At 44.7% G+C, this 144,179-nt stretch overlaps 1 protein-coding gene and 1 long non-coding RNA gene across 7 annotated transcripts; one reads left to right on the forward strand and one right to left on the reverse strand.

Moving 5' to 3' along the window:
• Window positions 1-288: 288 nt before the first annotated feature.
• Window positions 289-1,776, forward strand: LOC130147807 (uncharacterized). The gene is made up of 2 exons (XR_008821349.1): window positions 289-418; window positions 937-1,776. It is a non-coding gene; the product is annotated as an uncharacterized LOC130147807 (long non-coding RNA).
• LEF1 (lymphoid enhancer binding factor 1) lies at window positions 1,285-72,688 on the reverse strand. 6 transcript variants are annotated; one of them, XM_056335477.1, is made up of 12 exons: window positions 72,386-72,688; window positions 71,608-71,836; window positions 70,661-70,724; window positions 69,033-69,166; window positions 30,552-30,684; window positions 26,404-26,494; window positions 24,064-24,147; window positions 22,053-22,175; window positions 21,161-21,323; window positions 18,459-18,566; window positions 14,714-14,762; window positions 1,285-2,401 (listed from the first exon to the last, which is right to left on the reverse strand). In XM_056335477.1, exons 2-12 carry the CDS (start codon window positions 71,815-71,817, stop codon window positions 2,322-2,324), a joined length of 1,239 nt encoding a protein of 412 aa, XP_056191452.1. In that variant the 5' UTR covers window positions 71,818-71,836; window positions 72,386-72,688; the 3' UTR covers window positions 1,285-2,321. The 6 variants fall into 6 exon arrangements, with proteins under 6 accessions (XP_056191452.1, XP_056191463.1, XP_056191444.1 ...); XM_056335488.1 differs by lacking the exon at window positions 72,386-72,688 and adding an exon at window positions 72,219-72,273; XM_056335499.1 differs by lacking the exon at window positions 72,386-72,688 and adding an exon at window positions 14,023-14,063 and having other exon boundaries at window positions 2,263-2,401; window positions 71,608-72,004.
• Window positions 72,689-144,179: the final 71,491 nt, after the last annotated feature.

A 144,179-nucleotide genomic window follows, 5' to 3' on the forward strand; every position in this document is an offset into this window, starting at 1 on the left:
AACTCCAGTATACAGTTGCTGTTCTCCTCTATGTCTTTTATCTTGCCATCTGAGCGCATTCCCTTGCCTGGTCACTTGTTTTGCTTTTTATTTTTTTTTGTTTGGTTGGTTTTTTTGGTTTGTTTTTTGTTGGGTTTTTTTTTTAAGGTAATCATCAGTTGCTAGAAATAAATATTTTAAGAACTAATACACTGGTTACATTCTTACAATTGTGTGCAGCGCATGCTGGTTTAAAAGGAAGCTGGTTTATGACATTTTTAATTATGAAATTTCTTATGCAACAGAGTTTAAGGGTCAGTTATAAACACTCCAATAACTAGGCTTCCTTAGGCAGTAACTTACCTTTGTCATTTCTTGTAGTTTGAGCTTGACTCAGTCCGGTCTCGCACCAAACAGGATTGAGGAGCTAGAATACAAGGTACGCTGATTCGATGTACAGTTTGTAACATTTCTTTTGCAGTGGTGCTCACAAACCATTGGCTTAGTTTATCTATAGCTGGAGTGGGTTTTTTTTCCTTTTGAAGTCCTTTAGTAGAGGTCAGGCAACTGTGTCTGTTTTTCAGAGCTGTGGACTATCAGTCCCTGAACAAAAGGTGTCAGGCAAGTTGCTGGTAGGGTTTGGGGCCTGAAAGACTCAAATGCCTGCGTTTCCAGTTTTGAAGCATGCAGAGGAGCTGCTTGCTATTGCAGGAACATCCCACTGGCACCACTGGCAGTAGGGAGGTCATGCCAGCTCTCTGGATCTGACACCATGAAACTGGGCCCTCCACAGCTGATGCTGCAGCCAGCTCTGGTCCCAGAGTGAAGGATAATTTATACAGCTATAAGAAATTTAACTGTAGGCTCCCACCCCTTGTGTGGGCACGAACTGCATCCAGAAAGAAGGGAATCCATATTCCTAATTATCAGCTTATAACCACTGCTGTGTTCACCAAGGTTTTAGTAGGAAACTGAAGACGGAGGGAGGCATCACAGACCCCGCTACTTTCATGTGGGCCAAACCTAACCGAGAAGCATAACAGAGCACCAAGCCTGCCCATTCCTTACTCCTGGTATGAAAACAAGAGACGACTTCTCTCTTTAGGAAGAAGAAGTAAGTCATCTTCCACAATGATGTGACTTCAGGTGAGCAAACAGACACGCTGCATTTCCTCTAAGAGAAGACTGAGCCACAAGTATTTAGCCTTAAATGTAACTGTGCCTTCCTGGGCTTGCTCCTACCTTTGAGGGATTCTGGTGCAAGCTAGCCTCATTATTTTTTTTAAGCCAGACAACTGACTTTAGTTTTATTACAAAGCTTTTATTAAAAAACAAATGCTCAGCACATTAACTCAAACTGGAATGACAAAAAAAAAAATCGATTGACAGTATTTTTGGCAAAGGCTGTGCCTTACTATTTTAAAAAATGGGTACATCAATGCTCATTTCAACACTGGCATAAAATCCCACTAACAGGCTAACAAAAACAGATACAAATACAGAACAATTGAAGTAATAATTCAAGTGCTGGGCTTTTTACAAGGAGAAGGGGAATGGGTGAGAAGGAGAACTCACTGCAGTCAGATTTGCTGGATGTATTGCTATGTTTACAGAGTAGATGATGCAAGACTAAGGTGTCTACTGACCAGCTGATGTTGTTACATGTATTTAGTTCTATAGGACACTGTATTATATAGACTGAGAGGCCACTATTTGTTACAAATAGTTTAACAAAAAAGCCACCTTTTTTTCCATACAGGCTTTTCCTCTGGCAGAAAAAAAAAAAAAAAAAGAAAACCCCCTTTTATTTAAAAAGTATTTCAGATTTCTGACACTTGTTTAAAAGCTCATACCTAGTAAAATATACACCAATGAAATTACAAACTAAAAGTTAAAATATAAAAGCATTCAAGTTTCTTAAAAAAGCTAAAACCAAAATTGATCCTGTCGCACCATTAAATAAAAAGAAGGTTGAGTGTGTCATCCTGGTCCAGGCAAATTCCATTCCTCGATGTGCTGTATGGGGCAGCTGTGGTCTACGTTATTCTGCTGGCTGAAGCAGGCAGAGACAGCCATGCTACTTTGTTTGCTGACTCGATATGGACACAGATGAGACGGGAGCTTAAGAGTGCAAGGCAGAGGTGGAGTGAAGACAAAAGCTGCTCTGCTGACCCAGGAGCTTATTTGCTCTATTTATATCAGGGCTGGACCTCGTGATAGTGAAGGATTTTGGCAGTGATTGTCTTTATGATTCAGTGTCTCTAGCAGTGACATCAGGGTGAATGACATCCTAGACAGACTCCTTGGGGGTGGTCTGTGTGGATGAAGGACACACCTAGGGTTTAACAAGCTTCCATCTCCAGAAGGGGTCCTGGTGTCGCCGCCTTTGCTTTGCAAGTTGAGAAAGCATTTCTTTTCCCACCTAGAGGGAGGGGGGAGGAGAGAGAGAGAGAGAGAATGTGTGTGATAAAGACTATATGAAGCCTTTATTATTTTTTTTTTAATCCTTCAAAGTAGCTGGTGATGGGTCACTGTAACTCTGACACAACTGTGTTAACGGAATGTGCATCTGCAATATCAAACAAGTGCAGCGCATTGCTACTTGCTCTTGCTTGAAGTTTGCAAGAATATTTATGGAGAGTGCTTTAGACTAAACAGATGTCCACACCAACTAGAAAGGTGGGGTTTTAAGCTATTTAGACATTCAGCATATCACAGAAGTAATTCCCTTTTGTAGTGGATTTCATTTATCTACAACATTTGACCTAGATATCTGTTACAAAACTAAACATCCTCAGGCTTTGGTACTATGGTGGTTGAGGTCAATTAAACCTCCACTTCAGAGCCTCAAACTCTGCTCCCTGCAGAAATGAAGAAATGCTGTCTTCTGCAAGCAGCTGGGTAGAGGAATGTGGTGGGTGAGGCTTGTGTGAACACTGACCCTACCATGCGTCCACATGCCTAGGTAGGAATTGTTCTGCTCTTCAGCAGGGTAGGGAACACCTTCCTGTTGAGTAAGAGCCACAGGCTTCTTTCCTAGCCATAAAGTTCACTAGGATCTTGGAAGGATTTACATCCTTATGACTTGTGAAAAGGCCAACATTGCAAGCCTTGTAGGTACTGCTGATCCAGAGAGGAACAGTTCTTCATCACTAGGCCTCTGGGTTACATCAGCTGACTTACACAATTGCTAACTCAACCGTCACCCCTGCCCTTCTGACCCAGACAACTGGGTTCTAACAGGGACTCCACCCAAAGCCTGTCTAATGAGTCAGGCATTTTTCCACAGACGGACACATGCTCTCCAGTAACGGTCCCAGGATTATCAGTATCTCAAAAAAATCTGCATTAACCTCCAGGCCTCCAGGTACTACACAGCTGCCAAGCAAGTAGAGGGTTCAATGACCGGAGCTTTTCAGAATGACCAAAATTAGCACAGGAATGCAGTTCAGTGGAAAGAGTGAGTGAATTTTCACCAGAAGCAGCACAAAATGCTTAGTCACATGAAGAAGATATGCTGCCAGCACCTTGAATCAGCAAGGCAAGACAGAACAAGTTTATAAAGAAGTGGCTTAAACCACAAGTCAAACTTCTGTTAGAATAATCATAATAGATAGACTGCTTGAGCCTGTAAGAACCGAAAGCAGAATTAATCAGCAAGTATTACAGCAGCAGTATTTAAAGCAGGGCCGTTTATAACTGGGTACCCATGTCCCATCTGCTGCACCTTCCATGTAAGCCATGACAACACAGAGCATTCTGCCTGCACTGGTTGAGTACAGCTCCTGAATAAAGAGTTACACAGGCCAATATACTCTAGGGGAGAAAGCCTCCAAAACTGACTACGGACCCTTTGATTTTAGTGAGTGCAAGCCGAGGCCCCAGAATTTTACTAAACAAGCTGACGCCTCATCAGAGGCTGCCCACCTGGCCATTGTTTTAGTGGAAAGGGAAGCTGCGGACACTGAAGGAGTTCAACTGCAGACTAAGTACAGTAGAAAGGACAAGCACAGATTTATATCAGACTGGCTGGTATAGCTTTAATTTGAAGGATGCTCTTCCCTCTCCCAATTACCACCATTCCTGACACATAATGAATAATTTTCACCTGCTGCTGGTAGCCACAGAAGGACATACAAAGGCACTGCAGCCTCCTGAACAGCACAGCTGAAAGTCCACTGGAAAACCAGCGGTTTCAACAGAGGTGGTCTGTATTGACTAATTCAGTTCCTATTTCCTCATAAAACCAGCCCAAGTCCCAACTAAAAAAAGCCTTCTGAGCTTCCTGCCTTTTTTTTTTTTTAAATATATAAAGTAGCACAGTGCTCTGTAACACGTGCGGATCAAAGAGCTGTGAAGGCCTCTACCTTTCCAAGGAGCACGAAAGAGGCCAAGCAAACAGCAGAGGAACACTGGGGAGAGCACCCTGCAGCTTTATATTTATTTTGTGCCTTTTCATCCCGGATTTTCAAAGGTTTGGTCCAGGTTGCTCTTCCTGGGAAGGTTTTCCTCTCAGTCTTACATGAAAACATTCAGCTTCCTGTTGAGGAATGGCCTTGAGGCGCCAGGCCAGTAGTTCACAGCAGTCTGATACAAGCGCTGTGATTCAGAGCTACTCCCCATTAGCAGCCAGGAATGTCTACTCCACCGAAGGAAATGAAATGCTCTTCTGTTGAGATGGTTCCCTGCCTCCTCCCCCCTTCCCTTACCAGCAAGCTGTCTTTGAAGTCAGGAGGTTAAAATAACGGCCGTGGCCTTGCTCTGGCCCTCAGCGTTCTCAAGCAGCGGCCATGGCTGCTTTCTCAGCCCCTCGCTCCAGCAGGGACCCTGCGGAACCTACTGCAGCTCTGCAAGGGGACAGGCACGGTGAAGCCCCAAGTATTTTTATTTCTGAACAAATACTGCAGTACGGCAAATTACACAGTAGCTGCCCTGAAAACAGCATCTAGAACCCAGCCTCTCCCCAGCTGCACATTAAGGCTACATGCTGGAAATTGCTCCTGCTGCTGATAAACCAAGTCATACCTAAAAAATACAAGTGATGATGGTGTTGCCTTACAGATATAAAACAGGTCAAATCAGGATTCTTTTCAAGAAACCGCAGGCATGTGCTAAGGAGACTGAAGACTTCCCACATCTAAGGCTTCACTGGGGGGCTGTAGCTGAAGTCTCGCCAAGCGAGGCATGCCCTAGCAAAGCCCAATCCACAAGTGAAGTCGGTGCAATCAAAGACTGCAATTACAGCTCCCTGGCTGTGGTTAGGCTTCAAAGAAAGTGCTGCAAGTCACATTTTACATATGTGAAGTCTTGAGCCTGAGCCACAATAGGAGGCACTGTCTGTGCCATTTGCAGCATACGTCTGACTGCAGGAGGGAAGGGGGGTGGAGGGGGGGGGGGGGGGACTGAGTAGGGGGGAACACCTCCAGAAAGAAACAAATAAAATTCAACAATAATTCGGTGTAAAAGAAAAAGCCCTCCTACTGAAGTGATAAAACTGTATTTAAGGAATCACTACAGTAAAACCGAAGCCTCCTAACAAGCCTGGTCTTAGTGGCTGAGGGCAAGAACATCGCAGGGGGATGAGAATTCCTCCCCACACTTGGGAATGAGGTGGATGGAAGGGTGGGTCCGCAAGGGTCTTGTGCTCCTCCTCTAGGCCTTTAACTCATCTGCATTTTTCTAGAACAAGGGAGAGGATTACACGGCTTACAGAAGAAAGTCAAGAGCGTCTGGGTCAGTACAGGAGTAAGTACAGAGTAAAAGAGATAGCTAGCCCTTCACAGAAAGCAGGAGAAAGTGAAAGTTTTAAACCAGGTGCCCTTTTTTTCTACACCTTCCTCCACCATAGGTTGTTTTTATACAGTTGTAAGAAGAGACAAGACTACATATAACAGCAGTTATATGTATTTAAAAAAAAAAAAAAGTGAAGTCTCTAAACCTGGCTTTTAATCCAGTACTTCAAACGAACTCCAGGACCCGGCAGCTGAAACTGTCATTTTCTTTTGAAGTCCAAAATGAACATGTTCAAGTTACTGCCAGGGTTTATCCAATACTCCAGAAACTTGGGTATGCAAAACCAGGTCGTTATTTATCAGAAAGGTTCGTGCTGTTTGTGAAGCCCCTTTTTATTTTCTTTAGAGGCAGAGCTGGAGAGAGTTTGAGGCGCAACAGATAGATGCCGGCACTGCAGTCTGCTCCTCTTCCTGCCCAGCTGTGCCATGGTTTGTGGGTTAGCCTAAACCAGATCCTTGAAACGTTCAGGGCAAACAAAAACAAACACTCCGCAACCTTTGTTGTTTCTAAAAAAAAATAAATAAAACCCCACCATCTCCCAATAAAACCCCAATCGTTTTAGTAATCCAGTTTGCTGCAGGGTCCCACAAGCTGCTACAGCACATGGATGGAGAGAGCTACAGGAGACAGGAAAAAGCCCTCCCTGCAAGAGCTGGATACCAGCACGCAGCAGAGGAAACCTTTTAAACTGCTTTTGTTGCCAAAGAACTTACATAAAATTGTACCCTAAAACTGTAACAGATACTGCTATGTTGAAGGTATGTCACCAGCAAGTTTTCCTGGAGTTTGGTGTGTGTCCGTCCCGTTCCCCCCCCCCCCACACTGTTAGCCTCAGCCCATCGCTGGTAACTGTGAATCGAGACTCCGTAACAAATGACCCACTGGTGGTTCAGGTGTGCTGAACTATCTACCCCTGAAAATCTCTCTCCACTGATTACAGGTGGAGTCTGTCGTCCTAACTTCTGTCCTCTTAGTCTGGCCTAAGCTACATGGGTTAAGTGAGCAGCAGAAATGCCTCCCCCAGTCAGAGACCCCTTCCAGAGCAGGATGGTGTCAGCATGGGAAACGCCCAGGTATTTTAAGGCTCCCGCTTTGTGTGGCTTAAGTTAGTGATGCCAAAGCAGGTGTGGCTCTTATCAAAGGCCCCCAGTGTAGGCAGCATGAAACTAGAAGCTCTATCACTGCGCTACAATCTTCAGAATGATCCTACTGGAAGACCCAGGACATGCTTTTCCTGTTAAGGGTGGAAGAGCAGAGAGGTTCCATATTTGTAATAAAAACAACTACCTCTAGACAGCTGTCTCTAGCAGCTTGTTAAAGTGGAATAATATACTAAAAGTGATCTGCAAGGGAGGAAGAAATAGGCTTCTCCCCTTTTTGTATCTTTGTGGCATACAGTAAATATTCAGAAGACTATTTTTTTAATCATTTCTTCTATAGCCCAAGAGCTGTGAAGAAAGATGCATCAGTTCTAGGGGCACTGAAACTGCTGCTTCAGTTTTCACCTGCTGTAACACAAAAAGACTTGAGGTACTGGTAAAGTAGTAAGTGAAGATTCTTTCAAAAGAAAGAAATAACATAGGTAAATTTTCCTCTGTAGAACATCTTTTCTGCCACAATTAAACACAGGGTAGAATTTACACTGTACTCTTGAAAGACCATCTCAACATTTACATCTTCCAATACATGCATTCATTTAAATAGTTGCCTTCATGCAACCAAAGGTAAGTCAGATGTAACCTGAATACCTTCTTGAGCTTCATCAACTCTTCTACACACAGGCATCCGCAAAGCAACACTACCAGTGTAAGACAGTATGCAGAAACCATGACAGAATTCAAACACATCAGCTTCACTTTGATGCAATTAATTTACCTCAGCAGAAAATCTCTACTGGTCTGAAACACACAAGCTCCTGTTATGTACCTCAAGAGACCCAACTATTCATCAAAACACGGTCTTGCCTAGTATCAAGGCAAATGCACACACCGTAAAACTAATTATATGTAGTTATTTTGGCAATTAACATTTTACTTTGTGCAATTTCATGTATCCTTGAGATGAAGGGTAGAGGGCTCTCAAAACTCCCGAGTTTAATTCTGATGCAACTTAATGAAGAAACATGTGTCTTACTTTTGCAATGAGGAAGTGACTTCAGAAATTATCTGTCTCTGTTCAGTTGAGCCTCCTCAGTTCTCTTACCCCCTGACCTCACTCTACTGATGCCTGTGACAAGAACACAAATTCAGTGATACAGTCACTGGTACCATTTCCCTCAGTTGCATCTAACCCTGTTCACACGCTACGCCCCAGTGCCAGCGACACCTTCACAGCACAAATGCTTCCAACATTTGCTCCTGCCACTGGAACCAACAGCAGAAAGCTGGTGTCCTGAAAGGTCAGGCTAAAACCCATGCTAACTGGCTGCCAGTCTCATGTTTAACTGGCTAGACCGCGGTGCTTCAGCTGGCCCTGCTGTGAGCTTCCTTCCTTGTACAGCTTTCCAATCTGCACACTTTCAAAACTGTTTATACGGTAAGAGTCTTAACGAGTGGGTAAAGGATCAGAGATCTGAAAGATGACTTGCATAAAAAGTCTTAAAGTAGAAGATTAAGGAACTGACTAGTATGAGAGGGTTGGCTCTATTAGTAGTGACTTTTGCAACATCACATTTAGGCTTTTCGGTTCTGTTTTGTTGTTTTTGTCTTCAGGATGGCTAGTTTTGCATTCATGTGTATCAGAAAACCTCTTCAATCCAACAAAAATCTCTAAAAGTCAGAAACAAAAAGTGCTAGAGCTTGCTAAGCTTTGACAGAATTGCATTTGAATACAAGTCTGTTGAAATTAGAGGACAGATTTCACCCAAGCTTAGTCACCAGAAACAAATGAGAAACACTTTGACGATGTCATACCAACTTGCTTTCTAGCTGTTCAGAAATATGGTATCCATTTCTCATTTTAATTTTTTTTAATGTAAATATTCTAAAAAATGAAAATGCAATACAGGCCTGAGATGAACACTAAATGCTGAGGTTTTCTTCCAACTGAGAGTGAAACCACATTTCAAAATCTTATGTTTTCTTTATAAAACAGTTTGTTTCTACAGAATTTTTCTCACGACCTTAGAATTATCAATCTGGTGAGACTGAGTTTACTCAATCCACTAAAATATACCGTTTTCCTCCAGAGAAGAATGGCGCACCAGCCATCAACTCTCTGTCCCCACCCTATCCCACAGGAAAAGTTAGAACAATAGTCATCCCAGTGTTCCTTCATTCTAGCCCAAGCTGCCTACTGCTAACACCTCAGAAGTGAAACGATACGGGGTTGTTCTAATCCCTTGTAAATGTGGCCGAGTTCAAACTTGATTAGGCATCTCTAATTTTGCAGCAGCATCTGCAACTTTGAGCATCTCCGGCAAAATAAACATTCACCTACTGAATTACCTACTTCTGCCCTTTGTCAGTTTCAGTTTAAAACCTGAAATGCTGAAGGAGGACTTCACAGCTGACCACGCTGCACCCGTTTTGTAAAAAAATTTTCTTGTTTCTCTAACGCCGTATCTATGCTGTCGGTCTAGTTGAAAGTGTTCTGCGGCCTTTTTATTTAGAAAGCCTATGCTTGGCTCCTACCCTGACTTACCCTTATCCCTCCCATAGTCTCTTACTGCACCCGAGACAGCATTTATACCCTTCCTTCCTTCCCTCCTGCCCTTCACGAGGGTCCTGCGCCAAGCTGGTAAACGGGGAGCTCGCTCTGCCCCACCGCAGGGCTCCCAGCAGGTGTCAGTGCCCTGCTGTACCTGCTGCTCAGGCAGGAGGCGGCCGCCTCTTCGGCACCTTCGCTCCTCTGATGTTTTTCTTTAAGTCAGGGAGCCTGAAAGAGAGAGGAGGTTTTCTGTCTTTCACCCCAGCAAGATTAATGTCAGGTCAGAATTAAGTTGCAGGAGGGGATCTGTCTGAGGGCTGGACTCCTTGTCTTTGGAAATTACTGTGCCGATTTGAAAAGGGCCGAAGTTAACCGAAGTATTCAACGATATCAATGTTTCAATCCAGCAAATTCTCTCCTGTTCGTTCTGCCCCTCTTGCCTTGCCACCGTGCATAGGTAAAACAGGGAACAGGGAAACATGGGTCACGTAGGAAACAATTTTTAAAGCAAGCGGGGACACATCTCTGCACCACCACCACCCCCTTCCCCAAATTCTCACACACGCTATCTTCTGCACAAATCCCCCAGAAGCTGTTTAAAGCTGCTGAGCAGACAAGGGGCATGGAAAGGGGTGGAGCATTTTCAGCTACTCCAGCAGCAACTTCAAGAGCACTGGACAACCCAGGTTGGAAAACATGTCCCTCAAAGCCAGGTACCACATCCTCTTTGCATCTCCTTTCTAGGATGCTGGCCAGAAACCCATGGTCAATCATGACCACAGTCATCAGACAGCCCTTTTCCACAGTATTCTGGCTGTAAATAGGTCCACTTCATAGTCTGCTTTCACAGCCTCACTCCGTTTTATTTCCAGGTAATAAGGAAAAGATAACCCAGTCATAAATTGTTTATATTTAATATAAATTTGTTATAAATTTGTATAAATTTCTTATAGCACTATCCCAACAACACTTCTGCACCAAAATCTGGCTCTCATTTCCATATGGGAAGTTTGAAATATTACAGATAATTCGTTGTTTAAAGAGTGTTAATCTGATCCTTTTAAGTGCTTCTGATTGTAAATCAGTATTAGTCAAGTTTTCTCATTTTTGAAAGCTTTGCTAATCTAAATGCTAATTGTCATGGAATTTTTGAAAGCCACAAATACACTTCTCACAGGTTTTCAAATGTCTGTTAAGCTCCTCTGTCACTCTTTTTAGCCCCCGAAGATATGCCAAAACACAATGTTGAATTATGTAGCTTGTGAGGACTTCCCAGTTGCATCCTGCCACATGTCACAAATCGTGTGCCTTTTACAATTACTGTACGTAGCAAGTCATAAGTTAACTACTTCCATGTTATGGAACAATCAGGAGGATTTTTTGTAGTACCCTTCTACTTCCTTGCTGATTTGAGATGCTAAAAAGCAGCATTTTCCCCCCTCTACAAGTCAAGTTGGATAGGAAATGGGGAATCTCCATTTCCAACACAGAATTGCTCCCATTTACAAGTCTTCTAGAAGGCTGTGCTTAAAGTAACAAGAAAACACCCACCTTTCTGAAAGGTACTCAACAATCTCTATGTTGTCCTTAATCTTGGCTTTCCTCATTTCCCCTTCCCTCCTGGCCTCTCCCAAACTCATTTTTAGCATTATCAGGTCTTATGCCACTCTCGGTTGATTTCAAAAGGAGAAAATAAACACGAGTTATTTCTTCAACAAATAAAAGTTATTTCAAACATCGGTGTTGGGCCATGTCAACTGAAAACAAAATCCTGCTTGGGGACAGTTCCACAACTCTTAAAGAATGGCAACATGCTTTGGAGTACCCCAGGATAATTTAGCAAAGATTGGAGCATCAGGTCACAGTATTCCTAAAGCACTCTAAAATTAAAATATTTTGCAAACCAGTCATTCAGCAGGCTGGAGGAGATCATGGAACTTGGCTAAATCCTAAGCAGTGAAGCTAGAAGAAACCTGCTGCTGCGTACAACCCTGGGAAGAGGGGCCACTTAACACTACCACCTTAACTTTACCGGTCAAATGATGTCCAAGCCAAAAACGCAGGTTTGGGGTCCACCTTAAAAATCAGTTATGAGCTAATTTAAGTGTTCATGGACAAAAAAAAAACCCACAACCCAACAACAAACCCAACCATAAAAAAACCCCACACCCAAAACTTTCACAGTATCTTAAATCATTTCTGTTTTCGCGTCTCTTCCGTTACTTTCCTCTGAACATCCCACCACACAACCCTCCCACCATTTCATCCTTCTCACTTACATCACTGTAATTACAGCCCTGGCTGATCTCCTTTGTGCTGATCTCGAGATTCTTTCTTTGGTCTTGCCACCTACTCATTTCTGATTCTTCTCAGATAACAGAACGCTTGTCTCCTTCCCAGACCTCCCACCCTCCTTCCCCCTCTTCCTTGCACCATCCCTACGAGTAAGAAAGCTAGTGTTTTCCTGTCTTCAAGAGCTCTTTGCGGCACTCACTGAAAGGCATTCCCAAACTTATTATCTCCATCCAGTAAAGACTACAACAGCTCTGCTGTGGGCCTGGTAAGATATTACGCTTGTGGGCAAAACATTTGTTGGATTAGGCTTGCAAAGGGCAAGAGTCTTAACCTTCAGAAGTTTACTTTGAAGTCTGGCTGATTCAGGTTCCCTAAATCATTTTGTGCATTTACTTCCAGCTAGAGCACATCTGTACGTCTGCAGTGGGGAGCTTTCCCTCGGCACACGATGTTTAGTGAGGCTGCCTACATGCACGTATATGGAGTCAACAGCACACTCCCTCTCCAGAGGAAGAAGATACCTACTGTCCTCATACTCCGTCATACAAATTGCGTGAGGACAGAGACAGCTATTGCCAACAGTTTCCACACTGTTGCAAAGCTTAAGGGGAAGAAAGGCAGGGGTGTAGAGATAAAAGGGAAAGAGAGAAAACCCACATACTCAGAACATTAATCCTTTACTATGGAAATGCAGAGAAGCTCCAACAAAACAGTTCAGTGTAGGCAAGGCACTCATCCTTAGATTGCAAGGCATCCAACAAACCAAATATCCCTCAGTTTTCAAACCGTCACTTGAACTTGAGTTGTATTCCGATCCCAATCAAGTGCTCTAAGTCAATTCAGATAAAATTATGCATGTTCTGCTTACTAGGTTCTGTGTTAACTTGAGAGGGAAAAAACCAGTAATCGTGGACCTGGGCAACTAAGCTGAAATACCAATTCTAAAACTCAACGTTAAAACACTTGCTTTTATTTTTTTTTTTAATAATAGATATAATACTTACAGCAGTCACTGTAACTAATGATACTTTACAGCTACATTTGTTGTGTAGGCTAAAGAACCCAAATACTGCAATCCACATTTAAAATCAGCATTACTCAGGCACATTGCGAAGGGCAAGACTGTCTGCTTGCCTGAAAACCTTTTGCTTATCAGGAAGAAACAAAAGAGCATGCATTTTGCCTTTTCATGTTAAAAAAAACCAAAACAAACAAAACCAACAACGAACAACCCAAAGTCTTAGATCCAACAGAGTTTAGACTAACCAGGACAATGGCATAACTACAGGCTGATGACTGCCACACTGCACAGAGCAAACTCAGATTTGGCTTCCTCTGGCTGCAAGTCCAAGCAGAGCAGAGGGCCAAAGGAGGCCAGGCTGCTTTGCTGACCACTCTGAGCGCCAAGGCGATCACACGACCAAACGAGGCAGAGGGAGAGGCGATAAAGAGACAGTTTTTGTTACAATGTATAGGTGTCTTTAGAACGTGGGAGGGGGGGTTTGCATGGTTGCTGGAATTCTCATGGATCTCCTGAGAGCAGTCTGGGTTAATTAGACAGTGTAGAACAACTACTGTATCAAATGAATACCATTCCTACTAGAAAATGTATTGCAGTGAGAAGAGAAGGCCCAGCCTTCCAACACCAACACTGAGAAATTAGGATCTCACTGTGGTCCTGTGTGCACTCAGAAGCAGACTAGATGTTGTTACTGGATATGTGGGATCACTAGTCATTCCATCTTTAGTGCAGATGATATGATATGATAAAAGAAAAAACACACAATGGAAATATAACAACAAAACCAACCCGTACCACACATGAAATACCACTGTACAGTTGAGAAATTCTGGATACAACTATACAGCCCCATCTTTTAGCAGATTTTTTGTTAGTATACAGGTGAATACATTTTTAAAAAGTGTACCCAGCCAGCCAGCATCTAAAAGATGTCAGCACATAAAACGTACTCTGAAGCCAGCATCTAACCTGCTCTTATGAACTGTGACAGTCTGCTGGCTGGGAGGGTTTGCACTGCTTAATAAACCCATCCCTGTGCTTCACAGGCAGACTTGCAGCGAGTCAGTGAGGTATGGTCAATTTGAAAATATTAAGGTTGAGAAGTGAAATGGTGAACACCTAATAGATAGCCGGTATAAAAACCATCAGTAGTCAAAGTAACATTAGCTTTGGGATATGATAACTTCTGCAATTTTTGCTAAATTCATATTATTGCATAAAATTTATAAGAAAGCTTATTTTACAATTCAGTTTTATCATCAGGAAAGCTTTAGAGATGTTCTTACCATGCTTCAGATGTAGGCAGCTGTCATTCTGGGGCCTGTACCTGTAGAAGATTGTTTTCCTTTAACAAATTTCTTTACAGACTTTTTCCACATTCCAAATAAGTTTGTTTGCTACAATATTACATGGATTTTTTGGTGTGTTTTTGGTTTAGTAGTTTGGGTTTTTTATGGTTCTTATACCAGCCATTTTTATTGTGGAAAACAGGGTGCTTCTTTGTATATATTTTACAGGCAAAGAGGAGACCTCACTGATGCTTTTAGCCAACCTACTAGGCAGCTGTTAGTGTACACAGAAACACAAAATACAGCAATAAAAATACAGTGGCTACAAAAAGGTCAGTGTAAAGTTTCTCGTGTCCAATAATCCCACAGTATTTGAGAACAGTTAAATCTAAGGATGATACAGCGCTGGCTGAGGAGAAAAGCAAAAGGTAAAGCAGGACAGTGACTGCAGCAATGCAGAAGTTCAGCCAAAGATGTTGATGCCATCAGGACTGCGGCACATCAAGGCATAAGGGAAAGGAGACACGTATTGTGTGCACTTTCACAAGCTTGGATTCAAAGTGAAGTATCTTAAAACATCCATCAGAAGCAAGTGTTAGAGAAAAGCATGTAAAAATTAAATAGCACAAGCCCTGGTTTCTAAAATACACCTGAGGTGAATGGTAAGTAAGAGTTGGCCATGGCCTACCTGATGCTGATTCCTGCAACTTTTCTCTCTTCCTCTTCTTTTTCTTCCCCTAAAAAACAGGAAATTTCACCATACCATTGCATGTGTAGAGCTTTTCTTGGTCACTCCCCCACCACACAGCATAGAAACGAAAGCCATTTGGACACTGAGAAAGCATTTAGGAAAAAACCCAATTGGTTTCAGGGTAGCTAAAACCTTTTCTAACCCACTTGCAACTGTTTCAGTGGTAACAAGGTTTGCCCTCAACATCTATGGAGAAATATGCACGAGCAATACACATTTTTATATCCACATGGAATTACAATTTCTGGCAGTTTTTCAACTAACCCTGGCAGCCACAAGCATCTAAAAGACTTCTCACGCTTAATAATCTGATGACACATATGTTGATATCATAATTTATGGCTCTTACAAGAGCTCTTCACACATTCAGATACTTACACTGTCATACATGGCAACAGCAGACAGGGTGTTGAAAGTACCCAGGATGACCATGACTTGCCCCCAGGGTGCACACCAGCCAACTAAAACTGTTCTGATAACGCTGGTACCTTAACAAAAGCCAAGTCTCATATGGCTGTGCCTGGTCTGGAGAACGTGCTGTACAATAAGCAAATAGCAGGCTGCAGTACAGCAGAGCACCCTTAACGCGACCAAGGTGCAGGGCAGAAGAGGACGTCTGGCAGCTGTCTGCCTTGGACACCACACTGGCACCAGCATGCCAGCACAGGCTCATTGCGCCAACCCACACACACAACCTTCTCCCGCACCCCCATCTATGGAAAAGGCCAGAGCTCCTCATTCACACAGTCTTTCAGGAAACAAAAGGTCAGTTTATACCCACAATTTTAAACCTCGGTCATTTTGCATCGCCCTAATTACTGCTTTGATATTCCTCCATATGACTTCTCTTTATTGTCCTACATTGTCAGTCAAAACTTTTTTTCTTGTATGTTTGGGGGGGGGAAAAAAAAAAAAAGGCATATCTGTTTATATTTTAAAGAAGCCTTCAAGGTGCCAGGACAGGCTCTAACAGATGAGCTCTAGCAAAGGCGAACCTTGGTGCAGACGCTGTAAGCGGGACTGCAGCCTGCTGTCCATCCTTCTGCCCGCAGCCAGGGGCCACCCCACACACACAGCTGGCAGCCACCAACACATGTCCTGGTACAGACCGTGCCACGCACAGTGGCCACAGACTGGAAGGGCTGAGGTGGAGGGGCACATCGTGCCATAAGCTAGCTCTGAAGGTGACAGGACGGAAAGCAAGTGATGCGAGGAACCACCTCAAACCACCGCAGTGCTCACGGATGGACAGCAAGCAAGGGCTCCAAATACAGGCTACACTGAAGCTACAGCAGATGAATTTGTCTCCAGCCCGCTGACAGTCTGGGTCTGCCCAACTCAGGCTGACAGCAGGGCTGGGCAATGCCTTGTGAGCGAGCTCCCGAAGATGGGACCAAGGCTAGAAGTTGGAAAGCAGATTTCAAGGGCTCTTGGAAACTCGCAGTGATATGCTTTAGGCACCGAGGCAATACTTCTTTACAGAGGAAAGTGCATTAGCGCAGATGTTAACATGCAAAAATCACAGGAGGAAAACTATGGTTTATTCTCTATGGCAGGCTGACTTCAAGTGCTAAAACATTCTGAAAGCTGATCTGAGATCCATCTATGAGATACCGGAAGCAGAGGAGCAGAAGGAAAAGGCTGGGCTGGAAACTAATTGTCAGCATTGCCAAATGAAGCAGTTTCTGACAACTCCAGCACACACAGACACCACCACATTATGAAGACACTGTGCTTCTCATGACTATCACACAACTTTGCAGAACTGCTTTGGATGTCATTAATAAAAAAGCACACAGATATTGTCAATAGTTGCATAGCAATGCTTAACATTTTCTTGACATTTCTGAAATCCTGCATAACCAGGCAAACTAAAATAGAAGAATCAAAACCAAGTAGTACATATTTTTAATTGTACTGTTTTATGAAATTCAGCCACATGAAATGGAAGTCACTTCCAACTCTCAAAATACTGAAGTAATATCTGTGCTAAATAAGCAGTCAAAAAATGAAATTGTATCCAAGTTAAAAAAAATGAAGAGAAAAAAGAAAGAAAAAAAAAAAAAAAAAAAAAAGGGTTATATATACCTGAAAAGGTTTCACTGATACATCTACTATGATCACCTTCTCACCTCCACTGCAACAAACGTGTGCACTCCTGGCAAGGCAGGGAGAAGGACTGCGAGAGGAAGCTACCAGAGTTCTCCCTTGTAACATACAGGACTGGAGTACATTGCAGCTATACTTCCATACAGGATGTAGGTTGGAAGCACACCGAAGAAAGAAATCATACATGCCACCTTACACACTCCCGATGTCTATCAAGGCTTTTAAGAATCTGCAGGTCCACTGCATGTGCTGTATGGCAGTAGGCTGTGGGCAAAACATGTCAAGTGCCCAAAGTCAACATGAGCAATCATCGCAGGACAATCCTGAAGGCTGACGTCCAGTAAGCATGAACTGACAAGGCTCCAAAGTGGTTTGATTTTCCAGCAAGTAAGTTCAAGACAATCGAAATCCCATCATTTTCAGGAGCGTATCACTAAGGCCCTATTTGCTTCCAGGTATATTTCAAGACAGCTCTGTTGACACGGTCCGGTTACTGGAAATAAACCCTATCTGCGTAAGGTCATGACAACTCATCTACGAGAAAAGATGACTGTAAGACAGGCAGAAACAAGCTGCTAGGGCTTACAGTAGCGTCTGTGCTTACAAAACCGGGCATGGCTGTCAGCGAGACCAAGGCATTTGCTTCAAAAGACAATCACATAGTTTCTGTGTCAATACCTTCTGTGCCAGTTTCTACAGTTTCTGTTAACACTGTATTTAGGTACCTCAATCTCTGATGTCCACAAGACATTACCAAAGTAGAAAAATACGACTGTCCACCTAATGCAGATGAAAAACTGAGCCAGATATAGCATGTACACCTCCTATCACAGTAAATAATGCCACAGCTGACGGGGGGACAGAAGGGACCCCAGATCTCAGACTAGGATCAGTCTTTCAGGATGCTGCTTGTTAGTTTCATAACATAACATAGGACTAAACTGACACCTCATCGCACAGCTTGCACTGCACAATTATGCCATTGTGCTTACAATGTGCTATTAACACTTGTTTGATATTTAATTATAAAGTAAGAGTAATTTTAAGAAAATTTAGTAGCTTCACTGAATGGTATAAAAGCAGAATCTGTCAGGAAGTTTACTTATACAAATTTTGCAGGCCTTATTTCAGAGATGGACCATTCTGTATTACTTTCAGCTAAAGTTCAGTCTGCATTAAGACCCCTGGGCTTTCAGTTCTCTTTCAAGAGAGACATCCCTTTTTTGCTCAGGTCTAAAGAAGATTTCTGGATAGCAAGTGATCCAATAGAAGATTATGGAAAAATCACAGCTGTACAGTAAAACATATGCTTTCAGACAGTACGGGTCATTGCCTTAGAAAAAAACTCAGTTTTCATCTTTTCCTCTGAAAAACTGTGACTTCCATAAGCAGCATGTCAACTACAACAAGAACATCTCAAGTTTTCTGGATGAGTGAAGTACAAACAAATAAGGCTAATGTTTTATGTTTGTCCCTCCATCCAAAACTTTCCACAAATTAAAAAGAAGAAAATAAAAAGAAGTTAGGTAAAGGAAGTTAGTTGTTAAAAAAAGCCTTCAAGTGAGTGACTTACATAGTTGTCTCTTGCAGACCAGCCTGGATAAAGCTGCATGTGTAGCTGCCTTTCTTTACGAGCTAGTTCATAATATTTTGCTTGTTCTTCACGGGAGAGAGCATGCCACTGCAAACAAAATAAACATAGCATTAGACTAGGACATAACTCATACCTAGGCAACAAATGACATGAGCAAGTGTTCTTGTGACTTTGATTCAGTCCTTCCCCACTGCAAAAATGAAATTCATTAGCAATTACAAGCACCCGTGTTTTTTAACCAACTTTCAGGCATTCGTCAGCTCTGCAACTGCCAAGTGCCTTGAGCAAGACAAAAATCATTTATGGAAACAGGGCTCACCAAATAACCTGCTCACAGAACCATGCTCTCCTCACACTACTTAAAAAAAAAAAGCCAACACAAAATCCCCAATCCAACAAAAAACCCCACCGTTTAGCTCCTGACAAAACAGAAAGGTTTTGTGCTGCTTTTGAAGGGCAGCAAGCTCCCCACCACAGAAAGGTTTGCTGCCTTGGTTTTAAGCAGCATCTACACACAGGTTTCAATGCCGATGCAGAGGGCTTTCTGGGTGTCAGCAGGCTCCTGTTCCAAGATCAACTTCTTAAGTACTGAGCTTCAAGGTACCTGCTTTCTGATTTCTTTTTGTTACAACAGAAGAAAATGGCAACAGCAAAAAGTTTCTAAGAGACAGAAACCACAGAACTGTAGTCTTCCAAATTACATGAGTTGACCTGTGTAGTCAAGTAGGGATAAACTTACTGCTTTTACGTAGTTAACAACAACACAACCTGAAACAAAAAAAACCCCTTCACATCTGCACATTTGAAAAGGCACCAGCTACATCAGTATCTAATCATTTTGGTCTTGTTGAAACACCTATCGTAGACCTGAACCAAGAAGAGTACATGCCTTTTGTTTTGAATCAGATTCCACTGCTGCAGCATTAGATGCATCTTCTTGTTTGACTCTGCCAATATGCATGGGGGGGAGAACTTATTAAAAAAAAAGCCACATGAAATCATTAAGAGACTCATGCAAGAATAATTTACAGAACTAGGATTTCAGATCAGATCACGTTTGTTTGATTTAATATGTCGGTTTGTTACATGTCAGAAGACGTGAACTAAAGCACTTGTCTGTCTGGACTTGGCAAGTTCGATGTGTTACTGAGAACACAGCAGTTCAGCCTATTTGCAATTTTCAGACTCCACACGTGCATTCCAAAACTGGAAGGCAGTGAACGTTATGCAGTGGCATCACAGAGCCCAGCAGCGTGCGAAGCGTTAGCTCTTGAAAACAGAGGTAGTTCTTGTTACAGAGTGGCACAGGGTATAGTAAACAGTGACCAGGAGGACTGAAGACAAAACATTTGACAATAATTAATCTCCAAGCAATTATACTGGATAACTTAGACATGGTTTGTACCACAGTAAAAATGAAATTTGAGGTACTTTCACAGAGAACAGTAACTTGAAAGGAAGACTCCAAGATGTGGAAAAAGCAGGTAAGAGGCACTGAGGCTTGATTCATTACCAAAACAGAGATAAGCAAGCCACTGCCCTCATTCAAGCCAAGAAAACAGGGGTGACATACTAAGCAACTGAGATCGATTACTGAGGGAGTGAGAATGAAAAAACGATCCTAGAGACCTGGATGAAAGAATGGAAAAGGCAAGCACTGAGATGTCCTTAGAGAGAAGGTAACAAGAACATCAGAGACAAGGCAGAAGGCTGCAGGAACCAGGAACCAGGACAAGTACCAACAGATGTATGCTCTGTTTGAGAGGGTTGGGTGGGGTGAGGGTCTTCAGATTGTAACAGAGAAGGAGCAGTTACGGTCATGTACTGATTTCCCACTTAAAAGCACAGGATTTCCAGAGAGTTGCAGTATCTCTCAATACTGCCTTAGTCAGTGGTCAAGAAGGGGGATTCGAATACTCCCTACTCAAACTCTGACTGATACAAAAGTTGCCCCTGTTCTCATTTCTGGGACAGTCAAGGGCAAAATGAGCATCTACCTCTGCTGCCTTCCCTTGGAAGAACAACACTGACCATGAACATGAAGTTTGTCATTCTGGGTTGGTGTGCATCTCTTTTTGTTTCAGAGCACGGAAAGAGCAAAATATGCCTACAGTGCTGCAGAAGGAAATGGCCTCAGCAAGGCTCGGGGACCATCAGTACTTGGCTGGTGACTTCCGAGACATTCAAAACTTGACTGAACAACCCCCTGAACAACCTGATGTTACTGGGCCTGCTTTGAGCAGCTGCTGGACTAGATGACCTTGCACAGATGCCTCTCAGCCTACATGACTCTACAACTGGACCACATTACATTCACTTTTGAGTTCCACCTCTACTGGTGTCCAGTGTTCATCTTTGAATGATTCCCTCCTGCTCTGATGGATGGCAGTGTATGGAAGGACCCAGAAGGTGATTTGAATGCACTTCCATGTGTGAATGAGGATATTTCATGCCTGAGGTGCTGACACCACAAGTGGAACAGACACGAATTTGATGATGTTGCTAATGCTGAAAAAGGAAAATGAAGATACTGCTTTTAGTTGCGTGCTTTATCTTATATAGCTAATTTGATAGCTGCACATTAGTTAGCACCTCAAGCAGAAAGTCAGCCATCACACCCAACTCAAAGGAAACACAAATTAGCAGCACACGTGAGTACACACACACCCTCCTGTACATACCCTTCTGCCAAGAATCTGGTTGATAGCTGCGCTTTCTTTCAGAGTACACTCTGCTACAACGTTCGCTCTCATTTCTTTCATGTACAACATGAAAGCATTCAGAGGTTTCTTAATATGAGGTCTTTTTGGCTCTTGTTCTTTTCTCTGTTCGTGCTGAGGCTTCCTAAAACGTGGTGGGGGAAAGGGAAAGGAGGGGGAAAAAAAAAGCATCCATTTACCTTCAGCCTAAAAAAAAACCAATGGAAAATTACCAACCTGTGGTTACAGTAACACTTAAGTAGTAAGAATGAGAATTTCAGCGGTCATGTCCCATTCACTTTCATATCTTTTCAGAGAACTGACTTAATTTAACACTCAGGGAGGATGTCAGGTTGACAGTCTCTAGCAAATAACATTTGATCTGTGAATCTACACCAAACTGATCACTTCTCTCAATTCTTTTTGAAAGGCTACCCATAGTACCCTAAAAGACCACTGCTACAGACAGGAGGATAGCTCCTCATCCGCTTCTTTCTTAAGCCTTATTGCTTAGTATGGCAAAAGGCTGCTTTTTACTAGTAAATTTTGCAGTTAAGATCTTTTCCAGCAGAAGGTTGTGAGTTCACACTCAAGCAACATTCACAGGTAGACAGGTCCATGATTATGTCTGAATCAAAATGACTGTTGCTGATAGCTAACAAGTGCTGGACTGGAATGAAAAATGGCTTCACGTCTCATTATTCTTCCCAAATAGTGCCCCACATCTCCCATTTCAGTTATAGGAGAAGAGTTAAAATTCAAGAGAGTTCATGAAAGGCACCTTTTTTTATTTTAACATCTTCGACTCTTCTTCAGATAGAGTTAGTTCTCAAACTTTTATAAAATAAGGGCTAGCGCAGAAAGGCAGACTCACACATGCATTAGCTCACTGTCGTTGTGCGGATGTTCTTGTTTTACTTGAGGTGTTACAATAGCTGGGTGAGGGATTCCAGTTGTGTGAGGGCCTGGAGGACCAGGAATCATGTGATGTGAAAACCTAAAAGAGAAAACAAAGGAAGGTCTGTAACCCTATTGCAGACAGGCATCAAACACATATGACAGCAGTGGGATGCCCCAGGAATGTCAACACTACAAGAATGTAAATGCTACAGAGCTTGCAATGGAAGACAATTCTTTAAGAGTGCATGAAAACCATTTGGCTAAGATTTGTGCATTGTAGCCCATTTATTCAAGAAAAACAAACACACAAAAAAATCAGTCAACATTTTGGTTGTAAAGAAGTTCTTTTATTACCTTTCAGGCAAACAGTTTTAGCAATGCAAACAAGAAACGTTTAATGGTTGTACTATTGCACTGACTAGCAATAAAAATACACATTTCTTAACCAAAAACTGTATTTTCACACCAAGATAGAAACATTCTTAAACTATCCACCACCAGCGAATGCAAAGGAGGGAACTGCCATGCAGAAACAAATAAAATAAAAGAAGAAGAGTATTTTCAAGAAGTCCCTGATGGCTCTCTAGGGAATCTCTTACTTTTCAAGGTACTTAAGCTAAAAGATTTTAACGTCACTTCACCTGAACTCACTATCGTTCCCTCAAATGCTTAAAATAAAAATACATTTTAAAAATCCTGCATCCTGGAAGAAGGGGTGGGGGTGGGGGGGTGGAGAGAGCGACTTCCAAATAAAGCTTCCTTTCATTCGTACAAGAAGGAAAATGGAGAAGAAAACCGAAGTACCACTAACTCAATCATCCAACCCTATGAACCCAGGTCATCCCCAAGGATAGCTGAAACAGATCTTGAAGGTGCTGAGCATTGCAAGCTCAAGCAGAGCAGAAAACCTGCATGTTTTATTTTGAACTGGCAGGAAGTACCATTAACACGAAAAGCAAGCTCACGCCCCAAAGGGTTGCTGAATGAGTGCTGGTTAAGGAACGGCATCCAGCCTCCCCTTTCTCCATTCCCTAGCCCCCTTGCCCTTCTCCTTCATGCCATCAAAATAAAGCAAACATGAAGCCCTGTAACGAAATCAAGTAATTTTGTTACGGAGAAAGAATGGGTTTTCTTCCCAGTCACCCTGACAGGCACATGCTTATCATTCCCCTGTAAAGAAGTGAAGGGACAGTGATAATCCAAAGGAGTCCACACAAATAGAAGCCAGAGGACCCACCACTTATCAAGTGGCCTGTCTTAAATCCCCGTGCAAGAGGATGTGTCTTCTACAGGTCACACAAAACACCAACCAAGAATGGTATATTGCAACCTTGTGTACACAAAGCACAGGATGCAGAAGCTGTCTTTAGAGTGCAAAAGCAGAGGAGAGGAGGTCTGGAGTGTGTCATGGCCAGGTCTCAATTAGCATTGCTTGCTTGCACTTAGACATAAAGACACAGTGCCTGATTCACACACCAGTACAAATACACTGTGCTGGCATCCCCTGCCATTAGTGGCTCTGGGCTATAAAATACCTACTTGCGAGCAAGTTTCCACACAGAGCGATACCTAAATGATTCAAGACTAATTACTAAGACTTTGAAATTAGGACTAGAGAACACAGACTACAGTGACAATCCACCTGGTTGCATACTTGCATGAGCAAAACCCAAGGATGCACACTATACGTTGCATCTAGAAATGAACTAATGACTCATTTCAGATGAAACAGCTCAATTAATTGTTGACAATTCACCAGTGCTCCTAATTGCAATACTCCAGAGACTGCCAAGAAAATGCTGAATGAGACCAGTGTGGGATCCAGGCAAACTGTATATACACAAATAAGTTAAATAAAAATGTATGCATAAGGTTTTAGCTGACTGAAAAGCAAGCAAAGGCAGACCAAGATGCAAGCAGAAGACCAACTTGCCCTCTAATGCCAACAGTTACTCCCCAGTCAGTCATTCACCTCCTACACCTACCTGGACATGGAAGGGTCGACTGAGAGTGAGGATGGATAGGGCTGCCTGAATCCACTCGAGATGGGATATACAGGCTGACCTTGCCTGAGGTCACAGAAGAAAGGAACCCATCAATCATATGATACGGTATTCAATAGTTACTCTAGAGTTACAAGCACTTGATGGGAACTCAGTACTAGTCACAAATAAATAGTAACAGGTAAAACTTTCAAGAGTTCTGCTGTATTAAAAACTAACAAATACTTGAACACTTTGGCCTTTCTCCCTTGCTATTAAAGATTCCCAATCTGGCTCTACACCCAGGAGAAAAGCCAAAACAAACAGCCTTCCTCCCCCAGAGCACATGTGCACGCACGTGCGCACACACACACACACACGCACACTCCTCCATCTCTGTCCCACTCTCACCTAGTTTCAAAAGCACTGGTATCAGATTTGGTTAACCAGCTCTTAGGAAAGAGGCATCTTATTCCAAATAGTTCTATCGTAGATCAGCACAAAACCAGATTGTGAATTATTAAGCTAGAAAACCTTTTGAACGGTTTTATTAAATCTTTGAAAGCTTAGGACGGACTCTTTCCATTTGCATCTTCTATAGTGAGATACAAGTGGCCAGCTTTTCTAAAAAAGTAGAAGTTTATTTGATAAAAAAACCCCGAACCACAGCCACCTAAAAGCCCACAGAAACACAAGGCCATCTTAACTATACTTAAAGATCAAACTTTGCAATCCAGTAAAAGAAGCTTGGGTGAAATTCTTACCTCCTTTATACTCCCATAGATACAGAGTATTTTGTTAGCAGCCTGTCATTTGAACTCTAGTTTTTAATCATCATGATTACATTTTGGTTACTTTCAGTTACCAATGGTTCAGGTTGCAACTATGATGAACACCCTGAAGTAGCACGCTACGGTAACGCAAACAAATACCGGTTCTGCCCCAATACCTGAACCAGCCCAGAAAGACCACCACATGCATCAAGCCTATTCACTGACTGACTGACTGACAGATCAGCTTTCAGAGGGGTGAAAAAAGGGATATTGGTGTTCGTAAGGTTCAGGATAGAGGTTTCACACCTGGTGTATGTTACTGGAAATCAGCAGTGCTTGGGGCGGGGAGGTGGAGGAAGTCTCAGCAGCGCTACTGCACAGAAGGCAGCTGGATGATAGCATAAGGGATGGCTGGGCATGTCCCACTGTTGGTGAGTGCCACTGAACACATCCCCAAGCCTTTTAAGACCAGATCTAGTCTCTCCCTTTCTTTTTTTTTGCTCTTCCTTCCCCCCCAGCCTCTGCATCTAGAAACCATTCAGAAGAAATGATTAACCACATCTGGAAAATGCATGCCAGGAACTGCCTGGTGGTGGTGAAGTCAGCCCAATAAATGCAATAAATGGGGGCAGGGGGTAATAATATAAAAATAGAGAGTCAGATACTTCCATATTTTAGCTTGGTATCTGATAATCATTTGTTCCAAAAAGGTATGTGACACTTCCTGAAAGACTTGCCAGCAATACAGCGTTTCACAATCTTCTGCTCTCTACTTTCTCTGCCTGCTGTCATCTGGATCATGTCTCCCTCCCATCGACACATTAAAAAAAAAAAACCAAAACCCCAAAAAATCTGCATCGCTTATTGCATGGGCACAGACTAGTCAAGATACAAACTGTAAAGTACTGAAATTGTTGCTGAGTTTTCTTATTTCTTTCTCCGACAGAGCTGAGGGCAAGTACCTATCTACCCCAAGCAGATATGAAGCATCCTGCTGAATTGATTACTCTGAAAATACCACGTGTTTCCTCCAAGAGGAAAATGACACTCTGAGTGGCGGAGAGAGATCCTGAGAGTGCCAGTATTAGCTAGAGCAGTGAAATCTCCCAATGGCAGAGGCTTCTCTCCATACAGAAGCTAAAAAGCAGCAGACTACGAAAGTTTGTTCTCCATTTGGGTGCAGTTTCAAGATTTCTCCCCACACACACACTTCAAAGTTCCTTCTTACCTCCCCTCCCCTTAGTAATTGCAATCTTGTTTATTAAAAATTTACATTTAATTCCTTGAGAACTGTTTTCTGCTATCTTTCCGAATGCCAAGAGCCACAAATCTGAGCCATAAGAAATATATAGACTTCAAAGTGAAATCTGCACACTTCAATTTCTGTAAGTGTTCAAAAACCAGATTCAATTCATTTCCAAGATCGCCATTTTTTGATCTTTTCAGCTAAAATAACATAGTAATTTCTTACTGCAGCGACATTCTTACTTTGTAAATGCTGCAATTGATTCAACAACAGTGAATGGCGTGAACATGCACCTTTGTCTGAAAAGAAGCTAAAAGATCTTACCAGCCAAGAGGTGGTGTTATCTGTCCAACCCCCCCTGGAGACAAGGGATAGAAGGTAGGGAGATCAGGAGCTGGAGGATGCCTGGACATGCCTGTTAAAGAGCACAGAAGAATGAATGACTTTCCCCCTCAAAATACTACACGTGAGCTACAGTTCACAGCTAACACAGCCAATGCTACAATGGAATTAGTGTTCTGGATAAGAAATAACCACCTTCTTGGTTAGCATTAAAAGCAAAAGGCTACCCATGCCACCTTTATAAATGATAAATTGCACATGATATTGCAATTCAAAGGGAAATACTGGAAAAAACAAAGTGGAAGGAGCACATAACTGTACAGGTAAGGACCCCTGCAAGTTTAGATCTTCTGTAAAGCGCGTTAGGCAATACTGTCCTCTCAATGGTTTCACCAAACCCGATCAAATCCTAAGGACCTCTTCTAACACTGCATGAAACAAGAGGAAAATAAGGCGTTGTCAAAGAGGCACTACAGTAGAGCTATTAGATTAGGTAAATTGCTACTCGTACATTTTCATGGGCTCCCTTATGGATTCACAGATTTTGGAAACTTGCTACCACAGAGGATCAGTGGTTAATTAAGAATAATTTTCAGGCCTGTATTGGTCACACTTGATATGATTCATTTGGCTTCCAATTGTCACTCCAGCTCCAACTAAGCTCTTCATCAAGTTGACTCCTGTGGGCTCCAAGGTCAATCTGTTTTGCATTGGTAGTATTTCATGGAAAAATAAGAGCCCCATCAGGAATGATCCATCAGCTCACATTCCCCAGAACACAGAGTCCTACAACTGCAAGAATCACCTCAAGATTAAAGCTAATCCTCGTCCCAAAAGGGTCTGTGGTCTCCATTCTTCACCTAAACCTTGTGCCCCCAGGAGACATGGAATTATGGTTGCAGAGGCCACAAAGACATCGGTTTATTTAAATGTGTTTGGGGAAGAGGGGGCTGAAGCAGAAGGAATTGTTAAGTCTACTTCACATGTTAAATCAGCTCCTTTAAAGGGGTATTAAATATTTATGTGGTGACGCTCCAAAGGTCCAAGACTGAATGTGTGCGCTACCTTGAGACGTGGTTTATAGATTGATGCCAGTGATTTATCCCCCCTGCCCCCCCAGTTTGTATTTTAATCTACTGAATTTAATTACAAGATTTGAAGAACATCTTTCAGGACTATGTACAGGAAAAGATAGACAACAATACTGGTGGTGTTACTGTCTCAAAAAAGCTAAATTCTCAGACTTGGGACCGCAATCTGAGTGAGGATCAAATTTCTGGCTAGTTGTCTTTTCAAAGGTGTAAAACAGCTGGTGGCTGACAAGAGAGGGAACACTTTATATACCCCAGGGTTTTAATGTGAGAGGGAATGCTCTTCCAGAGCAGCTGGAAAAAAAACCAAAACAAAACAACAACCAACCAAAGGTGAAAAACAAGCCCAGCATCTCATCTCTCTCATCTCTGGTGATGGTTGATGCTCCTGGGAGTGACAGCACGACCTTGCCCCTGCCAGACCAAGTTCTGCACAAGGAACCGGGCCACTCCTTCCACAAAATCCGCATTTCTGACCAACAGAGACAACGCTGCTGTCCCTGCACTAATGCACAGTGGTTATCACTAGTCCAAAGCTTCTGGACCCTGATGGGGGGCTACTAGACACCTAATGCCCAGCAGGAACACGCACAGCTACCATACAGCCAGTGCTCTCCAAAGCAAGTTCTTGCTCCTGAGAGGGTTAAGGGAAGGAAAGAAAGAAAGAGAAGAAAAAAAAACAAAGGAGAGGAAGTGACTGACTTTATCAAGGTGGTGATTGTGTCTCCTTCCCAAAGTGCCTGGGGTGCAAGACGTAGCACTGCAGGCAAGCTGCTGTGGACACCCCTGTCGGGGGATTTTGGTGGGAGGAGGGCACCTTGGCCCTGGCATCAGGGCTGGGGTGCCAGGGCAGTGCCTTGTTCCAAATCCACGGTGGGAGGCAAGGACAGAAACAATGGTTGGAGGCGTTTGGCAGAGGACTTGATGGAAAAAAAAAATAAATCCTCTCTTCACAGCAACTGCATGGGCCACTTCACTGGGGCTGCTCCCACATGCCAGCGGCACCGAAACAGGGAGTATAGAAAGACCACACACATAAAGGAGACTGTCACAGCCAAAACCAGAAGTCTGTATTATCCATCCCCATCTTCACCAGACACTAAGCAAAGAGATCGAGAGCCCTTTCAGGAACACGGGGGGGACATGAGCTCTGCACCAGAGATGCCCCTGGTTGCCCCCTGGCAGAGCCCCTGGCCAGGCTAGTGCTTGGAGATGGCGATGTGAGTGGTGGGATGCACTGGGGCTGGACAGGAGAGGGGGCGAGAAAAGGCAGAAGGGACAATGGGCAGCAGAAACAACAAACTAGATGTTTGGTTTGGGTCTGCAGGACAGGAATACAAAAATAACCTAGGGGTAAAGGCAAAGAAGGAGTGCAGGAGGGCAAACCTATCATGCGGCAAGAGGTTTTCACTTAAGGTCATGAACTGCAGCAGCAGGGTGTGCCCCAGCCGTTGCAGCCAGCTTGCACAAGAAGTGGAAACCCCATTCTCTAACTGGTGGCACCACTGGGATTTCAAGGAATGAATGTGAATATCCTTCTCCTGGGCACTGATGCAAAGGAGGAAGACAAATGAGGACAGGAGGTCTCCATTTGCTTCTTCCAACTCTGAAAAAGATATTATACCTGTATTTACAGGCCAGGCTTTCCAGGCAGAGTGCTTTTTGTATTCCCCCTCCCTAAAAAAAAACAACAACCAACTAATCAGCAAAGAGCAAAAAACCACACAGAGCCACAGGGCCATGGAATTTTCTGGATGTAGCCCATGTTATTATCTGTGTAGCAAGGCCAAAAAAAAAATCTAGGCATTCAGGGCAAGTCAGAACTAAGAAAGGTCTCTCTCCCTGAACGATGGTGGCTAGACACCTCTCCAGATAAATGGGACAACTGTGCCCATGGATGTGTGCCCAGGTAAAGCAGAGTTTCACGATCTTGTCAATTAGGTGTCACACCACATGGTGGGACATGCGAGGGCAGAAAACAGCAGGGAAAGGCACCCTCCAGGACCAGCCCCAGCACAGACAGACTTCACGACCACACACAGATGTCCTGACTACAGTGAACGCCTTTGTACACCCTCTGCTCCCTCTGCTTCCCTCGTCGTCACCAGCTCTCCCATGCAGGCTTCTCCTTCTCAGGCACTTACACAAACCCAGGCTCAGACCTGTGCCGGCCAGGGTCAGTCCTCCCCTTGCACCACCCCAACCACCATCACATCCCCCCCAGCTCCTGCATTTCAATGCAACCAAGCACACCCTCCCCAGGAAACCCCCAGCTTTGCTGGGGCACTGGTCAAGTACTCTCGGCACAGGCTGGGCTCAGCACCTCACAGGTTGTTCCCTCTTCCCTGGCAGCCCGCAGACTGACCAGGAGGGTGCTGGTGTGATGTTCCCAGATGAGGATCTGGGGGGCTGCTTTTGTTTGAAGGAGTCCTAGGGGTGCAGAGAAAACTGACCCCCATGACTCAGACATCTAAAACTATGCATTCTGCAGAAGGCAGCCGGCACGAGAAGGTTAAACAAAATGTCATGTTTGCAAAGCCTTAACTTGCACAGGCTCAAAACTGTATTTTATGGGCTATGCTTCTGTTATGCCAACTGACATATGGAAGAATTCAGACAGCCAGGATACAAGGACATAAAATACAATTTTCAGTAAAAGGGGGAAAGGAAAAGTTTCAATAACACCACTGCTGAAGTACTTTTCCCCTGGTTTTGAGAAGGTGAGGGATGATTGCTGTTTCTGCGTGCTACAAGCCTTGGGCCCCACAGGGGATGGCGAGGACTGGCTGCTGCTTACTGAAATTTTAAAAGATTTTGACGAGTAAAGCACGCCCAAATTATCACATTAGAAAGAGCATGAGGATTTAAACAGCCAAGTTAAATACCAGCATCATGGCAGAATGACCATCTCTGAAAGCAGGCATGCATGCCTGGAACCCACCCTCTAAACCTAAAATATTACAAATAAAGCTCTATCAGCAGCACAGGGGGCACCAGCACTGCTCTGCATCCCCACCATGCTGGGATGGACGGGCTCACCTTGCTTGGAGTTGACGTCTGAGGGGATGTGAGATGGGTGCGACCCTGGGGAAAAGTGCTCATCGCTGTAAGTGATAAGGGGGGTGAGGGGGTGAACCGCATGAGAAGGCTGTACCACTGGCACCTTGTTTGACTGCAAGAGAAGAAAAAAAATAAAATAAGTGTTAGCAAGGTGGGGCTTCTGCATTTAAAAAAAAATAAATCTAAAAACCCCAACATTTCCGAAATGCAATTTTTACATATTTGCACTACCGAAGGGAGAGGAACAGATAGACAGACATGACATTGGGCCTGGTGGATGGCAACCAGGTTTTCTGCCAGAATTGGCATCCTTGAATCACTGATGCCTGAGGAGGGATGTGGGCGTTGAGGAAATGAGTGGGGGACAGGAATAGGAGGAAAGGCATCTGGGAAATACAGAGATGGGGCCAGAAAAGCAGTGGCTGGAAAGGCTGAAGGGCAGGACCGCCACCACACCGGGCTGGCAGGCACTGCGCACCAAGGGCTGTATCCAAAGTATGGCAGAGCCAGCAGCAACGCTGAAGAAACCCTTCAGTTACAGGATAGAATTAAAAAAAAAAAAAAAAAAGGTTTAAAGTGTATGTTTGCCACATCTCCAGCCTTAAGAACATCACAACTTTCACTGAGTTCAGTCTTCCTCTCCATTGCTCTCCTGCATGGCTGTGGCGTTGCAGTGGTGGGGACAGGCTGTGCCTCCCCACCCCTCCATTGCCACAAGGAATGGTGGGTTTTTTCCCTTGCAATTTTACAAACTCTGGTTGAAATCTCGTTATTTGTGTAGTACGCAACTGAAAAACACCCTTAAAAGCCTAATTTGACATATAAGCAGTTGGCAGTGGCCTGAAATCAAAGTGCTTATAAATACCCGAGAGGATCCCAAAATGGGTGCTGTAAGGCAATGCCCATGCAGGACAAGATGCACGCTTCTCATCAGGCTTCCTGCTGAGGCACAGGGGAGGGAGGGGACACTCAGCATGATGGCAGGACACCCCCCAAAATCACACTCGTGGATCAAGGCTGCAAGACAATGGGATTCATCTGCCCTGACAAAATGCTGGTTGAAACACAAGCTGCTCTTCCCGTGGCAGGACGAGCTGTAGCAATGATGCCAGCGTGTAACAGGCACTCCTCATTTGTATCCCACCACGATACCCTGCCCCTTAGCAAAAATACTTATGGTACAAACAGGATTTTAATAATTTTTTTTAAAAAAATAAGGCAAAACATTAACTGTCCTTCAGACAGAAATACCGATAAAACTCAGCAAGGAAAGTCTGCCAAATATAAGGAACTAAGAAAAAAATAAAATAAATAAAAAAAAGGAGTTCAATGAAATTAATTTTCTTTGAGTTCACTATTGAAATCCCAGCACAAACACGTTAGGACAATACTCCAAGTACAAACTCAGGATTTCTCTGGGCTTCTGGAAGCAGAAGGGTTATTGAATGGACAACTCAATTTATTGTTAAGGCCGGTAGGAGTGGAGGAAAGGGAGCAAACGGGAACCAGTGCAGCATTTTCTGCTTGCCTTGTTTCCAGAGCACCACCTTAAGGAACTTGCATTAGTAGGCAGTATCTTCTTAATGTCTGACCTATCCCTCCAGTCATATAGCTCAGAATCTGGTGCCATGAATTTTTGCTAAATTATGCTATCCTTGCTCTCCTCTTAATTTTACGGTTTTCAACACAGATTTGCTTTCCTGTGGGAAAGAGATAAGAACCTGAGGATTTTAATTTAAGCTTCGGCCTTGTCTTATATTTTGCAAGATGGAGAGAGAAAGCAGCGCTAGTAGGTGTTTTAAAGCCAACAAGCATTAGGTCCATTTTTGTGACCAAATAATAAAAGCAATATGAATTCTCAATAATATCTATGAGCTGGGTTGTAAAGGGGATAGCTCAAACTGCTATTCATCTTCCCTGGCTGTATAAATTAAACAAAAAACAGATGCCAACAAATTTCAGATGACTTACAAATCGGGCCTCAGTCTTTAGCCACGAGACTTGTGGGCCAGCCCACCATTCAGCAATTGCTTTATCAACAATAAACTGTATATTATGAATAAAGATCAAGCAATAAATGTATTTAGGTCACACACAGAGCTGCTAATCAGCATTAATTTCTCAAAATTTAGTAATTAACATTTTGTATTATACTGAGTGTAATTGTCATGCACACCCCTGGTATCAGGGTTACTTGCTTTCAGAAATCACTCATTTGTACCTCAAGAAAGCCAGCCCCTGTGCCCCCTCACTCTCCAGCACCCTGCAGATTTTATTTTATTTTCTAGTTCTCGGCACCTTATCCCCTAAGCCCACAGCAGCAGCTTTCAATGGGCGACGGAACCTTGAGAAGTCATGAGAAAAGCAAACCGCTTGTCAGCAGGCTTAAAATTAACATATAAACGGGCTGTATCTCCATTAAGAGCATTTGGGGGTCTGCAGAGCCAGAAACTGAAAAAAAAAAAAAAAAAAAAAAAAAAAAAGAAGAAACAGTAACAATAAATAATAATAATGAGCATAATTATAATGATAATAATAAAACAATTAATAATAATAATGCTCTCGGGCCTGGCTGAGACCTCCCTAACACTGCTTTGGGAGGGCTTATGGAGCTCTGGCTTCTAAATCCTGCTGGGCACCCAGGCGTGCCACTAGACAGGGGCTTGGTGGGCACAAGTTGTGCCTTCCCATCCCCTACAGCCCCACCACCAAGGTAACCACAGGGACTGACAGGGAGAAACCACACACAAAATACAGTTTTGAGCCTGATAGCAGATTTTCCAAAAGCCCTATGGAGCAAGTAGGTTCTGCTATGGCACCTGCACTACAAGTCGACCCAGATGGGTTACCTGGGCTGTCCTCCCAGAGCAGGTTCAGGGCAGGAGACCAAGATCTCATATGCAGAGCTGGATGCCCCTCTCACCGCCCTCGCAATCTTCCCAACCCCAGGCTGGGATGAGTGGAGGAGCAGACCGGCCCCACACACTCCAGCCAGTTCCACAGATGCTGGCCTGCACCCTTCGCCTGGGGGTATCTGGACGGGAGACGATGCTGAAGCCCCTTCCACTGTGTACTGCTCGCAGCAGGCATTACAGCTCCAAAGGCTTTTCAGGGCTGCAGGACATGGCCGAAGTCCTATCTCATGCTGAGGTACCAGACAGCGCTGATTAGACTCCTCCTACTGCAGCCCAGTGTCTTTGCCCATAGGCTTCCTCCTCCTCCCAAAACCAGGGCATCCTTCCTGCATTTCCCTCCCCAAATCCTCAGAAGATGGTGCATACAGCTGCAGAAACACTGGAGTGACTGACAGAGACCTGGACACAGTGACCGCCGCCCTGGGTCAACATGACGTCCATGCAGGGGGAACTCTGTCCCCCGTGACTCAGCACTGCCAACTCAGCCAGCAACCGCCACAGCTCTCCGCGGCACACCGGTGACATTTACATCTCATATAGGCACGGTTTGGAGAGCACCTTTTCTCCTCAACACAACCTTAAAATCTTCTCCTGCAAAACCCAATCAGTCCACACACCTTCAACGAGACAATTACATAATTACCCATCGTCCTACAGGAGGTTCTTCAATATTTCAGTACAGAAACGATGCTTACCCACCCACCAAAACATAATTTGATCTAAGCTGGTACCTAAATAGCACCTAGAAACAATAAAGCAGATGAGGATGCAATTCTCATTTCCAAGACAATCTGAAGAAGTTGGATGTTTGTTGAAATGGTTCTTAACATGGCTCTGACGTAGCATACATAGTGTACTACCACATCACATCAGTTTAGTCACCTGCATTAAACTCTGGGCCCAAGCTTCTTCACACAACCTGTAAAGTAAAGGAAACTGAATATATAGCCTCACTCAAGATCTGCAATTTGGAAAAAAAATAAACAATTAAAAATGAGGACCTGTGGTTTACAATCATGAAGACCTTCCCTTATACTTCAGGGCATCTTGTCATGCACAGCATAACCTGTTATGAGCATTATGGGTTAACAGCAAAGGAACACCTGCACCTGCTGGCCTGTGGACACGGACACCCAGCTGTGCCCCACGGAACCCAGCTCAAAGAGACACTCGCTTCTGAGTGAGCAAACCTTGGTGGCCTCCTTGGAGGCTGCTGGCCCACCAGGTCTCCAGTCCTAACGCAAAGTCTTGCAGCACAGCCGATGGCAGCATCCTTTGGCCTTACACTCACGGGACCTCTTCCCTGCCCTCCTTGGGTCATTTCTGCTGCTTGGACATTTGCTCACCAGGTTGGGCCTTCACAGTCGGTATATTTTACTTCTCCTGAGCATCTGCTCAGGCTAAGGTGAGGCAGTGCAGGCAGGGGATGGTCCCCTAAAGGGACACCAACAGGGCAAACAGGCAGAGTTGGGAGAATATACATGTACTGGAAACAGCAGGAGCCAAATTAATTGGCCAGCCAGTGCTATGAGGAGGCTGCTATTCGGTTTTATGATGGGCCTGAAAAACCCCCACCCAAAATCCCTAATATAATGATGGTGGAGAAAGGGTAAGAGCTGACAGGGAAGAAGATCCTGACCCAGCAGTAGGCATTACCCCAGTAGGAGCTTCGCTCTGCACTGGACGTTGGTTTAAAACAATTGCTGTGTCGAAGTAATGCAGGAACAACTGCACAAGTCAGTGCAAGAGCAAACGTTTCCCTTGTGAACAGCAGTCACAGTCTGCAAGAGGTAAGGCTTGAACTGTAATCAAGGCACTTTGGCAGGACAAAGATGGGGGGAAGAAATCCCCCAGCCATGGCACTGGTACAGCTGCTGCCACGCAGCTGGGCGATCCCTGCAAGTGCTCTGCACTGGCGATGCCATATGTGTAGTCACAGAGTTACTCACCATTTTAAACAAGCGCCTGTCCTCTCATCTGAGGAGTACACTTTGAGACAGTTTAAATTAATATCCAGTGAGCTAGTGGTGAAACACAGCATCTCTGATTTGGTCTGAATCCATGAAGCTTTCCCTCATTTTTGAAATGCTTCTGAAGTAAAGCAAGACTACCAGAAAAAAAGCCAACAATCACCCAAGCCCTCCCCGAACAGCTAGTTAATGCTTAATGAAGGCCTGCACCTGTAAGGTATCCTATATGCAACAAGTGTGCAAAAACTATAAAAAGCCTGAGACAGCCATGGCAAAAATGCCTGTAGGTCAGCACTGGGCGAGGCAGGCGGCTAGGAGCTCCCACTGGAGCTGGGGGGACCATTTGTTCCAGCTGCTGCACAGAGAAAGATATTAAATTAACGACCCTTCAAAGAATGCGCATCTACAAAGGAGGACAGGCAGGGAGGTTCGGAGAGAACTGCGAGCAAGTGAGCTCCTGCACCCAAGATGCAAACATCCCTGAGTCAACACTCAAAGCAGTGCTCAGTTGTTGGGGTTTTTTTGTTTGTTTTTCCTCTATCTTTAAACACAAAGCTGCTTCTAAAATGCCGAGAAAGGCCCCAGCCTGTCTACTTTTCCTCTCCTGTCAACAAGTTGTGTGCTGGGCACAGGCACTAGCAGATGGTCTTCTCAATTCAAACTAAAATAAACCAATTAAAAAAATCCAACCCAAAAGTTAAGGATGGGGAAATGGATGCATTCACTTTTGGTCCTAGAAGAGAGGGTAATTTAAAAAATACATGGCTTCAAGTTTTTGACAGCAAATATTAAATTCAGGGGGGAAACACAGTAACAGATAGCTCCTCAAAAAAACCCAAACACTTCCACTGTTGCTACAGCAGTACCCCAAAATAAAAGGACCATTGATTTGTTGGAGGATTTGAGGATACCTTGACCTGAAGAGACAGGAAAAATCCATGCCCTTTTCAGCCTATTTAATTTCTAGTTTCTAGAGCCCTGAAATCATCCTCAGGCAGAAGGTTTTAGCAAACCCAGAAGACAGCCATTTCAGTTGTCCTCTCAAAATAGCAGTAGCATTTTAATGGCTAAACTAACTCTGCATTTATGCCTTTGCTGACCAGCTGTTGCAATAAAAATGCAAGACCAAGAAGCACGCAGTTTTACAGCAATGACAAAACCAGGCTCATGTCCAGTTTCATCACGGACAAGCATAGGGGGACCAGAGATGGAAGAAGGAGAGGTAACACTAAGGTGTTTTGGCCAGAACTGGTTACCAACAGATAAATCTCAGCAACACCAGCAATAACTGCACAATTTGCCCCCTCCCTGGGAGCTCTCACACAATCCCTTTCCACAGACAACTTTGCAGAGATGCAGCAAGCTTGATGTATCGAGAGCTCAAGTTACTCTCCCCCCATCCCCAAATCATTTATTTAGAGCAATAGGTTTATGTCCAAAGCCAACCTCCTCCTAGGCTTTTGACAGCAGAGATCATTTTATGCTTAATTTTCAAAACCTCCAATCCTTAGACGGTACAGTTGGGAAAATGACACAGCAGGTATGGGGGTGGTGGATTTGTAACCTTACTTTTAGCCTCACCTGAAGCTAAAAGGAGCAGCAATGGGAAAGCATGCCCACAGGAACACCCTGCTCACAGGAAACAGGGGCTTAGGAATATTGTGGTTTATGAAAGCCAAATAAAAAAGGCGCAGTCTTTCTGTCTTGCTTCACAACCCAGCAACGGGAGGCCATTTATCTCACTGACCTTTTGTGCTTACAAGCAGTGGGGGTGATACCCCAGTGACTCACATCACAGTACAGAGGCAAAGTGAGATGCTGCATCCACTCCAATGCAAAGCTTTACGGCTTTGCCGCTGCTAACACTTATTCAAAGAACAAACCCAGAATCAAAATCACATGTTTCAGGGGGTAAACTGATGGCTTGCCAAGGTCAGAAATTAAAAATCTGCCTGGTCCCCTTTTTCCTCACATACTGTACTCCAGTGCTTTGCCACGTAATTAAGTTGTATTTAGTGCTGGGAGCCAGGGAAGAGGAGAACAAGAAAGTTACTTTAAGTCAGTCATTGCAAGCTTCCCCTCCTCCCCAGGGCATGTTTCATCAGGCAATGGTAGAGCCACAGCATCCCAGGAGACCCTTGGGAGAAGGAGAGAAGCATCTTCTAGCACACCAGCAGACAAAGGAGGCACCCAGGATCCTTGCTAGAGCTTCCCGTGGTTATTCACGAGCAAGAAAAGTTTGTGCCATTTTCCAAGTCCCACACCGCCTTTCTTTTTGGGAAGCCCAGCAGCAAGCAGCTGCGGCTGCAATGCATGGGAAAGGCAGCTTCACAGCCAATGGTGCTGTGCCATGGTCTGCAGGCACGCAGAATCAGCACCTGAAGCAAAGGGGGTGTCACGGTGGGAAATGCAGGCAACGTACAAGGACAGGCAAGAGGAGTCTGAGCAAACCACTCTGCCCGAAGGGTCGGTGTGCAGTAAAAACTTCCGTGCAACAGCCAGGGGAGCATTGCAAAGAAAAGAGTACATGCAATTTGATAAAGCCTAGAATAAGCATCTATCTAGATGGATTACAATAAGCAACTGGATTCAAGTTAACTGCAGCATTAGTGAGAAACCGCCACGCTAATGGCTTGTGTACATTCTTGCCTTTTTCTAACTCCCCCCCCCTTTCCCTTTCCCCTCAATCCTGGAAATTAATATAGTACAACTATGACAAGTTTTTGCTGAAAAGTTGTAATAAACATTTGAGTTCCCTCAAGACAGCTTTAAAAACACGGGTGTTGAATCTCTGACAGAAACATGCTTTACTTCAAGTGTTCATTAAGTACTGCCATTAAGTAAGTGATTAAAGCACACCCAGTATTAAAATAGCTTGATTAGAAATCCCCTGCTATCTTCATTTTCTTCTCTCCCGTGACTTCTTAATTTGTTTGTTCTTGCCTGCTCAGGAAGGCTGTCAGGAGACCTGGCGTGCTGGTGAACCACACGGGGAGCCAGGCGGGTCTTGCAAGGCTCGGATCAGGGAAGACAAGCCCACTTCTATTTACGCGCTGCACGCTCACGTATACACAGCCCATTCGTTTTAGAAATAGGTACTAACAACTGATAGGGCATTAAATTGCCGACAAAGTCACAAGCTTGCAGGGAAAGCTTTCCCTGTTGAAATATTTTGCAATGTTTTATTTCATTCTCCAAACTCAGTAGCGGATCCTCTCCGATGGCAATTAATTGCTAGTACATACTCCACAATTTGGCAGCCGATGCTCATTTTAAGCTCCGGTTCCCACACGATGGTCCTTTTAATTTTGCCCATCCTGAACAGTTGATCTTTTTCCTGATGTAAATATGTGCACCAAGAAGCCTGGACCCTCAACAAACAGCAACCTGCAGCATCAAATCACACACTCAACCCCAGGGGTCAATAAGCACTCCCAAAACCTGGTAATGGGACCACTGGCACTGGAAACACTCTAAATGGTAACATGCCCATGGGCTGCAGCTCTGCAGCCTTTTTCCTATGCAGCATCCCTGCTTCTGCCTCGTGCATCCTTATCACACACAAGCCAGTCCCATCAGCTGAAAAGGCATTTTCCCCTGCCATTTCCTGACCTGCCCACAGCCCTTTCTGTTCTTTATTGGCCAAGGGGAACACAGGCACCACAATGTTTTAACAAGCCCAGGCTCGAGCCTCTGAGTCGCGGGGGTCTGGCTTATTAATTGCTTTGACAATAAGGACCGTTGTTCTAAAGCAGCAGAGGAAGTCTGCAGGACACCAGAGGAACCAGTGTCCACAGTCCACTCACTTGCCAGGGCGGGATCAGTAGGGTCACTATGTGCCAGGGACCCCCAGGGGTTTTGGGTAGGGGAAAAGGTGCTGGAGCCCACCCCAATGTCACCTCTTGTGCCACCTTCAGCTCTTCCCAGGGGACAAAGCTGCTCTGGTTTCTGTCACCAGAACCATCGGCTGAGTTAGGACAAAGACACAAGCTTGTTTTGCTTGCCTCCAGGTTATCAGGATTCCTGCTCACAACTCTGGCACCTTCTCTTCTCCAAGGTACTCAGACCCACAAGCTAATGTTCCTCTCCTGAGCAAAGGGATGTGTTTCGATCCGATATTCAACTGGGGACTCCTCTGCACCCTTGAGCACCCACTTAAATTGAGCATGAAAACCACTCAGAAAGTGAAACACCATCTCCTACATAAGCATACAAGTTTTGTGTGAAAGTGGGCGGTCTGATGGCAGCCTCTGAAGCCTGGTGTTCCTGTTCTGGCAGACAACGTGCGTCACAGGATGGGACGACTTTTCCTCATGGGCCTTCTCATGTCCCACAGGATATAGACCTAGGCTCCTGGGGGGAACCGTGAAAAAAAATCTGTCCTGCACCCTGGTGACAGGAAGATGCCTTTCGGCACTGTACACACAGTGGATCAAAAGTGCTTGAAATAGGACCTCTCTTAAATGTATTTACATTAAGTCTATGTTACAGCCTATTCAATGCCACATAGCATAAGACAGACTGTCAGAGGCCTAGAAGGCTGAGAAATGGGTCAAATTCTCTTCGAGCAGCAATTTTTAAAATGTAATGAACAGAAATGTTCTTGATTAAGAAAACGTGAGAGTATGACAGGCGTCAGTAAGGTATCTCGGCTCTGTCTCACAGAAGGTAAGAACAAGGGCTCAGATGCCTGTGCAAGCACCCGACCCACCTTTACGTGCCCAAAACCTCTGTTCACCATGCCTAAATTTGCAGCTTAGAGGTTGACTAGGCAACCACTGCTTACTTCCAGCAAAATGGAGATCCAGCCGTGCTAGCCATACTACCCACCGTGACCGATGTTTTTGCAAGTGCTCCTGCTTTGTCCGCCCTCTAAAAAACAGGCTGGGGCAGCACAAGATAGAAACAGATGCGAAGATGAAGGAGTGATGAGTTTGATGACATCAGTGACTCCTTGGCTGGTCCCTGCTCCTGGCAAGCCCTGCATCTCACCACACCAATGCTGCTGAAAGGCTCCCACAGGGAAACCACTGCTGAGGCCAACCCCCTCCGGCTCTGAAGCACCAAGAAGGGCTGCCCACGCTTTGCTGGGAAGCGAGGAGCCCCCACCACCGGGATTTTAGCTGCTTCAGGGGGATTTCCCAGCAGAAGTGGAGCAGTCCCATGCCCAGCTTGAAGCCCAATGCTGACAGCGGGGACTGTGGGCCACAGATGGTGGCAGGGGCAGGCAGGGCCAGATGGAATTGATGCAGGGATCACTCAGCATATGACAGGGTATGAAGCACTAGAGGTGACACTTCCTCTAAATTTGAGGCTCCCAGGCACCACTGGCCCTGCATATACACTGGAAAAAGTTTTCAAGTAACTTCCCTGAGTCCAGCTAAACCGTATTAACAGATTTATCCAATAACATGCAAATTCAGGTTTTAATGAAAAGTCTTAAGTCCCAGCTCTAAGTGATTTGGACTTTTCTGCTAATGGCATCTGCTAATGACCAAAGATTTAATGCATCAAGTCTTAGCATACATCAGTGCAAACAATATAATCATTTAGTGGAGGTAAAAAGTCATCTCATTAGACATCCATCACTGGATGTGGGCAAGATGGTCCAAAGGCTTAAAATAAAATATTCATTTTTAAACTAAAAAAAAAAATTAAAAAAAATCCCTAAAAACGTACAAATGATTAAGCCAAAAGTAGCAGCCTGCTAAAGCTTCACTAGGATTGAAAATGCAAACTGCAACATTTATCTGGAGGTAAAACGCATTTGCAAGTACTTAATTTCTACAGCACTGTTCCACAGAAGGCAAAAACCAATTTTAACAGGAATTAAAGCAATAGGGCCCTCCAGAAACAGGATGTCTCTTAGACAGGTTATTTGAACCATCAGCAGAAGGTCACAACAGGAATTATTTCTCTATCACATTGTGCAAGATTATTTCAGTATAAACACAAGTGTTGAAAAGCTACTAACTTAATTTTATAGATCAGTCCCATGAGGGTCTGTCATGTCAATGAGACACAAAAAAATGCCCTAAAATTACATTTACGCGTCGCTAAAAATATAAAAATCACAGCACACAGCTAAGGATGAACAAAGAATGACTCAATCAAGGCACAGGCTCAAAAAAGTATGTTGCAAACACTTTTTTTGGCCCAAAACATCGATGCCAATTGTTTCATTTGGACTCTTGGCATGAACAAGACCAATAAACCTACCGAGAAACACTGCTGGATGCTGAGCTATCGACACATAATCTAAATGCTTGGTATTTTTAGTCTCATTTGCCGAACAGCTTCTTAGAAGATAGAAAAAAGGGACCAATGCCTTCAAGCCATGGGCTGCCGGTGGAGATGACTCAGTGACTCAGGTCAGGGGAGTACTGTAATTATAAGGGGCCCACACAAACTTCACCATCCTTTTTGCAGAGGGGGGAAAAGGGTACCCAGAAAAGATGAAGCACCCCACCTTTGTGTCTGCTGTCTTCCAGGGCAGCTTAGGAGAGCATCCTCATCCTGCACTCACCCCCAGGAAGCTGCTGGGACCCCCTGGCCCTGCTTGGCTCCTTTTACTGCACAGCACCCTCAGGCTCCCCAAAACCAGACATTTCCTTGTTTTCAGGCCTGACCCATGCAGGCGCACGGCCATCCTGGGCACTGACCTGAAGGCTCTCCAGCGGGTGGGGCAGCCCCAGCTTGGGGAGCCCGTGAGATGGGGGGAGAACGTGAGAAATGTGCCGCTCACCTGCTCCCCCTTCCCACCCCACCCATTTTAGTCTATTACTACTAAGCTCCTTCCCCCAGCTGGCCACGGGGCTTACAAAAAAGTTACTGGTATGCACAAGACACGTGACTCCCTTTAAATCCTGCGTAGGATATTTCTGCCTGCTGTTAGACTTGATTTTTTTTTTTTTTTTTAATTCAAGAGGTGCCCTTTAAAATTTAAGAAGTCACTCTTGAAAGGAAAGAAACACACCCAGCCCACGACCTAAGTTTTGTGCAGCAGGCACCTACATCCTCATAAAAACCCTGGACTGTGCTTTATAACACAGGTAGAAGTCTAAACATCATAAAAAAGGGCCTAAATTGCCAGATTGCCCAAGCCTCCAGTAAATCACCCTTCCAGATGGGCTTACAGCTGCACACGGAGCCCTGCTAGTAGCAACGGGTCACCCTGCAATTATATTTCAATCCTACTAAACTCCACAAACATTATATGAGTTATGCTTGATTTCATTAAAGAGGCACTTCTGAAGTTTACCATCGCCCCATCATTACCGACAGTTTGATTTTTCATGCAAGTAGCGCTTCCCTGTGTAAACACACCACACCCCCCCGCCGCCTCCAAAGTGTGGCAAAGGAAGAGGTGGACAATTTCTTATCGTAACTGCATCCCTCCTCAGTACTTTTCATTGCAATAAATGCCGCGCTTGGGAGAAATGTGGCCACATTAGACTCTGCAAAACAACACTAAACAATTTATCAGGCAAAAAATCAGCTCATAGCAGGAGAGCTCAGAGAAGCATTCAGCCCTTCTCTCCTCCGTTCCACTGCTGACAGGGCAGGTGGTCAGGAATACCACAAGTGCCCAAATGCAATGCTAACCCCTTTCTTTTTTTGGGGTGGACACGAAGTACATTTGCACGACCTGCCCGTTGCACGCCTGCTGCCCCAGGGCAGCGCACCCCGGAACTGCTGCAGCGCCCAGCGTGGGCTGGTGCTGGTGCTGGGCACACTCAGCCGGCCACGCTCCCACACAGCAGGCACTCCAGCTGGCACCACCAGCCCGGCATGTGGTCAAGGTCTGCAGCCACATACTGGAGAAATTCCCCACCACCACCCCTTCCCCCTCTCTCTTTCCTCTGCTCCCAGCAGACCCCTTCCCCATTCCCAGCATGGTATTTCGGAGGTCAGCACCAGACCCTCCCCTCTCCCCTGCAGATGGAACGCGCTTTTTAGCTCAATGCTCTGGGATCTGAGGATCACTGGGAGGTTGGGCAGCAGACGGGCGCTCCTGCTGCAGGCCCCGCAGATGCTGCATGCAGACTCATTTTCCGTTTGCTCCAGAGGCCACATATCCACAGCCAGCTGCACAGTTTGCTATGCTTGTTTGCGGATGAGGTAAAATTTTACCGCCCCTTTATTCAAGAAGCAAGGTGGGAGACAGATTCAGGGGCATGTATTTCAGAACTTTTAAGAAGGAATCAAGTGCTCGATTCCAAAAAAAAAAAAAAAAAAATTAATTTTCCCCTTTTGTGGCAGTAAGTGCCCTTACTGTGTATTATCACATGCTGCACAAGAAAAAGCATGTCTAACTCTCTCACTCCTATCCTATACCTAGGACGGTATACCTTAACCTCGTTTGAAAATAAAAATCACCCCAAATTTCATGCTGTTAACATGCTTCCACCATCCCACAGGTGCTGGTTCACAGCCAAGACAGTATCACACCATGAACCACAGGCAGAAGCACACACGCACACCACCCCCCTCCCCTTTCCTCTAGTTTCAGCGCCTGGGGCCTGAAGACAAAGCTGGCAAAGACACCAAGCAGCCAGCCGGGCTCAGGTCAGCCCCCAGCCACAGCCAGAGATGGGACCGTGAGCCACAGAGTGAATCCCCATCTCCCCAACCTGAGGGGTGCAGCCCCCTCACATCACCCAACTAGCCGAGATGCAACACCACAGCATCTAATGGGCATAAGTGGAGACAGGATTTGCTCATTTCAAACATCTCTTCCTTCCACTCACTCTCCCCAAACCTCCCTGCCCACGCACAAGCAGCTCGTATGGGATAACTAGGCTAAAAATGAGAAATTAAATCCCAGTCTATCAAAACAGTGGGAAAACAATATCCTCTCAGTGGAAGATACCGTGGATAATTTCTTCTATGCCCAGTATTTTGGAACTCACCATTTGTATCAATTGCACAAAATTAGGAGCTGAGAACATGAGGAGAGCAGCTCCTTCAGTGTAGCACAGAGATGGAGCACAGCTTTTCACAGCATTGAGCTGTCACACTAAGTCAGAGGAAGGAAATACTGCCTCCCCCACAAAATTATTTAAAAAAAAAACAAAAAAAAACCCCAACCAACACACAACCAAAAAACCCACACCTTTCCTCTTCAGAAAACCCAGGCCAGGTGTTACATGCTCTTGACATCAAGCTAAGGCCAGGCTGGCTAATCTGTAGGTTCACTCCTTAACGAGATAAAGGATTTCAGTGCAGTGCTGCAGCCCGGGCTGTGGGAGCTGTGGGCTGGAGGAGTGCTGCCGGCAGCCGAGTGTCACTCCTGGAGGAATGCCTGACCTTTCCTGGGGCTTTGATCATGCTGGCTCGCAGCGTGAGATAACCAGCCCTTTGCAGAATCCGGAGGTAATAAAAAAAAAAAAAAAAAAAGGCAGCTTTGAGGCCTCATGTTTTTGCAGGGAAATACTTACCTGTGTTCACTGCTCAGTCCCTACCACCCTCCCCAGATACCAGCCACTTTAAAGCCAAACCCATCACTGTCAGCTAGGGAAATTACATAAAGCACTCAGGTGACACTTTTTTAGCTCGTTTAATTTTTCTTAATTGAAGAAGGTGCTTGCGTACCACTCTTAATGTAAGGTGCACATACAGAAACTCAAAAAAGAGCAGAGCAACTGCAGTAAGACCTCTAATTAGTACATGATTAAGCTCTAAGTAGGATTAATAGGAGGGAAAATTTTGTATCTCACACAAACAAGATAGCAAAAGAGATAGATAAAAGCACAGAACAGGAATGAAGCTTTATTGGCAGTTCCCCTCTGAACACTGAACCCTACAGAAAGGAGTGGATTTGCTGAGGATTGTTTGTTTGTAATTATTTTAAAGAGAGGGTGTCTTTCTCAGGACAGTTCATGATGGGCAATTTAAACAAGCCAGTGTAGTACCAGGTTATAAAGTGTGAAACACCTGGAGCCTTGGGCTGAATGTACTGAACCTCTAAGTGATAATTAGATCAGTTTTGAACACTTCCCTTAATGAGTCTATGCAAGCATCAAGTCCACTCAGCCTGCTTTTGATCGCCAACCTAGAGAAGTTCACATGGTCTTCTCAGGCTGGGGTTTTGCTTTGTTTTGTTTTGTTCGGGCCACTGCAGTACAGTCTCTAAAGCTGGGATCTACAATTCCTCGGTGCTCTGTGCAGGTTGTACATGCAGCACGGGTCTCGCTCTGCAGCACTCCTCAGCTGCAAGCTGGCTGATGCCAAACTGAGCAGACCTGCTAAGTTACCCCTCTGGGGGGAAAAAAAGTTGTGCTCAGCTATGCTGTCTTCCTCACGGGGTTAACTATGTAGATTTCAGATGCAAATTTTACTTTAGGGCAGGCTTTATGGTATTAAGAGTCTCTTTTTCAGCCTTCTGAAATTTCATATGTATACATGCTAGAGCTCTCTCATCTCTGTTAATTGGGTTTTGTGGAATTTCAAGGCCTGGGGGCCAAGGGAGGAGGGCTGCTGATTAAAGCGCGCCATGCAGAAGTGGATGCAGAAGTGTTGCACTGTAACAGGAGGGAAACTAAATTCCTCAGAGCTACTTGCCTTCATGCATGCACCCTGCCTGCCACATGGGAGGAACCCCATCTTTCGCCCTGGCCTTCCCCAGGGTGTGAGGACAGCTCCCGCCCCCTCCCATGGGCAGCACGGGGAGGATGCTCACCCCTGCTTCTCTGGTCGCACAAATCATTTTTAAGAGATTTCAAGGCTGGGCTGCAGTGCTTATCGCACAGTGCCCGTGTCCTCGCCACGGACCCAAACAGGGTCATTTCCCCACAGCCCTAACCAAAGCAGTGGCAACAGTGGCGCGGGGGGAACCCACACCCTGACCTACACACCTCAGGACCGTGTTTAATCTCCCTTTATCCCCTTTCATAACCCAGCATGTACATGTGTGTCAGAATTTGTTTGGCTGTGATGCCTGAACTGATGAAATGATGTGTGTGTGTGTGTGTGTGTTGTCTGTCCCCACAATGAGGGCACAGAAAATACCCATTCCTGCATTTGGCCGAACTGTATCTCTCCACATACGAGGATCCAGCCCAGGAGCTTGCTCGCTGGAGCTAAATACAGATATTCACACACCCATTATAAATGCAGTCTAGTTTCATTTTTAACCCACAGGAGGGTGTGGAGGGAGAAGACATCAAAGCATGGACACAGGCTACCCTGGCATTCTGGGCGTGCAATTTTATCTTCCCCTCATTTCCCTCCTCTCCAAACCAGCTGCTACAACTATCACGATGCTTGCCCTCCGGCCAGTATGCTGGAAAACTGGCTTCCAAGGCAGTCATTAATCTCTCCCCATTACCCAGCTGGCACAGGATTTTGCTTGGATCGGAGGAGAGTCAGCTCCATGCCCTCCAAAACACCGGTGGCAGCTCCCACAGCCATGCATGCCAGGAGCCCACCGGCCCTGCTGCCTACACTGGGCACAGCCTGGTGCCGCTCACGCTGCTGTGGCAGAAGGGCCACTGCACCGGGGACAAAGAGGGTAAAACTCGGACACTGGCGCTGCACAGCACTGAAAGAGGGTGTTTGACATGAATTGAATAAAACCTGCCTGTCAGCAAAGACGGTGAAAAGAAGTGTTGTGCATCTTCAGGGGAAGGTGGCTCAGATCAGAGCTAAGTTTAGAGGCTGACTTCTTGCATAGCAATAGCAGCAGAGAGTAGCCCCTACATATGCCAGTTATGCCAGTGAAATGAAGATGCATGTAAAACTTCAGCAAGAAAATGCAGCTCGACAATGTTACGCTTTTCATTCGGCCATCAGGTTTCAACCTATATGAGGTAACAGGGCTGGAAATACACAGATAGGTACGTGGCATGTTGAGCGCAAGCAAGGGCTGCTCCAGTAAAGCCGAGCTGAAATGAGAATAAACCAGGCTTAGAAAGTAATGGTGCATGCCACTGCAAGTTTGTTAGGGACATAAGTAACAAGAAGCGTGTTTTGTGTTATTACCATGTGAAAACCATTTTACTGTACCCCACCATATACTGCACTCGCCCAGCAACACTACTGAGGCAATGTTTGACCGTCTACATTGGGACAAAAATAACCTTTTCAGAGATCACTTTTTTGGTGTGTTGATGGGGTGATTTATACCAAACCTGTCATATCCTCTCTGCTCATTTGCTACTTTTAGAGGGGAACAACGGGGCCTGTCGAAAGCCTTGTGTATACATATACATACATAAACCTGTATTTGATCTGTCAGTAGGACCGTAGGTTCCCCCAAGAAGAAGAAACACACAGATGAGTTTTTGATCTTCCTTAAAGTACCGCTTATCTCAGCTTTTGTTTGTTTTCTGCTTTTTGGGTGTGGGGTAGCATCTGATGTGAATGCCACCCACCGTAACTTATCTAGGCAAAGATACAACCATCATAAACCACTGCTGGAACAAAAATAGCAGCACCTTTCTCTCCCCTGCCTCCCCCAGGGAATGGGCCGCATGCAGGATGGTACTGCCAGCATGTGCAGCTACGAGTACATTTTGCAGATCACAGAATCAGAGGCACTAGGCATGGGTCTGCCATCATTATCTCACACTCAGACATGCGCTACGGAACCGCAGAGTCCTTCCTGATGGCTTCCAGGAAGAGCGGCCCTGCCCAAACTGCCGTGGAGCAGGGAGGGATGCTTCACCCCCAAGGCTGCTGGTGGGTGCAAACTCCAGCTTGGCCCAAGGAAAGCTGCCACCTGCAGCACAGCTGGGTGAGTGAGCATCTACAGCAACAGCTCAAAACACTTCAGTCTCATGCAACAAGCCTAAACCACGGCGTGCTGAGCCTTCCCCTGCTGCCCAAGTCTTCATCTTCTCACCCTCTCCTTGCCATCTAGAGGGAGGGTGAGTCCACAGTGAGATGCATGACAGGGTGCAACAGCAATGTGCTGAACCCTAACTTGAATGGAGGAAGTGGTCTGAAAGGGATTTACTTGAGGGTGCAGGTTAAATCAGCCTTCGCCCACACTTATGGCTTAGTCCCTCTTAACTCTGGAGCGCGCTGACCAACTGCGGCCACACCTGAGCAGGGGGCAGAAGTCTCCAAGCAGCTATGCTCCTACCAGCTTTTGGAGGGGAGAGAAGGGAAGAACAACCCAGAGGCCAGGCAGGGGAAGGAGCTCTTAATTAGCAGAAGGCAGCAATCAGCCGCTATGCCGCCTGTTTTGCAGCAGCCGGCTGGGTAAGCATGTGGCACATGGGGCCACCAGTGAGAGCCACGTGAGCTCTCCATCCCCAGCACATCCTTTCTTGCCAGGAAAGGACACAAACTGCTGGGAAACCCAGCTGCGGGGTCTGCTGCCGAAACCCTGCAGGGCTCCTGCTGAAAAGCGCACTTAAAATGCACACTAAAAATAGAGCCTGCACTGATGCTATATTTAGCAGGAGGGTGCACACTTTCAGAAGGGCTGTTGTCCCCTCCAGCAGCAGGGGCAAGGCAGCCGGGCATGCCCTCAGGATGGTCCCACATACCAACCCTGCTGCAGTGGCACAGGCCAGCACCCAGCACGAGTGCGCCTTTGGGAAGCTGCATTTTCTTATGGAAAGGCAAAGGCAGGCTGCAGAAGACCATTTGCAAGCCCACTGGTCCTGGCTCCACAGCAGCCCAGCGGGAGGCAGGAGCCTGGCCCTCCCTGGGAGTGTGCCACTGGCCTGTCCCACAAGTGGATGCTTCCTTCCCTGTGCCTGGGCTTCTCTACCTGTGTAAGTGTGATAATGAGCACCACGTTCTTCATAAGTACTTACGGACTTGTTGCTTCATCCAGGCACTCAGGAGAACCAGGCCTAGCTGTAGGAAGTAATATTTAATAAGGGCCACTGAAAATTTGTCAGCTAGTGAAAACATGAAACCTCCCACTTAGCTTGTCAAGGCAAGCATCTGCCAAAACCCCTGACTAACAATCTCTCGAGTAAAGAGCAAAACACCCATCTACTGGCCAGACCACTTAAGACTATGGGGGCAGATCCAGAGCTGGCAAAATACAGGCGCCAGGCTTTGCACTAGCAAGCCCAAAGGGGCAGGTATGCACTTTCCAGGTTTCGTGCTGGGTCTCCTCTCCCCCAGAGCAAAGCTGAGAGGCCACATAGCCTGAGAAGAGGATGCCATGCAGTCCCTGTGGATGCTGCACAGGACGAAGTGGCACCTTCTCCCGTTGAACTCACAGAGCCCCGTGGGGCAGCAAGGCAAGGTGGGGGGCGTCCCACCTCCGGCGCCCGGGAGGAGCCACTGAAAGCCGAGCTTCTAATTAAGACCATGGCTTTGGTTAATTGAGTCCAATTCACCTGTGACATGAAGAGCCCCAATCCCATCAACAATAATGGAACTGCATCGGCTTACACCAGTAATGACTTCAAATCAGCGGCATAATAAAGCTAATTCAATACTTCTGCAGGTCCAGCTGATGAGGCTGCCACAGGAGAGCAGAAGACAGCCTTCCTCCTGCCGTGCTGACACCTCCTCTGGAGGAGAGGGCAACATGAACGGCCAGGGGGTCGGGTTGGTTAGAAAGGCAGGAAACGTAAAAAATACAGTAAGTTCCACCAATGAGACTTGGGCTTACTTTTCACATTGAATTACTCTTGCAGGTGACCCTGGGCAAGTGCTGATGGAGAAGCAACGCTCCCCCCAGCTACCCACCAAGACAAGGAAAAGCAAAACCCTGCAAGGCAGCTGGTTTCAAACCCATCGTGCACTGCTGAGCCACTCCGCCGAGCTGGACCGATTCAGGGCACCGGAGGCAGGAGTTGCATCATGCGTGTGCCAGACAGCACCCACCGGAGCGTGGGAAGGAGCTCGCAGGAGATGGCCACATGCTGGCAGCCCCAGGGAGGAAAGCAGAGTGACATGCAAGTTGCCCAACATAGGCAGACATGCAGATCAGCAGCTGCATGGCTGCACCAGAGACTTCCTAATTGCTGTGATGGCAGCCTCCTAACTGCAACGATGCCCGCTGCGAGGGGCAGGGGCTGGGGGCCAGGGGGAGCCAGCAGGAGCGGGAAGGAGTGAAACCCTCCCGCCGGAGCATGGGACATGCCTTGCGGGCCTGTGCCCTCCCAAGACAGCCTGAGTGCCCCGAGGGGTGGGAATGGCATGGCTTGGCCCCTAGCCGCCCCACACAGGCCACTGCCTTGCTCACACAAATTTGTCTCTGCCTCCAGCCAAAAAAAACTATGCCGCCACTCTTCTAAAGAGACGCGTGTTATTTTAGAGCAGTCAAGTTATGACTGGTCCAATTTCCATAATACACACTCTGCAAATATCTGCCTGTTATTGAAGGCTCGGCTCCACCGGGACAGAAGTTGAACAGAGACCTCTGGGTAGCCCGTTCACAGAGGGCTCCTTGCTGCTGGAGTGACCTCAAGGCACCGACTTCGTGTTTCTGAGCCTTCACAGGCCACCGATGCTCCCACTGCCATCACAGGAGGGCTCTGACCCCCTCTCCACCAGAAGTACCTGCTCATGCCAACGAGCAGCCCCCAGAGCCTGTGCCACCCGCAGGAGGATCCAGCCGGGCTATCTCTCCCGGAGAGATGCGGGTTATGTATCACGGGTGTCTAACAAATCATTTGGCACCTTCAGGTTGTCTGCTGTTTTTGCAAGCCAACTGCTGAAACTCGAGTGTCCCAATTAGATGAAGTTAAATGCTGCCCTGAACAATGAGCATTGCTGGCAAGAAAGTTACCCCAGTGTTATTGGACTGCTCCCTCCCTACTAAGAGACCACAAATTGGTGTTTACTTTAGAGGCTAAGTAGGTCAGCTTTGAGAAATCATGCCCACACCACTGTCCCGCAAGCTCCAGCTTCCCGGGAACTCGCCTCAGGCCACAGGATGGGTGCACCAGCTCCTCGCCACACGCCTCCATGCCATGCCCTTGCTCTGTGTTTAGCCCCTGCCCCATCCCAGCCTGACACAGCCTTTGCCTACTGGTTTTATTCCCTGCACACTGTACTGGGAGAGCAAAATAACCAAGTCTCTGTACCACAGCGAGCTGACACAGGCTTGGAGAAGAGGAGACTTGGGGAGTCTGAAGGAGGTTGTAGGCAGGTGGGGGTAGATCTCCCACGTAACAAGCAACAGGACAAGAGGAAATGGCCTCAAGTTATTCTGGGGAGGTTTAGATTGGATATTAAGATATTTTTTTTTTCACAGAAAGGGTGGTCAAGCATTGGAACAGGCTGCACAGGGAGGTGGTGGAATCACCATCCCTGGAGGTGTTTAAAAAAAGCGTAGATGTGGTGCTTAGGGACATGTTTTAGTGATAAGACTTGGCAGTCCTGGGTTAGTGGTTGTACTTGATGATCTCAAAAGTCTTTTCCAACCTAAATGATTCTATGAAATCAATGAGCTGCTATTGCTGGGATGCACAGCTAGGCCGGATCAAAAACGACAAAGAAAGAAAAGCCCCACACTGAGAGGAACCAGGCCCAGTCAACACACGTATCTCCAATACTTCAATCAACATACTTGAAACGGGAAAGGGAGATGGCTGATGCTTCCCAAAGCAAGTAGGTATGGGCTTGCTTTCCTAGGGCAGAAGGGGCAGAGAGGCCAGGCAGAACGCTGCAGCTCCCATTCACCTCTGCTCCATCCTTTGTTTCCAATGTAACACACACTTCACACAAACACAAAAAAAGCAAAATACTCTGTAAGTACAGCTAAGGCACTTCCCATTTCAGATTGGGTTGTTTAAGCCCTGTAAGTCTCCTAGTTCACCCTGATTCAAACCAACACATTTTGTAGGTTGTGCTTCCTTCAGGAAGAACAGGGAAACGATCACAATGCACCACATGCCTCGCATGCCCTCTTCTCTGGGCAGGATCTACTATTCTGCAGTAATCTTTGCTCTGCATCATCTGTCCCAAGGACTACTGGTCTTCTTCCCACTCACTTTTGCAAAACCACTGGCCAGTAAGCAGCACATCCCATACACAGCATTTTGAGTACCAAGCCCTGGCCCCGTTCTTGCCTCTGCAAAACAAAATGTTTCTTTTGAGAGAATGACAATTAGTGCTGACAAGACTTCACCTACAGCTGGGACTGGAGGAAACTAAAACTGGTAAAGGACGAAAGCAGCTCTGCAACACGCAGCTGCAGCTGGGAAGCCTCCAGCTTCAGCTCAGCCCCCTGTGCAGCCACTCCTGATGAGAGGTATCATACCACACTGCTCTTCACTTCAAAGAAGACAACTGTAAGGAGAATATTAAAGCAATTAAAAAAATATTATCTTTAAGATGCAATCTACCCAGAGATGAATGGGAATAATTATCAAGCTGCATTTTTTAATGTGTTTTTTAAGGCAGTAACTGGCTGAATGTTTCTTTTGAGTAGTTACCTACAGTAACTTCTAGCTTACCAAATGAGAGACTGGAGATACCATTTTTTCACATTATGAGCCACATCTTCCATACCGTATCTTGTAGTAATATCTATACTCACTAACCCTTTTCCCATTCAGTTCATAATCCCATGAACACCTCTGTAGCAGGTCATGCAATTGTTTACATAGAAAAGCATGATTTATGGTTTTCTCAAAGCAGCGAAGGCAGCAGCGGTTCAGCAGCCTGAAGCAAGAAGAGCTCAGCCCCAGGTTCCCAGGCAGCTGTCTGAAATCACCTCCTCAAATTCTCAGGGAAGAGCAAGACCTAACATCAATACCCTTGCCTCAGCTTACTTGCACCTGCATATCCTGAATTCTTTTATTCTTCCTCTTCTGCTCTGTTGCCTCGTCTATGAAATGGATATTATGCTGCACTGCAGATGGGAAACAGGCCCTGAGACAGCAGCTACTGGGCTGAAGTTGTGCATCAACTAGACTTTCCCAATCCTTTGTATGTTCGTGCATTCCAGGTATTTTTGCACGCAATGTACAAGCCATATCTGTTAATCACTTTTGGTTGGATAAATGTGTTTTCTGCTGTTGGAGTAGCTATTACCTGAAGCATTACCCGCTCCTGTCTGTCTCTCACGCCCGTGGGTGGGTACCAGCACCAGCCACTCTGAGCCAGGGATGCTGACAGACACCTTAAGCTCCTCGTGCCGGGACTCAAGCATGCGTGCTGGCCCCTATTATAAACACCTTTAAAGATGCAACAGAAACAGAAGGCGGCCAAAGCCAACAGACTTCTTTCCAAAGAAGGCTTTTTTCATTTGACTGCACCCCGAGATGTCAACCCTGAAGAGACACACAGGGAAGGGTTCAGCTTGCATATTGCAACTTTGGGGCACGATGCTCTCTTCTTGACAGGTTAAGGCTTAAGCCACATATTTGATTCAATCAAGACAGTTAACTGGCATTAAAAATGCCATGAATTAGCTATGAGAAAGGGTTAAAAAATGCAATTAAAAAAATCTATTTAAAAAATTCCTTTGCAATTTAGATTTACTGGGAGGTGTGGGGGAGGGGGGAATATCCCCAGAAGGAAATGGTTTTACTTTTTTAAGATTATGCATCTTTCACCAAATACTTAAGAAGAAATCTCCGATTATATTTGTAATAACAAGTGATTATCAGAGTCCTTAATTTACTGTTGATGTCTGCAGAGAAGTTTCATACCTTGAGTGAGGTGCAGCCTAATCCCTGTGTGTGATTACATTTAGGAGTGAGGGAGGTATGTAAAGGGTGGGGAGAAGCAACTTTTATTGAAGACAACGCTTCAGGCAGCCCCGGAGCAGAGTGAATCCAGTTTGAAAAGAATTGGCAACCCTAAAACTTTTTGATAAGATAAAAATTCATTGATGTTGGCTCACACTAGGCCCACTTCAACTCTGCACTTGTCCTCTGTGTTTCCTTGGCCTATCTGTTCCCTTCCTCTATCTGCTTTAGCATAACTTTATTTTTCTCTTTTATCTTTAGCTAACTGCACCCAGGGACTGGAGGGATTGATTTTTTGTTTTGACTTATTGTTTGAAGATCTGTAACTCAAAGCAGCTTCTTGTGCCTCTGATGTCTAAGCCTGAGCAGTATAAAAGGTAAGCTCATCCTGTGTACCAAACTGAGTGGGGATACCATTTTATAATCAGTCATCTGTGTTTTATTTTGCCTTTTTGGGAGGAAAACTATTTTAAGGCTTTATAGGCAATAATATTTTAAATAAATATTCTCATGGCAGATACTACACATGCCAGCTATTGCTCACCACTCAGGGGAAGGAAAAAAAAAAAGTTCCTAATTAAAGGAGGCCATTAGACATCAGAAGATATTTTGAGCATCACGTCACACTACCAACAGTCTACTGCAGCCAAGATGTTACCATGCAAATCTAAAAATGCTCTTGCTCAGAGATGTGCTACCACGAGGCTAGCCTAAATCCCTGCTGGGAGGGGAAGGCAGGAGACGTGAGACGCGCTCGCCCATGCCATTCGTAAACAGCAATCTCTCCCTGCCATGTTAATACCACCCTGTCCCGAGACACAGAGAGATGGAGAAGGATTTTTGTTTGCTTTCTCTGCCTTCTGAGGACCGAACTCAGGAGACTTCTCCTTTCCCCAGGAAATTCTTCCCTCCCCTGGCAAAAAATGCTGCTAGGCTGTTTTAAACAAGCAGCTCCTCAGGACATGGCACCCAGGTTTCTCACTGCACATATGCATTTCTGCACTATAGAAAGCTGATAGCCCTGGCACACACCGACTTTGTTTACGATCGCCTGTCTCCGCTATTCCCTGAAGTTGCCCAGCTTGCTGAAATATGGTTACATATGCAAACATTATCTCCCAATTGTAACCTCATTTTCTGCTCTGCTGGACAGCGTGACCAGCATTTGTCATCTCGCCGCCCCCGCCCGCCACATCATTCATGTGTCTATAATTGTCATCAAGATGTGGCATGTCAGCAGGACTCCCGTGTCCGCTGCTCACCATCTCCACGCAGTCACTCAGGTAACAAACCCATAATCTCGCCCTGTTTTCATGATGGTTGAATTACACATAATTGTTTCTGTACAGTGATTGATTTCTGCCTGAATAGAGACCTCTGCCTTTTTTCAATGCGAGCGAGTGGCAGCCAAGTCTCTCCATCTAGGAGGAGGCAGCAGCCTTTGAAGAGATCAAAGCCAAGGCCGCGAGCAGTTGTGCGCCCTGGGAATATGGAAAGCCTTTATGCTCTCAACCCCATTTCCAACATCATGTTGGATTGCAGCTGCATTACATTCTGCCAGCATTCTTAATGCTTTTAGTATTGACTCTGACATCACCGATAGCTGTTTTAAAGTAACAAAAGCTGAAGGATGACTTATTTTCACAACTCCGTAATTGGAACATGCAAAGTTAGGGGAAGGGAGCATTTGTTTTTAATCTGAGATACAAAAGAAAGCACAGAAAATTATATAAGTTCCTCAAAATTAAAAACAGGTTTTTCATATGGGAAGAACAGAGGGGGCATTTTTATAGCCTAGACCACACAAAATGAACTGATTATGCACATGCTTTTTCAAGCCTAAAGGCTGAAGTAAAAATACGATTGGGCAAGCAAGTCAAATTGGGAAAAAATATTGTGACTCATGGTACGTTTAGTGACTTTTAGCACCTGATGCAAGGCAAAATAATGCAGATGCCTAGGCTGTCACCTCCCCTCTGCAGCTCCTTGTAGCAAACTGACAGTGGTTCACTTACCCTTAGCCAGACACAGGGCACATGGCAAACAAACACTAAACCCCCATTAGTTATCCAGAAAGATAAATAATTATCTGAAAGTGTAAAATACCACAAAGCTTCCTCTAAGACTCCTCTCCTCCAGTCACACAGACAATTCTGAGGCTGCCTTAAAACTGCTCTTGCCACAACATTGTTTTCAGGGGCATCAAAGGCTCCCAGGGTCCTCCTCTCTCTTCATCTGGCTTCGCTAGTGAAAACAAAAGTAAATCTCTATCAAGAAAGACTACCCTGAACTTTGATTAAACGTACTTCTACGCTGCCCTGAAAAAATATTTCCAAGGAACTTTTAAAACTTAGTAGTGGAAAGGAAGGGGGATAAGGAGGATATAAAAAGCGAGAGCCTGGGAGGGAGCAGCAGCTGAACCACTCTGTGTCTGTATGCTGACCAGTCTGAGCACCACCGCTACTTCAACAAATATTTTTATTCATACTAAACCCACTGAACAGGAGCTTTTAAGAGCAGTATTTTTGAAATATGGTAGCTGCCACTACAGCGTGCAGAGTGGTGAGGAAGGAAGAATGTGCAAATAAAGCATAAGCTGTAAAGAATTAAACATTATGAGCACCCATGTATTAGCAATAAAAATAATTTCCTCTTAGCTGTATCGTTTTTCTTCTGCTGTTCTAACACTCCTTTTTTCCCCACAGTCATTAAAACACCGACTCAAAGACAACAGCAAAGGGATCTGCCCTCCCTCCCTGTGGACATAGAGCTTATGTCTCTGTCATTTCAAGGCTGGGAAACTGTCTCGTTTTTCCTTTGACTGTTCCTCAACACACACTAACCATACTGAGGCTGAAACTAGAGCCAAAGTAGCAAGCACTTTAGCAAGATGTAAAAGCTTATAGTTTTCCAGCAGTATTAAGACAGAAGTCTTTTCTGTGTTAATCCAAGTTTTGGAGTCCCCCCCTGCCCACCCCCCGCCGGCCCTTCTCCTGCCAGCCCCAGCAAATTTACTGCTTCCTCTGCAGAGCCGGCTTTCTTAAATCAGGACTGATTCTTTGTGGCTCTGGTGTCCATCCTGATAACCAGAGGGATGCTCATAAAGCAACACTGAGGAAAGCGCAGCAAGACACAGGGAGCTGGAGCAGCCACTGTAAATAGAGGTATCTGCTTCCATGTTGGCAGGGCAGCTAATTCAACTTCTGCCTATCCCACAAGGAGTCTCAAGTATCTGGAAATGAATGCCAGCCTCCAGAAACTGAGAAAGTAACATGTGTAGCATTGAAAAGGTCTCCAAAACACTCGCCGCTATGAAGAAACAGCAGCAGAGAAGTCGCTTTTATATGATGCTGCAAAGCTGCCTCTCAGCGTCAAACCATTACTGTGATGAAAAAGTATGTTTTACTGTAATTACTGCTTATTTTCCCTTCCAGGGACTTTTGTGTTCATTTGCAAGGGATTCACTTGCTACTTGATAGTTTTGCTTGAAAGCTTGCTACTTTTTTGCAGCTATTCACTGAAAGTTAAGAGACACCATTTAGCCCCAAGAGAGGCACGTGAAGGCCATCGGCCAGGTTTCCATCCTGCGCAGCCCACTGCATAACCCACACAGGCAGCTCTCCATGCCCCAGCAGAGGCACAACTTCTCCTCACACAGGACTTTTTGATTACCACCTTAGGGAGCGCCGGCAGACCTGACAACAAACCTCACCAGTTCCTTAAAACCTGATCCCTGCAAAGTGACGGCCGGCATGACTGCAGCAAACCGATTTTTAGGTTTGGCTGTGGTGCTGGGGGATGTGCAATTGCCAGCTCTTGCCACCCTGTATCGGCTGCAGCTACAGAGCTGTGAAGAAAAAAGAAACCAACACACATGAGCAGGGTATCCCTGGGGAGACAATGCCACTGGAGCACGCTGCCCAAGAAACACAGGTTGGAAGCTGAGAGCTGTGCTCCAGCGAGCACAGCCTGGGCGCACGTTAAAGCAGCAGGTATTTCAGGATGCCCAGGAAGAAGTTAAGCCCCCAGCTTCAAACCAGCCAGCACCTTCTTGCAACCATTCTTCCCACCACTCTTTCCTCCAGAGGCTGCTGAGGCACAGGGCACGGACACTGCTGAGGCCACGGCCAGTGCCCATGGCGGCTGGAGCAGATTTGCTGCTGAGATGCCGTCCCAAAAAGCTGCTTCGAGAAGCAGCTGAGCAAGGTCCTCCCAGCCCCATGGTAAATAACAAAAGCCCCACCAGGCTGGTGAACTGGCTGAGAAGCCCTGGCTGGCCGTCGCCAGCATATCGTGTGCAAGAGCCACTAATCGATGGCAGCTTCCTGGGACAGGGAGCACATCGTGCTGGTTATCTCACCGTGTTTGCACTGAATTTCTGAGAAAGGGATGGAGACAAAAGTGGGGGGTGCTGAGGGCAAGCAGCCTGCTCCCCCCACGGCAGGAGAACAAACAGAAAACAGAGTGGGAAGATACAAGTGTTTCTGTGATGGCAGGGAGGAAAAAAGAGAAAAAAACAGAAGTCTGCTTTTTGACAAGAAGTTTTTAAGCTAATTTTCTTAAGCCCCTCCTTGCTTTTACTTATTAACCTCAGTAGGATTGTTCAGTCCTTAACTGAAAGGCTGGGTATGAAACACAGCCACAGCCAACACTGACACCAGCTTTCTTCTTATCTGCACTCTTATTCTCTCCCTCCACGCACATCCCAGTTTTTACTTTCTTAGATTTCTGGTTTGTTTTCCTGAAGGAAAACAAAAACACCACATCAAAAAAAAGCCACCAAACCACCCAAGAAATGTATCTTTATAAGCAAGATGTCTTTCAGGCGGGTTCCTGAAAACGCGGATTTTGTTCCCACCTCTGCCATCATCTTCCTCTAAGTCTCTGAACAAAAGTTTTTCAGAAACTTTTGAAAAAGTTTTTCTTTTTCAGATCCTCATTTGCAGAAGCCTCCTCCCAGACTGTGCCTCTGCTTTTGGGAGCAGGGTAGGGGGAGGCAGAGGACACGACCCCCCCTCCCCGTGCTAGTGTGGGCACCAGGGATACCTCCCAGGAATCTGCCAGCAGCCACCGACGCACTGCGATTTCCACGGGTCACGTCCTCACGCTAGACTCTACGTTGGGCAATTATACACAGAATTTACCTATTTCATGCTTAATTGCACAGGCACAAACTTTTGCTCCACCCCCGAAACAGCTACAAACCTACCAGGCTCTTGCAGTACTACAGGCAGCTCCCCCAGTCCTGGCTTAACCCCCTACGCTCAAATCTCAGCCACTGCCTTAACCAGCCACCCCCTCCTGGGAGACCCCAGCAAGCAGAGGAGAGGGGATGCAGGTAACGCATCAAAGGCCAACAGGTGACCTACGGGCTCCGGGGCTGTGACACTGCCTCCAGAAAAGAAATGCAAGACCCACCCGCAGGCTCTTGTGCTGACCGGACCCGAAAAAAATGCTTTGTCCAGTAGATGTTGGTCAGGAAGATTCATTTAATGGAAGAGGGAAATTCTGTGCAGCAAACACAACTGTTTAACTAACTGAATGCATTTACTTGTAGTCCCGCAGCCAGAGCTGGAAGACAAGCTCCACCAAATCCCCTCTAAGATCTCCTTCTCCTAAAAAGTTTACCTGTGCCTCAAACACAGGTATTTCTGAACCAGCTTTGATTAAATCACTTTTCTCGACTGAATATTTATTGTTCTGACCCATTAGCTCGTAATATTCTCATTTATACACTTATCCCTGGGGAAGAAAAAAAAGAAAGAAAAGGAAAGATTTGAAGTTTCAAAGAAAGAGGGAAAGCTTTCTGCACAAGTTGTTTTGGGAGGGCCCCTTGAATTAAAAAAGTTTCATGCAAAACAGCATTTTGACCAGCTCTCCTAGAGTCTCTTAATATTTCCTTATTACAAAGTATGAAGCTGTCTTAGTTGCCGTTTTAAAAAAAAAAAAGATAAAAAAAATGTTTGCAATAGTGCTGTCAAACTGTCTGGGGAGTTGCCTAATAAATTAGCATTTTTTTGTTGTTCTCCTATTCCGAGTTTTCCTTCTGAACATTTACATCTAAAACAGGATCTCTGCACTATAATCTTAGAAATAGCCTCAAAATAACTGAGAAGGAAAAAAAAGTCTCAACAAACCCAGAAAAATCCACACACTAACAAGATAAGCTTTTTAAAGTTTTATTTCTTCCTTCCTTTAAATCCAGCACAGCTTCCTTTTCCCCCTATACCAGGGGTATTTAAGGCATGAAATAACGTGTGAGAGAGAAGCTTTTGAGTAACAAATTTTCCAAATCCAACATGCTCAGTTCAAACTTATTTGTGAAGCTGAATTTCAGTTGTGTGCAGGAGGAAATGGGGCAGCAAAGAACAGACGCAAATCCAACCCAGCACGCTACTGTCAGAGGGCAGCAAAGCAAAAAGCTTTAGGGGCATTCTTCAGGGTAATTATTTTAATTGCAGATGTTTTTCAAAATGTATTTTAGTATGTTCGATACATGGCTTATTTCCTCAGTATCCTCAAAAGCTCTCCCAGTGCCAGCCCCCTGAGCCCGCTTTTCCTTTCCATGTGTCGATCCCCAGCATCCCGCCCCCCAGCATCCCGGAGGGGACCCGGCAGGCTGCAGCCCGCCCCACCGCCCTGGGCTCCCATCCCAAGTGTCACCCACCCGCTCACCCCCACCCCGCTCCCAAACGTTCCTCCAGAGGCTGAACTTGCGCATGCGTTTGTATTTGAGAGAGGAGGACCTGCACGTGAACCTCGGGACAATTTTTACTCTTCACAGGGGCTAATTCACGTGCAGCCGTTGAGGGGAGAAACCAGAGCCTCCTCGCGTTCGGAGGGGCCACTGCACTGTCACGCCCGGCTATTCTCCTGCGTCACCTCAACTTTTCCGTAACAAGTGTTTCTTCAGTTTAAGAAACAGCAACACTGCTGACCAGGCCACAAAGAATGCCACAGGAGGAAACAAGCTGCCACAAGCCCTAAACGTGAGGAAAGGGCACAGATGTGAGAAGGAAGTCGCTCTGTAAGAGTTAATTCGGAAAGCTGTGTGGCGGGAAGATGCCCTGTGCCACCGTTGCGCGGCAGGGCTGCGTGGGATGCAACACGGGCCGGCGGCGGGAACCTCGCTCGCCATGGGGGTACACGGGAGTCACACGGAACTGCAGCGAAGGCAGCACAGGGCTGGGGCTGGGGGAGGCTGAGCACAACCAAAACCAATTACCACTTCTAACAGCAGCTCCCTAAACCTGACAGAGCACCAGTCCAGCTTCAGAAATTAGGGACCCTAAACAAATCGCTGGATTGTGGCATTTTAACAAAGTAAAACGTTTGCATCGCTGGACACAGTTTATCTGCATTTTAGCACATCGGCAGGGAAAAGGCCTTCTCCCCATGCGTGGTCTGCGTTTGACGAGCGCTGACACCTTTAATCGTCACCTCCATATTGTACTTTTTTTATGCTAGACAAAGCGTGCCACTGCAAGATTTGGGAGGCATGAAGAAAGATCAAGGCAAGAAGATATGCCAAAACTGTGGAGAGACAACAGACAGTCACAAAGACAAATCTCTGAGGCTGTTTTGAAATACAGAAAGAGGCAGAAAATCCAAGAAATGGAGACTTAGAGCATAGCTAAATGACCACATACTGAGACAGAGCATTGGCTCTGAGCAGCCGGTGTCACTAGGACCTCAACCCAGAAATACAGGGCCTACAGGGATGGCTTGTTAGAGCTCATCACTCCCCACCTCTGAGCCAACAAAATGCCCAACAAAACCCCCATGTTCCCTTTCCCTGTTTTTTGAATGTACATGACAAATCAGACCATTTCCAGACTGGTTTTCTTTGGTTATCGCTAAGGGGAGAAGCTGAGCTGCCATCAGTATCAATGGGATTTCAGCATCATGCCTTTCACTTCTCTGAAATCTTACTCCCCGCGCCGACACCGCAGGGCTTGCTGCAGCTCCCGCGAGCCACAGCTGTGGGCTTCTCAGAGCAGGGCCATCGAGTACATGCAGTGCCTGGCACCGCACTGGATGTGCAGCAGCAACCTGCTTCAAGCTACTTTAAAGCTTCCCTAGAAAGCAAGGAGGAAAAAAACAAGGTCTAGCAAATGATTTCTTCTGTTCTTTGCCAGAGCAGCATTACTAGAGCTCCCTTGCACCACGAGCACCCGCACCCCTTTTCATTTGAAGCACCAGCATTCTCAGAAGGTACTTCGTGGCAAACGCATGCATGAAACCACAGGCTCCCAAGGGTCTTCTCCCCCACGCGCTGGCCCGGGCGAAGCAGACCTGCCTGCCGACTTGTGCGGTACTGTTTGAAGTACAGGGCTGCAGTACTGAAAGCACTTGGATAGACAGACGCTTTTGGGAATTAACTCCTCTCTCAGGCTTGCCTAATAATTCCTAACCAAGGTGATTCTCTGGTTTATGTGCTACAGCTGATGACAACAGTACACTTACTTTTTAAGTTAAACTGCCCATTATATAAACATTCAACCAAAGCCTTGTTAACATTACACTCGTAATTTTTTGCTGCCTAAGCTCATTCCTATTGATTTTATGCTCCAACCTTACCTATACCCACAGACACTTAAAGAAAATAAACAAATGTTGATCCGGCCTTTCAGCTCTGTGAAAATGCTCTTCTACAGTGAGGGATCCGGTATCTTTGAAGATCACAGAAAAAGATATTCTAGGTCCTTCATCTCAACCTGAAGCGTCAGCGAGCACCACCACCAGAAGCCAGAGGAAGGCACGCCACTTCTTGGGCAGTTCAGACCACTTTTCTTCTCCTTTAGGAGAACAGGCAATCCCTGGCTGATTAGCACAGTTGGCACACACGTTAACTCGCTACTGCACTTCTAGCTCAATCCCAAAGATTCAATGAATACATTTTTATTTAAGTGCTCAATCACTTTCTTGCTGAGAGGACAGATTCCTTTGAAGTTGGAAACCCAAACTAAATAAACATATCCACAAGATCCAAGTCTCAAAATAGAAGCCATTGGGTTGCTAGATTAAGTTATTCTGAAAGCAGTTTTCTTAAGTAAATCTAATGCTTATGAAGGGCCAGAGTGACAGAGACACTAATCCCTAACTGCCCGGGCAGGAGCAGCATGCCAAGCAGCTGTGCTGCCTTCCCCCCAGTGTCCTGCAAGAAGGGACCAAACCCAACGGCCAGATGAGAATGGTCTTCATGCCAAACACACCTTACAGCCAAAACCAGCTTAGGAAAAATGCCTGCAAGCTAGGACAGGGTCAGTCTGGGGAAAATGGGAGTCATTTACGCACAACTGGAGCATCACAGCACATGGCTCCCCTGCAGAAGTGGGGAGGGCACATGCTGGGGACAACCTGCCTCCGCCAGTTTGAGGACCCACAGACCGCCTGGCTCGCAGCAGCATTTCCCTTGGACCAGCTGCATGCTGGACTGGTGTCCGTCTGTGTGAGAGCAACACAGGAGACCACAGCAGGCCATGCGACGTGCAGACCTCAGGCTGCAAAGTGTTCAGTGTCCACATTAAAGCAGACTCCTGCACATCTGCCGCCTTCTGAGAGACACAGTGTTTTACTACTAGCAAAAAAAGCACATGCCTCTAACAGGACTTCAGAAATATCACAGCAGCAGTAAAATGCTTTTGTGTGGGTTATTTCCTTCCCATATCAGGAGGAGTTTTCCCTAACTATAAACAGAAGTTAAGTACTCGGGAGGAGCCAGGCCTGCGGTACCCAGGCTTTTCGATGCCTGCAGCCATACAGTGTTGCAAGTATCTGGATAAAGTCTTTTCCTCTTTTGATGCCTGAACCTGTGGAGCTTCAGGCTTTCTTCTTGAGCCATATCCTCCCTGGCACTTGCAGCCCGTAACAAGCTATTCTTATTAATGTTTTTTCTGGGCTGGGATTAAGTTGGAGAAGAGGTGGCACAGCACCAAAACAACAGGAGTGACATTTTGCTTTTAAACCACCTTAAAACGTAAGCATCAGCTCCACTATTTACAGTTTATATTGAATGAGCTCCTAGATATATAGAAAAAAAGGAGCTTTAGAACATAAGCATACACACATACCGAAATAAAAAAGCTCCGACTCTGATGATTTGTAATGGGAGGGAGTTTTGATTATGCCTCCGTTGACACACGCAATTGCTGCCTCTGGACTGAGACATCAGGAGACCACTTTCATTCCCCCTTGCCCATCTGCAATTAGATAATTTGCTAATTGCATCACCCTGACAAGAAGAAGGCACCAAAAGTAGAAAGACTGTTTTCTTCACCAGAATGTGCCCACCATGCTAATGATGGATATACATACATAAGACTGCCTGGATGGTGCCATCTTATCACGGGCAATGAGATCAAGATTCAGACAAAAGCCAACCCAGAGGCACCACAGTAACTTCCTCTGCCCCCATTTCCACCCAGAGAATTCTTTTCACTACGAGGGAGAAAGAAAGCACCACCAAAACTCGGCCCGCAACCATTCATGGCTTGGATTTGTGTTTCACAGAGACCTGGCTCGTATCTTCGATCAGCTGTGATGCTTGAGTCAGAGCAGCTGACAGACATGTTTACAGCAGAGAGGTCCCTCTATTACTGCTGAGCAGATTCCTCTTCTCCCTCGGCGCTGATACTTGGTGCGACACACGGAGCCCCTCAGCAAATAGTGCTAAAACTCCTCCCCATGCAACCCCAAATAAATCCCAGCAAGTTCTGCTTCCATAGAGTCAAGAAGCTTTGTATTCCTCTACACCTGATTTCAAAGTTAAGGAGCTAATCAGCATCAGTCAACTTCGTTGAGAAGACACATGCAGGGTGAAGCAGCAGAGCCTCAGCGCTGGGTGAGCAGCTCTGGCTTGTCGAGCCCCCCGCTGCCCATGCAACCTGCTTCCTCAGGCACGGGTCTGGGGCTGCAGGGGAAAGGAAGAGACAGGCGACAGGACCACAGCTGCCTCTGGCCCTTGGAGCATCCTGCTCCAGTGCCAGCTGGGGAATCAGTGCAAAGCTTTCTGATGGGTGATACGGGAGTAGGAGCTGAGCCCCAACATCTGTGCTACGAAGCCCATTTCATACTGGGCCAGGGAGCTTTCAGCTGACCACGGCTCCCAGCAAGTGCCTACGATTGCACAGTCAGCAGAAGCAAACTCTCAGGATTATGAAAAAACAGGTTCGTGTCCCACAGCTCCTGTACATTCCCCTTGGGGTCCCAGAAATTCCCTACAAGCAAGTGAACCAGCCAGCTTTCAGAGGGACAGCAAGGTGCAGCGAGGGAAACAAAACCCTCTTACTGAGGCTCTGTAGCCACTCGTTCTTGCTATTTCTACCCTTGCCCTTCCTCCCGTCAATATTATCTGCACAATTTCTCCTGGGACATTAGCTTTTCAATGCAGGAACTATCTTCACACCCCTTGTCATGCAGAAGCATACAAGGAATATCCAAAACAGGCAGGGTAGGGCGGTCCTACGTATAAACGTTGTTCCTTGCACTCAAACTCTCTCAGTAGAATCCCTCATCATTTTCAAACGATATGCTATGTTTTCCAAGTCACTGTAAGGTGACTGTAAGGATAGATTGTATCCGCCAACTATTTAACACCTCCAGCTGCTACAGAGAGACAGTTTAGCCACAAAGAAATAAAACCAGACCTCAAGAAGACATAAGGACAAAAGGAAGGTTGCAGAAATCCTCTACCTTCCCACAGTAAGTTTAATTCATTGGAAAAGAGGGAGGAACAACGATAAAATTATTTTCTGGATTAATTTAAGACACTGATAAATGATTCTTCTTCAGTTACTTCCTCTGTCCCCACGTTCCCATCATACAGAAAGAAAGGTTTGCTCCCCCAAAACTAGTCTCATTAACAAAAAAGAAAAAAACCACACGTTAGAAAACAAACAGCTGTCTCCATCTCCCATCTTCAGTACTCCCACAATGCTGAGAAACCACCAAAAGATAACTCGAGCACACAGGATGCACATTCACCAGGTGTTACTGCGGGTTTAGTACCATCATGTGCCACTTCTCCTGCAGCCAACCAAACCAACTTCTTTGCTTTTTCACTTACACAGCTATCTGATAAGAATACATACTGTGGCGTGAGGCTCATACCTGAACTTGTAGTTAACACTCTCCTGCTCCTAAAATTACAACTTTTAAAAGGCAAATCAGTTGCCAGTAAAATAAAAAAAAATTTAAAAAGATAAAAATTTTTAAGAAGAGGAGAATGGGGAAGATGAGACCACTCCAGCAATAGATTTTGGAAGATTTGAAATCCTCCTCAAACACCCTTTCCCCTCCAAAAGCCGCACTGACATTACACTTCAGTTTCCTTTTTTTAAGTCTTATTAGACACGTTGTGTATGACTACAGATTTATACTTTTCATTTTACAAAGTAAGCATGCAAAGCATTTGCCTTTTGTGAAAAAACAGTAAGACATTTTTTTCCCTATATATGCTGGTGAAAGTAACTTTTTTCCCATTCCAAGAAAGCTTTGCTCTCTCTGCCCTGGCACAGTGAGCTGAGGCCACCTCCATCATAGATGGTCCCTCTCCGGAGCCCGGCCGCATTTCCCCAGGGGTGCATCCCCTGGGCGGTTTGCAGGCAGCCGGGTCCTTCCAAGGCAGAAAAAAGATTCAGCGCCCCAGGGCAGCTTTTTAATCCTGCCTAACACCTCCAGGCAACAGATGCATCAACAAGAAGCGGCTTTGTCATGCAAATGGAAGGGCGCAGGTATACACTGCAGGGCTGCTCCATGAACAAATGGCCGGGGACTGACACCCCAGGGGAGACCTCCACCTCCAGTGCTTGCTGATCTCAGCTGCTCCTTGCCCTCAGCCCCGGCAAGTCCCCCTGAAAAGGGGAGCCAGAGCAAACCTGCAGGGCGGCGGTTGGGACCCTGCAAAGGTGAAGAGCCAGCAGCGTGCCACTCTGGAGCTGTGGTTAGCCATGAAGCGAGCGAGCGTGTCATCTCCTGGATGCAGCGTTTTGATCTCACGCGCATTAAAACCCAGCTGTCAGCTAGGAGACTAACAAAGATTATAGTTCAATTAAACAAAAAAATTATTTAATAACTCAAGCGTGTAGCCTTGTGGTTAAACTGAAAGAACTCCAGGCTTATGTCAACATTGCAGCCCTGCAACAGCACAATTTTACCGAAATAGCGGTGCTGCTGTAACATGCAAGAGTAACACTGAACTAAATTAGCTCCTCAGATGTTCAGCAGGCAGCTTTACAATTAGAAAGCAGATGTGCTCCCCCGCTCCTCCCCTCCAATGGACCCTCGCAGGACGGTTCCTCAAGTACCTGAGCAGACAACCTCCACAAGAAGCCAATATTCTGGGGACATCGATGCCCGATCAGTAAAGAGCGGCAGCCCCACGGCACACATACACAGAGAAAATCCTCAGTGAATAATTAAACCGGATTTTGTTGTTCAAAGCCTTGCACCAGCACTAGGGACTTTCTAAGGAAGGCGATGTGGGAAAGAAAGCATAAAAAAAAATGTCTGAAGTTTCCCAGTCCTCAAAGGGGCAGGTTTGAGTCCCGGTGCCCTCTCGAGAAGCTGCATCCTTTCCCCCATGATACATCTGAACCGAAGTTTTCCGCAGAGCAGTGTTTACAACAACAAATATCAACAGACCATGGTCATCATGCTTCACCCTAAATGGCTGTAGGCCTCTGAACTGTAATTTATACACAAAAAGCCCCAGAGCTATAGAAAACAATATATCGCATGAGTTTTTGCATCTTTCCAACGCAAATGGTGACATATAGAAAGGGCAGATCTGTGTTTCCCAGTGCCAAACCGCCCTGCCATTCTGAATCCGAACATCCACTAATTTAACATGCTTTGCTACTGTCAAATTACCAATTCAGATTAGGCCCCCTCTTTCCTGTTTTTGAAGTCAAAAGCCACAACCCCAAAGAAAAATCAAGAACATCGGAAAGCAAAATAATGCTAGTTGTTTGACAGAGACCACCAAGTAAAAATCTAAGAGCCAGTAAGACAGAAAACTGCTTTATCACAGGGAAATACCAGCGTCCAACTTCTTGTATCACACCACACACAACCGCAGTGGCATTTTTTCAGCAGGATGCGTACAACCAAATTTGCTTCTTGCTCCACTCCGGTTCTACTACTCTCATTTCCACAGCTCATTTTAACATTCCCTCCCCATCGCTCTGTACATATACCAAGAGATTTACAAAAATAAAATGGGCACTGACTATCCAAAATTAAAAATACATTAAAATCCATCAAACGTGCATCTACACCAATGGAAACAGAGGGACCAACCTGGATGAATCAGTGCCTGCCGCAACATAAAGGAAAGCTCTAACTACTGCATCACAGCTGATATTAATTCTTAAACAACCATTTCACAATTTGTGGCTGGAGATAGAGAGTATGTTTCAAAGCAATACTGCCAGAAACATAAAGCCTTCACGCAGAGCAACTGATGGCAGAAATAAATTTCCATCAGCAAAGAGCAATGCCGTATCTGAAGGCAAAAAAAAAAATTTAAAAATCCGATCTTTTCATCTCACTGACAAGCAATTTTATTAGTTCAGCTTCCAGCCCTCCATTTTCCTCAACAAACGAAGAGTTAAAGCCAGAAAATTCACATCTGTCCCAGTCACTACAAAGACGGCATTTACATCATTCCGCCATACATTATCCTACAGTTGCAAACCAGGGCTGCTTCCCCAAAGCCCCCATCCCTGTTCAAAGGATGTCAGACCCCGCAGATGTTAATCTCAGCTTTTCCACCAGAATCGCAACCAACACCTCCAAGACCTCTCAAACTCCACTGGACGGAGGCTCTGAACAGCAGAAGCGCAACCTTCACCATGACTGAAGCTACCCCAAAAAACCCCAGCGTGAGCACACACTGCAGACCGAACGGGAGGAAACCCAGCTCGCAAAACCCAGTCTTAGGAAGAGATAACTCACTGTTCTGGGGATGGGTGGCGACAGAGATCCATTAGGCATGTACGGGTCGTTATTCATATTTGGCATCATGATATACCCAGAATAACCAGAGTATGATGGTCCCTTGCTGTATAAGCCACTGTCTGGATGCTTTCCTATGGAAGAGGAAACAATGATTACATTATCCCCCACATACGCATTTCTTGTAAGTTAGAGCACTTAAACAGGTACTGTGCATTCATAAAAATGTTCTGCATGCAAACGTTTCCTTACTCATGGAAATTACCCCTGAAAGTGGTCCACAGCAATTTGTAGTAACATTTTTTTAAGAAGAGTCAATTCTTAAAGGAGCAAGTACTCTTAGTGAAGAGTTTATGCTTAAAATATGGAATAGGCTCAGAGTAACCGATTTATTTTGCTAGTCCCTGTTCAAATCAAGGCAGAAACATGAGCAGTGACATCACATTTCTCAAGTAGCAGTTTCCCCCCATTTTACACATCCCTTTAGGATTTGCGGATTCAGAAGTATTGCCAGTATGGGTTTCCAATGTCATTGTTAGGAAAGGGAGGAACAGGGCAGTGATAACTAGATATAATCATTTCCCTCTCTCACTGAGCCACTGTGTGCGGTCAACAATGCGTTCTGGCCACGCTCACCGGGAACACAATTAGAGGGCAGAGGCTGGCTTGGAAGGAAACCGTCATGATCTGGGGGGCACCTGACTGTTGCACACATATGGCACTACAGTCAAGAGGGATGCCAAGCGAGGGAGACTATTTTGCAGGAAAATAAAGAATCTGGGTCCCAGTCCTACAAAGGGGGGCTGAGCAGGTCTCCCACCTATATAACCGTTGACAATGGTACTACTCAAAAGTGAGGTTTTACAAGTATGCAAGGCTGAAAAGACAACTATATAGAGCTGACCTCCACCTCCTCAGTGCCAAAATGGTACGAGCGTGGACATTACTGCTTTTAGGCTGTTTACTGACCAGTTTGGAGAAAGATCGCCACAGAGTCCCAGAAAGCATTGGGATTGAACTGTGTCTGTCTTTATATGATATTTATGATCTGGTTGGTTTGTGATGATAAGCATTTCATTTTAAACATAATCTCCCATCCTTCACAGCACACATTCTTTGTACATGTGCCCAGCTTCCTAAGAGATACTCGATGAACTGTTTTTCGTCTGTCCTCCTCAATCAAAATTAACCAGCTGGTACATCAAAAAAAGCAAGAGGTCTGTTAAAGCTTCGATTTTGGAAGAGGAGATTTAAGCAACAGACTTTGGCTATGGCAAAAAAAGCACAGAGTTTCTGAACACACACAACTGGGCTGCACTGCATGAGTGAGGGCATAGATGTGTTTAAACTGATAGCCTAAAAATAGTTATTTCTTCAGCGAAGATCCATTTGGCCTACTTATCAGTTTCTAAACAACTGAAATACCATTTGGTCACTCAAGATAAACATGTTGCACATTCACCTCCTTTTAAAATGCACTTTGAAAGCATCCTGGCATCCCCCTTCCCCCAAAGGTACTAGATTTATGTTTCCCCAAAGAAACCGAGCTCCCGTTTTGAGGATTGCTTGGAGGTTCACAGGGGGACTAAGAGGGCCAATATCAGAAGAGAGGACCATGCACTTCTCACCTTCCTCGGAGTGCTCTCTGCCTTTATCATGGTAGGAATCCTGCGCTTGGGTCTGCCTCGAAACCTGACCACAGGGAATCCACCATCAGAAAAGAAGAAGAAAAAGGATAGTCATTGTATGGATGCTCATGTATCGATCATGGCACTACAGCCTCTTGTAGAATGGAAAAAGTTAAGAGTAAGATGTAAGCATCTTTCTTTTCCCTCTTAAGTCACTTGGAAGGCAACTGTACCAGAAACGACATAAGTAACTATGGGGCTTTGCGAAACGCTTCTAGCAGAAGCGCCCTACATTTAATGGAACTGGCTTATTTCTGGAAAATATTTGGAACTTCTGCAGTCCAAACACTCTTGGTAAAAAGATAGCAAAAATAATGATGAAAAACAGGTTGCCCTCGTTACCAGATGTTTAGGGGAAAAAAAAAAAAAAAAAAGGCAAAGAGGAAGGGAAAAAAAAAAAAAAGGCAGGTTCCCCGCTCGCCCTAAAGTTGTTTTAGCGTCGGGAATTTCTTCCGAAACAGTTTTATGCAAATCCCTTAAAGAGTTTACGGCTAATGCTCCGACCCCGCTGATTTCACCGAGGAAATTTCATGGCTGCTTGAGGTCTAATACCACCGCACCGTCGGGGGACTCGCGGGAACTTTCTCGTCCCGGGCCGAAGCGCAGAGGGGGCCGCCCCCCCCGCCCCCCCTTCCCGGACCATCCCCGGGCGCGGAGGGGCGCGGAGCTCGCGCGGCTCTGCCCGCCGCCCCTCTGGAAACGGGACATGGGGTAGGATGATTTTTTTTTCAGGCAAAATTCGGCAAATTGGGGTTTCCCCGGTGCCCCGCCGAGGCTCCCTCCCTCCCCCCCCTTCCCGTCGGCGGCATCCCGGAGCCCGCCGGCATCCCACGCCCCCGCGGCCGCTCCGCTCCGCGCTGCCCCGCGGAGCCCCCGCGGCCGCGCACCTCGTGCCCGTTGGCGCCGGGGGCGATCTCGGACTCGTTGACGAGGGAGGACTTGATGTCGGCCAGGTCGCCCTCCTCCTCGGGGTGGCTGATCTCGGCGAAGATCTTCTCCTTCTGGGGGTCCCCCTCGTCCTTGAAGGGGATCATCTCGTCGGTGGCGCAGAGCTCCGGGTCCCCCCCACCGCCCCCGGCCCCCGGCAGCTGCGGCATCCTCACGGCAACGCGGCGTCTGCTGCGGCCGCCGGCCCGCCGCGGGAAGGGGAGCGGGAGCGGGAGGAGCAGCGGGGGGAGGAGGAGGAGGAGGAGGAGGAGGAGGGAGGAGGAGGAGAGAGGAGGAAAAGGAGGAGAGAAGAAGGAAAAATCCCGTGAAGTCCTCGGGGTTGCTCTCGACAGCTAGAGACCCCCGCCCGCGCGCCCGCCCCCTCGGGGCCGAGGTACCCCAGCTCCCGCACGGCCACGGCCCCGCGGGGAGCCTCCCCCCTGCCGCGCCGCACGGCCGGAGTAAGTCGAGATACACCCGCTTGTGTCCCGCCCGCCCCCAGGCACCGCGCCGGGGCCCGCCCTCCCGGAGCCCCGGCCCCCGCCCCCCCTGCCCCGGGGCCCGGGCTCACCCCGGGGGTGAGGGGACGTGGAGGGGAGCGGAGCCCGCCCGAGTTTCGCCTCCGAGTGAAGTTGCCGCCACCCGGGAGGGCCCGAGTTAAAACGGCTGGGGGGTGGGCGGGCAGGGGGAGGGGGCGCCCGGGGGACGGGGACGGCGCTGCCCGCGGCGCGCACCCACCGGGCCTTTGTCCGCCGCTTCGCCCGCGGCTCCGTGCACGGCTGGGCTCGGCTCGGCGGCACCGCGGGGGGCGGGGGGGCAAGGAAGAAACAGCCCCAGGAGGGAGGGCGGGCGGGAGCGATGGAGCGGGCGGGCAGGCGCCCCCCCGCTTCCCTCCGCGCCCGCGGGCAAGGAAAAAAGTTGCCGCCGCGGCGCCTCCGCGCCCCCGGCCGCCTCCGCGCTCAGCGCCCGGCGCGGGGCCGCCTGCCGCAGCCGGCGGGCGCGGCGCCCCACGGGGGGCGGCGGTGGGGCGCGGGGCGTCGGCGGCGCAACTTCAGCACCGCGCCCGCCCTCCCTCTCTCCCTCCCTCCGCCGTCGGGGCGGGGGCGGCGGAGATGAAAGGAGCCGCCGCCGTGACTGACACAGCGCCCGGGGCGGGGGGGCCGGGCGGCGGGGGCGGGGAGGGGGCCGGGACCGGCGGCTCGGGGGCGAGCGGCTGCGGGGCTGCCCCCGGGCAAACTTTGCTTAGGCTGCGCCGAGCAGTCTGTGTGTGCGTGTGTGTGTGCGTGCGCACGTGTGCGTGTGCGTGTGCCGCACCGGGGGGGCTGCGCCGGGGCACTGCCGCGCTTCTCTCTCCCCAGCCAGCAGCCTGCCGAGCCGGGCACGGGCACTCGCCGCATCCCCCCAGGCAGGCAGACCTGCTTTTTTAAGGCTGCTTTGTTGAGACTCCTCGGGTTTGTTTTTTGGTTGTTTTTTTTTGGGGGGTGCGGGGTGCTGCAGCCACATGGCGCTGCTCGGGTAGGGGGAGCGAGGGAGTGTGCGAGGATTTGCCCGGGCGCTGCCCGCGCCTACTTCGAACGAAGGGCAGAATTAACACATCCCATTAAATCCAGCAAGTGCCCGGCAGAAACGTGTAGTAGCCCCCGGGCAACAGGGAGAAAACCAGCCGGGGTGAGCTCGCCCCGCGTTCAGACCGGTGAACGCAGCCCGCGCAGTCACTGGGGTTCACCCCTGCGCCCCGTCCCGCTCCCGCAGCCGCCCGCTGCCCCGTTAGCTCCCGGCTGACACGGCATCGCCCCAGCGCAGGGCACAAGTAAATTTTAAAAATAATAGTAATAATAATAAAAAATCATCCAAACAAAAGCAGGCGCGCTGCGTTTGAGAAACGTCAGGATCCACAACTTCTTTTCTTTTGCGAACTCGATGGGCGCACATTTTGCAGGAAACAACTTCCCCCGATTTTGGCATCGGAAAAGTGCGCTTCGTGCTTTGCACATGCCCCGCGAGGCTGCTAACCGCTGAGGCGTCGGGAGCCGGAGGAACGGGAAGATGTGGATGCTCGATCCGTTTCCAGCAGATGTTGGGGCCGGCGCGGCGGCGCGGCTGGCTGGGATCCGGGCGGGCTGAGCCCGGCCGCCCGCCCCGCCGCTGCCCGCCAACGGGCAATTAAAATTATCGAGCTGAGAACAGAGACCAGCGAAACCCCGAGAAAGGGGGCAGGTAGTGGGAAACGGGGGTGGACTTGTCAAGCCGAACAAGTGCGTAAAATAAAGAATCGAGAAAGAAAGAAATTAGAAATGTAAAACCCTGGGAAGGGGCTTAATTGTGCAACGCTCCCCGGATGCAGGGACGCCCCCCCTCTCCCGAAGGCGGCCGGAGAGAGGCGGCTGGGAAGCGGTTGTTTGGAAAACGGCGACTCGGGGACGGTTTGTGCGCGGAGATGCCGCCGCATCCCTCCCAACCCTCCTCCCTTTCCCGGCGCTCGGCGGGCACCGGGCACCCGCGCCGGGGGAAGGTGCCCCCGCCCGGGCCCTTTTGGGAAAAAAGCACCCCCGCGGCAAGCGCCCGAGCACTGCAGCCCGCTCCCCCGACGGGGCGGCCCGGCCCGGGAGCAGGCGGGGGTCCCCGCCGGAGGAGCCGGCGGCACGGCCACCCGCCTCTTTCATTACCGAGTCCCTTTGGCAAAGCATCCTCCCCCCGCCCCTCCGCCGTCCCGGGGTCTTCCCCTTCATGTGGGCTGGAGTTTTTCCCGGATCAGTTTTTGGTGGAAGGATTTTGAAGGCAGAAAAGGGCCGGCCGGGCGGCGGGGGGGGAGGGGGGGGGGGAGGTGGAGACCGTAATGATTTATGGCAAGAGGATAAATTCAGGAAACCTCAACCCCAACGCCAGATTTGACTGGAGACAACACAAAGCTGCCGCTTTACTCGCAGTTCGTGGGGCGGGGGAGGGGGCACGGCCGGGAGGGGGGTGGCAAGGCCCGGGGCAGGGGGGGCGCCCCGCGGTGCCCCCGCCCGCCCCCGGCAGGACCCCACCGCCCCCCTCCGCGCCGCCGGGAGCGCGCCCGCCGCCGTGCCCGCTGCCTGCCCGCACCGGCCGCCCGCTGCTTGGGACTTCACCAGGGGTTATTTTTCCGTTTTAGGTGCGGGTGGGTTTCGTTTCATTTTACCGCAGTTTGGTATTTTCGCGTGTTTGGTTTGCCTGGGGGGATGGTTGGGTTTTTTTGTCATTTTGGACGTTTTTGCGTTTTAGCTTTTTTAGGTCGTTTAAGCGGGTTTTGGCGTTTTAGGAGGTTTTCTTCTTTCTTTCTTCTCTCGTTCTTCTTTCTTTTTTCTTTTTTTCTTTTCTTGCATTTCAGCGTTGAGGGCTCCGCACTTGGAGCACTCTCCGATGACCACCCCGGCTCGCCCGTCCCCAGGATGGGGGGTGGGGGGCAAACAGAGAGCGGAACTCGGGGCGGGCCGAGCACCAGCGGCGAGGGCAGCGGGATTTCGGGGCGGGGGGCTGACCGGGGAGCGGAGGAAAGCGGGGTGCTATGGAACCCCCCGCCCCTCCCCAGGGCAAGAAGCGAAGGGGGGACACCCTGGCGTGCGAAGCGCCGTCCGCCGCCGGCGCCCCTATATAGGGGAGGGCGGGAGCGGGGCGGGGCGGCGGCGCCTTTGATGTCCCGCCGGCGGCCCCTTTCATCCCCCCCTCGGTCCCCCCCCGGGCCCTTTGTGTGACTAAATTTGGCAGGAGCATGGAGGCGCGCCAGGGCGCCCACGTGTGCGCCGAGCTCCCAGCTGAGCGGGCAAGGGTTTTCTTCCGGGTAAGGAGACAGAGGGGGGAGATCAAAGAGTTTGGGGAGCCGAAATGTGCAGTGGAAATAAAATAATAATAATTTAAAAAAAATAATACAAAAAGGAAAGGAGAAAAAAAAAAAGCCTCCGGCCTGGGCGCATGCCAGCCCGGAGGCATGGGGGAGAGGGGGGAGCGCTGCGCACATGGTGGGGAGGGACCGGCGGGAAGGAGCTGGTTTTCTCCGGGAGGGAAAAAAAAATAAAATAAAATATATGCTTGCAAAGGGGGTTGTAGTTACGTTCAGAGAAGAAAAAAAAAAAAAACCCAAACCAAACAACCAAAAACATAAATCCAACAAACCGAAACACCAACCCTTTTGTTTAAAACCACCGGGCTGTGGAGCCAGGCAGGCTCCGCCTGGAAGTGCTGCCCGACGGCGCGTCCCTGCGCCCGGCCGGGCCGGGGCTGAGCGGCCCCATGGGCAAAACTTTATATTGACCGACAAACGAGTGAACAGCGGCAAAGAGCCCCCCTCCCCCGCCCGAGAGGCCAGTGCCAGTCTGGAGGGAATCTTTCCAGGCAAGCCCTCAGTGGGTTTTCCTCCCCCAGGTGGGAAATGTGGAGGGTGGCCCCCCGAAGGGTGGGTGTGCTGTGGGGCAGGCGCTCTTTGCAGCAGCCCACGCTGTGCCCTGTGGCTCCCCAGCGGGACAGGCATGCACCTCGCTGCTGAGGTGCTGCACGACTTTTTTATGAGCTGTGAGGTGCATGGGTGGCAGGGCTGGGGTGCAGAAGGGGAGCCCCCGGGGGCCCAACCACCGCTGTGCACACTTTGCTCGCCCTGGGCCCACAGGGACGGCCACCCACCTCTGGGCTCCCCCAGGACTGCAAAGCACAAAAAAGGATGTTGGATTTCAAAATCTCTCAAAACAAGCTTTTACAGTGCCTTTTCAAGGCAATGTGACTGAATTATGCATGTTCCCTGGGTCTGCGTTTGCCACCCTATTTAGATAACATCTGTGATTTATGTGCAAGTTGAATATATAGGCTGAATTCCCAAATTCCTTCTGAAGCAAATAAATCCTCCTCCGTCAGGACATGGGGTGAGCAGGGATGCGACGATTAGCCCTGGGCTCCAGCGTTATCGCTGCGGTCTCCCACATGCGCTGCTGCTGTGCTGTACCACCAGCGAGCCAGCCCCTGGCTGCCTCAGGTTGCATGAGTGTATTTAGGAATATGGACCCGTTCTTTCCTTCTAAAACAAGGATAGTACTTCTAAGACTTTTTCACCCTGTGAGAACAAATGCAACGTTCTGTGTAAAACGCTTGTGGCTCCTCAGATGAATGCCATAGGAAAAGTGGTCAATAACATATCTGGATGTTTTGGGGGCAAAAAACAAAGCACCCTCGCTCTTGTGTTGTACCAGGCAGATGGTCCCTTTGGCAGTGCTTTTATTAACACAGGGGCCAGATAGCTGGTGTAGCTTTGGATCTGGGTCCAGGTTTGGGTTGCAGATGCTGTGACCATGACCCATATCCAGCTGCTCATCAGTGTGGGTTGCCTGCTGTGGTCTCCAGACCTTGCTGGGGCTGTGGGTCCCGGTTGATGAACCAGCGATGCCAGTCCCCAGTAGCCTCGGGGGGACTTAGGGTGGGGTGGGATTTCTCACCACATGCATCGTCATTTCCCTTATGGTGGCTAAAAAGGCTTCTTTCTAATGGTCCGTGGTTGAGCGAAGTCAAGAGGATGCTGCCGAGTGAAGGAAACAGCTCCGTATTTGCTGCAGATTTGTGCTCTGAATGGAGGAAAAAACCAAAAAGGGAATAATATGTGCTGGCTCTGAAAACTCAGTTATTATGAATCTTTATGAGATGTGGGCTCATTTTTTAAAATTACAACAAAGGACATCCTGGCTACGTTTCTAGCAGCTATATCAAAGAGTAACTGTACTTCTCATTTAAAGCTACTTTGAAAGAGATCACATGTAATAGGTATTAGGATATTAAGAGTGTATATGTGCTTTTTGCTTTTTAATTTACACATCCAGCTTTCCAGTTCTGGGATGCCATTAATGTTCTTAGCCCAGAATTACTCTATTTAAAGAGCTAGGTTTTCTTAGCCCTTGCAACAACATGGGCTTTATGAGATTTGAGTGGGAAAATCTCACCAGCACGTTTTTACTGTAAGACCTTTTGTTTAGAGGAAGGCATTGGTGGCTCAGATCTCACAAATATGTTCTCTTACTCTGAGAGTAAAATAGTAAGCAGTTCAGGGACTGCTTTCTTCTCCATTCTTTAAGCGCAAGATAAAATACAGGGGAAGTGGCACAGTTTATTCAAATAAATGGTGACACGAAGTAGCTTGCAAACTAACCCTTACATCGAGCAGTGCTGTTGCAGGATTATTTCTGATGATTCATCAGATCAGATAATCCACAGCATGTGGATAAAAGGGGAGGAGGGACCCAGAGTCAAAACCAAACTCAGAAAGCCATGCATGGAAGAATGCAAAATGTGAGATTAATGTTGTATTAAAGGTAAGACCTCAAAAGAGCACAGCAATGTGCTGCCCCCCAGCAGGGATTTTTAGGCTGAGATTTCTGAAAGGACTGAAGAGATGTTCAAAGGGAGTAGAGTACCACATCCCCGAGGGGCCCTTTGAAAATCCAAACTTTAGTAGTTTTGTTGGACACTACATTTATGAGAGATTCTGGCACAAGGAGTGCATTTTAATTGCAGAGTAGCAGTTTTGCCCGCTTACGTCAACATTTCCTGCTTTCTTAGAAGGGCAAGTTCTGCTCCTGAGTAAATAAATGTTATATGTGTCCCAGAAAACATGAGATTTTCTCCATCCCTGAAAGCCAGGATGCCGCACCCAGGGGTAGTGTCCGTGGGCAGGTTTTCAAAGGCCTCTCTGACCGAGTCCCGCTTCTTCTTCAGCTTTGCACTCAGAGGTGCCGGTGCATGTCTCTCACACTGCGACTCCTTGGATGCACCAGGGAAGGCACCGAGGGGCTTTTGCCGGGGGTTTTGTGCATATGTTGTTGGAAGCCTTGCGCTGAAAATGTTTATTTCTACTGGTACTTGCTTGTACAGTGCAAAATTACTATCTGTAGCCCCAGAAGTATGTAAGGTGCTTTGTGGAGAAGTCATCCTTCTACAAAAGCCCTTGGCATGGCTCTAGCTAGGCCTGTTTTTGAAATCTGCATTAAACCAATTGATACATTCTGCCAAATATATACTGAACATGCCGAGCTGACTGTGCACCAGCATTTCCTCCTAGCTTTTGAAACAGTGGCCGTTCCCTTTATGTGCTCACAACGAAAACAAATAATCTCGTAATCCCTTGCTTGTTTTTAAGTGACATTAGTTCTCTGTGCCCTGACAAATATTGCCGGCAGAAGCCTGGTAGCTCCAGACAAGGTCCTTTCAAAGAGGTGGGAGGGGAGGGAGGCTCCGTGGGCAACTTTCCAGTGGCAGCTGTGCACTAACGGCATGGGAGTGTGGGAGGCTTCTCCTGGGTTAGTAAGACAGTTCAGCAATGCAGTGAATGTTTGCTCCTAGGGCATGACTTCTATTTACTTTTTTTTTAATTCTCTGACCTCTGTGTGACCAAGTCCATCGCCCATACACAGCTGGATGGGGAGGGGGAATGGCAGCTGGGCTGTACCAGGCAACTCGCTGCACTTGGAGAAGTACGGGGCACTCCCCCTGGGGAAGTGTTTGAAGCGAGTAACGAGGTGGCAAATTTTCCTTCTTGCTGAGGAAGTTATTTGGAGGTGGGTCTTATTTTAAAGTACCATCTCTCACTTCCCAGGGAAGTAACTGCTGCTAATTTGCCTGACAGAGGTATTGAACAGTAGCAGCTGAATGCCAGTCAAAGGCAGTGGTGTTTGCTAGGGAAGTGTCAGAAGAAGACAATGAGGAGTTTGCAGGAGTCTGGGATATTGGTCAGAGCCTCGTCATCCCAGCATCACAGCTTCACGCTTTTGGGTCTGATAACGATTCAAAAATAGGTGTCTTCATGGTGACTGCAAGGCAGAGAGGCACGGCTTATGGGGAGAGCAATTAGGGTTTGCCTTTTGATGAAGAGCGAGATCAGACCAAGTTGCAGCTGGCCGCTTCACCTTTAGCTCGGCTCTCCTCTGCGTGGGTCTCATGGGTTACTGCGTCCATGTCCTGTGAAAACAGGCAGTTTCGGCTTGCAATTCACAATTTCAGGAAGGCTGTCTAAGGCTGAGGGAAGTAAAGGGATGTGAGCGAAAGTCCTGCGGGTGTGGCTGGGCTGTCGAAGGAGGGCAAACACCATACATGAGGAGGTTTGGGTCAAATTCTGCAGACCTTGACTCATAATTGTGCTGGAGCAGGGACCTACAGATGAGATCCTGAGCTAGAAAAGAGGGGGATGACATTACAGACAGTGTGGTGTAGAGGAGAAAACAGTAAGTGAATGGTTGCCCTTATCATCACAAAATTCCCTGTGGGGTGCTGGCCTGAGTCTTTCAGACCGCTTGTGGTTCCTGCTGAGTTCAGCTAGAGCTGTGGGTGCTCAGCCCCCCTGAGAATAAGCCACTGCCTAAGGAGTCATTTCTGCCTCACTGGAGAAGGGTAACAAGGGAGAGGGACCTGTTGAGATTGGCCGGGTTGGGAAGGGTTGAAGCCAGACAGGGTTCAGATTGTGGCTGTTGTTGCCCATCTGCTGGGTCAGGCTGTTATGCCATGACTGATCAGCCATCTTCTGGCTTGCACATCTCCGCAGAAAGCCATGCTTGCTCTCCTGTTTCTGCCTTACCTCCTCTCCTGCTTTGTGCTGGTCAGAAGGAAGGAGTAGCTGCAAAACTTACACATCTGGGTGAACTTCCAGCAGCAGATCTGACCCTCCTTGCCCACGTAGCAAAGCTTTTCAACAAAACAAGAGAGTCCAGCTAATAATATTCTTCTCGGCTAAAAGACTTTTATAACTTTTACTAATTTCAGTACCTTTTTACACAATGCATAATTAAATTATGAAGCTCCTTGCTGTAAGATGTTATGGAGACCAAAATGTTGAACGGATTCAGAAAAGGATTAGGCAAATTCATTTTAGCTATGAAACATGACAGGTCAGATACAACCTCCAGCTTTAAAAGTCCCTGAACCTCCAGCTGCAGACAGTCCTTCTGGGCACAGGGAAGGTAACACAGCAGAGGCGTGTGGAGCAGAAAACCAAAACCTGCAGAAACTGACCCAAGTGTGTGCTGTGATGGAAAAGTCATATGTCTGCAATCTGATCTAATGTAAAATGAGATTTAATATATCAATCAAGAGGGTCACTTTTTTTTTTTTCCTTGAGAATTTGAATTTGCAACATGCCGTCAGTCACTGGCCTCAAGCTATAACCAAGATTAATACCAGCTGATGTGTGCGTGCCACTACTATGTTGATAATGAAATAAAACTTTCCCTGGTTTATTTGTCTGTCCCTTGAGGAATTCAGTCTTTCAGACCTCTCTCACAGCCAAGACTACTTTTTATAACATTTATTTATGTTTGCTGGCCATGCAGCATCTAAATAGTGTTTCATAAAAAAAAATAATCTTTATATAAGAAAGTACAGAAGTGTTGCATGGTATTTTTATTTCTTTAGAGGGTATCATTAGCATGCAGGCAGGTTGTGGCTCAACATTATATGTTAACAAAAGACCATCGATGAAACATTCACCATAACCAAAATAATACTAGATAACTAGAAAAATTAGCTTTTAGTGGGGTTTAATTTAATCTGTGATATATTATTTTGACTTTTGGTAAACCTTTCTGTTTTCCCTTGAATGAAAGCAAACACCTTGTTATGCTGAGTTCTCTTTTCTTCTTATGCACCCTGCATTTAGCCCTGATACGGGCATAGGATTCACCAGATTATTTTGCATTAGAAGAGTGCTATCTTTAGCGAGAGCAATTAAAGCAAAGGGGCTGCAGGCCAAAGCGCTGGAGCTTTATAAGGATAGCAGAAGCTGTAGATTAAGCTGTATATTAATTACTTGGTTCCCTACTTGGAGCTATGAACAAGCTATGAACAGTGAATTCTTTAATTTTACGTTGCATTTTTAAGGTAGTTTGTGGTTCACTAAAACCCAACACATCAGGAGGTTTTATATGTAGATAGTAAAATGGTGGTGCTTTAGGAACTGCTGTGGATGCTTTGAAGGACAGCTGAGGCAGACTCCAGAGGCAGATCCAGAGAAAGGGCGCAGAGCACCTTTGGGGGGCGTTCAGGTCTGTTGCTTTATGCAAGCTCTTGTGCAGGGTTGCAATGAGCTGGTTCTACTTCATCCATACGCTAGCCTGTGCTGGTGGATTTGGTGTTGTGAGTCTGAAGGAAGGTCTGACTCAGGCAGGAAGGTCTCACCACCTGCTTCCCCCAACAGTTCATGGAGGTGCCCACACAGCCTCTTGTTGCACATGGGAAGCTCTCTGAATTAGCAGGTCTTTGCTCCAAAGACAGGAGCTTCTGCTTTGGAGGAAGCTCCTATGTGACCTCATTTGAATTATCCTCAGCTGGGGAAATTCATTATCCTTCAGCTCCTTCTCACCTCTCAGAAGCTCCCTGTCCCCTCAGTCACACTTTTGTCTCCCTTGCTGTTGCTGCACATCCTCCCTATGAACTCTCCCCACAGCTGGGGAAGCCTGCAACATCCCCTGGGAGATGCTACTAATTTTAACCCAGGCACCAAGGCAGCTGCCTTGTGCCCATTGCCTAAGCAGGGGAGGGAGTCCTATTAGTGTTACTTTATTCAGTTGATCTGGATATTATAAAGTATATGTGCTTTCAAAAGTCCTGACTCTGACCTGGGAAAAACAGGTGGCAGCTTGTAAGCCTTTTCAAAGGGGATTCTCCTCATCTGCTGTGTAGTTTAGGTCCCTTCATTAAATATAACTTGGTGTGGAGCAATGCCCGTAACTATCGGGCTTGGGCCAGTGCCTGCGTGTTGGTTCAGTGGGGGTTGGCGTACATGCAAAAGCCTCCACCAGGCACCCTCAGCCCAGGCTAAGGGCCTCTGCCTGATGTCGTCTGTCACGCGAGCATGGGATCCAGCGTGCCTTACTCCTGTCAAAGGCACAAATAACCATTTATTATATGGTAGAGGAGGAAATGGCAGCAGCAACAATTTTCACACCGATTCTGAGATCCATCCCTATGATAACGGAGATAATAATATAATATGACATAATTTAATAAGCATGCAATAGTTAACATTTAACTGCTCTGCCTCTTTTGTTCTGCCAGGAGCCTAAATGTCAGCCATGCTTGGGTGATATGGAGAAAGCATGGCCTGAGATTGATCCAAGTGCTCAGCTTCCTTTGGGATCGCTGTGTGGCTGGAGGATCCTGGAAAGAGACATGGGCTACTATCAGGTCCGGGAAGACAATGCCCGTGCCCCAACAGGATCGCTGGAAGCAGTTTCCGGGGAAGACGGATGATGATAGAGACCACACGGCGCAGTGGGGTGCTTGGCAGAGGTGCAGGAGGGGAGCCGTGGTGGGCAGGCAGCGCGGGAGCAGAGCTAGGCAGGGGATGGCGAGGAGGCAGCCCCTTGCCTGCAGCTGGGAAATGCTCAGGCGCAACTGGCAGCAGTGGTGTTGAAGAAGGTGGGTAAAGACTGGGGGGAAGATCCTTGAAAATGGCTCCCTGGCCATGCCAGGGATGGAAGAGCTTGCCAGGTGTTCAGCTCTGAAAGCAAGGCTTGTTGGAGGCTTACAGCAGCCCTGGGGCTGACTGCGAGATGTGGCATCGCCTTCGCAGTTGCCCTCTGGGGAGTCCTTCCTTCCGTGCTGGATGTGTCGAGGGCGCCGGCCCTTTCACCTGTGAAGTTACGTGCAACAGATGGTTGGTGTGAAAATTGCCCCAAGGTAACTTACTGTCCCTCGGTCTTAGTTTTATGAGACTCAGACATGAGGCCAACAAAGGAAAAGAAAACAGCATTGGCTAAGACCTAGAAGTGTTTAATATCAATTGTTCCTTGGTGAAGGGGAGAAAACGCGATCTCCTCATGGAGGGCTGCCAGGGTCGCCGCAGTGCTGCTGGGCTTAGGGTCCTGTCAGAGGTGTTTGAAGGAGGCTGGTTGCACATTCCTAATCTCTCGGCCTCCAGCACAAGGGACATTGAAAGAGTTTTCAGGCACGTACTTTCAGCAGTCTTGGCAGCAGTTGCTTAAAATTAATCCTTGCTTGTGGCTTCAGAGACTTGCCCCTTGGAGCAGGCCCATGGTATCCTCTGTGTTTGTTCCATGAGGAACACAACAGGACTCCAGTCCCAATTAGAGTCAGAATACACACCTGTATGTGCATATACGTGTATGTATACGTATAGCATATATGTCCAGGCTGAGCAGCTTGGTGTAAACATCGCTGTGGCCAAGCAAGTGGCCAAGCAGGGCCCAGGCCTGCCCTCATTTCACCGGGCTGGCGCAGCTCCCTGCTTGGGTGCAGGGGAAACCTTGCTCTCCCCCTTTCTTTGCTCAGGTGAAACATGCTTGGCACGCCTTTTTCTTAGCAATTGTAACCCTGCAGGTCTGTGATAGACACAAATACTAAATATATGTGTTATTTCAATTCGTAAGTCCTGCTTATGCCCTTTGATTAGCTCATGTAGAGGGTGATGGCAGCCCAGCGGGGCCTTTCAGAGCAGCAGCGCTCACTTTGGCTGTACAGCACAGCATAACTTGCTGTACAACTTCAGCTGTGAGGATTGACAGTGTTTTTATTTCAAGTAGATGGCCAAGCTGGGAAGCTGTGAGAGATTTTCCTACTGGAAGATTTCGGCCCTTTCCCTGGCAAAGTGGGAGGCTGCTGAGCCAGGGCATTTTCTTCGTAGTTACCTCCTTGCCCTGTCTGAGTTCAGTGCATGTAGCTGTGGGGAAATTCATGTGCGTCTAAGCTGGGCTAGTTTGTTGGCTATACTTTTCTTTTCCAATGGAAGGTTTTCTTCTGTACAAGTTACTGTACATGAAAACAAGCTGTTGTGCTGGCCTACACCATCAACCATACTTACTTAACCTAGGAGGGTTTCTCTGAACAGCCCACCATCTGTTTAGTAGTGATGAGTAGGTCTGACTATTCAGACACACTAGTGTAGTGGGAATTCTTTATTGGCAGGAATTTTGCAGTAGTACTGATTTATTTCATTTACATAAAAAATATAAGGACAACTCTCTAAGTCTGTAGGACTTTAAATGCTTAAATCAAATGAAACTATTAGGAGAACACAAAACTGCTCACTCAACTCTGTAAGTCCAGCTCCTGTCTCAGAAACCCACCTTGCTGACTGCAGCCTCGATATACATTATTTGCAGTGTATGAAGTGCCTTTGCTGACGCTGTCCTGGGAAAGGCAGGGAGACCTCTCCATAAAGGTGAAAGAACCTCACAGCAAATACTGTACCCTGGACCCCATCTTCCTTCAAACTTCACAGCGTCTGGCACAACTGCCAGCTGTGATGGTTATGGAGCAGTACATGCAGAAAAGCTGCAAGCCATTTGGAGAAAACCAAGTAAGACACCTGGCAGTGAGATGTCATGTGAAGGTATCAGGGACACTCAATAATAACTGCACCTGCACGTTATTGAGCAACCTCAGTTTTGGGGTGGTGTTGGCCATTTCCCTGATGTACAGGAGGATCTGCCCCACTTCTCTATTGCAACTAAATTCTGAAATCATTTGACATGAGAGTTGATCAAACATACCATCTGTCCTGGTTTCAGCTGGGATAGAGTTAATGTTTTTCATAGATGCTGATGCAGTGCTGTGTTTTGGATTTAGTGTCAGAACAATGTTGATAGGACGCTGATGGTTTTTTACCCAGTTGTTCCTGGGTGATGTTGACACTAAGACAAGGAGTTTTTGGTTTCTTGGGCCCTGCCAGCGAGAGGGCTGGAGGGGCACAGGAAACTGGGAGAGGACACAGCTGGGACAGCTGACCTGAACTAGCCAAAGGGATATTCCATACCATGGAATGTCATGCTGAGTATATAAGCTGGGGGAGGAAGAAGGAAGTGAGGGGGATATTTGGCATTATGGTGTTTGTCTTCCCAAGTAACTGTTATGTGTGATGGAGCCCTGCTTTCCTGGAGATGGCTGAACACCTGCCTGGTGATGGAAAGGAGTGAATGAATTCCTTGTTTTGCTTTGCTTGCATGCATGGCTTTTGCTTTACCTATTAAACTGTCTTTATCTCAACCCACAAGTTTTCTCACTTTTACTCTTCTGATCTGCTCCCCTGCCCCACTGTGGGGGAAGTGAACAAGTGGCTGTGTGGTGCTTAGTTACTGGCTGGGGTTAAACCACGACACCATCCCATCATGTTCGTGTGCTTTTTTTGTGTGTTTTAACTTAGAAGTATTTTTTCAGCAAGATTTTGGAGCAAGATTTATTTTTAGTTTCTTTAAGGCAACTTGGAGCCAGGAAGGAACAAAAAAACCTCCAAACCCCAAACGAAACAGCGCCACTGAACAAAGGGGCTCTTGTTTGTAAACTTCCATTTTAAAGTGTTGGTGCATAGTCTACTGGAACAGTTTTTCATCTTTCACTTACACAGTCCAATTTTTTAAATAATAACCTATTCAAGAGTCAAGTACTTTCTAGGGCCTTTTTGAGCATCTCTTCAGTGCTGTGTCTCTGTTTCCCAGAAAACTGAACTCTCTTCTCTCCCATGTATCCATCCTCTTAGAGACTATCTCCAATGAGAAAAATAAAAGTGTTTCAGTTTGCAGAGAAACAAAGTTAAAGAGACTGAGCTGAATCTGTCCTGTAATCTGTCAGCTGCAGAGCCTTCATCACTTAGTGATCCTCACCTCATGTTTCTGCCACTTGCAGCACAAGAACAGGACTCTGTTTCAGAAAAAAAAAACCAATCCAGGTGCAACAACTACAACAAAAAAATCCCACTCCCTTGCCCCCCCCCCCCCCCCAATTTTCCTTTGAATCTAGACATGGTCTAGCCGGAGAAATTTTTTTCTCTGTACTTCTACCTTAATATTTCTGTCTGCATTGCTTTTGCCTTTCTCTGCTGCCAAAGCTAAGTGTTTGCTGAATTAAATAAAGCATGCCACATTGACAGAGCTTGTGAATGCTGCTATTGTCACCAGAATCCTTTCGCTGATCCGACCCCAAATCCTAATGCCAACTCTGCGCATACTGATGCGGTAGTAAGCGAACAAGAATTGATCATGCTGACGAGACTTAAAAGAATCTCCAAAAAGTCATTTTATAGGCTGGTTTTGTCACCACATGGCAGAACTTCTAGTGTGTTATATCTGGTCTGGTTTGGAACCAGTCCTGTCTGTCAGGAAAGGTTTTTAAATTAGTAAGTGCTCCATAAATTAGCAACACATTAGAGAAAAGCTTTTTGTCCTATAGCTGAAATAAAAATAGTTGATGATTTCACTTCCAAGGTACATAATAGTACTGAATTTAATGGATTTCCAGTGTTTGCGTACTGCAGTAAGGGATGGTGCAATGAAATGGATTCTTCCTATCTGTATTGTGGTGAGGAACCATAGGGCTGATGCAATATAAAGTCTCTAAGATGAAAAACTAGAGCCATTCCTGACAAGATAGTTTCTTAAGACCTTAAGAGGAGAGGTCTGAATTTTCAAAACAAGCCCATAATAACTGAAGTCCCCTAATTTAATTTTGCGTGTCCTAAATGCCTACGTGCTGTTATATATTCCAGAACCAAATGCTACTGAGAAGTTCACATAAAACATTGGGTCTACTGTTTTTGTGTGAGGTCTAGAAACAAATGTGTCCACCTTAGTCTCTGGTCAGTCTCTGCCAAACTACCCAGGAAAAGAACATCCTGCCTTAAATCCCACACCACTATTTTCTCTGACACCTATTGTTCCTTCTTTTGGGCATGCTGAACAGTAACAGCAGAAGAGAGGCTTTGGGGAGTAATGGTGAGGAGCTGACTGCTCAGACCAGTACTGGAGTCCCAGAAGTGGTATTGGCTTAAGGGTTTCGGTTTCTCTTTTAACATATGTGCGTGAGACAGCACGATAGCCTTTTCACTTTGTTTTCCTTTCTGACAATATAGCACACAAAACCTCAGTGTAGTTGTATAGAGAGTGGCTGCGTGAATGACTCATGCTATCTCCAAACATTGTATTTCACTGACATGTGTCCTAACCCAAGAACTATGGTCTCCGGCCTGTGGTTTAGGTGAGGCACGCACAACCAAGCACCTGGCAATAGGAGAAAGGCAGGAGAAAGGCAGATTTCATTGACTTTTCCCAGTTTGGCCTTTGTCAGGGCATACTTATAGCTGGGTTACCTGTGGTCTTCTGGAAGTACTCTAGATGTTTTGCTGACCTTTGCCTCTGAGGCAGGACCCCCTGGCTTTATTGATGCTTTGGTGTCAAAGGAGGTTGGAAGATGCCCAGTTTCTCCAAAAATGGGTCCTTTCTGTGTGAGCCTTCTGGTTTACAGAAATAAGGGTAATTATGTTCTTCCTCCTTAAGGCATGAGGAGAAAAGTGTCATAGTTTATAATGCTTTCAGGATCATTAGCAGAAGCTCTGGGCCATCAAGGCTTCTTCAGTTAAGGCTCTGGCATGTTGGAGGATTGTGGGAGAGCTGGGTCCTGCAGGCTTTGGAGGCAATGCAAGAGCACGGCAGCAGAAAATCACATCCTTCCTCGGCCAGGGGAGAGGCAGACCTGAAACTTTTAGAAAATTTCTGGTTCAAACGATGAAGCCAACCTTACCGCTGCAGTGACCAGCAGAGTCTGGGTCACTGTTTGACTGCTGCTACACAAGCAGAGAGAGGCTGATACAAACCAAACTGATAATTCACGTCCACCGGAATTCAGATTGCAGCTCAGAAATGAATCTTTAAAAGCTCCAGAATAATTATTTCACCTGGAGTTGGAATTTTTTCTCCAGGCTCAACTTACAGTTTATAAATATGTGAGATAGGAGATTGGTAATTCAGTTTATAGTTTGTACGAACCCTGAAGCTTATGTCAATGCTGTTATCTATTATAGAAATGCAAACATGCTCTTTGATGTGTTATTCTCAGTGACTTGGGAGGATAAAGATGGAATACTCTATGGGCATTTGTAAAAGAATTTCAGAAATGGCAAGTCTACTAGGACCTAATAACATATTTTCGTTTATTTTTTTCCTCTTTTGCAATATGCTTGATTACAGTAACTTAAAAACAAGAGAAATATTGCATCTGTCTAGGTTTCTGCAGTAGGAGAGCTCAAACTGGTTTCCCTGCTCTGCCAAAACCCCTTTTTTGAGTATGCCAAATGTTTATTATGTAGCGGAAGGGAAATTTGGTGCCACCTATCTATGATTTATTTTGTTGGACAGATTTTCTTGCTATAGGAGCACCTCCTGCTGGCGCTGCACTGCACTGCCCTTGGACTGCTCCTGTTTTCCAGACTTGGGAATAAAAAAGGGAAGCCAAGCGAGTTCTCTTGAGATAAAGGAAAATGATCAACGTGGGATCAGCAGCTCTGCTGCTGTGAATGGTGATAGGGATGGCGCTGGTGACTGACACTACGCCATCTGCCTCAGATACATATTTATATAGTCCCTAATGGAGTACAGATACTCCACTAACTCAGTTCAAGGGTGTCGTAACTAACTTTCTGTTCCCACATTTCCACGTGACCCAGCTGAAGTCCGCAGAATAACTGGCAGTAAAACTCAGTAATAGGGAGGTGAGAAATAGCAAAATGACATTGTGCTTGTCCCTGGTAGCTTCAACTAGGCCATGAAAAATAATACGGAATCTTTTTCTACCAAAAAGAACATTTTTATTTAAAAAAGTGAATGTCTAATGGGTCTGTGACCATTTCCTTGAATTTTATTTGAAAATACAAAAGCAAAATATTAATATGTCCTTTTTGCTTACTGCTACCACAAGCAGCTTCAGCGTTTTGTTTCCAAGCAATTTTTTCTTGAAGGTTTGTTTTTTTATTTTTCTAGGAAGCAGTTAAAAAGTCATTTTAAAAAATAAAATAAGTCAAACTGCAAATGAAATGTTTAAAGTAAGCTAAATAAGCTATCCTGACCAGAGTGGTTTTTCCTTGGAAAACTAAAACAGTTGAAAATACTTGCTGTCATTCAGATGCACAAGAAAAATAAGTTCAAAATATCAACATTTCCCCCAGAATGAGAACACTGCCAGCTCTGACATGTTCCCTTTGGTGATCAAAGCTCTTGGGATGGATGGAGATGACATAAAGAAAACGTGGTTTGTTCGTTTAAATGCAGTGGGTGGGGAGAACGAGAGAGCAGAGTGTTGTAGGGAGTAGGATTCAAACAGAAAATGTGCAGTAAAGATCTGTTCATCAACACCCATTACCAGTAGTACGCATTAACACTATAGTAGCACTTAAAGTCTCCTGTTATTTATCGTTATTCCAATAGTATATAAAGAGGCTGGTGAGACAGACACCAGAAAACAAGCACAAGAAGACAGAGACCTTGTCTCTAGAGCAATTAAGCTTTTGTTTCACAAAGGGATGGCCCATGGTTTATTACAAAAACATTTTTTTCTTTATTGTCCTATTTTAATATTTCAGCACAGCCTAATGAAAGCACAGCATGCCATTACAATGCCATGCTGTACTCTTTTGGCTCTGTGTTTTGTGGCTGTGTGTACCCTCTGGCACGTTTCTACAGCTTCCTCCCTTGGTTAATTGTCACCTGTGGCTGGCTGGCTGTTCCTAGGGGGGATGCCACAAAGGTAATCAATAGTGTTCAGATGACATCCATCTGAAACACACATATGTCAGCCCAGACAAATGCTCAGCCAGGACAGTGCCCACAGTCCTACACCCTGTATGGCACACATTTTACAGAAAGAAAAACTAGGAAAGAATTTGGAAATATTGTAGAAAATGGTTTAAAACTTCTCTGGGGCTATTTTGGTAAATCTTGCTGCTTGTAAAGCCAGACTCCTTTTATCTCATAGGCAGTGAAAGGCAGAAGAAAATTATGACTAATACATTTTTAAGAATTAGAAAAAATTACCTAACCCCACATATTTGGAATATCAGAATATTACCATTTAAGGCTGTGATTTTCAAAAGAGCTTATGGGAGTGTGGCATCCGGACCTACTCCTACTCCCATTGAAATGCATATTAATTTGCTATCAACTTTCATGTGAGGGATCAAAACTCTCCAGCTCTCACTGAATTTCCCTGGGAGTTTGGTGACTGTTGCAAAAATCCCAGCTCAAACCTCCTAGCTGTCATTCTCCTTTCAGGGGGAATTGGGTGCCTATTGCGAAAATCCCAGTCTGAACAGCTTGATAACTCCTGGCTTTCAAGGCGGGAAGCAAGCACTGTGCATCCCACCCGAAAGCCAGCAGGAATCTCTTTTCCATTGCAGAGGGTTTTGACATTTTGGCCTTAGCTACATCCCTCAAGCTGCACAGAGTATGACCTGTCTGAGGCTTGTGATGGGTTTCCTTTTTCCAGGGAGAATCTACAATCTTCCAAGGAGAATCTACATCCGGGCAAGAGAAAGCAATATTTGATCTGGCTGTAGCAACCATTTCTATTAAGCAGTAACCGTGCCCAAAAATTTGTACTGACAAAAAGTAGGGCTCGTGAGCTGGACTAGGAGGTGAAGATTGGCTGAGGCAGTCACAAACATATGTTGCCATATATTCCCATCCCATTTAAGTGCCACTGTCACACAGATGCCTCTCTCTTTCTGAGACAAAAAGTAATGTGCACATTATTTCATGTGAAATTGCTGCAATGGGGTCTGCACTGTGGCTTTGCAAGTCAGCACAGAACATAATCAGCTGCGGTCAGCAGGATGCTGCAGGGGCAGTAGTAACCACTCGTACAAATCTAATGACGAGATGGGGTGTGTGTGGGGGTGCCTGCATGTGTGTACATGGGGGTGCACACCTTGCCCCGTGCACATGCGTGTGCAGGTGGGCAGCAGCAACGACAGGGATGACTGCTCGTGGAAGAAACAGATCTGCTTTACACTAACAGCTCTGGATCTGTGTTTTATTTAGAAAAAATAATGCTTGTGTGTCAAACAAATAAACCAGCCCTGCTTGCCAGTGCTTTCAGAGCGATGGTAATTACATCGATTTTTGGTCAGTCCTGTCATATTTACTCCACTAAGTTGATTAACCTATGTAATGAGTACAGGACTGTGACCAATACTGACCCCACATCAAAGGCTGGTATTGCTGCTGTGTGCTGACCGGAATTTTAATTGTTCAGTAGGTTTTGTAATTAAACCACAAATGTGCTAAAGAAGAGATTAGGCATTTTAGCTGGCAGTGTATGCATTTTCCCAGGTGTGCCAATTGTGTACACTATAAAACGTGTGATGCCCACTTCAATACACAAGTATCTAATGACATGCCACTTCACAGATACCTAGAGCCTCTTTTTTTTTTCCCTGCTTGCTATTTTAACATGGGGAACAAATGTAATTTATATGCTAAAACTTTTCTGTATACATTATTGTGTATCACCAAAGCTCTTGCATAAAGGTATATAAATAAGTCAACAATGAATAAATTAGGACTTCAAGTGTCTGTGAAGTTCCCACAGGCTTACACACTTGGTCCTCAGAGTCCAAAAAAGCTACTGCAGACAGATGTGTTTTCCTTCTTCAGGATCATCAGTGTGGTACATCTGTTGCTTCAGCCAGTGGCTATTCCAGGCTCAAGAGAAAACACATTGCTCCTTAAATAAAGACAACTATCAGAAAAAAGCTGAGAACATTTGGCAAGCTACCCGTGCCTCACTTTTGTTTGAAAGACACTTCTCTTTTGGAAGTTCTCACAACATAAAAGAGAGGAGCTGCTCTGCCTCGCTCCACACGACCCCTCCCTCTCTCGTTTTGCTGGAGAAAAACATGTGTTTTGACATCTGAGTTTTCCAGTGCATGCTGCCTTCTACCTCATGTGCCTGCTCCTTTGGTGAGCAGAAGTCCAGTGTCTGTGTTGGCACATCTCCCTGCTTTGCTTCTGACCACACAGAGGGGATGGAACTAAAATGAAGTGGGTTAATCTGGAGTTGGGTGGGTTGCACTGGAAGGGAACAACTGGGAAGAGGATCCATCTTTCATTCATAACATTTTGTTTGAAACATATGGGAAGAATTAGGAGCTACATTTTCATCTTGATGAGCTGGGACTTGGGAGCATGTCTTGAGATTTATGCAAGACCGTGAATTCGGTCTGAAACTATTCTTCTTTGGTGTGCTTGTACTGCTTCCATCATCCTGTGATTTAGTCCTCCTGTGATCTACCAGCAATGGGTGTCGTCAGGACTCACAAATAGTTGTTGTCTCTGGGGATTTGATTGTGAGCAGAGAGCTTGGCTGAAGGAAGAGCAAACCCCAGATTTTTTTCCTACAGGAAGACTGTTGTGCATAAAGAATAACGAGGGCAAGATGACAAAATGTGGCAGGTTTGGGAAGCAGCAATCTCTGAGATACAGGCTGTTTGTCTCTCACCTTTGATAGCCAGAGTTGTTCTAATATGAGCAATTTGCAGTTGGTTATGATACTTTGGAAAAAAATAATTTTGTATGTGGCTATGTAATTTACTGACATGGTGAGACAGTCCTAGTCTTCTTTTTTGTTTTATTTAAAAAACTACCCTGCAGACTGAGGAGTACCCACCTGGCACTGAATAGTGTCCTGTAGACACTGGTCTTAACATAACATTTGCAACGTACTCTCCAGGGACAATCTCTGCTTTGTTTTTCTTTCTTGTGTGCTGCCCAGGAATCCCAAAGGCATCTCTGGGAAGATTTTTCTTTCAATGAGGGAATTGTTTGTTCAGCCACGTAGTTGAGTTCACCAACTGGATGTGTTTTTTCCCTTGCAGCATGCTCCAGTATGCCTTGATCCACTCCAAGAGCCTCAGAAGCCAACTGAACGTTGCTTGAGTGTGAACTTCTCTGTTTCCTAGCTCAAATCACTTTTGAGCACAAGGCTTTGCGACCTGTTTTGGTTGGTCCTGCCATGAGGGTAATTTCTGCATGATGGAGTTTTTAAGAGTGTGGATTTATGTCACACTGGCATTGGCATACTGACATTTTTCTACCATTTTGTAATAGTTATTCCCCCATTTAAGCATGTGACCAGCCCTGAAAAATCACTGAGAGCTCTTAAATGTTGACTGCTGGACTCTGTGAAGAATGATGCCTTTGTTATCAGACCTGAGTATACACAGGAACCTTGCTTCCTTGTTCAGAAGCACCCTCAGCATTACAGAAAATACCATGCCTGGAGTCTGTTGTGTCTGGCCTTCTTGAATATATTTGCAAGGACTGAGTGTTAAGTGAAATATCTGCTAGCTGAAGAAAATAATATAGCCCTGCCCGAAATATTGATGTGGTATATTCTGTGAGAGTGCTGCATGCACCTGTAATAAAAGATTTTAGATTGTAAAAAAGACCTTCAATTTTCCTCCTGTGTCTGAAGTCTGCAGTGACAAAAGCCCATGGAGTGGATAATGAGGCCTCCAAACAAAAATATATAAATGTGCTAAAAAGAATATTTGCTTGCCAGAAATCTCAAGCTCTATGAAATAGGTTTTGACTCTTAAATTGAGACAACAGTATTAATATAAAATTAAATGGGGTAACTCAAGATTGAAATCCTAATACAAGAATTAACAGGGAAGAAAAGTCATAAACAAATTACTGAAATATAATTTTAAGGTAAATATGTTAATTTAAAATAAGTTTGCATACTTATTTGTAATTTCAAGAGAGAATAACCAGTTTAAAATTAATATAATTTATTAACAATTAAAAATTGTAACACAAGCAGAGGGAGGTTGGAGGTGAAATATTGAGTTTCCTTTGATAGGTAGAGTAATTATGAAGTATGCTTTTGAAGTTCAAGAAGAGAGCCTTAGGACACAACATTTCTTAAAGTAAAAATTGGCTTGCACTCTGTTCAAGTGATTTATTTTGCACTAAGAAATGGGTGTGAGACATGATGTGATTTAAAATGTCATCCCTTGATGGAACTGCTTGAGGGTGACATCATTCCCCCCCCCCCCCCCCCCCCCCCCCCCTTTATTTATATATTTGGCTGATTGATTTCTAAAGTTTTCTATCTTAGGGAATCTACTGAAATTATGTAGAAATTAAAAAAGCCAAATCACCGACACCCCCACGTTCCCCAAATAAAACTTTTCCCTAAAGTTCAGGAAGCTAAAAGCTAGACTCTGGAGGGAGCCCCAGGGAAGGAATACATTTTTCAGCTGCATCTGTGTCATCTGTGTTGTTTACCTGGTGGCCAACTTCAAGGAATACCACTTGTACATGCCACCAAACAAATGTGTGTATCAAATGTTGTAGGAGAGTTGCTTGTCTTCCAAGCTGTCCCACACATCCCTGGACAGGGAGGACTGCTCCTCCTCTGTCCTCTCTGTATGCCTTTTTGCAGGAATGCTTCTAAAAGTTGGGACTGGACTTACCACCTCTTACAGTTTTTCTTACAAGCATATGTGATTTTCTTACAAGCATATCGCATTATGTGATATATGTGGTAGCTAGTCAACATGATGACTTTTGTGACACATTTGCTTGCACTGGGCTTTACTGGCAGGAGGCGGCAAAGCTGGCTGTGGTGGCAATGGGCCCAGAGGACAGAGGTGGTGCTATGGCCAAAATACATACTTGCTTGCCTTTGCAGACTCATCTCTTCTAAAGCTTTTGCTTAACCTCAGTGGCATTTATGTACGCCAAATGATTTTTATCATAAATCTCACAACTTTTGTTCAAAGTCCTAGCTATTGGAGGCAAGGGATTTATATGAGGATCTCATAAATTTGGCTTCATGATGAATTTCATGATGTTTTACCTACTGCTAGCTGAATAGATCTTGTGGGTCCTGGATGGTACAAGCATCTGGACACACAGTAGCTCAGTTGGGCAGCTGTAGGGGAGATCCACCTGTGCTTGCTACCTATGGAAATTCCAGCCAAATTAAAAAAAAAAAAAAGAAAGAAAAAAAAAACCCACACCATAAACCTTTGAAGTTTTACACAGATGTGCTCTGCAGAGCCCCAAGATGCGGATGCTCTTCTGTCTCTGAGCTCCACCAGCTCTGTGGGGCTGAGTGACTGAAAATGAGGGGAATGTATTTCATCACCACCATGAATAAATTATAACTGAATACACACAGGGCACAGATCTGCCAAGTAAGAGAAACCACTTTTTTCCTTGTCACTTTTCAAATAAAATTGCCATCTAATCTAAAATACAGCAGTCTTGCTGAAAGTCTATGAATTCTCTTTGTACGAGGAGCTGTAGCAGAGTTTGTAGCCAGACTTGTTATAAAAACACAGAAGTTAAAAATAGCTGTGCAGTCAGGGAGCAGGATCCAGCTCTAAATGGATGGCCCAGTTTGCTCTCACATTCAAGTATTGTAAACAAAAATCAACCCTTTTCTTCTTAGGCTGATGATGATAGCTTTTTCTCTTGCCATGGGGAAATATGTTGGTGCTTCCCTATCATCTGATGACTTGACTATTTTTATGGTCTTTGTTTGTCCATGAAAGGTCTGTGTCAACAAAGTACTGGTATCATTTTGACTGCAAGCAGCACATCATTGGGAAGGTGTTTCTAACAGATGAGAGGGAATAGCTTTTCTTTGCAAAAGATTGGAAAGAAGCTCACTACATTTTTATTCTGGGCCTTCTGGAGGAGCTGCTGTTGCTCTGGTTAGCAGACAGAATTGCTGCTGCATTGAAAGACAGATCAGCTCCTGGTGCCACTCTGACAGCCATGAGGTCTGCATAAATTACACAGCCTAATGTTTTGGGTGGAGCAGTTCTGGAAGATTCATCTCAGCTGTGTCTCACACCAGGTGGCAAAACAAACTATAAAGGGCTGGGGGGCTGGGGGATGTACACTCCCATCTTCCCTGCTGTGCTGTGGGTAGGTGATGTTGTGTGTGATTGCTGCTCTCCTTGGTGCACCATGGAGAAAGCTAAGGCTTTAAAGGAGGAGGGAAGAAGAGCTATCTAAGCTGGTATGAGTCTGTTATGACCAGAGCTATTTTTTTTTTTTTTTAAGATGCTTCAACAACTGAGGTAAGCTCTCCATGTTTTCTGATTTGTGCTAATCCCCAGCCTTGTTTGAGCCTGTGCTGTTTTAACTTGTAGGGCTTGTGTATGTATGTTAAGCATAGTACAGAGAGGTCCATCCATCTATGAAATGGGAGCATTTGATCTCACAAAGGTTATTCTTGAGGTTTTGGGTTGTTTTTTTTTTTTTAACTTCAAGCCTTCTCAGACTAGGTTCTTGTCTGTTGTGGCTGCTTAGTGCCAAGCAGCGGTGAGGTTAGAGGCAGACTGTAAAAGTGTTCTAAAGTCACTGGGTGTGGGGCCTAAGGGGTGAAAAAGCATTCCTTTATTTCATTTGTTTAAAATGTTGATGGCCTACAGAAAGCTGTAGGCATGTTCTCTTATTAACGTGAGGTTTTATGAGGGCAGCAATTTCATCTATTTTCCTAAAGCTGGTATTCCTAATAGTCTATACATATCTGATACATATTTTGGCTTTATCCCTCATACTGTATCTGTTGCCCAGGATGTATTTGATGATTTTGTCGTCTATGGTGTCCTGCTGCTGAATAATCTCTTGCAAGAGGTTTGGAGAACTATGACAAGCCCTGCTCTTGTGCTGCTTACTCATAAATAAGCACTTGAGTGTGTGTCTAATGGTTTGCATTGTGATGGAGTGATGGGATGGTTGCTGCTTTCTAGCAGGCAGCTTTGGTAGGTCATGGCTGGTGACCCTGAGCTTGCATGGGACAGACTGCCAGCGCAGGAGGTGGCAGAGGTGTGTCATGAGCCGGGGAGCTTGCTTGTATCTTTCTTTTCCTCAGTACCTAATTAGATGAGCACCTACATAAGCACTGTTCCTCACCTTTTCCCTGTCTCGGCTTCCTGGATTTTAGTTGCAGGTTATGACTGGGCTACCACACCGGCCCCAGCAAGGTGATGGATGGGTGGTGTGGGAGGTTGGGGTCCTCACTGGCATTGCTGTGGCCCTTTTTGCTTGTTGGTCCTCTGCTCTGGTGGGGCTGGATGGCCACACCACCTGTGCGATCAGAAACTAAATATCCCTGGGGCTGGGGTCACTGCCCTGTTTTGCCTGCTGTGAGAATTTAAAAGAACTTTCTTATCACTGAAATATCAAAGCTGGTGAGGCTGCTGTGTGTGGCCAAGGGTTTTCAGTATGACAGTCTTAAATACTGATATGGTACCTAATGCTGTAAAAATTTCAGCTACTTTAGCAAAAAATATCTAGGAAAGATCCCTAGTTCTTTACCAGAAGGCAGTGGGCCTATTAAAATGAATGACTAGGAATCTGCCATGTTGCTGTCATAAGCCATTTGCAGATTTAGCTAATGAAAATCTACTAATTTTAACTTTGGTGACATTTCTACTGCCCTGCAAGCTTGGTGTCTTGTTTGCAGTTCAGGAACTGCTGGACACACAGTGTGAGGGAGCTTCTTCCTTCTGTTCAAGCTAAAAGGATGCTCTAGAAAATAGGGTGGTGATCTAGGATGCGGTAACTTTACGTTCACCGTTCTGCTCCCTTACTGACTGCCTGTGTGATATTAGGCATAGTCTCCCTATACCTTATCTCCCTGTTGAAAAATAGACATAGTGAGGGTGCAGGGGTGATGTGAGACTGCTAGAAATTGCCTTTTGATAGTACAGTGATGTTATGGTCTAAGGTTTACTTGCAGGTGAAGATAATCTCGTTTCTGTATATTAATATCCAGAAAGCCATGCAGCAGGTTGCACAGAATCTGCTTCTACTACTCTGAGGGAAATGTAACAGGAGTGTTACTTCCCTTTTTTAGTTAAGGACTTCTGGACACTATAATTGCAACAAAATGAGCTAAATTCTGCTTATTGTGGTTCTCTTCCAGTGTTTACGGAGAGGTCACCTGATGAGCTTTATGCTGCCTAGCCTGTGCTACTTCTGCTATGGGAAATGGTTTGCTGAAAGTTGAGTGCGTGTACTGCATTGCAGGGTGCAGGTGGAGGCATACCTTCAGCGTATGGTTTCCAAAGCATTGCTCCTTCGCATACAGCAGATATTCCTGGATGGCTACTACTGCTCCTTACATTGTGTTTTGGGTTCTCTGTATGTAATACATATAGACTGGGCATCAGATATATAGGAGACTATTATATAGAGACTTTTGGATTTCATGCTCTTAAACACTATGAAAGGCTACCAGGGCCGTAAATACATAAGAAATTTGTATATACCTTATGCTTTTCTTCTGAGGTGTAGCCAATGCTCAGCATCTCTAAGGACCAGGTATGTCCTTCTGAAATAACAGCTAAGTTAAAAAATGACTTCTTAGGCTGAAAACCTCATTATAAATATTTGACCTCCTTATTTATTGAAGAACATTGTCAAAACTTAATACAGGTTATTTTCTTCTTTTTATACCTGTCACAAGTAGGAAGACTCCATGGATGTGTGTAGCCCAGCTGCTCTCATGTTGGCTCAGCTTCTCTCAAGGAGAGCTACAAAGCCACATGGTGTCTCTGGGTACTGGATTTTGTACTTGGACTTCTGTATTAAAAGTCATACAGAGTGACAGCTCCCTATTGGATATACATCTGAAGAGCTGCAAGAGTGCAAGTCATTCCAGCAAGGGTCTGGTATGAATTACACTCGGTAAATTGGCTCCAGATAAGTCTATTTTGGACTGTGGAAGATGAGGAACTAGTGTGGTATACTAAAGCCGCCTATTTCTTGCCCAAACCCTGTCTCTTTGCAGGGAGCTGCCTTTGCAGTTGTAGAAATACAGATCTAGAGGCTGGCAGGTTTTGGGCAGCAAAATCCTGCTGGATAGCGTTTTGCACAAAGACTGCTATTAGCCTCCTGGGCATACTATTTAACAACAGGGAAACATGCCTGGGATCTAAGAGCTGCATTTGGATACTTCATTTAGCTGTAGCAAGTTGTCTTTAAGTGGCAGCGTGCATCTTGATTTTGATATATGCAGCCTGAGATTACAGAAGAGGTAGACATGGTATAGTTGTTTAAACCTCAAAGTATGTTTTAAATAATTGATTTCTATGCCTCTAAAGTAAAGATCAGTTATTCAAAACACTTATATTTGCAAAAAAACTATTATGACAAAATACATGCTTATAAATAATTTAAAATATATTTGGAGGCTTTAAATGTTGCAAAATAACTATCTCTAACAGTGGTAAACCCTCAGTAAATAAGACTTAATTCTTTGTATATTTAATATGTAAGTGTGCTATTGAGTAGAAAAAAAAAAATTTAAAGTTTGGCAATGGGGGATGAGTTCAAAGTCAGCTTCTAAATTTACACCTGTTTTGTGAAAGGTATGCATAGTTATAAGTATATGAGAAGAAACTGGTGTTTACGTTAAGAATCCCTAATTATTGATCCAGTGCTTCATAATCTGATAAAGCTGTGCTTAGGGAGTTTCAGACTTGACATTAGGAAGCATTTCTTTACAGAGAGGGTGTTCAGACACAGGAACAGGCTTCCTAGAGAGGTGGTTGATGCCCCAAGCCTGTCAGAGTTTTAAGAGGCATTTGGACAATGCTCTTAATGGGCTTTACCTTTTGGTCAGGCAGTTGGATTAGATGACTGTTGTAGGTCTTTTCCAGCTGAACTATTCTGTATCAAGTGAGAAATGTTTGATGAGGTTCTCCAGGCTATTAAGATCAAGAAGTGCAAAGTGAATTTTAAAATGGGTGGAGGTAGCTAAAGGAGAATGGTTGAGATTTTGACTGGTTATTACTGAAGTTCTGCACATCTGCAGAAAGCTGAGATGTGCTTTTAGGGGCATGTCAGGGTGTAAGAGGTTGAGAGAAATACTGCTAAGCTTAGTCATCTATTGGAGTAAGGACTGGGCCACCTGCTAGGGGAACAAATGAAGGCAGAGCTTCTCCAGCTCTACCCTTCCCAAAAGCTGGGCAGCTGGGCCCAGACCCTGTGACCACTTCTAGTCTCTACCCTGGCAGCAATGCATGCCATGGCCCCATTGCCAGGGAGTTCTAGTTCCATGCCTGCATCTTACAAACTGATGCAAACAAAAGGTGAGGGATAATTCTTGCTTTGTGACGAAAGAGGCAGGCTGGCTGCCTTTCCTTGTGCAGAGCTTCTCCTGACTTCACCAGGTGCTTCTGTGGAATAAGGACAGCAGAGGATGCACCAAAAGAAAATGTCTACATTAAACATTTGGTGTCACTTCAGTCTCACTGGTAATTAGGCTGCCTGCCTGTAAAATGTTTCCTTCCTGTAGTAAAATAGCTGTTATTCAAAATCCACTTCAGATATTGAAGTTCCCTTCCCATAGTGAGATTAGTCCTGGCAAAAGTAAACAGAGATGGACATAATAGTTTTGCAGTCCATAGATTTTGAGCTGGTTTTGACTGTATGCCTCTTATACTGTCATAATACAATTGGCTTCCTTGGAAATAGTTGCTGATTGCAGTAACTTGAAGGCTTGCCTACATGAAGTATGTTTAATAACTGAATTAGTATGTGAATGTAAATCACAGTAGCTTTTCTTGAAGTTTCTGTGTGGATATTCTTGCTCTAAGTGGCTTCATAGAGTTTGGGCTAATCCACATCCAAAGTTAATTAGCATATTAGTCTGTTCTGTGCTAACTTTTCCATGGTTGGCAAGCTAAATCGGTATTGTTCCCAATACCTGTAAGCTCACAAATGACCTGTTTCTTCTTTTCTTTCATTCATTCCCATTATACAGCAGCATGACTATATACTTAGTGTTTCTGAAATATTCTCACTTGGAATTCCTGAGTTAGAAGTTCAGTGTTTCATGTTGTGCTCTCTCACTGTCTCTGTGTGACGAGATGACAATGAGGGTACCCACGTACATGTGAAACTCCTAGCTTTTTACAGTGAAGAAGTTTAGGTGAGCATGTATCTTCCATACTATCACATACTATTTTGCGTGCTTTTGTGAAAAGGGTAATGCAACACAGAATGCTGTACATGGGTTCTTCCAGCCCTGAATTAGTCTCTTTTATCTGTGTCTGACCACAACAGATGTTGGCAGCCTTTCTATTCCATATCCTTAAGTCAGACTAAGAATATAAGTTCCGCTTAGAAAAGCTGTAAGGGAAAAATTTAACCCTTTGGGGATGCTTTTTCCTCATTTATTTGCTTTTTTTAAGTGCTTGAATTAATTTAAAGGGAAAAAGTCAACAAATGTCTGAAATAGCATTCATCTTTGGGGTGTCCTCAGTTTAAATTTCATAAAGTGCTCGTTGCTCTCTGCATTTTCAGTCAACTTTCCTCTTACTGGGGACCCAGAGGTTAAAAAGATCACTGTAAATGTTACTAATACACAGTTAGCAAAGGAATTTGCATGGAATGGCAGCAGTACTGTAAAAGGCTTGTGAGTATAATCTTCAGCGTAGATATCATAGACGGTACCGGGCATCTCTGGAAAAATTAGCCCCTCTTGCTCTTCTCACACAACTGACCGGTTCATTTTATTGCACTGATTATGGTATGGAACTTTATTTTAAAGGTTTAAAGAGAAGCCGCCTATTTTTTTCCCCTATAGACAGAATTAACAAGAACCTCACGTACCTAGATTTTCTTTAGGATAACCTTGGACTGTTTGCTTTCAACTTAGAATTCAAAAAAAAGCAAGCAAGAAAAACAAAGCCATGAATCTGTAATTTAAAACAATTGGAAATCTGCAGATATTTTTACTCCTATGTTTTGCTTAAAGCTCATCAGAAAGTCTTAATTAAAAGAAAACAGTATCTATTTATACTGTGATAATTTTGAGAAGTGGCCGTTGTATCTCCACATAGCCCTTGCAGCCTGTTCACTGCTGTTCTCTCTGAGATGACCAGCTACTGGAAAGATCCTGGTGGTGGCAAAACCAAGCCAGCATTCTTCTTACTGTTCTCCTGCTGCACTCGTGCCTGAACAGAGCTCTGTACAGCCTGATGTATAAGCTAGTTACATGTCTTCAAGGGAGAGGGCTGTAAGGTTCTAATTTTACTGACTGACATGGACTGCAGAAGCATACACAGCTTGCTCATATCCTTTGTGGAGTTGGAAGCGGAGCCACCTTTTTCTTTTTTTTTTTTTTGCACCACACAGAGACGCCATCACATATGTTCAGAAGCTGATGAGCTGGAAAGATCTGGGAGCCACATGTGACCAGCAGAATGAGCATCACCCTAGAGTAGAGTTTCAGTGGGAGATGACTTTTGGGAAAGTTCCCACAGAAATGCCATTGTAGTATTTCTGTCCTTGCTGGGCCTGATTTCATTTATTCTGATGCTACTTTACTTGTCCCTGGCATGGCAAAATTACCTTAAAGCAGGTGTGAGGCATGCTTGCAATCACATCAGGGCTCTCTGGCATTGCCAGAAGGGTGCCAAAGGGCTACTTGTGTCAAGGTGGATCTGGTTTTCTGTGTTTATTCATACGGTAGCTTCTGCTGAGTCACAGCGCCTGCCTCTCAGCGAGGAGAAGGAAGGGCTTGTTTTCATTAGAGGACATCAATGCTATCTGGTGGCTGCAGAGCATGGGGGTGCAAAGCATGCTGAGGGAGGGTCACAGAAGGCTTTCTGGAATGCCAAAGCAGGAACGTGTTAGTGTGATGAGCGATGCAGTTGGAAAGATTATATTTTCAATAATACAACACAATGGCTTATCCTTAAGGGTCAGTCTCACGAGTGTAGAAAGTGGGGGCTGATCCTTCCTGTCCTGTGAGAACAGAAGCAAAGACCTCAGGAGGCTGGGATGACTGCACAAGCAGGCAAGTCTCCAGCCAGTTTGCTGTGAAAATGTGGGTATCGCCACCTTTGGGGGCAGACCTGCAGGGCCCCTGGCCCGAGTTGGCTTCTATATTAGTTGCCTCTTCAGAGAAGGGTGCAACAAAAGCAGGCTGGAGGAAAGATAGTAATTCCACCATGTTATAGGCATTTGATATCTTGGGTGAAGTTTGTTATCCAGCTTATAACAGTCTTTTTGGGTAGATACGGTGTATGGAGGGAGGTAGTGGTGGTGGGGGCAGCAGTGGGAGTAGGTGATGAAGGGCAGAACTGCTCTCGGAAAGCACTGGTTTCAGTCATCTTGTTTGGTGCAGGAGATGGGGCTATGGAAGCCAATGGGTTTCTGCTGATGGAAATGTCAACCCACAGCTGCAGCCTTCCAGCAACTTGCTAGATGCAAGCAGGAGGAGGCAAGAAGATAAGCAAGGACACCCTTCAGCCCTCCCTCCCTCAGAGGCAGGACCTCTCAGCATCAGGAACTGCCCTGACTCCTGGCTGAGGAAAAATATCTAATCCCACACCTGAGTATTTTATATATGAGACTTGTAATTTGGAGAATGCCCCTGAAATGCTCAGCTTTCACCCCCATTGCTGTGAGACTGTTAGGACACGTGGAGAGGTTCTGGTCTCTGCCTCTGAATTGCTTCCTGGTTTATACTGGACTGTGCAGTACCCTCCAGCACCACCTTCCTGGGTTCCTGTCTCCTGTATTGCCAAGGTACCGTTAGGGACCTCTAGCCAGCATACTCCTGTGTACATGGTTTCCTGCTCTCTCAAGCAGGACATGCAGTGGTCTCCTGCAGTTTTGTGCATCTGGCCCTCTGCTTCATTTGATTCTTTTCCAAGTGCCTACAAATGAAATGTTTCATAGTGAAAACATGTTTTGTGCCCAGTGAAATGGCTTGCTTTCGCAGTTGTGAGAAAAATGAAAATTTCAGAAGAGTTGTAGTCAGGACACTCCCCTGTCCTCCATGTTCTGTTGCCAACCTGAAAAGTCAGTTATTCCTGAAGTTGGAACTCCAGGCGTAATGTCAGCATGTAAGGGACAGATCATGAAATGTCTTACTGTGGTGAGAGCTTTGATCTTCTACCCAAAAGACTTTTCTTGATGTGAATTGATCTCTCATGCTTGGTGCATGATTTAAACAGCAACATATCCTGCAATTGCTACAAGTTAATGTATTTTAGAGCATGCCAGGCCTGTTGGTGAATGTTGTCTAATAATTGATAGTCAGAGGGTTTCTTAGTTGCTTGTGGTAATGTGGTCTTCCTCTTTGCAGGATTATTGGTCTTTTAAGTGGGATCCAACAACTTTCCTCAAAAGAGTGGAATACTAGATTCAGCTGAGAAAGACTTTGAAAATGTTTAACCTAAGGCTGCCAGTGTTACAGAACATGAAGGGATAATAGTCTCTTCCTCTCTCAGATGCACATGATTAATTGCATTATTTATCCATAGCTAAATACTGTATAAAGCTCTGTCTTTAGTAATTTCCACTGAAATTAATCAGTGAAATATTTTTAGATGTTATGTATGGTCTCTGCTCAGTGTTAACTTCTCTTTCATTATATATATAAAATGCAAATATACTGGAATTATAATGATTATGCGTTTTATGCTTGATAAACATTTAGTATTTGTTGAAGAGCATGGAAAAATGTGAAGATGAGCCAAATGGCACAACTGAGAGCAATACCGGTGACATCCTGTAGTCTAATCTGTGTGCTTGTGTGATAGTTTTCCTAAAAGCATCCTAAGTTGCTTCTACCTTCCTAAGAATATGAGAAAGCCCCATTGTCCCCAGGTTTGTTTACACTGCAGCGTGGGACAGACATGCTAGGCATAGCTCTAAATAAGCTGGGTTAAATTCCAGAAGCACTTGGAGGTATAGCCTGTGATATTTAAAACTGGTCTAAGAATAACACTTAAAGACAGGAAAGGTGTAAAGGAATAAAGTAGGTGTCCTCAGGAGGTTCTCTTGTCCTTGTCAATGCACTCCTCTCAGTTGCCCAGTCCAATGTAAGCTGGAGTTGACACAATTCTTCCAAACTTACTTTACTGTCTTTGTACTGATTAGGGCCAGTTTGTTTTCATGAAGTAGGCTATTGTGTCAGGTAAACAGGATATTGTGGGTGCTTCACTCCATTGCAAGTGTGTACGAATATTCAGAGTCAGTGAACCTGAAAAAAGAAAGGCTGGCCTATCATCCAGCAGGTAGAGATTGAGACCTGAAAAATGCCCACCCAAATCATGTTAAGTTCCTGGAGCAGGGGCGTAGTGTTGGAAGAATACAGGGCTCAAGCTGCTGGATACACTGTTGTCTTCCTGCTGGTTCATTTTGGGGCTGCAGAGTTCTGTTAACATTGGTGCATGTTCACATGAGTCACTGAGTCATGTTGCAATCACAGATTGTGTTACTTCTGCTAAAAAGGTTGTAGGCAAAATACACAAGTCCAGATTTTCTTTCCTCTAGGTTTGTTCTGCTTGCCTGGGTCTTTTGAAACAAATTTCCATGTGAAATAATCCCAAGGTTAAACTCTATTTCTAACCCCCTGTGGCAACTACACTGTTTCATGAACTGTCTACTGAGATCCTCAAGGAAAAAATCTATACCTGTTGGCCCAGAGTAGGGTTTTGTTTTTATCATGACTGTCAGTGATGTGGGGCTTTGAGAGAGTGTTTCAATTTGATGGACTATTAGTTTCTTTCTCCTCTGTGTAGTATTCTCTTGCCTGCATATTTTTATTCTGCTATGACATATACAAAAAGTATTTTTCCTCAATCAATGACCACTGTTGCAGACAAATGTGGCTTCTCTGATATTTGGTTCTCAAGGAGTGTTCAGGAATAGGGTCTAGAGCATCCCTGAGTCTGTCCATGTGTGAGCTTTGGCTACATTTGGCCACCTGAATCTGTAGACTAAAATTCCATTCTGCCATGGTAATCATATTTTTTAATCTCAGGTCTTGAATGTTGCCTCTATCTTGGTGAAAAAATAGGGTTGGAAGAGAATAGTAACTCCCTTCCATTTCATTGCCATCTGATGCTTTAGCTACAGATGGTGGCTGACTAATGATGAACATCCTGTTCCCTTCTGCTGCAGGAAAGTCCACATAGGAGAGAAGAGCAGAAATGCAACAGGCGCCTGCTGGGCTCCCCACTGGGGCTGTCTGCCTCTCCAACCTTGAGAAGCTGCAAGTTGTAACACCGTGCAGAGCTCTCAAACTGGGAAAGGCACAAGAGATTGCAGTGTAATTCCTGATGCTGCTTGGGTACCTGCAATGGTGATGCGCCTGACTGGTTGTTTTGGTGGTTTTTGATTATTTTTTTTTTTAATGAGGTGTTGCAGTTTTCTGAGTTTGGCCATTTTAGTGCATGTTTTGAATTTTTTAATGGCTTTATTTGGAGAAAAATATGCCCCTGGTGGCTCTATCTCTGCTCAAATGTGACTCTTCTACTGAGCAAGCATTAGTAAAAATGGAATAGATTTTTCAGAGCAATATGATTCTTCAGCTTGGAGAAGAAATTCCTGCAGATTTCAACACACAGTACTTCTGTGTCTTGCCTGGGTGGATGGGGTAAAGAAAGGAGGAGACTCTGGACTGTTAAGCTCAGCTGCAGCAAACTTACCAGCTTTTGCCTGAGAAGATACTACTTCTTGAGCTATTCGGTCTCCCTTGAGACAGGCAAGCTCTGAACTCTCCAAATAAATCCACAGTTTAATCCAGTCAGTCCTGTAGTCTTTGAAAGGACCCTGAGCAGATCTTGAAGTTGCCTGGACTGGATATGCTAAACCACTCTTTACTCTTTCTACTTTTGGCAACTTGGAAACCTATGTCTGTCCAGTTTCAGAAATACTGATCCTCAGAAGTGATAGAGCCTTAATACAGGTCATTTCAGAAAAGAGCTACAAAAATTATGTTCACCCCAGCATGAGGGAGTTGCCAGTTAATATTATTCAATGAATAAGAAAAGATACTAAATTTGTGGACTAAGTTATTTCTATGTTTTAATGCTCCATGGATTCCAGCGTTTGGCATTCATGTGATAAATTACACTTGCAGCCTATTTTTACTACCTTAACTTTTGCTGCTGCATGAATAAAGTTCCCAGAACTTACTTGAAAATATTCAGAAAAGAACTTGGGTAGGCAGCTAAGAAATTGTACAAAAAAGAAAATACTCAGGCTACATCAGGCATTTGTAATATTTACAGAGGCAGGCAGGAAAAAGAAAATATTTAAGGATGAACTGAAACTAGATTTGAGAAGCTGTATGTCACAAGCCTGTAGATCTAAAAAATAGTATTACTAAAAACCAGTATTGCTAATAGCATCTCCTATTAGCAGTAGATATTGTAAACTTCCCATAAGACTGCACAAGAACTCCTTAGGGCTAGAAAGGAGCAAGATGATGGATGTTAAAGTAGTGTCATTTTTAGGAATTTTTCAAAGTGGCTATTTTTCTTGCCATTTGGGAGCTACACAGCAGGATTAATGGTAACTAATGCAGTGCAGGTTTAGACAAAAAGTAGTCCCAGCAAGCAATTTGAAGTTTCCCCAACATTCCTATTTATTTACAATATCAGATAATATGTGATCACATGACCTGATTTGTTGGCATGAGTATGGGATACTAACTTTACCTCGAAGTAGACTATAATGTAAAATAGTGTAGAAAAATTTTCCAATGCTCATCCTCAGTTGTTCCATATGTACTGCATTTCACAGTGTTTTGCTATATATTGTGCATTCTACTGTTTCTGTATCTCTGGCAAAGTTTATCAACAGTTAGACATTTTACAAGTATACATTACTGTTGGTGATCCTTCCATTATATAAATTTTACTCAAGGTCACAGGGGAAGCATTGTTTCTATGCCTTGGGAAAAAGCTGTAAACCTTAGAATAGAGCTGCTTTATAAAACAACAGCTGCAAATACTTTCTCCAACCCCCCTTTTTTTTCTCCTGCTTTCTGACACTTCTGCAAAAGATTATTGTGTTTTCATTTTCAAAAATTACTAATCCTGTAATATACCTAAGCTCAGAAGTTAAGTTTGGCAATCTTAACTTCAACTAAGCCCTTTCCTTTCCCCACAAAGATGTGATAATAGAGGAAAAATAATTGAAAGAAATATCCTAGGCAAAAATTTGCAAATCAAGATTGTTGAAAAAAGAATGCCACTTTTGATTTAGAAAATACAGCTGTTAAAACAAGCGGTGGACTAATTATAGTTGTGGGGCAGCTATTCTGTGAGAGTTGCAAAAATTAGGATAATGGTACACACTCAGGGGAGAGGAGGGGAGCAGAGATAGAGGATGCTCAGTTGCAAGTCAGGCGAATAATGATACTTCAGCATGTCTAATTGTCTAATGCTGCAGTGTGTATTAAACTAGGGCAAGCTGTATATTATACAAATTAAAAGCAACCCAAGGCTGTCGTCTTTTTGTATGAGCTCTGCTCTACTGCAGAAGACTTGGCTTTGATGGGAGTTGTGTTTTCTGCATTGCTCACAGCTTGGCGCTAGCAATATGGAAGTGGAGGTGTCATTCAGTCAATTTCAAAAGATGCAGCTGCATCAGCACGATGTTACTGTGAAAGACTTTTCCTATACTTTTGTCTTTGAATGATGTCCAACAGTCCCTCTGCCTTGCCTTCAGAGATGTAAGTTGGCAAGTGCTGAGAGTTGCTCTAAGTCCTGTCTTTGGATGTGAACTGAAGGTCTTCCTTGTGACCTTCCAAGCTGGCATACGGACTGCTGTGCCTGGGTGTGCTAAGGAGAACAGGAGTGGTGTTGGAGCAGGGAGGCTTTGCATCATCTGCCTTGAGGCACTGGAATTGCTTTGATAAGGAGTTTTATCTCCCTGTAGTGAATGCAGAGATAGGCTTCTCTGAGGAGAGACTCAGTGCCTAGACTAGAAGCCTACCTCTTTCAAGATTTTTTGTTTTGGAATTACAGCATCTGTAACATTCCTTTGAAAGATATTAAGACCTGAAAAATTCTTGTTTGTGCAACTTCTGAAAGAGATGGGCCTAACCATTTGAGAGAGGAAGAGAGAAATAATGGAAGCTAATAAAGTGTGGAAAAATGGAAATCCCAAGCTACCTTTGCTAACTTCTGTCTTCCCTATGACACAACACGCTGCATTCCAAACTCACCAAGCTGTATCACAAAAATGGAAGGCAGCCAGCTCTGCCCCTCAGATTGCTTCTGTGGATATTTACCTCTGTTAAGCATCACTGTCTGCCTTTTCCTCCCCACATTCCTCAAACCTATTTTTTTAATCTTAACTCTGTTCCAGGGTTTTGGTAATGTTTATCTTGTTAAAGACCTTAATTTAATCCATATATTCTCTTTGAGTGGTATAAAAGCTGACCAATGAGCAGTTAAATTGTGAACTAATTTTCCTGTGGTGGGAAGAGCTTGAGGCTTGTGTCCTATCACATGTTTTTCTGGACTGGGTCATTTGGAGTCCAGCTCTGTTCCAAGCTTTTCCTAGCTCAGGGTGTTGTCAGCTGCTCATGTGGATGCTAGTGAGCATTCTTAGTCTCAAGAACTAAAACCATTTTGGTTCCAGCCTTAGCAAATGTTACTTAATTTTTTCTATGGTTACAAACTTGTGCAAAAATTAATGTAAGTTAACAGGGTATTAATGTGGAAGGAAATGAGTTAGTACAGCATCTGCTTATGGCATACAAAGAAAAGAAGCAAGTATGTGCTGCTTTTTCCAGCATCATTTAAACTGATGCTGAAGCATGGGAACAGTAGTGCTTTCATGCAGGAAGTATGTGAAATGGGTGGTGTTTTGTCATTCTCACATAGGATGAGAAATATCACACAAGGAATTTCTCTCAGTGCTTGTCAAAAGTCAAGTTCTAATTTTGGTTACCCTGCTAAAAATGAAGTAGCTGCCCTCTATGTATCACTAAAAAGTCTACCTTGAAGACATAGTAACATAGGCCCTGTAGAGAGATTTGAAAAATCCTTATACTTGGACAAGGATTAAACCCCTGCCTCTTCTCCCCATGCAACAGGGCAAAGTTTATCTGTAATTTTTATCATTATAGTGTCAGGCTCTTCTTGGTTCTGTTTGGGAACTGGGGAATGAATGGGAAAATGTTGGAACCTGTGAGAGGGCCTGAACCCAAGGGGTTGCCTAGTTCAGGCTGAAGGCTTACTGGGTGGAGGTTATTAAGCAATCAAATTGGAGAGTGTTTATCAGAAGTAACCAGACTTCTGAACTGCTTGAAGTTATCCTGTTAGGAGCTGAAGCTCCCAGGTCAGAACCTTCATCGGGTTTCCCTGCAACAAGCTTTCAAAAGTGAGAGCCAGCACTTTGAAAACTGCCAACACAAACATCTCCTTTCATATAATGTTGGCAAATGTCTGCATATGCAGATATAAGCATATGTCTCTAATTACCAAGATTCTTTCTAGGGTCAGAGTAAAAAGAAGGTCACAAAACCATTATCTTTAAACACCCTGATATAAACCCATAGATCTCTGCACACCTGAACTTTGAAGAGTTTGAAAACCATATCCCGATTTGAATTTTGTCTGTAACACACATCTCTACTATAGCCACAAGTTCAGTATACTCATGCCTTTGAGTGGTTATACAAGAAAATACCCAGTGACAGATTTGTGTAATTAAAATCCTGATTACTGAGGGGATCAGCATGTGATGAGGCAAGAAATGGTGGCTAATATCTGATGTTATCTTACAAAAAAAGAGCCCTAAAGCTTGAATTTGTTTAATGCTCATTTGGCTTCCATATATGAATGATAGTGATCATCTTTTGACAAATGCTGCTGATGATAATGGGTGAGAGCAGGAGTGTTACTTGTTTTGGTTTGCATTGCTGAGCATGACATTTAAAGGCAGAGAAAAGCATTTGTTTCTGACTTTTCAAGGACAGTTTTGAGTCAGGCTTGTTGAGCTTCATCTTCCCACTTTTGTGGGACTAGGTGCTTACAGCAGCTGAACAAACTGTGACCCAGCATCACCACCTGCTAGCAGACATCTTCTCTAGTACTGCTGAAGGACACCTCTGTAGCCAGCACTGGTTTTGGTACACACTTATAAAAAAAGTTATATGATGTGTTCGATTTCTGGACCAAGGGGACTGGATTTAATGACCTAAAAATCCCTCTAAGAACTAGATATGATTGTATATTGTCAGCCTTTCTCATGAATTGGAAACTTGGCAAAGAAAAAGACTAAAATTACTTTATTCCCCCTGAAATTTCAGTGCTTCTGAAAATCGCATCCATAGAGAGCTCTAGTTAGACACTGACAAAGAATCCTTGCCTTTAATTAAATTGTAAGTATTTCTTGGTAGTGATTACAGTTATTATTTTAATTATTTCCACTAAGTCCAATACCACTGGCTCACACTGGAGCTTTTCAAAATGCATCTCTCTACCTAGAAGGACAAATAATATGCTCTGATCAGTGAACTCATGTGATTTGGAGATACTGTAGTTAACAGATTAGTCTTTCTATGATTTTAAAGATTTAGCTGTCATCTTTCATTTACTCTTAAACCTCGCATTTCTTCCTTTTTATCCTGAAGGCATTATGAAAGGAGTTTCTTGTTAAATTTATCTTGGAGTTATCCAAACTGAGAAAAGAAAATTAAAGAATACCCACAGTTCCCATGAGAGGTGTGGAAAACATGGACATTATTCAAGCTTTACTGGGTGGGGGGAAAAAAAGGGCAAGAAAAGAATGAAGAAAAACAATTCTACCATGTAGGTCAAGAGGACATCCCAAATTGTAGAGAATATCGTGTAGACTGAAGGTAGCATCCCAGTGCCTGTCAGGTGGGTATGGCTTGCCAGAGCTGCCTGGTGAGCAGTCCCCTGGTCCTGCTTATCAGTTCCCTGTTGCCCCAACCTTAGAACTGTGCAAATCTCCTCCTGTCACACCAGCAAGGAGATCTGTTCCTGCTCTTTGATCAAAATGACAGCATTGCTCACATGAGGAGCACATGTGGTGCCATATGATGGAGCATGTGCATCTGTATTAGGTTGCCTGAGCTGAGTTGCATGACAGTCCCTCCTGCCTCTGGCTAGGGAATGATTGAGATGGGACCCAGTGAATACCTCTAACTGTTAGTAGTACACATCTGGCCTCATGATGGGGAAGGTTTGCTGATGTAGACCCCACAAATGTGACTGTCAGAGGCAGTATGTCTCAACAAATTTCACCTTGAATATAAGGCTAGCCACTAAATTCAGCATTCATGCTAATAGAACATTAATGTTTTAGTCTAACATTTAGTTTATTCCATCCACACTTTTTCCAGAAAAAAATTGTATTGCAAATTTGTAAATGTAAGGTAAAAAAAATCTTGACTTAAATAATTTTGCAAGAAACAGACTGCAAACAGCATAATTACCTATTCTGTTCTGGTTTTCATAGATGAGACTGTTCCTAATTCACAGAACTGCCTTCTCCTTGTGAACTAAACATTTATGGAAAGAAGTGAAAATTCCTTGTCCCAGCAGGGTAGCCAGGAATAAAAGCAGGTATTGTGCAAGTCCCAGATGAGAACACTGTCCTCCAGGCAAACAGCACCTAAAAATGCCAGATCTGAAGCCACCTCTCACCTGCTTGAAAATGCCTCACTGGGGGCTGAAGGGCTAGTTCAGACAAACTAGGTTACTTGCATTGGTTAAGGCTCACTGAAATAGGCACAGTAACTGGACAACTTCTGTGCAAAACCACTACCAAATAAAAAGTGAAACAAGAAGATTTTTAACATCTATTTAATTCCAGCAAGTTGAGGAACTTGAGTGCTCTAAAGCTGGCTACAGGTAATGCAAATGCTACAAGGTACTATGAAACATAGTAGATGGAGCAAAAATTCACAGATAAGCAAGGGGGAGATTGTTCTTCACCTAAAAAAAGACTTTGTTCTTGTGGAATTGTCCTATTTCAGTTTGTTAGCTGCTGTAGTATGCTCTGAAGTACTGATCCTGTGGGTATGATTCTATCTGAGGGTTGGTCCCCAGTATTAATACCCATAATTTTTTCCTTAGTGTCTGAGACTGTAGTAATTTTTACATGGTTGGCTGGGTGACAGTTGCTGTAAGTCCTCATTCTTCTGTTTCAAGCAAGGTATCTGTGTTTTCCTCCTGATATTTTGCCACTTCCCAAGTGCTCTTTTAAAGTGTTTCTCAGAGGTGCTCCAATTGTCTACATGTCATAATACCCCAAACCCATTAAAATGTCACCCCAGCCTGTGGCATTTCCATATGTAACCTTGCCTGTAAAATAAATGAACTGAAATCAAAAACTACTTTCACTTATTTAAAGCTTCTGTTTCTTGTTAGACAATTTCAAAAAGACATCTATTGTGCTAACAATTTCAGTTATTTGTATCAACTTTATCTCAAAATTTGTGCTTAATCTCTTTCAAATACCTGCAGTAACCTTTCATTCTTTTAACCCTCTTCCAGTTCAGATCAACTTGGTTTTTCCTTTTCTCCTTCTGATTTTTTTATAGCCTTTTATTTTTTTCCTTGAAAACTTTAACTGGCTCTGCCTTCTCATTTAGTTTCTTCCTCCTCCTCCATTTCCAGTACCGATTATCCTTTGTCCTTGGAGCTTTGAGTGGTCCCATGTGAACACTCATCAGTTGCTACTGCTGCTTTGCTGACATGAGTGTTGCAGTGTGCGGAATGGGAGAGTCAGCAATGCTTGGACCTTGATTATGAGAAGACCCTCCCCCTGCTACTTAAAACCTCCCTTGCAAACACTGGAGGGGAGGGGAAACACATGGTGGAGCTGATATATTAATACACATACAATAGCACCAATTGCCTGCAGGAGTAAAAAAAAAACCTGAACACCTAACTTGAGAACAAAATTAATTTTAAAATGTAGGTCATATGCTAATATAGTTCCCAGTGTAACCTGTGTAGCATCACCAAACACAACGTAGGAGTGGATTGTGCCTCCTTGTTTTTCTTGCTTGCTCTTGTTTGCTGCTTTCTGTGTGTATACAACTAAATTAGCTGTCAGACTCAATGGCCACATTAAAGAGAGAATTCCTTTATCTAATGATCAATAACAAAACATTTTGAAAACGTTTTGCATTATTCTTACGGTGGGGACTGTCGATACTCCTCCTCTGCTGATGAGCAAAGGAGAGAAAAGAAGAATTTCTGCCCTGATCATGTTACCTGGTGGGCAGGCTGTTATGGGGGATGCTTGCTGTTCTGTCTGTCTTGGGCGCTGCAGCAATTGTGCCCAGGTAGTCTGGCCGGGGGACTGGAGCGCTTGGACTTACCAGCAGAAGCAGGTTGTGCTTTGTGGCTGTTTTCTACACAGTGTGAGCAGACTTAAAGCATGTGCACAGTATTAATTGATTTACACGCAGAGAGTAGAGCCAGTGCTTTCCAGTAAAGTTGGCCGTCCCTTCTCCTGCCTGACCTTCACATTTTGTCCGTATATGAAGTCTCTGACTGCTGGATTAACTTTCAGCTCTGATGGGATGGGTTTTCTGCTGGTGTTGAAGCTGTATCTTTACCACATACTTCAGACCTTTGCAAAGTTCAGGACATATTTAAATGGAGGCTGTGACAGATTTAGAGCTGCACAGTAAGAACTTATGAATACCATATGCTGACTTGGGTTATTGGGCTGTTTACTGCATAATGATATTGTTTAATTTAATACAGGGGGATGGAGAGAAATAGGTGAGAAAAAGATGCAAGATAAGCTACTTGTCAAAAAGTTTGAGTAATAAGTGGCAATGCCAAAACAAGAAAGAGGTAGAGCTTGTCAAGAACAAACAAGCAAGCAAATACAGATGTGACATTTGAAAAAACGGGTGTCTTAAGACAGGGAGATGGTTGGCTGTTTGAACCCCTAGAGCACCTGGTAAAAGGCTGAATATAGGTGTCTGAGGAAACTGAGCTTACCTGTGTTTAAGCTGGGAGAAAGCAAGCATGTTGGCTTTCACCTGCAGAGCCAGATGAAGTGCATAGTGCATGTTAAAATGGGAATTCAGTGATGCTATTTAGTATTTTAGGATTTTATTTTTGTCGCTTCTGGTTGTTAAAAAAAAATCATTGTAAAAGGATTTCTGTTTTCTTCTAAGACCACTTTAAAATATTGTCCTTCAGTTTTTGCATCAAAAGGCTTAAGAAAGTAGAAGTCAAGCAAGACATTGTTTCAGGCTGGTAAATTTCTTTTTTTCTGCCTCAGCTTTTCACTTCAGTAAGAAAATAAGGGGATTTATGCAGAGGAAGGTCTCTTTTGGATCTTCCAGCGAACCATAAGAAAATTAGTCCATACAGCTGTTTATAGTTGGCTCAGTATTTTATAATCTCCCTCCTCGAAAAGCTACCAATAAAAAAGCTTTACAGGTTTTGTTTTAAGATGACTGTCTGACCAATCACTGACTAGTTACAGTCTGACTGATGGAAGAACTGGGGACTAGAACTGGTAAATGAGAGCAAAGGCTTTATCAAGTACTTCCAGCCATACAGCCAGGTGCATCAGAATGATGCATGTTCCCTGTGCTGGCAGCACTGGGCTGCAAGCCACTTGGCTACCTGATCTCAGGAGCTGTGGAGATGTGGATGCTGCCGTGAGCTTAAGAGCTGGATTTCTTGGCAGACCTGTACAGCCCACCTTGATCTCTGTGTGTTTGGATCTGGAGTGGCTTGGTATTACTGTTGGCATGTTAGAGCTGGCAAAGTGGTCACAGCTGAGCTAGTGTAAGCATTGCTGAAAGCAGCAGAAGAAAAAGCAGAAAATAAGTGGAGGTGTAGCTTCCCACAGTTGTAACACAGATTGCCATTAGAAGAAGGACTCTACATTTTGTGATTCAAGTGCTAGGGACAGACAGCCATTTTGTTGGGGCTGCTTCTAGTAAAATGAGCATGTGGTTCCTGCCATGAAGCATGTGAGGAGAACATGAGAATTCCAGCATTTCATTCTTGCTACATGCAAAAAGCACTTCCTGCACTTACTTATGAAAGCTGGCTGGCTAGGATGAGGTGTTGAGAAATGGCTTAATGTTGTGCACCTGAACACTCATCCTACTGAACAAGCAACTGCCCATTTAAATGTCTACTTAATTATAGTGGCGCCAGTTTGTCCCATGTTGGTAACAGTTGTGCCAGCATTTTTACAATAAACCTCCATTATCTAAATTTTATATCTGTCCATAAAATGTTGCTCTAGGCAGGTATGTGATATGTAAGATAGGAGGGGAGGAAAAATGTTAATACCCATTACAAGTTAAGTTGTAAGTGGGCATCATGATTTTGAAGAAACTGTTGTAGCTTGGCCCAATCTAGTAGGCTTGCAGTAAATGTAGGCCTGCTGTGGAGAAGAGCTGGGACCCTTATTCTCCTGAGTGGAAAGCCGAGATTCTGTCACCTTGTTGATGACTGCCTGGTGGGGTTGTGTGATGCTTGTATTAATTGGCTGTCCTGGACAGAGTGGTACCTGGCTGTAGTACTGCATACTGTGGTCTGCTAGCCCTCAGTTGAACTGGTGGTTAACGTATCTGCTGTGATACAGCCTTCTGACCAAGTGATGTCACGTCTCCACTAAACTTCCATACCCTCAACTCTTGCACAAAATGACATGACACATTTTCCATCCCTTTTACCTGCTTTTGTCTTTCCCTTCTGCTTTTATCTTTTGTTTTGGGGTTTGGTTTTCTTTTTTCAAGTAGGCAAAACAATGATTATTTTTTTAAGGATGTCTCCTAGCATCATGAGAACACACAAACAAAAAATTCAGCAAACCAGCGTTACAGATTGCCACGCACCTATATATACATTTTTCTGTAGTTCTATGCTCTCTTTTTTAGAGGCACAGCTTTCAATGCCCCCTCAAGAGAGAAAAAAACATTCGGAACAAGAAGGTCTTTACCTGCTTGGCTTCTCTAATCTTCTTGACTTTTTCCTGCCTCTATCTCAGCTGTCCAGGTGCTTCTGTAGTTCCCCTAAACACAGCTTTGACTGACTCGCATCTGTTAAAGGGCCTGCTCATTTACAGCACTGACATGGGGAAGTGCTATTGCCTCCATTTATTTGACTAAATATAGCCCAAATGAGATTTAATGACTTGCCCAAAGGAGAGCAGCACAGACAGCAAATGACTGATCTGTCAGAGGGAAAAGGCAACTTTCCTTCTTTTCTGGGTAACTCATGTTTTTTTAAGAAAAATTTGGGCAAGATGTTTTTTAAAAGCACTAAAGCTGTTGTATGAGACTCTCATGTCATACCTTGGTTTTATAATCCCATGAGATGCATTTACATACTTTTACCTGGAGTTTAAATGTGCTTTGTCAGTTTTGCTCATCTGTTTTTTACACCTGCAGGTGTTCACTTCTGTTATGCTTGCACTAATCAGGTACTTAAATGTCAAAACTTCTGATATGATCATGTGTTTGGTTCATCTTGCCTGTGTTGAGGTAACTGCAGTGGCCTCTGATTATTATGTAATGGGAATTAACAAGAGAAATGTAAACATTTGTTCAAAGGGATCGTACTTGGAGACCTTAATTAGAGGGCATGAAGCCATTAAAGAGTAAAAGCCTGCTGGCCTGGGGCTGGCAGGGAATGTTGGCCTTCACAGCTCCAAGCCCAGCTAGTTTCTCTGCTCTCTGCTGTTTTATTTGTTTTTAGAGACAGTTGGAATAGTCCATTTTTTTCACAGTTAAGGCTCAGACAGTCTTCCCGCCCCCCCGCCTCAGTTGAAATACTCTATACAACACCTACTTTCAGCAATGTCTTAGAAATATATCCATGTGTTTCTTTCTGACAACCTAGCCTGGCTGGCATGGAGCCTTGGAGAAATGCTCATTTTGTAGAAAATCATGCAAGTAAATAAAGCATAATCTGAAAAAGGCAGTAGTTTTTTATTGCATAGTAACAGCACCGAACCTCAGTGACTGGTGACTTCTCTATTTTAAAACATGTTCTGCTTAACCGCTCTTCAGCACGTATCTTGCAGATCTTTTTGTTGTTTTCAACGAGCGTGACCAAAGGGAGAAGGCCAAAAATGAAAAAGGTATATTTTTGCATTTCTCTAGATTTGAAAAAAACCCCACCAACCCTAACTAAAAAATACCCCGTAATGGAATGAAGGGGAACTGTTTGCTGTTGCTATAGTACAAATCCTAGTGTTACTTTTGCAGTTGTGGTGAGGATGTGTATTGGGCTTGGCTGGAAAAGAGTTAATTTTCTTTGGAGGTGCTTGTATGGTGCTAGGTTTTGGATCTGCGACGAAAACAGTGTTGATGACAAACTAATGTTTTAGTCACTGCTGAGCAGGGTTTTCACAGTGTTGAGGCATTTTATGCTTCTTGCACTGTCCCACCAGTGAGTAGGCTGGGGGAGCGCAAGAAGCTGGGACAGCTGACCCCAGATGGCCAAAGGGATATTCCCACACTATGTGACATCATGCTTAGCAATAAAAAGTGGGGGAAAGAAGGACAAAAGGGTGACATTCGGAGCTATGGTGTTCATCTTCCCAAATAACTGTTACATGTGATGGAGCCCTGCTTTCCTGGGGATGGCTGAACACCTGCCTGCCCATGGGAAGTGGTGAGTGAATTCCTTCTTTTGCTTTGCTTGTGTGTGCAGCTTTTGCTTTGCCTATTAAACTGTTTTTATCTCAACCTATGGTTTTCATGCTTACCCTTCTGATTCTCTGCCCCATGCCACTTGGGTGTGTGTGAGGGCGAGTGTAGCTGCGTAGGGCTCAGCTGCCTACCAGGGCCAGCCCACAACAGAATGGAAGCATGTCAAGGGGAGAGTAAGTGTTTGGGTACTTGGCAGCCTGACTAGTGTAAATTGTCAGTAGAGGGCACATGGTTTGAGACTATGAAGTCACATTTCACACCTCGCTTCACATTTTGCATGGCTGCTTCTTTAGGATAGCTGGAGAAAGTGCAGAAGATGGGGTAGGGGCATGGCAAAAGGAAGAAAGTTGTGGATAACAAGAATACAGCTGAGTACAGTATCTAAAGGAATTGTCTCCAGAGCCAAAGGAGTATCTGAGTTACAGTGCTCTTCAGAGAGGTCAGCATGAATGTCCTTACGATGCTCCCCTTGCCAAAGTAAAGGAAACAAATCCAGCACTGCAGATGGGTGGCCTTCCCTCCTGTAATGTCAATAATCCATGGGGCTTTTGGATGATGGCCCCATTCTTTGAGAGCTGACTGCTAATGTGCATGATCAGCTGGTGAGCTCTTGGTCATCTTATCAGTTCTTTACACCTTGCATTTTCTTCTGCTGCCTTGTTCCAAGAATTATATGCAGCATCTCCAAAGGCTATGCCAATGGTTTGGTTATTTTATTTAAGTAAAACATAGTCAGGACTCCCGAGGGTCAGAAATTGCTCCTATTGAAGCTTCCTATGGGATTAAGATTGAATCCTTCGTTAGGGCCTGACTAATAAAGCTGTTAGCCTGATCCAAGAAATGAAATATCTGTTACACGCATGCAAGTTCTGAGTGCTAGTGCTGGATAAGGACTGCCTGTATAGTGTTAAGTTACCAACAATACTAAATGAATGCAGTCCCAGGGTGACTGTTTCTAAAATGCATGGCAGAATGAATTATAGCACATGATTGAAAGGAAGGAATTTGGTAACCCTACTTTGGTGGCAAAATGGCTTCAAATGCATGCCTTTTTCCTGCTCCAAAAGGCTTCAGCGCCTCTGGTGTGTAGACTGTGATCTGTACTCGTACCCTTGCCAGGGTCATTTGTCCACCTTGTTGCTTGCTGTGTGTACTCCCTGCAAAGTTTCCTTTCAGGTGCCCTTGCAGTATTGTGCATTAGAGATTCTTGAGGAAAATCCAGCAAGTTCTGCTTGAGATTTTCAAATGACAGGCAGATAGCTATTAGCATTAATCCTCTTTCTGTATTCTCCAAAGAACTCCGACAAGGGTGTGTGCAGGATAGGAAGAGCTTGGCAGGAATCAGCTCCCACTCAAATCCCTCCATCACAAATGAAGGAAACGGAGACCCTCCACCATCATCGCCAGCACTGGTACAGACAGCCTGCCCTTGGAGGAAGTCTCTCCACTGGGGTATGTAGCAGGGGACAGTCTCCAGTAGCTGCCTAAAAGACCACTCAGGAGTACAGTGTAGTTTTGGAGAGATAGACGCGGAAGGCCATGGTAAAGACACAAGTGTTTGGCCAAGCGTCCCTGAAACAGCACTGACATCAGCACTGCATGGGGTTGCATGGGCTTTGTGGTCCTCAGCACCCCCATTCCTCCTCTTCCCTTACCTGTGTGGGATGGATGGATGGTAGTGAGATAGCTCTCCTGCCACTGCTACAAGAAGAGTGATCCCCACTCAGTCGGCTGGGCACCTGCAGGTCCCACAGGGCTTACCCAGAGCTGTCAGCAGCTGAAGGGGAAGGGGGATTACAAGGGAAGGGTCGTCTTAGCTTGAGAGGCTCTGTGCCTTTGAGTTGTGGGCAGTGTGGACCAATGTTATTTCTACAGAGCTAAGAATAAGTTATCCTGCTGAGGTTGTCTAAGCGGGACTGGCAGTGGGGTCGTGCCTGGGCAATAAGGGATGTTAAGCTTTCCTGTCTAGAAGGTAGGCAGCCAACTGGCATGTCCATGTCTGACCATCAAAGTATCTGTCTTCCAAAGCTGTCTGCGACTTGTGTGCTGCACCTCGCAGCTGCAGGAAGGATTACTTATTGCTTAAATAGAGCATCTCAAAACTGACACGTTGAGTGAGAATTTGCCCTGTTCTGGTTTTTATATGTAATGAACTTCACAATGCTTCTTAAAAATAAATTACAAGTTATGTATTTTCTTTAAAATATATTGCTTATAATCTGTACCTTTAATAGACATAAAAGTGAAGAAGTTGGCCTAGTGTGGTGGCTGTGGTGAAAATACCTTTGTGTTGCATATGCATAACTCGGTGTACTGTGGGCATGAGAATTTGAAGGAGTCAGATTGTAGTTCATCTGATGTCAGTGAAGTTACAGATTATAAAAAAAAAATCAGGATTTGTTTCACTATGATGTTCTTTGAATCTACACTTCCTTAATCCATGGTTGTAGCTGATTTACAGTTAGTCAGTGACTCCATAATTCCAGACTTTTCTGCCAAAAACACATCAGCCTTCCCCATGAAGATCTAAGCTTTTCTTTGGGAAGGAAATAATTTAGCTAATTTGCTGAATAAGTATGTGGTAGAGTTTTGTGGGTAAGCCTAAGGGAGAAGATTAAAATTACAAAACACATTTGAACATCAGCTGGTTGTATGAAATACAAGACAATGAAAGTCAAGACAACGGCAATTTAATAGTTTATTTAAAAACCTGTAGCATTTTGCTACAAAACTGCATAGTGATCTAGACTTTGAAATGCTTGTGTATATGATGAGGTACTCTAGCTTGTCTTACATCAAGACTTGGAATTAAACGTAAATGGCAACTAGAAGAGCATTACTCTGTAGGAAGTCTGAGGACACTTCTCCCTCCTTTGCTATCTAATGATCAATCTAGTTATTGCCACATGTGAACTCTTAGTGTTACAAATGCATTGCCTCAAGGCAATCTGCACTCAAGATTTGTATTAAAGAATCACTCTTAAATTCTAGCAATAACCATGTGATAAATGCCGGCTTTTCAAAAAGTTGATTACTGTTTACTTCTGACTGCCCCACTGGCAGTTGTGTCTATCTCATGACACAACTGTTGACTGTAGCTTGATGTTTCAGACGTGAAAAATTGCCTGTGAAAGTTTCACCAGACCACATAGGTGATTTGAGCAGCTAGCATGTAAGCAGATTGCACCATCCCTTGCAGGAAATCCCAGTATAAGAAACAAGGTGGCAAGAGACAAGAGGGTGCAGGGTCTCCATGGGGAAGGAGTGTTATGGGACTGCCCTATTCCCTATACTGCACAATTCTAAAAAATAAGCCAAACCCTCTTCTGCATAGAAGTAGCTAGTTAAATTAATATTACTTTATGTACATCCAGTAAGTGGTTCTGACTGCAAAGTGACCAGCAGCACAGGAAGGCTGAAGCTGAAGGAACAGGCAGGCAGGTCCCAGGAGCATAAAAATATATCACATTATTATTAAACCTGCCTCTCAGGTTCACTTCACAAATAACTAAGTGGTCTCATCACTGCAAATGGACACCATCAGTTGAACTTTATCTTCTTCATATTGATAGATTCTTTGTGAAATATTCCAATTTCAGCCTCAAGGATGCTACAAAAACCAAAAGCAATTTTTTTTCTGGTGGTCTAGGAAAAGTAGCCCTTCTAAAGAAGAGAAATGAACTTCCCCTGCCTTGGGGTTTTGAAAGGCTTCAAGGACAGAGTCTTGTATTTGGCCTGTCTGTGGACTGGTGAGTCTATACCAAACCAGAGGCATTCCTGAAGTTATCCTGGTAGCATAAGATTTGGATTAACAATGTTTAGGCTGGTTAAAACATGAATTGAGGTTGGGCTCAAGACATCTCTTGAAATGGCTAGTAATAACAATGCCTCCATATCTGTGGAGTCTGTTTAAAGGAGTGTGATGAAAGGAAAAAACTCAGTTGCTGCCCCTCTTAGTATTTTCAGGTATCTCAAGTTCAGCATGAAGAAATCACAAACAGACGAAATAAATAACTGAAAGACCTGGTTTTAGTGTTTCATTTAAGGATCTCAAAGCTACTTTTCCTGTATGTGGTATTGCAATATCTGTGTTCAAAGCAAGGCAAGCTCTTAAATCAGATTTGTTCATAGATAATGTAGCCACCTCTCTACTGCCTTCCTGAAAACTCAAGGCTCGTGGCATTACGCTTTATAATAAAGACTGAAGCCTTTTTTAAGCAAAGGAGGACTTTTACAGAATCTTGTAACTCCAGAAAAGGCAATAAGAAACTTTAAACACAAGACTTGAGATAAAGTAAGTTTGCAGTACTATGTATTGTATTCTGCCTCATCTTTGACCACAGGGTAGGTTTCATCTGCCTTTGATGGGGAAGCTGAAATAAGATGCAGTGATGTTATTCCTCCCAGGATTATAGTATGAGGACAAACCCCATCATTCCTCACTCTGACCCCATTGCATTGGCCACTGAACTAAAGGGCTTTGCTGTGCTTAGCTTAATGATGCTTACAGTTGGCTGCTATGAAACTCTTTGGGGTTTTCTCTTGGTTCTTATGGTGCTTATTGTGGTTTAAACTATCAAGATTGAGAGTGCGTGAGTGGCATTTTGTAACTGAAAGGTGTTTTCCATTTCCATTTTGTTCATAGCCCTTGAATTAAGTCACCATGGAAAAATGCCAAATAATACACCCTTTTTTTTGGCAAATAAATATAAAAAACTTGATGCCTCAAGCATATTACATACTTTACAGGAAATTCCCAGACTCTTACAACAAAGAGACAGCCAGGCACCGTATCAGCTCTTCAGAGCAGATCAAAATTGCTGTTACTTGCAGGAGTTGTGGAGCTGAATGTCAGAGCTTACTACTTTGAGCACCATTCACATGCACCCCTTTCTCAGTGCCTGACATCTGAGATATATTCTGTGGCCACTGTTTGTCTTTGAGGGGCATTATTATATGAATCTGATATCCATGGCAACTTCAAAATGCTATGAAGAAAAATAGCGTTGCATCTATATTTGCCCATTATTTCAAACTGGAGAGCCCAAGCATATAACATGTTAGCGTCACATATTTCATTAGTAATAAGAGTGCTTTTTATATTGAATACTTGAATGTGTTTGGGGTGAATAGGTAACTTCCATCTCACAGCAAGGACTTTAGGAGCTGGGCAGCCTATTATACAAAGACTATTTGATTTACATCTATACAGCATGTGCTGATAAACCTAACTGCATTTTGATGAAAAGTGTTTTATATGGGATCAGATTGTGTAAAGCAAAACGACCCTAGATGAGGGGCTGAGACTAGAAGACACGTTATTAATAAAGTTGCTTGTGCTTTAGCAGAAGGATGTAAATTACCCAGTCCATGTTCTCATTTCATTCCATCAGCCTTCAGTGCTTGTGTCCAGTATGCCAGTAAAAAGTCACGGGAAAATGGGCTTCCATCCTGATGTGGTGCAACATACAGCAAGAACTGAAGAGTTTGCACATGTACAAGCTCCCAGGGGAAAACAAGGGGGATTTGGCCTTGCTTGTCTCCATTCTCTTCCCCTCATTTCCCGCATATTACAGTCTGAAGGGTGGTATTCTCCCCAGGGAGACACAAGGCCTTTGTGGTGTACCAGGACCAGCCTCTCTTACATAGGCTTCAAACCAAATCAAACTCCACATCTGAACAGCTCTGATTTGGTGTGTGTGTGAAATTCAGAGCCAAACCTGGACTTTGCAATTCAAGACCCTAGGACAGCTTAAAACAATGGTTGTACATGTACTGTGACTCATGCTTGGGATGTGGGTTGCTGACTCTCTTACTGTGACTGAAGAGCAAAAAAACAGCTAGGGGCAGGACTCCTTACATTTCATTCACAGGTAGCAAAATCCTGATCAGAAGCTCAGTGAAGTTGGTACAACAGCAGCAGTGGACTTTGGTCCATGCCACCGCTGTAGGTGACCGTTGCATTTGGACCTGGACCAGTGAGGCACATACCAGAATGCCACCTTTGTTTCATGCTGGGGAAGTTTTTTGGATAAAGCTGATCAAAGGGAAAAGCTATTGCACACACTGAAGTCTGCCTGAAAACTAACTTCTGTAATGTCTTTTTTTGTTCTTATGCCCTCTGGAGTTCCTAGAGCAAGTTTTTCTTGCCGTAGAAATACAAGAGGTGCCTGGATACCCCAGAATGTATTGGGTTTTTTTCCCCAGTCAAATGTTATGCTGAAGATAATGACCTTTTTCTCTTCCTTTTTACCTGTACCTTATTTCATATGATTGGGCACTGGGGTATCACATGGTGGTGTGGGAGTATAAGTATTTTCCTTCCTCCTCCTTAGGATCTCCACACTTCCATTGTATACTTAGATTACACATTCCTTCCTTCAGACTGCTTTGTCCCTGCTGTAGCTTTTTGAAGACACTGGTAAATTGCGGACTTTTAGCCCTTCTTGTAATGCAATGTATAACTTTATCAGATAAATGTGGACCCCCTATAGAGTCTAGTGATGTAAAGGAAGGCAACTGTGAAAGTGGTGCCAAGTTCAGTGCATGAGCATTAGTAGTTTTGATGGCAGAGTTCCTGGTGGCAGCCCTTTGTGGAAGTCACTTAGACACAAAACCTCCCCAGTCTAACTGCACAAAATTATCTTTGGCTTCAACAGAGCCAGGATTGAAAGTTTTAGCATCAAAAAGCACTTGGGAACCGAGTTACTAGATATATACCTAAGTGATCAGGAATCTAAATGTATAGCTTGAAGACTTAATTGTGGGATGTAGAGAAAATGCTCGGGAAGGCTCTGAAAAATTTCCCTTTCACCTCGGATTTTATTCTCACTTATTTGACAGTCTGGGGAGTACTGTCTTTCAGTTACCCATCCAGGAGTGCCAAAAAGTTTGAGACTTCTTCTAGGACTTAAAGACTGGAAAGCATTTTATGTGAAGTGAGGTTCTGCTATTACTCAGTATTTGTGTGGAACTATAGATGATTTACATGGCCTCTGGCCCAGAGACATTGCAATCTAAATCAAACTGTCCAAGACAAGATGCTGAGGGAGATAACAGCAAGCAAGGAAATGGAGGAGGAATCTGCTGGACAGGTTTATGGGCTGTTTGGGAAGTACTGTTAGGCAGCGTGTCAAAAACTTTTTGCATTTTTAGAAGTAGGGCAGTGATTAGCCTGTTACTATGTGGAACAATGTTGTGGATTATGGAGCTATAGGAAATAGTCTTAAGGAAGGGGTTGCATGAAGCATGTGGGAGCAGATCCATAATAATCAGACTATGTGCTGCAGAAATAAATATCCTATTTGACTAGAAAGCCTGGAATTTTTTTCTGTGCTGAAATGGAACAGTGCACTGCTCAGGAGCACTTGAGTCTATGATGAATATGTGAAGCACCCAACGCACTTGGGTTTTCCCTTCTAGTTCCTTTTGAATTCAACCATGAGCTAAATAAAAAAGGACCCTGCCTCCTCCCACTCCATAAGCATCAGCCCATATTCAAAATAAGTCTTTCTGTAGGTTAAGAAAAGAACGACCATTTTAATTGTTTACTATTATTTATTATGTTCCCTTTTCTACTTTGGGTTTCTGAAAATCTTCTGACCTTTGAAAGATGACTCTTTTTTTTTTTTTTTTTTTTTTTTTTTCCCCCTGAACCCTTTGCTGCTTTGCTTCTTTTTACCATATTCTTCACATCAGCTCAGTTTCTGTAGCAATTACAGGCTTTTGTTCTCCCATGCTTTTGGACTGATGTCCTTGAGAGCTCCAATCCCTCTAAATGGTATTTCTTGAGGAAACTGCCAGTTTTATATTCCTCACTCAGATAGAAAATCAAGACTTATTTGCACTGTGCTGACATGCTTAGTTACAAAGCAAGATCAGTCTTCTAAATGCACACATAGAGTTCAGTTTTAATGTTGTTTTGTAACTATCTGGATTCTTTTTATGTAGGAGTTTCTATTTTATCAAGCATGTATCATGCCTTGTAATCCTGTATGCTTGCAGAGTATCAGTCTTCAGCCAGGGAAATAATTTGGATATTTAATTAAAAAAAATAATTACCTTTTTAATCTGAAAAAGATTGATGCATGTAGAAGTAGAACAAAATAATTAGCATTAGAAGATGTCACTCCAGCCTGGGATCAACAATGTCCTGGCCAAATTACACCTATAAGCAGATTCAAAAATATTTCCTAAAGCATGGAGCATTTTGTTTCCCTAACAGATGACTCTGTTAACTCTTTCTCTGCTATTGACCCTTATTTGCTTTCATGTCTTATATGTCTCTTACTCCAGAGTGCTTATGTGCAGCATGACCTATGATATTCCCAACAGTCTGTCCTCCTAATGAGGGCGTAAAGCTCCACAAGTTAAATGGGAAGTCAGGACAATTTATCTACTGTATTCTCACATCTAGCCAAGGCTTCGATTTTAACAGGAAATTCTGCTGGAGGAAGGAATATCTTGCTTAACAGTCGAGTTAAAATTCAAAATGTGAGAATGTTCCTACTTTATTTTGATGAAAGTAAAGTTTGTTGCTGACTTGCAATGGGAGTTTTCTGTTACCCCAAAATAAGTATCAGCGTAATACTCTGAAATAATTTTCTGGTTCAGGCAAGTTGGCTTTCCATTATTTACTGGATGATATCACTATTCTTATTCGCTGTTAAATCCAATTTGGGCTTCTGGGCTGAGGGTGCCAATTTTGACTAATCTGACACATTCATTTTACTGTATTGCAAAATATACAAAAAAAAGTATGCCCCTGGCCACCCTAGTAGTGCTGGACTCCACCAGAGATCCTGCAAAATGCAGCTGGCTCTCCTAGGGGATGCAGTCCAGAGTAGGGGAAGGGAAAGGAGGGTGGAGGGAAACAAAGGTGGCCTTGAAGCAACTTCACACATTCTGTTTTCCTGCTGCTCCTGCAGCTCTCATAGGAAACATGACACTTTGTGTCCTGGTGAGATGGCTCAGAGTAGTCTTGAAAAACGTGTGCTATGGGACCTTGTTTCTGCCCCTCCAACCTCTGGTATGCTTTTGTGCTGGGGCTTCGTGGGAGCTTGCACAAGACAGCCTGTGGTTGTACTGTGCAGTGCTCACTCAAGGGAATCGGCAGTAATGAACATTGTGATTGTTTGCCTTGCTTATGGGAAGAACTCAGTCATTTATAACTAGATTGGCAAAATTTAGAGAAAGGGGCTAAATCATGTCCTCTGGTGTAGTTTTTTGTGGAAACTGTGCTGTCTGCTAAGGGCACAGAGCCAGTTAGCCATGCTGCATCTCTCCCTATGCTGGTAGGCGTGTGGATGATGAAGTGAGCATGTCTCGCTTTCATACCAAACCCCAAGTTTTTGGAGCGTGCAGTAAAATGCCTGGGGCCATCAAAATGCCATGGATTGCCTGGGTGCCTCTGTCTGTGAGGCCAGCGAGCTCTGCGGTGGGCTGGAGGCCACAGCACTGGCACAACGTGACATCTTTACTGCTCCCTCACCTGGGTTTTCTTTTGATAGAAGGTGGGAGGTGTTGGGTGGACTCTGTGTATCCAAGGGAAAATGTGAACCTGAAGCTGGGAAGTGCTCTCAGGATCCCCAGTGTAGTCAGACCCACTCAGACCAGTGTTTGCCTGACTTCATTATATCATCCTTAGCATAGCCTTGTAAATGTTGCAAGGAATCACTGACTGATAGGGAGCATGAAATATGAGCACAGCCGGGGGTTTTTCTCTCCCTACTGCTTCTGCTTGGAGCCAAAGCAACATTGTCCTAACTCAAAATTTATGGCTGTTCTTCATAGCAATAAAAAAAATTTGGAAAGAATCTTTCTGGCACAATTTGCTAAAGTTCTCTTTCTCTTAACACAGTCAAATGATTCATAATTAGAAAGGGTAGTGTACTTTACTCACTCTGTTCTGGTTATACAGAAACTCATTAAGCACCATGCATCCAAGTGCACTGTTTTATGTAAACAAGACCTCTGAGAGAGATATAGATGTCTGATAAAGATGAAAAGAAAAACAGTAATACCAGGCCACATTAATAATAGCCATGTCATGTTCTTAGAAAACAAATGTCATCTGCTGTGCAATTACTGCACGTTTCACAGCAGGATGGGGGCAAGGTAAAGAACAGAAATGTATATGGAAAGGCCAGCTATAGATTTTTAGATCTGAATGACTCAGATGCAGCTAGGTTTGAAATTCCGTATGATTCTCATTCTGTGATGAAATGGGATGGTCTCATTGTGCTCTCAAGTGCTTAAGACTGCTATTTTGTGACTGTTCTTTACTGAGACCTGCAGGATGCAGTTGTATTTCACACTGAACTCATCTAACCTTCAGCAAATGAAGCTGACAGGATTTGTCTTGCTGTGTCTAGGTAGGGTTTAGGTTATTGATGTAATTAGCTGTGGCCTCTGCTGTTAATAATGTAGTATTTAAATGAAACGGATGGTTCAAGTTTAAAACTCTTCCTCTGGCTGTGTCCCCTGGTGGTGCTGTGTGGATGGTTTGAGCTCAGAAGTAGTTCAGCTTTTCCCTCCAAGAGGCTTTGACCATCTTGGCCTTGCCCATGTTCTCTGTGGTTTTTGGAGGGAGTAGCCTGCCTGAGCTGAAATAAAATTTTGCTCTGCTCCCTTCAGGTTTTTTAGCATGTGCTGTGATTCCTGTTTCTGGAATTCAGAAACCAGAAAAAGTATGTGACAAATAACGCACATAGAAAAGGCTTGGGGAGGCTTTCAACTCAGTTTCACGGAATGGAGAGAATGAGGTTTTCCCTGTGTGACGAGTCCTTCCATTTGCTTAAATGTTGAAAAAGGAAGTCAAACCCCCAAGCTCCACAACCTGTAGAAGATCATCAGACTCGCATAACTTGAAGTAGCCAGGTCTAAAGACTGTAAACACCTGTATACTATATAGTTATACATATATAGTTTAATATATAAAAATAGTCATATAAATCTATGCATGCATATACAGACACACTTAGTAAAATAGTGCATTTTTTTCTAGTAAAAAGCAGAGTTTTCAGCTTTACCATCTGAGTGGATATAGGATGTGACTTCCGCAATATGCCTTGCTCCATTCCAAAATATGCAGAATTCAATTTAAAATATGTCATTAACAGCAGTTTGCATTATCCATGTAAAGTGACATAAAGGTCAGACACTTCCACTGAGACTAGGTAAACATGTCAGAAGTATGCTAGCCTGAATTGCAGCTGAGATGATTTTAAGGGCATAGTTTACATAAATATTTGTACTAGTGTACTTATATGAACTGAGCCATCTTAACTTTTTCCATAGATAATCCCGTAGACTTGGTGAAGTATAGGCTGTGGGCACTTATGCCATGCCTTTCACTGACAACAGTTCCCACATAATAGGCCTGATTACCACCAGCATCGAAGCAAATGGTTCAGCCTCTTTGAATCTCTCTTTATAACCAAACTCTCCAAGATGTTTTCTGAATAAACCATTAGTTTTTTCTCTGATCCATTTTCCACAGAGTTAGTGGCTGTGGCTGATGGTACAGGTTCATGATCAGGAGTTCCCTGAGCTCAGTTTTTATGTACGTGATCACAAGCTGTACTCTTCAAAATGATAATGAAACCTTATTAGAACCATTGGGCTATTAAAATAAAGGCATGCTGAATATGACCAAAACTGATAATTTTGGCCAGCCTCTTTCAAAGCCCTTCCAGTGTAAATGAACGGTTCTTCAGAAGTCCCTTGGTGAATTTAATTGAGCTTACTTCAGATTGTTGTTAAGCTATTTTTCTATCTGTTAAGTTTTTGACAGTCTCTGTAGAAGTGACTACGGTGCTCTTGTCCATTAAAATATTTTCTATCGTCAATACTTATCATTCCTTCTGCATCTCTATGGTCAGAGGCTATTGGTTACAGCAACAGCACAAGGTTCTTAATAAAAATGAAAAGGTGTCTGCTTATCCTCTGGAGCCAGAAGGGTCCAAACTTCCAAAAGATTCAGTTTCAAGGAGTCCCCTGTTTTCATTTTGGGTCTTAGAATAGGTATTTTAAAACTGGCCTGTAATCCAATTGTAGATGAGAATCAGAGCAGGCTTACCTGCAGCCCATGTATTTTCTGCTATTGAAGATGCATAAGCAATAGATTCTCAGCTGCTACACGAACATTCCGATAAAAAAAAAAGTAGCTGTCCTCTACTGCTGCTTCTGAAGGACGCTGAAGGAGAGAGTGAGCTATTGCTAGAGTGTTAACTTGAATGGGTTGAGCAGAGATAAGATAAAATTTGCCTAGTAGAGAAGTACTGTGCTGGTGCTAAATGATTACTGGACAGTTCTGCTTTACACAAAATGAGTCCCTCAGTTTGTACTTGCTCAGCTTACATTTAAAACTATGGATTTTCTAGCTGCTGGCCTCCAAATCAGATGAGATGTCAAATGAGGTTCCTGCTGTCACTCCCAAGCAGTCTGACTCAGTGCAGATATGCAGAAGGTGTGCACGCTGAACGTAAGCAACTTTCCTCTCCCAATGAACTGCATGTGAAATGTCTCAAGTGGCTGAGAGCCATCAGACTTGTATCTTGTTGGAGAGTCAAGGAAGGGGGAGCAGTGGGTGCAGTTCACCAGCAGGAGATGATTGTGGCCTCTCACTGCAAAAGCAGGAACAGAGGGCGTAAAACCATGTGCCAGAGAAACTCAACAACACTGGCCTCTGCCCTCCCTGCTAACTGACTTCCTGCTATGGCCACAATTTTGGACTGGCACAGGAGTTACATGATTGCTGAACTTTATTCCTTCGCATATCATTCATCCTCAGCCTGATAGTGCACTTGAGCTGCTTGCAAACTGCAGATACTCAAAAGGCAGAGCTTGACAATCATTGCACTAACTTATGTCTGTGCTTATGAGATTTGTAGTGTGGGAGCCACCTCAACAGAGACAAATTACGCCAATGCTCAGTGTGCTTGAAAATCCTCCTTAGTCCTTGGTGTATTTACTTTTCACTGCTCCAAAATGTACCTGACACAGAGATGCTTCTTTGTCTTTCTCCCTTTTTTCACTGGTTTTATTATTCTTCTATCTTGTATTTTGTCTTTATGCTGATTGATTATCAACGATATACAGCTTCTGGCCTAAGCTTCACGAGTTGAATCTTGAGGATTTTGTTTGTTTATCAAATATCTGTGACCCAGATGTTTTGGGGGGAAATTTACTGATAAATTAGACACAACAAAAGTATTAGAAAAGATGGGTTGCTGTTATTTCAATGCAATGCTATCATGGAACATGGTTGTAAAATCATAAAAGTCCCCTGCTGAATTCTTGCAGCCATAGTCACGTGGGTTGCTAGAAAGGTTGTGAATTAAGTACCCAACTCCTGGTCAAATTAAAACTGGAAAAAAAAAAAAAAAGTTGATTGGTGTGTTGTTTTTTTCAATTGTTTGCAAAGATTGAAGCAGCTTGAAGTAGCCAAAGTGCCAGCATTTTCTAATGGAATTATTGAAGTGGGCCGTGTGCCCTTCCTAAGCATCTCCGGAGGATTTACTTCAATCACGAATCAAAGGTAACTAAAAGTAAGAAATGCTGCATGCCCATAAGATCCAACCACAATGGAGTTAACAATGAATTGATTTTATGCTAAACTGTGTAACATCCCAAACCAGCAGCAGAATTCAAAACCAATTCTACAATGGGAAACATTAATGCAGCTGCCTGAATAGCATTTTTCCCCTCTCCGTGGTTGGAGTGTGGTGTATGTTTCAAAAAGACATAGGCTCTACTTCCATCAAACAAAACTGCAATTTTGTTTGCAAGTTTGAAGTCCAGAAAAAAGGCAAGCAGGTCACACAGTGGTAGCAGAATGGCCCTCCATACATACTGGAAGGCACGTGGTGCAAATCGCACAGCAGCAGAAATGCACCAGTGGCAGCTTTTATGGTAGCCCCTGTCTCCTGTCCCAGCCCCTCTCTGCGCCCTGTTCTTTGGAACGGTGTACCGTGAAACAACTGACTTTTCCATCCAGTGCGATAAAATCCAAAGACTGCTGCATGTTTGACAGGTGTGTTGCTGGTAATCTTACAGATTTTAAAATAAAAACGGGAAAGCAGAGATTAATTGGTCAATTTGTAGCCAGGAGGTGGTACTTGTTTGAGATACATGCAGATTATGCTTTTCTTTACCAATGCAAAAATCCCAACAAATGATCTGAAAGAACAACCCGCACTGGGGTGAGGATGTGTGTGTGTGTGTGCGCGTGGTGTGCCTGGTAGGGTTTTCTACCCCCTCTTGCAAAGCACAGGCCTTAATGAGTTCCAGGGGGACAGTGGCTTGTCAATCACAATATACTTTTCAAGTAATAGTCATCTCTGCCCCATCACAGAACCACAAGGCATGAAATAATTAGAAAGCCCAGAGTAACTGCTCTGTTGTACAAGAGCAAAATCCTTGTGTGGATCATTTACATAAACTTGTCACTTCCCATTACGGTTCTAATGCAAGCTGGGTAATAATCATGGGACCAGGAGAGGGGAGGTCAAGGTATGATGCTCCTCCATGTTTGAAGCACAAGGTACGCATGTGCCCAGCTTTCCATCCCCCACTGAATTCATGTAAAGTATCTTTTATTTTCCATTAAATAAGAACTATTCATGCTGCTATGGTAGCAGACCATGTGCAGCCTCCTCTTCTTAAGAGAGAAAAAAGGCTTTTGCGTCAAGCCATTGTTAGGGGAGAATTCACTTTGAGGAGCATTTCAAAGCTGATCCGATTGGGGAAGGAATAATGTTAAATATTTGGTATGAAATATTTATAAGATGCACACACGAGCATCTGACAAAGTAGCCTGGAAAATACACGTTCTTGTCTTTGACAATTTTAGCTCTTTCTCTTTGAATGAGAGGGTGGAGAGAAGGTGCGCGCATAGCGAGAATTGTGTATGTGTATAAACACATGCATGCATACACGCATGCAGAGACAGACACACTTGCGTACAAACGCTTGAATGGGTTGATGGGATTTAAGTCAATCTGCATCTGAATACTGCTCTCCAAAGATGGTAGCAATAAGGGCTTGCTGAAGTCTGTTTTAATCATTGTGAACCAGAAAGCTCTGCACTAATGCCTATCGCGAGGGGCATCCGTAGAGTAATGGAGGTGATGGCTGCTGCTGTTGCTGCTGCTGTTTTCCAGTGACTGTTTTGTTGGTCTTCACAACTGTCATAGGGCACCATCTGCATTTCTGCTACAAGAAAACAAGCCTCTGCTTTTTGCACGGATTGACTTTCCTCATATACATCCCTGCATGGCTGTCTCATTTTACTTTTACGTTAAAAAATTAGTATTATTAAAGATGAGCAAAGAGCAGGTTTGCTTATAGGCAACCAGAATTGTATTTTTTTAACCTTTTCGTCTCTTTCGGACAAAACAAGGCAAATTCCCCCCCGCCCCCCCAATGGTATGAGAGAGGTTTCAGAAAAATGGGTTATCACCTCATTCTCAGTCCTTATGACAAGAGATAAAGAGAGAATGTAATGGCTCACTCCTTATGGCAGTCACAGTGAAATGCACAGGGATGGCATATATTAAATAACCAGGATAAAGGAAACCATGTGATCTGCTTTCCTTGTAAGGGGATCTAATAGCTCTCTCTTAGAAACCTTATTTCCTTTTCCTTTGTGTTTGGTTTTTTTTTTGTTTTTCCTCCCCCCCCCCCCCCCCCCAAGTCTCTTCTTAGCCTGCCCCACTTGTACCAGCTGTAGGCTGTTGTTTATTCTCTGGTGTAAATGTCCATCTGGTTTAGGCTGTAAACAGGTTGGAGCAAGACCTTTGTGTCTGCGTGTAAAGATCCTTTCTACTTATGCAGTGCTATACACATTAATTAATAGCAATGGTCTTGATGAACTAAAAAGCCACCTATTTGTCTTCCTATGGGCTGGGGATTCACTCTCCCTTTAAAAATGGCTAGATCAAATGCCCCAGGCAGGCTCCATGCATTGTACAACATGTTTTTATGTGAGCAGGCAGCTCAATAGTAAGGCAGCATCGTTTGCCCGCATCTGCCAGCTTTTGTCTTTCAGTGGAAGTGTGGGGCCTGGTGAGAGGTGGGATATGAACTGTGTCCAGACTCTGTTCCTTATCTCTGAGATCACCAAGAGGGAGAGCATTGTTGATGGATTTAAATCAGCTTTTTCTCCCCTTGTGCACAACAAAAGTCTAAATCCCTTTTCAGGCCAGATTGCTCCATTTCGCTGCATGGGCTAGGCAGATTGGAAACATGTTTGTCACTCAGCTTTTCTCCCAACCTAATCAGTAGACACTGGGGTGGTGGGATTTCAGTGCTCAGTGTATCACCCTTTAATCTATGGAGTTGGCCTTTAAAAGCTGCTGATGCTGTTGCTGCTATGTGTGAGCTGCTGCTGTCTTTCATTTCTGAAGACAGATATAAAAATAATGTTAACCACGAGCCTAAGCAGAGGGTTTAGCAGGGATTTGAATCTAAAATGTGATACTTAACACTGGCCAACTTGATTTGGTCCAGCAGAGCTGAACCCCTTATTCTTTTATAATAAAGTGTGTTGTATATGGAGAGGATTGCAGTGGGATTTACTGCTTCTGTGTTTTAGTTCTGCTGTTGAATGGGCCTAAATGGTGCATAACCATAGGCCACAGGGAGCTACGGTTGGAAAAAAAGTGGCTCAGCAGACCTGCCTGCAGGTTGCAAAGGTCCCTCTGGTAAACGCCGCAAGCTCACCAGTGTCCTTGCATTTGCTGAGGTCCATAGCATGCTGACTTCATCTGTGCCTGGTACAGCAGTCCTAAAGGGGCAAATAATCACAACAAGCAGGTGTAAAGAAGCAGGTTAGCTCTCATAAGTTTGCAGAGGTCAGCAGGATGCAAAGACGGAGTGTTATGTGATAGGTGTGATGAAGGATGTTAAAAGCTTTAAAAGAATGTAGGCTCTTCAGGGCAGAGGCTGCAGCTCTGTTTACACACAAGCAAATCTGTACCTGCGTGCACACACACATGTACCCATTGTGCTAAGCGCAGCCCGAATCAGATATTGACTGAGGTCTCTAGATAAATACAAGGTCATTCCTTCCAGGAAAGTTGTCTTTCATTGTCTAGGTATGCAATAACGTTTCTAATTTTTTTCTGTCACCAAAATAAGTCGTGCATAAACTACCTCGCATTCCCTTGAACCACATCTGTACTGTTCTGCAGTATTGAAAGGTGCTGGTAACAGGCAGAATTGCATCTACCAGCCCTATATAACGTCCCGTATGGCCCATGAGAAGCTGAGGTATGGGTGGAACTGAGCACCTGGGAAGCAAGTGTGATTCAAAAATTCAGCCCAAATGTTCAAACTTAACACTTTGCTGTGAGGAGGGGCTGGCTAAGTGAAACCAAACGGTTTTTCAGGAACCTATTGAGTTTACTGGAAGATGGGGAGAAAGGCTTGTGGTGCTCCTGCCAGTCTGGCATCCCAGATTTTCCCACCAGCCCGCCGCTGGGGGTGTCAGGTCCTTGCTTAAAGCTCCATCCTTCCTGAAAGGATATGAAATGTTTTCATTTTTCTTCTCTTTTCATCATTTAAAATACAAAAGAGTTTTGAATAAAAGTTCCATTTTCAGCAAGCTTGAGTTCTTTCTTTTTAGTGGTTGTAAACTATGGCCAATTGTTTTAAGTGCTGAGTAATTCCTTTTAGTTTTGGCTATCCAAGGACAGCAAGAAAAATACCAATCTTTTTTCAGAAATCTTCCTTTTTTGGGGGAAAGGACACAGATTTTTCAAGACTTTCCAGATTCTCTCTGCTCCTAGAAGAGCTGAAGGACTATGAAATAGGTCATAAAAAGGCAACTTTTCCTGTGTGTTTGTCCTGGTAGTGACTGACTTAACCCCTCTTCATGCCTGGATTAATAAATGAGAATGTTTTCAGCAGCTTTGAGTATACAAGTCCAAAACTTCTAAGGAGATGGACATTGTCAATACCTACGGCAAGAGCCTTTGGCCTGGTTCTGAATAAATAAAGAAGATGCCATTGCAGTGGGTGAATCTAGAAGTGGGGGCTGAGGGTTTCAGTCTTGCTGGACTGGTCAGTAGCAGACAATAATTAAGATAGGTGTTAGGCAGAATTTCTGAACAGCTGGAGCAGAAGAGAGGCTGTGGCGAAGATGCTAAGAATAAGAGACAAAATGTGAAGGGGTAACCCATTATCTCTGGGGAAAAAAACCCCACCTTTCATTTTTTTCAACCTGACAGTTGAAATGCTGGTTGCAGTATACTTCATGGTACAAGTGCAGTGGGCTTGGCAGGACAGGCATTTAACCCAGTTCCCTGGTGAACATGCGCAAACAATCCATACGAGGGCTGTATGATAGCGAGAACCTGGGTCCAGCAGTGGGAAGCAGGGAAAACAGGAGCCCATCCCCTAGCCCATCTCTCTCTTTTAAAGCAAGCTGCATACATGCACATGTATATACATATTTTTATATATTTATAGCCAATTTAATTAAACAAAATTCCTTACAAGCTGAGACTGCACAAGACAAGATTCAATCAAGAACTGCTTTTTTTCAATTCCCATGTTCAAACAGAAGTCCCTGAGAAAGGAGGGCTGGATATTCCATACAGAAGTTGGCTTTTCGAACAGATTATTTACAGAAGGTTTTAGTTAAATCATCTCATTGATTTACAAAGATTTGGGCTATGCTAGTGTGAATCACTGATTTTACAGATTGGGATGGCAACTAAATGGGAAAAAAATAGAGAAGTTCAGCTCAGTTTAACCAAAAGTTTTAACAAAAGTTTAACTTCAGCTGAGTAAAATTATTTGTTTTTACTGCTAGGATGTGAATGGATTTTTCTCATTCAGGACAGAATACTCAGTGTCAAATGCAACATTTTGTTTTATGGCACTTTTAAGGAGAGGAAATAACAAAGTAGATTTAATCACTTTCACCCAAGAACTCCGTGATTAGGGCACTTACTCTGTATGTGGGAGGCCAGGATTACATTCCTTCCTCACCTTGAGGACATTTGAATCAATATCACTCAGGTATTAGGGCTTTATTTCTCTCTCCTGGAGGAGAAGTTCTTAACTCCTCTTGTTGTTCAACTTCTATTGCGAAAATACTTGAAATATTTTGGAGGCCATGGAAAGAATAATTTTGTGGCTTGGTGCACTCACCTAGGAGAAATGAGATCTGTGCTCCAGGCTGCGTTACACTGACTACTTAATTTAAGAGTGTAAATGTCTCCTGGAGCAGGGACTGCAATCCTTTGCTGCTTCCTCCATGGCTCATCTAACCATTTACTGATGGAGTTATCTTGCGCATGGAGCCCTAATGAGTGATTTATTCTATGTAAAATATAAAAGATTGAGCAAGAGAGACTAAGACAGCCTGACCCCAGGCAGACAGCCTGGCAGGTAGGTTAATACCTGTCAGACACTGGCTCATGCACCGTTGAGGCAAAGGCAGAGATGGGATCCAGCTCTCCTACAGCCCAGCCTAGTGCCTCAGTAGCAGCTCTCCAGCTACTCTGGAAAACTTAGAATCTAGCAACAACTTTCCTTTCTTTCTTTCTTTCTCACTCTTTCCCCCTGCCCCAGACAAAGCTAAAAATATTGGCCCAATGTTAAAAATAGCTGCAAGAAGATAAGAAACCACAGTTAGTCAAAAAATCCCTTTTGCCCGGTTCTTTTCTTGACATCCTATTCACAACTACAACTTGAAAAAGATAATAACTGATAGTTACCTTGATTACTTGATTGGCTGTATTCTTGAGAAAGGAAAACTGAAACCTTAGGCCTTCTTGTCAGATCAGACAGTATCCTAAAAAGCATTTGAGCCACAAAATTAGTAGAGGAGACAAAAGGTAAATGAACTTTCCAATTACAGGAGCACTTTATTTCCCTTGTTTCTTGTTTCTGGGGCTGAATCCTGGGGCAGAGCTACAAGAGGCAGTGCGAGTAGCATATTAGCCATGAAAACATTTTTAATCAAAGAAAACTATCTCAAAGATAGTGCCAATAGATTGGGACAGTTTCTGTCCATTTGGAGATGGAAAGGAAGGAGGGACAAAACACCTAGATTGTGATAAGGGCAATCCTGTGTAGTCAAAAGGATTACCTAGATGAGGTCTTTTTCATAACTTATAAACTGTTTTATTCCTTTTCTTGCCTCCTTACTCTCCTTGAATGAAAAACACTGAAAGGCAGATGAATTTCCCTGCTTTTGCACTATAAGGCTTTCTTCAGCTCTCACATTAATGCTTACCCTTCTTTCTTCTCAAAGCGTAAGTCTCTTCCAGAGTCACTGCCATCAAAAGATTCCCTAGCTGAGAATGGTGCCAAAATAAACTGCTCGAGGTCCCACCTCCCAAGACTCTCAGGAATCCCAGCAGAGACTGATGAGTTAGATTTGGCACCCATTTTGTATTTTAAATATATTATTTTTCCCCTCTAGGTCATGGATATTTAGACAGATGTGTTTAGAGATTTGCAAAAATTAAGGGAATGACAAGGTTAGCTTTGTGTTAGCTGAGTGACCAAAAACCAAAAGTCATTGCCACAGCAAGCAAGCAAGACATCAGGGCCCAGCTGTTCTGGACTGTGATGGAGTTTGTTTTGTTCTTTCTGTTAGCAGCAGACTCTGCTCAGCAGAGGTATTAAGATCAATAAGAGTTATGGCCTGAATTCTTGCCAGTGTCATTCATTTATAACGATATTTTGTACCTTTGTGTTGCCTGAGATGCTAAAGCATTTGCTCAGGCTTTGTGAAAGACTGCACTGGGCATCTGATACCTGTGAAACATTAGGAGTGGGAACTCGTAATGGCTACACCTTCACCTCTGCGCTTTGGCTGGAAGCAAAGCTCTTTTCCTAAGCAGAGGTGTGACTCTCGGTGCTGTGGCTGCCAGAGAAGGAAAGCCTTTTAATTGAAGTGTTACACCTGAATGACTGTTATCCCTGCAGGAAAAAAACAGAAAAAAACTCTGATGGGACCAACAAATAACTAAGTGAGTCTGTCGACTCAGGAGCAGCAAGAAAAGCGTGTCACCTTGTCTTGTTTGGTTTGGCAGAGCTGGAGTGCTCATAAGAGACGAAGCTGCTACAACTTGCCTCCCCTGCTCCCAGAGCCATGCAGCCTCCACTGCCAAAAGCACTCTTCCATCGCAGCATGCACAGCAGGTAAGTGTCTGCCAAATGACAAAACACAAACCTCCTAATGAGCAGCTGAGGGTAGGGTGGGGATTCCAGATAGAGACAAATCTATGTCCCTCAGGAGATCTGGAGCAAACTGATCAGTATAAGAAGTATTTCATCGCTAATTAAGGTTTGATCCTTTGGCTTCACTTAAAACGGTTTGAGAGTATATCAAGTTTGAGAGCAGGTGCTGACTAGCTTGAAGGCACTGGTCCATCAAATCAGGTCAGGGTTTTATATTCAGAAACTCCCCTGAAAGGGAGACTGTAACTTGCTAAGTGATAGATATACCCAGCCCCTTTCAAGTATAATGCATTATTGACAGAGTTATAATGCTTCTGACTTACTTTTATTCCCCCAAATGCTTGCAAAATTCCCCTCTGCTCTGAAAGAGCCTCCTCTATCTCATGTTCTGTCCTCTTCGTTTGTGTGTATGGAAGAATGCCGAAGGAGGCATAACCAGGTGCAGCTCGGAAATCCCAGTAGTCGCTTCTGCGCTCCCTGCCTTGGTTTGGAATCCAAATCGAAACAGGAAAGTCCGATTTTAGAGGAGGTGCCACCTCTGTTCCATTGTCTTCAAAACTTTCAAAGGTTAAGAGCAGAAGATTGGATGCATATACATCTTCTGCCCAGGTGCCAGAATACGTAGAGAAGCAGTCACCCTTTATTAGTAGCTCTTAGGTTTTCTTGACTGACCTCAATGAAGAAAGGCCCAGGAAATGTGCAAGTGAAAAATAATTAGCTGCCTATGCAGCAGGGAGCTGAGATAGAGAGGTCATTGTAACTTTGGATTATGTTTTTCTGTGTCTGAAAAACTTCCTTCTTAATGAACTCTGTGCTACAGAAAACAACAAAGCAGGTTAGAATAAATATCAAGCTGTACCATGCCTCCCTACTGATACAGCTGCCTGAGGACAGAATGGTACGTTCTTACAGCAGCTTGCAGTATCACCAGCTCCAATTGCTCCCAATCATAAGTTTCCTTAAAACCATGGTTGAAAGATGTATTTGTCTTGTAACTTGCTCTCTGAAATTGGGGTCTCTAATGCTCACTTTTAAAAAACTTCTTTCCAGTGTCATTGTACTGCATTCATGGGGACAAAAGAACTCTGTACCTATCTCATCAGTGGAACAAAAAGGAGTATTTAAAAGACAGAAAAACATTTGTAAGTATAGCAGTCATTGTTTTAGTACTCCTTGTTGCGTTGTCAGTGTTCTGGAAGTGAGTATGCACTCTGTAAAGCTTCTGGTGTGCCTTCAAATTTCTGCTGCTCATACTGGGAATGAGAACATGCTAGTGTACTGGTGATCAATTCTGGTAGATGTATTTTCTTCATCATAATAAGTTTTTAAGTAAGGTCTTCCCTCGAGTGTTGTGGTAGTCGTATAGGTGCCAGCTTGCTTCCAGCCTTGTAGAATTCGGCAGACAGCTTCCTTGGAAAGACAAAAAGAAGCAGCACAGGGATGTTTTCTTCCCTGATACCTTGCCTTGTCTTCAGAAATCTTTGCATGGTTTTGTCTCTCCTACTGCTGCGTAGTGCCTTTCTGTGGCTCAAGGTGTGTTGGTGCTCTCAACACTTTATAAGGTTTGTCACACTGCAGGCTCCTGAACAGTTAACACAAGGCTAGTGGGCCAGCTGCTGTCTAAATTAATAGCATTGCATAGATGTAATTTGAGGCAGTTTCACACTGCAAGAGATAAACAAACCTAGTCCAATGCGCCTTGTACTGTGCAGCAGATCTGTGTTCTTCAAGCTTCACTAGTAATGTGTCATTCACCCAAATCACTTATGCTGATTTTGTAATGAGGACTCTTGGTGCCTGTGCTCCAATCAGATCTTTACTACCTGAATAAAGAAGTCTTTCTAATTGGACAGAAATAGTGAAAAGGTTTCATTTACTATCCACAGATCTGCTATAAGCCTTCCATTAATGAGTTATGGCAGCTACATCTGCTGAAGAGTATTTTACTGAGTTTAAATGTCATAAGTGAACAGAGTTGCCCAGTATGTTGCCTGGTTGAGAAGCGACTGAAACGTAGTGTGACAGAAATTACAATATAGGGGTGCATACCCAAAGCATCCCTATTTGTACCACAGAAAAATGTTGCATCAGTGCAGGTTAATTGTTATACAGTATCTGTGATATAAAACTGTGTGGTTTCCTGAAGAAATTGAGCCTAAATAGTTTGCAGGCTGAAGGACCTGGGGGAGAATCCTGACAATGTCTTCCCCCTGGACCACAACACTTACAGACCCAATGTGGTTGAGTGAATTAGCCTATTGTTTTTAATGGGGGAAGAAAAAAAGTGTGTTAGTAAATCGAGCAGAACATCCAACAACACTAGGCCATCCGTTCTGGTGGTTATACCTTTCATTTGCTCTTAATTTGGAGCACTGGATGATTGCTAATGATGTGAGCCCAGAAGCAAGCTGGGAAGGAAATCAGAACGTAGGATTGTGGCTCTTCAGTTAAAATGCATTCGTGATGTCAGTTCTCCGTCCTGCCCCTTTCTGCTCCAGCAGTGAGGATGAAGGCTGCTTAACATTTGCCTCCATGGGTTTGGTTTTGGTGTGGAAGGACCTGAGCATGAGACTGCAGTCAGGGAATGTGTGCCTTCCAACCCAGCTCCTTTGAGGCAGGGCCCAACTGTTTCTAGCTGCAGAGCATTATTGCCTCCTTTACTGAGGCCCTTTTTGCCAGGTGAAGCTAGCATGAGAGGTCACAGAGCAAGAGAGGCTTGGTGCCAACTTGTAGAAACGTAAAATGCATAAAATGTTAGGAGATCTAAATCTCATATGTGACAACTGAAACATGGAAAGAGATCTGGCAAGCCCCATGAAGGCATTTTCCGAGCCTGGACAGCTAGTCCAATGTGCCCTTTTAACACTGCCCCCAGACAACCAGTAACCTGTAGGGCCTTGCACCACGTCATTCTGGTTGCCAGAGTCCCTCTTTGGATCTAATTTAAGTTAGAGAGGCAGTTCTAACATGAAAAGGGTGAGTAAAGAGCACAAAGTTTGCTTAATCTTTTCCTCTTTTCCTCCATTCCTGCATTTGGCAAAGCTTGACTGAGATGGTGAACTGGTGCCACTGGCTCTATGGCTTTCCAAAGTGGTTAGTGCATGGGTAAGGTTTTGGCATGTCTAAAATTGACCCACTGAGCTGGATCACAGTCACACTGAGTGGCTCAGGCAGTGCTGTGGCAAATATTGGCAGCAGAAATAAGGCGTAAGGCCTTTATGCTCACACATCCTTAGGTTGAAAGACCATTCTCACTTGAATTTGCTGAATTGTCTTTACCCTAGATTCTCCTGCACGAGTCTGAAAATAAATTATGCATCCAAATTAGTGTTAGGGGCCACTGTGTCTTTCCCAGCCAATACTGTCTGAGGCTTTTGATGCCCATAAGGATGTGAATAATTTCCTGTGAAGGTGGAAGAATTGTGAGATACTCCTCAAGTACCAAGAAATAATACTTAAACTGTGGTTGTTCTTATTCCACAAAAGATTTAAAACATTGTTTGAAGCTGGTGTGCTGGAGGAAGCAACCTAAAATCAGCTCAGTTCTTCCTCACCTTAATTGTAGTCCTCTCCTTGAAAGAGGAGAACCCCCCCTGCGTTGAGGTACTGCTATCAGGATTTGCAGAAGCAGAACAAGCACAACAGAAATGCTAAAGCAGTCAGCGCTCTCCTCACCTCTGTCTTCCAGCCTCTGTCTGGGATGGATATTCAGCACCTACAAGGTATGGCAAATGTCCAGTTGCTTGCGAGGCCACGTCCCCACATTTGAGCTTGGAGCTACCAGCTGGCAGCGGCAGCAGCCCTGTGCCGTCTGGGTGGTTGCAACCAGCAGCTTTGAAGTTCTGCCCTTCGGCTATCTCCTGTTGCATGCAGCTTGTGATACATGAATCTGTGTCCTGCAGCTGTCACCATTTAAGTCAGCAGGCATTTGAAGCAATGCTGGCCACCCCAGGGAAAGGGGCAAGAGTTGAACAAAGTGTTCATCTTCAATTAAACCATTGGAATGCCAGTGCAGTCTGATTCCCTGCCACTTTCTCCTCTAAAACCAGTGTAACGTCTGAGCTTTTTAGTGGGAAAGAACAGAGGCAGCTGC

The sequence above is a fragment of the Falco biarmicus genome, chromosome 1, assembly GCF_023638135.1.
Source record: "Falco biarmicus isolate bFalBia1 chromosome 1, bFalBia1.pri, whole genome shotgun sequence".
In the NCBI taxonomy this organism is placed as follows: domain Eukaryota; kingdom Metazoa; phylum Chordata; class Aves; order Falconiformes; family Falconidae; genus Falco; species Falco biarmicus.

Excerpts from the sequence above, each read along its gene's own strand:
- LEF1 (XM_056335477.1), bottom strand. The coding sequence starts at position 71,817 with ATGCCGCAGCTGCCGGGGGCCGGGGGCGGTGGGGGGGACCCGGAGCTC. Across the intron at positions 24,148-26,403 it reads ATAACACCACCTCTTGGCTG|GCAAGGTCAGCCTGTATATC; the intron begins GTAAGATCTTTT and ends CTGTGACCTCAG. Across the intron at positions 18,567-21,160 it reads ACCAGATTCTTGGCAGAAGG|TGGCATGCTCTCTCCCGTGA; the intron begins GTATGTACAGGA and ends TTTTGTTTGCAG.